At 41.3% G+C, this 120,918-nt stretch overlaps 3 protein-coding genes across 3 annotated transcripts; 2 read left to right on the forward strand and 1 right to left on the reverse strand.

Moving 5' to 3' along the window:
* Positions 1 to 5,835: 5,835 nt before the first annotated feature.
* On the forward strand, positions 5,836 to 80,113 carry cunh4orf22 (chromosome unknown C4orf22 homolog). The gene is made up of 6 exons (XM_022753766.1): positions 5,836 to 5,943; positions 9,390 to 9,532; positions 23,390 to 23,480; positions 64,961 to 65,103; positions 77,387 to 77,516; positions 80,021 to 80,113. Exons 1-6 carry the CDS (start codon positions 5,836 to 5,838, stop codon positions 80,111 to 80,113), a joined length of 708 nt encoding a protein of 235 aa, XP_022609487.1.
* Positions 80,114 to 85,465: 5,352 nt separating this feature from the next.
* Positions 85,466 to 90,338, forward strand: bmp3 (bone morphogenetic protein 3). The gene is made up of 3 exons (XM_022753770.1): positions 85,466 to 85,742; positions 87,070 to 87,995; positions 90,057 to 90,338. Exons 1-3 carry the CDS (start codon positions 85,466 to 85,468, stop codon positions 90,246 to 90,248), a joined length of 1,395 nt encoding a protein of 464 aa, XP_022609491.1. The 3' UTR covers positions 90,249 to 90,338.
* Positions 90,339 to 96,820: 6,482 nt separating this feature from the next.
* On the reverse strand, positions 96,821 to 115,067 carry prkg2 (protein kinase, cGMP-dependent, type II). Its single transcript, XM_022753771.1, has 18 exons — positions 114,553 to 115,067; positions 110,217 to 110,383; positions 108,991 to 109,104; positions 107,902 to 108,007; positions 107,381 to 107,444; positions 104,151 to 104,228; positions 101,996 to 102,090; positions 101,812 to 101,880; positions 101,445 to 101,543; positions 101,045 to 101,195; positions 100,169 to 100,305; positions 99,134 to 99,223; positions 98,738 to 98,879; positions 98,397 to 98,560; positions 98,161 to 98,283; positions 97,726 to 97,788; positions 97,058 to 97,124; positions 96,821 to 96,916 (listed from the first exon to the last, which is right to left on the reverse strand). Exons 1-18 carry the CDS (start codon positions 115,065 to 115,067, stop codon positions 96,821 to 96,823), a joined length of 2,340 nt encoding a protein of 779 aa, XP_022609492.1.
* Between the last annotated feature and the right edge of the window lie 5,851 nt (positions 115,068 to 120,918).

Genomic DNA, 120,918 nt, shown 5'->3' on the forward strand with positions numbered 1-120,918 from the left:
CCTGTAAAAATCAGACTCTGTTAAATCCATAACTTTCTCCATATTCTTAGTGAAACTTACTTGAAAAGATTTTTGAATTATACATCAAAGACAGAAGAGCCGTCCATGCTGTTCTGCCATCTTTCAAGCTGAATGAAAATGACCTCAGTGGACCTGTAATGGCCTCTATCATTTGTCAGTTAGGTAATTTGTTTGTCATCAAAGAACTGTCCAAAAATGTTATATTATGGGGTGAGTGCAGACTAAGAAACGAGAAGGGTAGTCTGAACCTTTATGGGAGGGTCCTAGTAGGGTCCTTTAAGTTTTTCCACCCTAGATTTATATTTCATTTCCACATTTCCTTGTGATATCTAAAAAAAACTTTCTGATCATAATCAACTAGCAGCTAATACAAAACCAATGTGGATTTTTATAATCATTATTATTAGTTGTTGACCATTATCTCTAGCGAAGAGGGCATCATTTTTCACTAGCTAACAGTGGCCCCCACCATTATTTTACAGTAAATGCCAGATATTATGGAAAAGGAAAATTTTTTTCCTCACTAATTATGATTGCAAAAAAATTAACAGTCACTTGCCGAGAGCTTCAGCCATCATTGCATAAAATACGATGCAATGTTAAAATACGACCTCTGAGCAGTTCTATGTCTTCAGGGCAGACTGAACGCTACAGTGACTCGGTATTGGAAAGTGACGAGATAGTCCGACCAGGCTGGGACTAGCTGGTTAAGCATGCTAAATTCAGTACAAGAAAAGAAATGATCGTTCAACAGCTGTTAATGCTAACGCTGGCTATGTAGCATTAGCAAAACAGCTCCTTTAAAACACATATAAAATTAGGAGGGAGGCACAAAACATGATTGTTAAATTCCATAATTTTATCAGCATCGTCAGCCAGAAAAGTAAGTTGCCACTCAATGAAACTCAATTGTGGCAAACAGACAGCAAATCCAACCATGTTTTAACAGCTAATCACACACATGTAAATGACAAACTTATGATGGTAAAGACAAAAGACGTTTTTAACTTCAGCAGTAAACACTAGAAAATAATTATATCATAAATATGTCTGAAATGATGTGACAAATCTGACTCAAAGGCATAATTCTTTTTAGCCACTGCTGAGACATGAGAGGCTCTCTCAAACCTGGCTTGGAAAGTGCTTCAAACATGTCTCCTGCCTAAACATACACACCAGCCAACTGTCCTTTCCCTAACACCAGATTTGTGATAATCAACATGAAAATAAAGACCGGCTCTCCGGAGACCCTCCCCTCCTCCTGGACAGCTGTGGGGGATCAAGGAGAAAACTGTCCATCAAAACTATCATTTTAGCAACCGGCTGTCCCTCGGAAAAATCTAGAGTCACGACCTCGCCGCATTCCACCCAGGAGGAGCGCACACCGCCGTCACCACGGGGATAAAGATGCCGAGAAGGAACGCACCCGTGTTTTGGGGAAGGTTTCAAGCTGTAGGTGTATCAGATGGCAAACAGCCGTGGAATGGCAGTGGACATCTCTGGGGACGAAGACAGGCTTAGGTTGTGGAGAATAAACGAAGGCCTGAACCATAAATTTGTGCTGTCTTTAATTTAATTGTTTGACATACAGGAGCTTGGGGCAAATTTAGCAGAAGCATTAAAAAGAAATTCAAATTAATGATCTATGTCACAGCCTGTGTATTAACCTTTGGAAAAAAAAATGTTTCAAAGTGTAAAAATATGAAACTATGGCACATTTTTAAATAGGAATCAGTTTGTGCAACAGTGTAAACCAAATGATTTACAAATGTGGTTAAGATTAGTGCAATGTCCTGAAAATCCAGGCGATATGAAAGCACTCAGAGTTCTGTTACCCAACCGTTTTGTTGTGTAACCCACAGGCTCGGCCAGGGTTCAGGCCTGGTTATTTTCAAATGTATTTATTAAGATATTTCTTTCTCTGACTGTGCTAATAATCTGCTTTCATGTGTGCAGCATTGTTCTGTAAGTAGAATAGCCAGTGAGATGAGGGTGTTGCCTGGCAGAAGGACAAAATAATGCAAAAACACATCCGCTTCAGGTCTCAGGTTCAGGTCTCAGATTTTGCAGGGGTCCGTTTTAAAGCTGTGCAGAACGCTATGTGTGCTATGAGCTTATTGTTATAATAGAAAATGTTATAAATACATGAAACGACAGAGAATCATGGGATGCAACGACCAGTAAAATGAGGTAAAATGCCTCTGTGATATGAGGTTAATACACAGGTGTCAGCCAGTGCTTTTGCTCTTGTCATCATTCAGACTGTATGTTTTTCTGCAGGTTACCAGTTGACAGAGGCCCTTATTGGCTGTAGATATCTTGATGCTGTTATGTTTGTTTGTTTTTTAAATGATCTTCTGTGTTGTCATCATGTTGTGTGGTCTTCATACACATCCCAAAGAAATATTTTTTGTACCAGAATTTTTTTTTTTTAAATAAAAACTTATGTATCAAGAAGAGTTTTTATGTAAAATGAATATTACAAATAAATATATCAGTGGATATTCTTAATGTATTATGTTTTATATGACGTTTGGGGGAAATGCAGCAAGTGGTTATAGCAAATATAAATATGGAAGATGTGAATATGGAAGTACTGTGTGTCTCTCTGAGATCCTAAAGAGAAGGAACTGGTCCAGGGTCAGTGTGGTCGACTAATGAAAGACAGGTGTGTGTGTGTGTGTGTGTGTGTGTGTGTGTGTGTGTGTGTGTGTGTGTGTGTGTGTGATGACAGGACTGTGCTGTCTGATGTTCTCCACACCCTCTGAGGTCATGACAGTTTTTACTTTGGTCTAAAACAGACCTGAGCGCTGATTACTTACCAATGTTTTCAATCTTTTAGATATGAGTACGAGTGGGATTACTCCTCCTCCCCTGACACTAATGATTCAACATTTAGCCTCATTAACGTAATGTGTCGCGATGTCACAAACAAAGAGAATTTTTTGTTTTTGTTTTATGCTGCTTTCTTCCCTGAGGAGGTAAGAGGTCAGAACCCGTGCTGTCTCCGCCCAGATTGGCGTCTTAGCTCTGTATCAGAAACAATCTCCGTCCATACTAACAGACACACATAAAATTCAGAATTCAACTGACCTTGTTTTCTTTGCTAGCAGCAGTTTTATCTGCTAGCAAAGAAAACAAGGTCAGTTGAATTCTGAATGCTTGTAACTCGTTGTCCATGTTGCTTTCACCCAATCAGGGAGTGACCGTGTTTGTCTGCGTTAATGTTTCCAAAGTTTCTCCGTTTCTGCCCGTCCGGACTGAAACGCCATCATGAGTTTCCAAACTAAAATGGGGTCAGGACCGTTTCCAAAAGTCTCTGTTTCCGGGGGCTCGAACACTCCAGAGTGGTGCGGTCGCCAGACGTAAATACAGCAAAAGTGATGTGTTTCAAAACTAAACTACAAGTACCACCTCGTGATTGTATGCTTCTGCCAACCAGCCACGTTGCAGGAAATATGGTCACAATCACTCCTTCCTGAGTTACAGTGTTGAATAATGGCCAGACGGGTTTTTTTTTTTTGCAGAACATTATGATGTCACAGTGAAGTTGACCTTTGACCTTTTGGATATAAACATTTGTGTTAAATTAGCTGTGTCTAGGGGGCCGGATGCCGTGAGGGGCCGGATGCCGTCCATGAAGGTGTGGCCCTTCGTAGCCGTTGTAGACCGCGAAGGCCGAACCGAAATGAGACGATCTTGTCCACTTTTGCTGTGCGTCATCAGCTGTGCTCGCCCTTACCGTTGCGTTGCAAAGCAAACTACATTTTCAGCTCTGCATTCTTTATTTACTACTTTGAATTTATAGGCCACTCATTGTCTCATTCTCTCCAGGGTTGATATAACATGGAGATACTGTATAAAAGTGATAATTTGTGGAATGTCGTTTAATCACATTGAAAATAAAAATCAATCAAATTGTCACACATTCATCTGAAAATCAGGTAACATGAATCAGGAAGAAGAAAAGAAGATTGCTCAACTCAGAGTAAGAACAAGAGAAGTTTTGCGTTTATTATTCATATTGCTGTTAAATAATGAAGCAGCTCTTTATTTCTAGGTAAGAAAACACTCGAGACGAAGCTTGCGTGACTGTTTATTTAAAGTTTATCATGAAGGAGCGGCTCCCCTCGTTAACCAGCTCACGTCGCTCCTCTCTGCCATCTGCCCCCCCCCCCCCCCCCCCCCCCCCCCCCCCCCCCACTTCCTCTTGTCTTGTCCGTCTGTCTGCACACGCTCACGTTGGCCTATAAGTTACATGGCTGTCACATGAGAGCACATACATAACAAAATTTTTAATCATTACCTCACTTTTCCGTGGACGTCATTGCAGAGCCATTAAAAGTCACACCGAATGAGAAAATTAAACAAAATGATAATAAAAGATGATAATGACAGCCAAGAGTCACAGTCTTTCTGTAAATGGAGCCGAGAACATTCCCCCTGAACATTTTATTCTGTATTTTACAGTCGGTGAAGGCGCCAAATAGCGTCGATTTGCCAGGACTTAGGAACTGACATCATGGGACTGGATTACTTTGTCATCTCATACATTATTCCAAGAAATATAAAGTGCAATCAGGTATACAGAGGACATGTGGTACTTTTTCCACCTCTGACATAGCAATTAGTTACTTAAATTCAGTTGAATTAAATTATTTATCTTTATTTTCTCAAGAAAAAGCCACACTTTTTTTTTTTAAATGACACTGCACAAATATGTTTGGATTAACACATGACAACAGTGATTCCCAACTCAGGAGGTCACAACATGATTAAAGAGGCAAGAAAGAAACAAAACCAAGGCACGAAACATTACATTATAGGTAGAGAATGTGTCACAGTCCCTGCTTTGCCTCTGGGGGTTGGACCCCGCTTTGTTTCTGGACCTAGACTACAAGTCCTCTCAGGTCAAAGCAAGATCTCTTCGTGGATCTGAAACAAACCTGGGGGAAACTTACTCAAACATGACATGCATAAATAAATTTTAAGAAAAGACCTGAGGACAGACCTAGTCTGAGATAAACCCAAACAGAACCAAACAGACGGAGAACACGGACAATAGTGACATCTGAACAAAGAAATTCACACTTACAATCTTGTATTGAAAACACATTTTCTCCTTTAATGATCATGATAGCGAGTCTGCTCAGACCCACTCAGCTGAATGGGCCTCTACCCAAACCTAGATAGGAGGAGCAGGGAGGACCAGTGACGACCTTTAACCTAGAGTTCTCTTGTAAAATGCATTTTAGCTGCACTGGAGCTCCAATGTAAATTAAAAAAAACATGTTGCTGTCTGTTCAGCTTTCAGAATTCTCCTCAGTCCATCAGCTTCACTTGACCTGTGAGTAATTCAGAGATGTAAATAACTATCAATGCAAATCTGTTCCATCCATCCATAAAAGCCCCCCACACACTGGGCAAAAGGCAGAGTCCACTGTGTCACCACATGTGGTAGGCTACTACTACAAACTTTCTGTGGCTGCAATGTACACACAGTGGGAGTTAAAATGTGGCCAGAAATGTAAGTTTTCTGCACTTTATTTTGAAATGGTGGAACCACAGGAAACAACATGTAACATATGATTTTACTAGCAAATTACACTTTTTCTAATCTATGAATTATTTCTGAATTTATTGTGTGACTGAACAACAGCTCTTCTTTTTTCAAGTGTTAAGACTTGTATTCTTTGACCCAGCAGATACTTGGGGGGGGGGAGTCCGTGAGCGTGCTGACTTCCTGACTTCCTGTGATGACGTCCAGGTGGGGCGGTTGCTATAGCAGCCACTTACAACACAAACCCCGCGAAGATGGAGTACAGCGCGGCCGTCCGTTTTCACGATTCTTTAACGCAATATAAAGTCTACGAAGATTATCTGGACTCCAAAGTCACACCGATGGATTTATTTTACTTAAAAGTGAGTCACACACGTACAAACTGTTGACTTTCGGCCCTGTGTGTAGCGTGTCTTTACCTACATAAATCCACTTCCGCTCTGTTTCGCACACCGCGCCAGAACCGCCTTCACTAAGACGTCAATTTAAAGTTTGTCTTTGCCAGTCCGCAACACTGATCGCTATTAAAACACGACTTTGGACTTTTCAAAATCTACAAAACCCCTTCTTCAATTCGGCCTGTGCCAAATCCTCCAACCCGTTCTCATTAACAATACACCGTCACTTTTTTCAGATTTGTTTGTCAGACTTGTTTGCAGCAGCTAGCAAACGTTGCTCCGGCTGTAAGACGACTACGGAGCGGGAGAACCGATCTTACAAGTTGATTTTTATTGAATCAGTTGCCGTAGAATAAGCTAGATATTTGCCGTATGTTAACACGGTATCCTTACGATTGTAAAACGGTTTAATGGACGTAAACGTCGGTTATGAGTCATGCTGGTGAGCAAGTTACCACACTTGCTAAAAGTTTGAACGGAATCTGGTGAATAGTCCTCTTTATTTTTAAAACGATGTACAAGATGTAATCGGATTTTTTATTATTACTATCGTTTTTTCTGGTTGTTTTGTTGACAGTTTTCATTAACAAACATTCAACTTTGATACATTAAAGTAGTAAATCTGGAGTAGCACAAATGAAGGCTTTGTTGGTGTAGTGTCTGTTAGCACACGCTAGGTGGCAGTCACACACAGCCTTGGTAGCACGGTTTAAACTTTAAGTTTACTCATAGCCTGTATGGGTTTACCAAGAAGCTACCACTCATCTAGTCATTTAAAGTTTCCTTTATGAGAGAAAATAAATAAAGTAATATATATATATATATATATTTTTAAATCATTCCTCACTAAGCTTGATTCTTATTTGTTTTGTCAAAATAGCCTTTGAAAAGACCAAAACACACCAACACTAGATGAGTTGTTGGTCAATACTGGTTTCTTGCAGCAGAGTTCACCACAAGCCCTAGTCCTAGGCCCACCTTGACATATGGTCTCTGCTCTTTACTTTAGTAATCATTCATTCAATCTTTATTGAGAACACAACTAATTCCAAACTTATAGTAAGACAATGAGACAACAAGGCTCAAATTTTTTTTTTAAATTAATTGAATTAAATAAAAAGAATATGAGATTGAATTAAATTAATAATAATTTAATAGTGTTACTTTTGCAAAAGGTCTTATTACCTGAAATGTATCTACCATTATTACCAAAAACATCAACTTGACTTACAGCGTCACTAAAAACCATCTTTACGTTTGTGTATATTATTATTATTATTACTTTTAAGAGGAAGTGTCAGGATTTACATTTATTATTTACATCTTCATGTCAACAGTGGAACTCTGAATCATATCTAGATGCTCTGATGTAGATCTCTCCAGGTTTTATTTAACCGGGTTATCAGAAACAGGTGGTCCTGCTTTTGCCCAGCAGATGGCACACTTGTTAATGCTATACCTAGCTGCTGCTTTGGCCACTTTGTTTGAACACCTGTGTCCACACAGAGAAGAGAACAAGTCCTATCTGCGCTGATAATCAGCTGCAGTCAATCATATCAAACTCAATCACCCCTCTGTTGTGACACAACACAGTCAGCCGAGGTCATCTAACCTGTGCAGTCATGCTGATGACGCTTAGGTTCTGATAAATCAGCTAATTATAAACCTATTTTTCCCAGATTATGTTATTTAGGACTTGTCACAAACTATGAGCGTGAACTCAAAAAGCTGAAGTAGTTGATAGGGTCGTATTACAATGTCATTGTGGCCTTGGCCATCAGTGTTCTGGAGTATTAGTCCAAGTCCTGGTGGGTCGACTGTAAGGAGCAGTTCATTCAAATAGACTTATTCAATGAGCCTTGAAAATGAAGACAATGATTTTCAGGCCAATTTTAGGACCGGCAAATGTCTGAGACTCATTTCTGGTGAGCCACATCAAAGTTGAAGGAAAATATAACTTTTCCTCTCGGGTGCGGACACAGGCCCGGCTGCGAGGATTTTGGGTAGGAGGACATGTGGCAGAAGCTTTGATCTGACAAGCCACAGGATTTGACAGCAAGATTTGGTTTTTAGATGATGACTTTATGGCTTGGCTTTAATGACAGCGGCTCTGCAAACGGTGATTGGAATAATGTAGCTAACAATCCCTACAGAGGCACTCGCATATGCACGCTCGCGTACACACACACACACATACACACACACACACACACACACACACACACACACACACACACACACACACACATACACACTTAGAACATGAATGGACCTGTGTGTATGCATGAAATCACGCTAAACCCACAAAACTAAACTGTATCTGAAGCGTGTGGTGTTGGAGAGCAGGAGATCACTTCCACATTTTAGGGAGGGAAGTAAAATAACAATTTTAAGCTAAAGGCTTTAGCGGTGAGTAAATCCGAAATCTTAGTGGTTGACAAAATATCTTATTTCATTTGTCAGTGGTGATTAATGAGCAGGACTCAGATCCAGGATCTTACAGAAACTGGATATATGCTTTATCTGAAACCGCCAGTGATGCATCAATCAGGGGATCAACAGAAAATTAATCATTTAAGTTATTTGTCAAGCAGAAATACCAGATATTCTCTTGTTGTGGCTTCTGAGCTATGATGAGATGTTGCTTTTCTCTGTTTTCTATCATTGTGAATTTGATATCTTTAGGTTTTGGACTGTTTGGTCATTTTTAAAGATCCATATTTTACATTTTTATGGTGTTTTGATTATGAAGTGTTGATCCATAAGAAGATATATTTGTGGTTTTAAGAACCAAAAACCATCTCAGTGTAGTATTACATCTCCTCTCTTCTCTCTGGAGCTCTAGAAACAACAGGTTAGTGAGCCAATCACAAGAGAGGAGGCTCTAAACCTCTCTTCTGATTGGCTGAGTGATCCAATAAAAATGTAGCAGATTTCAGGTAAACACTTAGAGAAACGAAATCCTTCATTGTTAGATGGTGGGTCCAGGTGGGCGGGGCTCTGGGGCATGGCTGAGAGCGGTGACTGCTTTGTTGTGACATCACAAATTTACAGAAGTCCTGACAGCTGTTTTTAAGGCTCAGTTTCTGAATACAGGCTGTGTGCATTTCTCTGTGGACTGAGCGCTTTGACACTTTCAAAGTATTAATATAGAACCTAGACCTGATCTATAGTAGACAAAGAAATGGTAATCCACCTTTATACAATATGGGGCCTTTAAAATATTCAATAATATTGAAAACAGTAGTTGGTGTTGCACTCTTAAAGTGGTCTCTAGGAAGAGCAGTGAAAAAAAATCCCACCATTTGCCAAAATTCAAGACTGACAACATCTGACAATCTCCAGGCCCGACTGCAGGCCGTGTCCCCTCTCCTTGACTGACTCCTCTCCCTTTCCCTTGTCTGTTGCAGAGCAGGGAGTTGGCTCGTAAGCTGGTGGAGCACGGCCACAAGGGCACGGTCCTGAGCAGGGAGGAATTCGAGGAGAAGAAAGCAGCTGCACAGGCTGCAGAGGCTGCGAGGAGCAACGCTCTGTACAACAGGAGCCGGCCAATGTGAGTTAACTACTCACCAACCCACCACCACGTTCACTGAGGTGTGGTCTGCAATGACTAACAGGGGAGACAAACTCACACCAACCACTAGTCAGATGCTCGAATATCAGGAGGCTCTGCTAGACTCTGAGAGTGAAGTTTGGATGTTTAAGAGTCTGAATGTGGTCGTTGGATTTGGGAATCAATCAGTCAGTGTGGCTAGGAGAAGTAAAGTTGCTCTTCTGGTCTCAGCCTCTCTGTGTTAGTGTTCTGTGGTTCATTGTACCGACTTCTTATACAGTGTGAAAGAATAATATTTTTAGATGAGTGATCCTCAGTCTTTTCCCCAGAATTAGTTTGCTGTGGTGGAAGCCGGGAGCTCCCTGTGTATCGGTTTCCGAACCAGTGCTGTGATGTCTCAGACAGTTTCAGTTCCAAACCAGGTCTGGTCATGATTTTATAAAAGGATACGACAAAAAAATGTGGCTTTGACATAAATCGTCCACAGTTTTTCAATTTAACTTTTTATATAGTTATTATTTTCTCCACTGCGGAGGTGTTTTTTTTTTTTTTCCTGACCTCTGACCTCTCTGTGTAAGGTCCCAGTGGAGCCTGATTAGGTATTGTGTGATTGCTGTTATTGTTGCCACATACAGTAAATAGCACCGGTCACTCACACTGGACAAAAACAGTGTTCAGACAGAAAATAGCAGTGTGTTTTTCTCAAGCGGTGGTGTGGGCGTGTTATTATCCCCTCTCTTGACAGTTGCAAGAAACAGTAGAAAAATGTTGAGACTAAATATGATCCACCAGGAATGTGCATTGACTAATGCAGTGTATTGTTGAATGATGTTGCACTGTGTTGCAGGAAAAGGTCCCATGTTTTACACCATCCCATGTCCCATGTTTTTACTTCTCCTGTGTTTTATTTGAAGTGTTGATCCATAAGAAGATATATTTGTGGTTTTAAGAACCAAAAACCATCTCCCTGTAGTTTTCCATTTCCTCCCTCAGGCTTCTCTCTGGAGCTCTAGTAACAACAGGAGCGGTGAGCCAATCAGAAGAGAGGAGGCTCTGAGCTTCTCTCCTGATTGGCTGACTGTTTTCTAAATGATCAAGAATATAGCAGATTTCAGGTAAAACACTCAGAGAAACCAAATCTTGCAAGGTTGCAAGGTGGGCCGAGGTGGGCAGGGCTTAGGGCCTGGTTGAGGGCAGTGGCTGCTTTGTTGTGACATCACAAATTTACAGGAGTCCTGACAGCCTGTTTAAGGCTCAGTTTCTGAATACAGGCTGTGTGCATTTCTCTGTGGACTGAGGCTTTGATACTTTCACAGTATTAATATAGAACCTAGACCTGATCTATAATCAAACAACACATGGACATCTACCTTTATCCTGTATGGGACCTTTAATCATCTGTTCGGAAGGTGAGGCGAATGTGAGAATTTGAGAGAAGGTGTGATCGCAAGCAAAATCAATAGAAAGCTGCAAAGTCAAAGTGTGCGAATAACGGTGCAGGTTCAAAATGTTTCACCAAAAAAATGTGTCTTTATGAATCTGCTTCATAAATGTACAGACACAAGAGAAACAAGGAGTGAGAGACTGGAGGAACACGAGACAAAGAAGTTCCTGGTTCGTCTTGAGTTCAGTCAGATGTTGAGTCAAACACAAACACATAAAACGTAGTCAGGGCTACCCAGAGTTTAGGGGTGCAACTAATAATAACAAAAATAATAACAACTTTATTTATATAGCACCTTGAAAAAAAATTTACAAAGTGCTTTACAATAAAAACAGAAATGCAAATAATAAAATCCAAGCTAAAATATACTATAAAAACAACAGTCAATAAATGGCCCTGCGATAAAAGTGAGTCTTAAGAAGAGATTTTAAAAGAAGATATGTTTATTTTCTCAGTTTTCATAGTTTCTCAGAGCCCACTGTGATGCCTTCAGTGACTTCTGTCTGATCAACAGAACAAAGCCTAAAGACATTAAATTTATTATCATATACGACAAAGACAACAGCAAATTGCATTTTTACAAAAGACAGGATCAATGGGGAGCAAGTCATCAGGTCCATGTCCTGCATGAACAAGGCCTTTATTTGCCCATCTGTCTAAATCCAGATCAAAATGCTCAACATAAACAAGCTGAATGACTAAACTACAAACTGGAGTCCTGTGCAAACGGCCCCTCCCGAGGAAAGTGATCACACGGATTTTGTTCTCATTCTTGATAAAGCCATGTGGCTGTGGTATCTCCTTTGATGACAAGCCAGGACAGACTCCAAATAAGACCATTCACCACACACACACACACACACACACACACACACACACACACACACACACACACACACACGGCTTTGGAGTATCCAAACATTTACCTGCTAGGTGTTGCATTTGATTGAACCCTCAGATGCTTATCCAAATGTGCAGATGTCTCACTGTTAAACCCCCCCCCCCCTCTCCAAACGTCTGTGAACATCAGTGACACTGGTGAAATGGGAGCCTCCACACCTGCAGTTACAGTGATATTAGGCCACAAAGCCTTTCATCTTGTCCCAGCAGGATCCAGGGAAATGTTGTACGGGAACACTGGGATGTTATATACACAGTAGTCTGTTTCGTTTCCAAGATCTACATCCATGTAGACTCTGTTTCAAAGGCCGTGATCCTGAGATGTGTTTGCATGTGTCCTGACTTTGTTGGGAATACAGGATGAGATACACCGCATTGACAACTTCCAGTTGGACCTATTTTAAAGGAGAATATGAGTATCAAATTCTCACTTTATGTCGGTTTGAAAGGTTTGTGGTTTGCTCCTTTGAGGATGACAGCAGCTGTAGTTTGTAGTGGATTCACCACAGTCACAACGGATTCCAGTGTTACAGCAAAATAAATCATCTAAATGTAAATAAATAAATTTTTTAATTTTTAATCTAATCGACAAAGCAATATTTAGCAAAATTTAAATGGAAACACTTTTTTTCGCATTCAAGTCATAGCGCCTGTTGTGTCAGGCCCCAGGGAGCCGCTTCCAACTGTCATCACATTAAATTGTAATGATATTGCAAGAGGAGAAAACCCAGCTTTATTCGCATTAACGTCACTCAATAGAAACACACACCATTCGTAATTATGTTTGTCGACTTTTCTAAAAAAAAAAGAAAAAAGAAAAGCTTTTATTTTGTGCAGAATTGCAATGGAAACTTGGCTACTGTCTTGGTGTCGGTAGCAAAACGCAGTAAAAAAGAACAAAAGAAAAAATGTTAGGTTGGGAACCACTGCCGTAGACGATATGTCTTAGAGCTGTTGTGAGTCAGAGGTGAAGGCAGCTTCTATCGCTCGTGATTAAAACAAGCTGCAAATTGCTTGAAAAACAATCAAAGAGCACACAAAAACACTCAAATGATCAATTATCAATTGTCGAATTTCAGTTGCTCTTCAAACCTACAGGGGCTGAATATCTGATGATCAAAAGATGCATTTTCAGTGGATTATTTCTTTTTAAATATTTTCCCTTTAAGAAGTCACACTTGGATCTAGCTGTGTGTGTTTAATGAGCGTCAACACCACACAGAGTAGTTAGTAAGGGAGCGGAGTTGTTTCCCGTTTGCCTCTTTATATTGAATTTGACAGGAGCCAAGTACAAAAAACAATGAGAGATGTTTAGTGCCGGATTTAAAACACCTGCCCAGTTCATTTTAACGATTTGTGTTTTAAATTCAAAAACAGTCTCCTCTGGCTCACTTTTCTTTCTTTCTTTTTTTTTTTTTTTGCCATTATCAATTATAGAATGGCTTGTTTTTGATCGGCGCTCTGCAGTGGACAGATGGAAATGCTCTGTTAATAATCGGACGTCGCTGGGAAAGACATCACTCATAACAGTTTCACAGTGTGTTGTTCTGAGCTGACCGGACCGCAGCAAGTGGTTTTTGAATTCGCTCCAAGGCAATTAACCAAGCGGTGTTATGCTATTTCAAAAGGAAAACACTTTACATTGGATGTGATCCTGTTCTAGGTAAATGATAGCTTATAGCAAATTAATGTTTTTTTTGTTTTGTTTTTATTTTACGTTGAATGTAACCCTTAAATAATAATCTGATACGTCTGCTGTCTTTGAGGCTTCCTTACACTTTTGTCAGTCATTATTTGACCTTGTGACACTGTGTGAAAAATCTTATTACATTTCACCTGCTGTTTGGATTATCGCTCCAAAGCTAACAACCTGTAGGTGACTACGAGCCGACATGTGTTTTGTATATATATATGGTTTTTGAAATAATTAACAGCTTTAATTGCTTTCCCACCCTTGAAAATTTGACATCTTGCAAAAGACCTTGACAAGACAGAGAAAAAAAAACCTGCACAGCACTTGCAGACTGTTTCCATCAAAAGTGGTCAGTTTGAGTTGTGTGCCCCCCCACCCCCCCACCCCTTCTCTCCTCTCTGTCTAAATGCAGATTGCTCTTTCCTTTGCGGTTTTCTGATTGGACTTCCACCAAACTGACCCCCTGACCTCCTGTTATGGTCACACTGTGAAAACATGGGCCCCAGGATGCAATGTACCACCTGCAAAGTGGCTGAGCACAATCAGTACAGTGTTGTGAAAATGAATGTGAATGTGTGGTCACAAAAGCTGGCAGCTGTACGGTAAACAAACTAAATGTAGTCGTTCTTTGGCTAGAAAAGAATCCATCTATCCAAATTAACAAAGTGATGTCAGGAATAGCCGTGCATTTGGATTTGCATTTATTTATTTCAAAAACATGTACTTCCCTACAGACTTTTACACTTGCACATATCCTCCTGTGGCACTGGGCAGCCATGCTGTTTTGGGAATGCATTTCGCCTCCTCTGCAGGGCTTAACCTATGTCTCCTAAGGCATGTCTTTTTTCACTGCTCTGTCACTGCTCTGTGTTTTTTCCCCTTCCTTTCTCTTCTTTTTAACCTCCCCGCGCGCCCTTGGAGACCTTTAGTGCCTGCAGGTGTATAAATAGAGCTGTTTTCAATTAAGGGCTAACCTCGCCTGTAGCGTGCATCTGATCAATGAATGCCCCTGCACCTGTGGTAATAAAATACCAAGGGAGTGGAGATAGCGCTGTGAATGCTAATCAGATGTTGCCCTGTTGTTGCCCTGTCTCATTCTTAAGGACAACACGCTCCTCCTGACAGCTCGGCAGTGAAAGGGAGGGGGGGAGGGAGGGGCACATCACAAAAAAAGACCAAACAAAAGACCTGGTGCTCTCATCAGACATAAGTGAAATTCAATACATGATTGAAAAAAAAGGAAACTGCATGAATGAGATGCTTAGTCACTTGTGTGGTTGTTTGGTTAGGGAGAAACCAAATGGGTCGTCAGGATCAACAAATACATGCAAAGAACAGTGCGGGGGTTGTGATTTCCTGTTTCAATTCAGGATCAAATTTCAAGCTGGTAAAATAAACAGATTAATTTGATTCTGAATCTTTGATTTTTGGCCAAATGTTGTTACTTAAAATGTGGAAAGCTGAATCTCAATCGATGTGCTATGGTCCTGAAATGATTTGAATCTGAATAGTCGGATCAGATTTGAGAAAATGCCATCAAACACCAACCCTACAAAGTGTTCAAGAACAATTTAAAGATGTAGGCTAGTGTCAGTACCTCAGGACGTTTATTGTAGCACAACATAATATCTTTTCTTTTATCTTTTATGTAATATTCTCAAACTGCCAGATGTTGGAAATCGTGTCCCGTTGATTCAAAACCAAAAGACATCCAAATTAGAAGTCTCGATAGTTTAGCATTTTTCATCCCGGATAAGAATAACATTTGATCTAAAGTCAGAGACAAACAAGAGGAGAAGGGGAGCACTGCTGAGCAGACGTGAGGCCTCCATTTCCTGCCTGCTCCAGCTCTGGCTCGGGCCCAGAAGTCCATGTCAGCATATGTCCTGACCTCGCGTGCTCACGGCAGCGCTGCTAGGTTTCCATCAGGCTCCCCGCGATCTCCCCACAGTGCAAACCACAGCCATGCTCATTGTCCATTGTGCTGCTACGTTTTTACAGTCTGCCTCAAGAATTCTCTGCTCTCTAACTCTCTCCTCTATATTAAAAGTGAGCCATCACTTGCTGCGCCAAGTAAAACCAGTGCCACGAACACGCACAGCGAATACATTTCACTGCGGATCCAGCCTCCAGATGCTTAGCGAAAATAAGATTGTGGATGTGACTGACATGAGAAGCCTCGCAAAGCTGATCCCAGGCTCATTTTTAGCGAGCCAAACCACCGCCACTCTCCTCCACTGCTACTCTGGCGAGGGCCCTCGGGCGACGAGGTTTTGCAGTTTCTATTACATTTGCTGTCAAGCCAATTGCCTTCCTTGCACTTTGCGATTTTGGACGGGTGTGTAAATTTGGAGCTCTCCCCTGCAAGCTCTGTCCAGAGACACACATCCTGCCAGGCTTAAGCTCACCACCACATCCCACCGCACAGCACATACATCAACACACACGCCAGTTTAGGACCAGCTGGTGCAGCAGATAATAAATAACAAGCTGCTGTTTGACCTGGATGTTGCCACATTTTAAAAGTCATTTCATATTTCATATTAATGACTTGATAAATGAGGCATGTGTCCTCGCTCACTGGCTGCATCTAAGACACCAAAAAAATATTGTGATTTATTTTAACAAAATAATCCTAACTCAAAGTCTACTACAGATTTTGTTAAGATGCGGTCTGGTGGACCCGACGGCTTCCTGATTCCAGCGTGTTCTGCTTGCGTTGCATCGCTGCTGCGCCAAAAACGATTATTTACATTCACACTCCAATTTATACTATAGCAAAATGCAAACACTGTAGGCTGAGGCGGACAAACAGAGCTGAGTACAAAGGGTCAGATTGTGATGGGCCATATTGTATTATTATATATAATTTATAAAAATATACCTGGATTGACCCCAATAATGATCCTTATCTATTGATGTAATTAACAACAGAATTATAGGGAATGTTTATGTTGTGGCATATGTACAATAAAAAAATGATCTACCTCAAATTATTTTTATGGTTATTCATGCTGTGACAGCTGAGCCCAATTAGGGTCAGGTGATATGACTTCAAATCAACTTCACAATTATTTCAAACTTTTACCTTGATTACGATTAATAATCGTTTACTGTGGCGCCCTTTTATTGAGCCAATCAGAAGAGAGGCTCAGAGCCTCATCCCTTCTGATTGGCTCACCGACCTGTTGTTCCCAGAGCTCCAGAGAAACGCCTGAGAGAGGAGATGTAAAACTACACTGAGATGGATTTTGGTTCTTTAAAACCACAAATATATCTTCTTATGGATCAACACTTCAACAAATAAAATATAAGAAAAGTGTAAAATGTGGAACCTTTAAACAAATTGGTGGTGTTACCTTCGGTCGCTATCCATGTTGCATTCACCACTGTCTGGTAGTCGTAACTGATGAGGCCCAAACAGCAGTTCAGGTGGTCTCAGTTTCTGTCTGTCCAGACTACAACACAACCCCGGAGTTTTAAAACTAAACCAGGTCCAGCAGTGTTCCCAAAAGTCTCTGTTTCCGGGGCTTGAAAACTCCATAGTAGTGTGGACTCCAGGCGTAAAGGTAGAAAAAGAGATGCTAAACGACAACATATTAGTGTGGGCGTAGCCTGAGGCTCAGTGTTTGGCACGTGACTTAACATGAGGTAGTATTTTTTTGAAGCGGGTCAGTCGATGAACACACGCATTGGGGAACGTATGAACCAACATAAACAAGATTAAGTTGGCGAGAGGTTCTAAATGTCGGTTAGCTTTAGGCCCAATGTTTCCTCACAAAAAGTAAAACATTTCCAATGTACAGTAGCGATATGACGCACAGGTCCCCAAGAAGAAAAATAATTTGCATCTCACTTCTCTTAAGATGCACAGGAAGAGCTTTGAGCGATGTTGATGTGCTATTTTCGATCATATGTGATAGAGGCCGTCTTGCCTTTACCACACCCAGTAGACTATAGCTAAGTGCCCCTGATAAAGGGCAGGAAATGGTTTCCACATCACAGCTTTTCCCATCAGGCTACCAGGCCACACAGTCATCTTCTCCTTTGTACTTTCTAAGGAGGATGAGTGTCACGGATTAAGTGGCCTGCAAGGTTCTCCCGGCGGCAAGGTCTGTAGGGAAAGGGTCTCTCATCTGTAGCTGAATTATTGCCACCTTGTTTTAATTGATTTTGCAGTGTAAGCATGACTCCATAGGATTTGGATAGAGTTCCAGCTCCTGAGTAGTTCCAGCAGTATATAAACCAGAAATAAACCTGTAAGAATTTTCTTGCTAAGGAAATTCTTCACTAATCAGCAGTTGAAATGAGTTGAAAAATACTTTTAAATGATTTCATATGTGTTGCTTTGCATTACAATGTAAGCTAATAAACTGATGAGGGAGAAACCACACTCTTAACATGTGCGAGACAGACAGCCACTCAGGGGTGAAGGCTTGTTGCCTCTCTTCAGGACGCACTCACTCTGGAGAAGATGATCTTCTCCAAGACTTGGAAGTTTCCTGCAGCTCTATTCAGCTCTGCACATCTTCACAGTCTTAGTCTCTTTCTGTCCCTGTTTGGACGACAATATCAATCTTTGAATACTGAGGGATTTGCACTGCACGTTCCCCAAATGGAACATGTCTAATTTTGCCTCGAAAAGAAGTCGGCTTGAAAAGGATGACAATGATTCCTTTGATCCACGCTCAAAAAAACATGCAGCTCTCAGGCAGGCAATGCACAATGTGCAACCTCCCCAGCCCCCAAAAGCCGATGTGGCCACAATACACAAAGAAAACTCAGGTAGAATATCATGCGTAGCACATGTGTAACTGATACATTCAGCTCATTGTAATCAGAGGTGACAGAGGATTTTAGAAAAAGCCCAAAATAAAGTAAATTGTCATGCTGTGTGGAATTTCCCTTGACGTCCACCGGCCCAAAATAATATTTTCCATAAGATTCATTTTCCCAAGCACTCAGGAAAAATACTCTGGTACAGTATGTGTTGTTTCTGAAGAAATCACTGTATTATTGAAAGTTCCCATCTGTCATACTGTCAAAAGCTGCAGGCTAATGAAAGCTTCAATCTGCTAATCCTCCTCCACAATACAAGGAGAAATTATTTCAAAGCACAACATCTTTTACCCGACATGACATGAAAATCAGCTGCTCAGTCAGTTTGCCAGTTCGCTGAATGTTTATTTGCAAAACGAAGGCTACGATTTAAGAAGGAATTTTAGGCCCCCGTTCCTCAAATAAATTTTTAATGACATTTCATTAATTACACTGGAAATTATTTGCTGGTGCACATTTCGGCATGTGTGAAAGAGGACACAACTTGGTGCAGAATCACATTTGTTTGGCATGGGTGGATGAAATCACACAAAACAGTGTATTGAATTCCTTAACCATTCCCTTCAATAAGTATAGACTTAGACTTCTGTAACTTGTATATCAATGAGGCGCTGGTTCATGGTTTGTCTGTCCTCAGATCACTATTCGTATAGGTACCTGCCACTGCTGACGTTTTCGGAGATTCTCCAAGGGTCGATTTGGCCCTTGTTGAAGTCACTTAGGACTTTACATCAGCCCCTGCATCCACCATGTTGACTTGGTCACGTAACGTCTAATATATCCAAGACCTTGACATGCGCTGTTGATCCGAGATCATCAACATCATTCACTTCATCTGGGAGTGGTGTTTCGGCCCGGTGCTGTTGTGCCTCCTTTCAGCTGTGCAAACAGATAATGAAATTGTCTTTTGAGTCCAGCAAAGAGACAAATCATTGTTCAGGCTGTAGGTCAGTGACACTTAGATTAACACTTAGAAAATACTTAGAAAAGGGTGAAAGGGCAAGCAGACCAAGTTTTACACAGTCATGTCAACTTTGTCAAAATAGCACTGAAAGAAGCAAATTATGGTAGGTGAATATTAGAGTCTTTCACAAAAGCATCATGTGACAGTGCATAAATTAAGAGTACCAAATACATTTTTAAAAAAAAAATGGTTTTCAACTGGAACCGGTTCCACATATCATAGAACTGCCCAGTTGTTTAAGCCATTTAAACCATGGTTAATGTAGAAAATGTCCAAATGAAGGAGTTCAAATAAACTGTATCGACAGGTTGTGATTCTGTCCCATTTACAATTTCAAGTAAAGCAGTGGTGCAACAACTTTGTCACATTATATCGTTCATTAAACTAGATATTAGAAATACAAAAATAGGATTTCCAGGACACGTTGCACAGGGTTAGAAAGTTATTACTCGTTATTACTGAGTTTCAAACATTAGCTCAGGAGGCTTATGGTCCAGGGAGAAGGAATGGCCCTGGGTTTTGGTATGGCTGAGCTCGTTTCACTGTAACGCTGTGTTTACACATGTGTAAACACACTTGGAGGACTTTTGCTGTGCAGTAACAGCTGTTCACCCCCAACAAAGGTGGACAAAGCGTCACATGAACTCCAGTTTACAATCAGGAGGCACATTGATTGATTATTAATTCATGCCATAGTTATATATAATTGGAGAAATGACTGGAAACACGGCTGAGTTGATGGCAGGTGCTGTTTACTACTTCTGCATTTCTAAATATGGTTTGCTGCTTACTTAAAAATCTTTATCTTTTTCTGTTACATAGTTTTTCTGTTCGAATGTTGGCGGTCACTTGCCAGGAAAACTTAGGTTGTCTGAAGCATTTGCACAACAACCAATTGTGTTGTTTTTCTGGTGAGGATGGTCTCAGCAGATCCCGGGTGTGGTTTTCACTTCTAGCCGACACATAGCAGCAAATACACTTTGTAAAAATAATGTTATATCTGTAGGACAGATGTTCTTTTTTTCAACAAGCCAGATGATGACTGTTCACATCCCTTCCTCTCTTCTTTTTTTTTTTTTCCTAATTCCAGGGCCCACCTGCCTTGACCACAGTCCAAAAACAAGACACTTAAAACACAGGCCCAGATCACAGTTAGCTTAATACCTAGTCATTAGCCGCTAATAACCATCATTTAATCGTGAAATTCTTGTTATCCCTCCTAAATGAGGCTTGATAAGAAATTTGTTAATTGACGGGAAACTCAAACTTGCAGCGGTCCATATGTTTTGCTGAAGTATTATTCACTCTCCGTGACTGTGTGTGTTGCTTTAGCTACTGGATGGGGTAACCCCAGTCACTTGCCTCCTCAACACCTGTGTTTACTTTGGGGCCTCGGCCCCCATGACCCAGCAGCAATCCTTCACTCACTCAGGAGATGGAGTGAGGTTCCAGCCTCCAAATATGTGCTGTCCCTGCACTTTTACCACCGTGTGATTCCTCTAAGACTTTCATTATGGGGCACGGGCCAAACGACAAGTATAAATTACAAACCTTTTCCCAAATTCTGGTAAATTTAAACATTCTGATTCAGAGCTCTTTCACCATGATGTTAAGCTAGAGCAGAAATTGGCTGTTTGTCTGTGTTTGTTGTGGCTGTTGAGGCTTTTTAAAGTGCTTTGGGAATGGAAAGTGGAGCTGAGGAGCCATTAGTGTAGAATATAACTGAACTTGTCTTGTCGTTGGCCAGAGCAGCAGACAGAACTGGATGCAGTGATTTTGAATATTCAGCAGTAATATAAAGATGAAAGAAACAGATTTATAACTGGAGGATTGCTGGTTGAAGCTTGCAGGTGTTTTCAGGGAAGTTTGGGATTACGACTTCCTCTCACGGCTTCTGTTAAGGGCTAAGTGCTGAACCTTCGTACTGTTTTGGTTCAGAGCAAACTGCCTGTTTACCTTTCAAATCAAAACAATTTAGCTCATTTTGAACTGTATTTTATTTAGAGAAAGTCCTTGCACAGTTTTCTTGTGGTTTATTTAGAGGTTTATCTTCTTTTGTTAGATAAAACTGTTTTCAACAGCATGTTTGTATTTCTTAGAGAAAGGTATCGAAAAACATTTTCTTTTGGTGTTGGTGTATAATATTGTATCTGCACTAATATAGAAGAATTCAAGGGATATCCTGCTCTACTTCTGTGTTTTGTTTTAGTTGAAGTGTTCTTGAGAAAAGCATTTTAATGCCCATCTCAAACAAGTAGGTTGTTTGGTCCCACAATGCACCTGTAGTGTGAGGAAAGGGCCACACATGATATAACTGTAAATACACCAGTGACTTCATCAGACTTCATCAGATAAAAAAATGTGTAAGGATGAAACTCAATATTAGGGCTGGATATTGAACTTTGATACTTTTATGGACAACAAAAAAAAACAGCAAAATTGTTTTGATATGAACGAGGATTGAAAAATGCCTCACCATTTGGTTTTTGCTAAAATGGTTTGATAAACTTGGTATAGAAAAAAGTATCTGTAAGAATCAGAAGAGAGAGGCACTAAATTTTCAACTGTAACTCATGAAACTACACAATTGATAAAATGGAAACTTGAAAACAGCAAGATAAAAAGAAATCCAACCGTCAGTAGAAGAAGATGGGTTCAGGTGGGCCGTACTGGGGGCATGGCTGAGGGTAGTGTCTTTTTCGTTGTGACATCACAAAGCTCCAGAAGTCCTGACGGCTGGTTTTAAGGCTCAGTTTCTGAATACAGGCTGTGTGTATTTCTCTGTGGACTGAGGCTTTGATACTCTCACAGTATTAATATAGAACCTAGACCTGATCTATAATCAAACATCACATGGACGTCTATCTTTATACAATATGGGACCTTTAAATTCTCTGAAAATTAAGTTATTGTTCATACAGTTCAGCCCCAGTATGTAGTTAAAAACTTGAGATGTAAATTTATTGACATGCATATGGAAAGAAATGTAAAATCAAACCTTTTTCAACACAGATTATCCTTTCAAATCTCCCACATCAATAGAGACAATGTTTTCTCCACTGTACTGCTCCTGTAACTTGAGTGAATGATCGTTCTACATTTCTTTTTACGGTCTTCCTTCCTCTGGATACCACATGTGAGAGGTCACCACTGACCTGTTTACTGCCTATAAGATGTTAACTTGCTTCGGATCTGATCAAAGTTTCTGCACAGTCAATTTTGGATGCAGGCCAGAGTTCTGTTGCTCGTACTACAGTGTTAACTGTTCAAATATTAGTGCCAATGTTTTTTCAGGTGTGGATACGTTAGTGTGTGCCAGAACCCAGTTTCCATGGAAACAGGCCAGCCTAAATGTATATAGAAAAAAAATAAATAAATAAAATTAAAAAAAAAGCTGCCACGGTATCATATAAAGCCATTAAACTCTCTTTTGATTAATATTTCTCAGCTTTCTGAAATTGGTGAAGGCAGCTGTGACGTTCATGGGTTTTGTAGTTGTCAGCTTTCTGTCGGAGAAGGAACATTGACCTCTCAACAATATTTATGATCATTTCTGTTAAGAAATGGTATTTGGAGTATTCGGGAGTGTCCTGGGAGCTTGGCAGGGTTGGTGAAGTGCTGACATAGTAGAGGCAGGTTGAGTCCGCCTCATGACTTTGATTGCATGTCAGGCTCACTCTCTTTTTCTTTTTGCATATTAATTAATTGCTTAAACTTATTTAAATATTTGATGAATCGTACATTTGGAAAATTTGACACTATGTTTACAAATTGTCAGAAAAGTGACATGAAAAGAAAACGTTCCTCTTAACGAAATTACATCAAAGTTTTACTACATTAGAATGAATAATATTGTTTAGTTAATTGTTAATGTGGAGTTAAGCCTGAGTACACTGAAGCTACAGTATATTAACGGGTGAAAAGCTTCCATAAGGAACCTTTAAGGCTCCATGTGACTTTTTTTTTTTCTCAGGTTAAGAGAAACATTTCAAACCGTTCGAGTGTTGTCTTTTCCAGGACACTGGCAAGTGCAGGAAAAGAACTCAAAGATAACTTCCTGAAAGCCCTGGCAGAGCGAGAGGAGGCCAACCGCAGTGGGAAAATGACTGTGAGTACATTATTACAGCACTCCAATTGCTACGTAATGGGATTCCCCTCAAATATTTCTGCAATTCCATTAGGATGGGAACAAAATCCATACTGTGTCAAGTTGAGTGGAAATGCCCCCCCTCCCCTGCACCCCACCCCCACACCCACTCCACAGACCATGAGAGCCTGCTGCCGGCCCTTCTCCCATCCATAAAACTCTGTTTACCAAACTCTAACGACCCTGTCCTGTGTGTGCTGTTCATATTGAACCAGTACAATAATTTATAAAAGGGCCTCACCTGAGGAGCCTTCAACGGGTTTTTACAAATCTTTATGAATTTATGACTCTTCCCACTATATGTAGTTTATTTAACCTTGCACCAACACTTTGAATTTTCACAACATAAAGTGTATGATTAGTCTTAAAAATGAACTTGTTTAAGTTCTGGATTACCAGCATTTGTTATTTTTCAGTAACAATCAACAATGAATTTATAGTTTTTTCATCTGTGGCCACTAGTAGAACTTCACTACTTGTGAAGGTCTTTGCAGACCGGTAAAGAGGAACCATATTTACCAACAGACATGTGTGAACATGTTGCAGATGCCCAATGTAATATGAACAGAGCTGCTTTTGGACTGTATCTGAGCCTCTGTCGGTGTACCGGGACTCATCACCTGCAAGAAGTGCAAGGGTCAGGTGTGTTGTCAGTCATCCTTGGTTACAAAGAATGGGTTTAGGGATGTGAAGCATCACCTTTCGGTTGAGGAAAGAGTCGTAAGTTGGTACAGCTGTTGGAGAAGTACCAACCAGAAATGCCTGTAGTTGATATCAGGTAGACTGAGTGCGGAGAGCGTAGCGTTCCCTTGCCCATCTTTCTGGAAGACGTCACTGAGGTGGCCTGAAAGCTTTGCAGTGGTAAGGTAGCAGCCATGCATGAGGCTTGTATTCAAATTCTGAAAGTTTTGAGGCTTCGTTACCTGGAGGTGGAGGTTTGCCTGTTGCTTCTACAATTGCTTTCTGGGCTTAGAGAAGTCTTGTGACAATGTAGGAATTCTTGAGCTGGGGCTTTTACTACCAGCTGTCCAGTCCTTGTTTATCTGTAGTGAAAGGTTTGGTTTCGATTCTCCACCCTGCGAATGCCTCATCACAGATTCTCTTTGTGATTTCCATGGGCACAGTGCATCTGATCAGGTGCGAGTGTCCAGTTGGCTTCATCAGACCATGACCTCCAGCACACAGGTGTGAAGATGCCAGAAAATGGTCAGAAAATGAATCCTTTGTGTTGGGGGTGAAGGAGCTCAATTATCTTTAAGATGGAGCATGAGATCAAAAGGCATAAAGGTGCAGCATCTGCAGTGATGCAGGCGTCGTATTTCCTGCCATGGGGAAGCTGGAGCTTTGAATATGAGCTTAACTCTCAGTTTACCAGTGTATTTATGCTCCAATCCTCAGCTAATGACCGAAACAATTACAAATAAAAGCAAATGAAACCAGTGTTCTTCAGAGAGGTCAGACTTTGAGTGGGACCTTGGAGCTGATGCTCCTCCAGCTCAGTTGGTTTCGGCATCCAATCAGCATGTTGTGGACATGCCCAACTGGGAGGAGACCCCAGATTTTTGATAGTTGGATGGATTACATCCCTCACCTGGCCTGAAAACGCCTTGGAATCTTTCTTCCAGGAAGAGCTCGAGATCGATGCTGAAAAGAAAAACTTTTGGGATAAGTTGCTTATCTTGCTGCCACCCCAAACTGCTGCCTACATGGGAATATAAATGTATAGATAAAGGGCTAGAAAAGCATTTTAATGTTTATTGCTTACACATCTGTCCCGTCAGAAGTCAAGCTTTGCTGATTGGGGAGCCCAGGGAGGTGTTTTTAAATCATGGGCAAAACCTGCATGCTTAATTAAACTTGGATGCACTGGGGAGAGATTTTAACCTCTGACCATGAAGCTGAATATTTTCACTACAAACCTTACTTTTAACACCGTCCTGTGTCTATACTCACGGTTTATGATGAATGGAATGTGTACCGTTTGAGGGATTGTGCTCGGCATTGGTCTGCAGGGAGTGTTAGTGTTGACACACTTCAAATGATTCACTTCCAAGATGCTGGAGTACAGAAAAAAAAAAAAAGGAGTTTTGTTTGACCTCCATTTACCTGCCCCTGTGGGATTTGCAATTATGAGATCACATGAAGTGCATGGAGGGGAGTAGAGGTAGTAACACCAGAAGTTTCCCCACTGGATGTTCACTGTGTAAACAGTACCATGCAAAATCCCACTCTCTCTCTCTCTCTCTCTCTCTCTCTCTCTCTCTCTCTCTCTCTCTCTCTCAGTCCTTCATGACTTCAGCCGTTTGAGACGTATAACTGCAGCTTTTTCCACTCAAAGAAACCACCAGTGAAGCATGAGGCGATTTAAAGTATCTCTTCCTGTATACAGAAAAGAGAGCCAGAATAAAAACAAGCAAAATATCATGTTGTGTATTCCCAACATTGTTTTGCTGACAAGATATTTTCCCACCTCTTCTTAGTTTTCATCTCTTAAGAGCTTCCTCTGCTGAAAAACTGGACTGGGACGATGTTTATTTTCCTTTGAAGCCCACTCTGTTTAAAATTGGACCCACATTTGTGCACTTAATACCTCCTCTCTTTGAAACTGTTTAAGTAACAGGTAATCTTAATACAGTTCGACGAGGCTTGACCTCGTTGGTATATTTACATTACACAGATGTATTCCAGACAACATGTGCACATGTGTGGACATACAGTAAAACATGTGTCGTCTCTTGTTTCATCCATACGTTGCGTTCATTTTGTACTTCATGTATATTTTTTTAAATAATTTAATTGTAATTTGCCGGTTTGCATTGATGCATGTGGTATTTATACATAATGTTACACATGGTGTTTCCACAAAAACATCTGCTAAAAGTTGCAAACAACTTCACGCAGTACGAAGAAGGCAGATGAAGTTCGCATTTCTTCCCTCTTATCTGTGCTGCACCTAAAATCCTCTTGATGAAAGTGTCAAATTACTCACACTGATCTTCGATAAGGTTCAATAATAAGACCACCCGGCATCGTAAGGTATCTTTCACACTGTTCAAGGTGGGCCTTCTGAAGGACTATTGAAACACATGACTCAAGCTCCCATCTGCCACGCTCCTCAAACCTGAGGATCAGTCCCACTAACATGTTCCAGCTTCTCATCTCTGCACACTTTTACTGCTCTCTAATGCAAAGCAGTCGCTGTCCAACAAGTGTTTTTCACTTTCTTTTCTCCTTTATATTTTATGTTTGTATTTTATTGTTGCTTTAGATATTTAAAGGTCCCATATTTTACACTTTTCCGGTGTTTTATTTGACGTTTTGATCCATAAGATGATATATTTGTGATTCCAAGTACTAAAAACCATCTTTATGTAGTTTTACATCTCCTGTCTCAGGCTTCTCTCTGGAGCTCTAGTAACAACAGGTCGGTGAGCCAATCAGAAGAGAGGAGGCTCTGATCTCTCTTCTGATTGGCTGACTGTTTTCTGAGTGATCCACTAAAAATATAGCAGATTTCAGGTAAAAACACTAAGAGAAACCAAATCCTGCAAGGTTTGGATGGTGGGTCCAGGTGGGCGGGGCTTGGTGACTGCTTTGTTGTGACATCACAAAATTGCAGGAAGCTCTGACAGCTCGTTTTAAGGCTCAGTTTCTGAATACAGGCTGTGTGCATTTCTCTGTGGACTGAGGCTTTAATACTTTCACAGTATTAATATAGAACCTAGACCTGATCTATAAACAAACTACACATGGACAGAGACCTTTATACTATATGGGACCTCTAATAAATTTATCTTGCATGACATCAGCCAGTCTTCCTTCATCAAATTCCTTTGTCAAATCTGTAAAATAGGGAGATTTTTAACTAATTACAAATCTAATTGAGGCACAAATTGCCTTGTTTGTTTTATTTGATCTAAAACCTTCACTGTTTTTGTTGTAAAGTCAACCGAGTTTTCTTACATAGTCTCAAGTGTCACCTACTTAATTTATCATAAAGGGCTTCATCATTGTTGTGAAGGATTGGAAGGACACAAGAAAATCATCCATTTTAGCAACACAATGGACGAGGAGAAGAGAATACTTAAAGCTGAGTTATAGCATTCCTTTAAATGGATGACATATTCATTGTCATCTTCTGCCTCATTCATCAGAGAGGGGGAGGGGGGGGGGTCACTCTTTTGTCCTCCTTTCATGTCACACTCAGCCTTTCAAGTCAGGTTGAAATTACACCTGTCAGTTAATATGCTTGTCAGGTTATTCTGTCTTTTCTGTCCGGCCCCGCACAGCGTCACAAAAGATTGATAGCAGACGTGACTCTTGATGAACGGAGCTCATCTTCCCTTTGTGTGCGACCCCCCCCCCCCCCGCCCCCCCCCCGCCCCCCCCACCTCCTCCTGTTTTCCTGCCCTTTAGGCGAAAGGCAAAGAAATATTAGGAAGTGAAGCCTATTTTGCATTCATCATCTTTTTTCCTCTGGAGTTTGGTCTGTAGACGAAGCTGTGGTGGAAAATCTGTAATAAAAAGACTCAAAAACAAGAAAGCTGTCATCTCCTTCTCAGACAGTTACTTTATACAGAGATATGACGTGATGTCCTTGAAGAAATCACAATAAGAAATCAGACTTTGCAGCTGTGTCCTGATACATTTGATACATTACGTAGACAGCCTTGCATACCCTTCTAATGAATAGCTTGATTTATAAACTCGTGATGACATACAGGGATAAAAAGGTTAAGGCCATAAGTGCTAGTTTTATCGGACTGGTCTTTTCTGATTTATTTTCCTATACAAAGCTTTCAGGGCCTTGCCTTCATTGTGCTTTTACTTCCCCGGCCCTGTTGCGAAAGCTGCCTCGCTGCCAAAAGTCACACACAAACAAAAGCTGCACCTGGGCAGCTTTGGCTTTATTTGCACTGGGTTAGAAGTTAAGTTTTTTATCAAATCCAGGTCACACCTGCGCAGGATGCCTGAGGGTGTCAATTGTTGGGAGGTTCACATCTGAAACTGAAGGTGTGCTTGCTGCTGCTGCTGCTGCTGCTGCTGCTGCTGCCACCACCACCACCCACCCACCCGGCTCCATGTTTGTTTTCAGTTGTTTGTTGAGAGGCTCTGATGGTGTCAGTGTGAAGTTGCAACACATCAGACTAAAGTTAACACCAGTTATACATGAAGCAGTGAGTCTGACTTACCGACACTTGTAGAGTTCTTTAGCCAAAACTAATAAACACACAGAGCTCATACTTATGGAAAAGCCTGATAAGGATAAAAATGATTTAGAAAAACATAGAATAAAATAATAATTTAATCCATGCTTGGATTCAGATCTGTGTAACAAGATAGCAACAGAGTATAGTGGGATGCCTGTGCCAAGTTTTATTTTTTATCACAGTAAGTGCAGTAATTAATAAGAAAATTGCTTAATTGTTTTATCTAAAATAGATAGATAGATCGAAACCAAAAGCACAATATAAGAAGGTGTAATAAAATAAGGCATAAATGATTAAATAGGAAAATCTGCATCTAAATCTTTATCTGGTTTACTATGAAAATAATGGGACATATCAGAATATTTTACCATTACTGATGAATCTCAGTTGAATTTAGTTTGATTAGTGTTAAAGTTATTTTAATATGTCCAGCTAATGCATTAAACTGTGCTGCTACTATGAGACCATCTTCTTTAAAGGGAAAATTTAGCTTCTCTACAACTTGTTACAGCTTTGTCATCAGATCCAGTGGCAACATGTTAGTGAACTGCTTCCTTGTAGGGAGTTTGGACACTTGGACTGTGCTGCACATGACATGTGGTGCCGCAGTGCATTAAAGTGGAGATTGAATTCAGTGCGTCAGATTAAAACTTGTCTGGAGGTGTCGTTCAAAATGTCCAAAAGCTCTAAAGTGAAGAAGGTTTAGGTGAGTTATTTTTTCTTCTTTAAATTATTTGAAAATGTAACAACGTTCATGTAAGACTAATAGTGTGAGATTGTATTATGTCATTAACAGTGAATAACATGATGATTAATGATTAAGAAGCAAATAAATACGTTTCTTATTCAGTGAGTAAAGCCATCACTCACTCAGTCACAAGAGGGAACTTCATTAAGACAATGCACCTGGCAAAGTGCCCTGTCATAAAGAGTGAATGAGTGTGTTTGCTCCCGGCTCGTCGTCAAGTAGCAGGGCTGTCACAGGAGTCAGCTAGTTGTGTCAGTGGTGAAGAGATGCATTCAACTTGTCCAACATGGTGAATAAGAACAAATATATTTAAAAGATTTTAACGCTTGCAAGATGTTGGTGTAAGTTTTTGAAAAGTTGGTTGACAGGAAAGGATTCATTCATATCTCATACAAGCTTTACAATACCATGATTGAAAGGATGAAAATGTATGTTCAGATGTATGTTAGTAACAAGAAAAATAAAACATCTGCTGGAGGGTAGGGCCAGTAATCACAGTTGCATATAATATAAGCTTGTGCACACTCAAAAAGAGGTCATTTCTCCGGTGATGAAGTTGAGCAACAGTGGGACTGAGGTGACACATTTCTCTGCAGCCACGTGAAACATGGTCATTTGCGCTAATATTGTATCTGGCTTTTAACATCCAGGTTCAGTTATATACTCTGTTTGCTTGGTGCTTTTTTAAAATGACTGAAACGTCCATGAAAGTTCCACATAGTACTAACTGCTCACAAGCAGAACAGGGGAAAATATAGGAGTTAAATTTGTTGAGGTCAACTCTGCTACATAACAGTTGCTGATGGACCATAAATGTTAGTTCTGCTTTTTGTGAAGCTTTTTTTTCAGATATGCTACAGAAAATGTAAAAACTGGTAGTTCTTTCTTCATCCAGATATGAAAATGTACAACATAGCAGCTCAGTTAATCTATCCCAGTTGATGGATGACTTTTTTTATTTGTAATAATGGAGATCAGTTGGCTTTCGCAAAAGCGAACTGTCCTTGACTTATGTTCTCAATTAGAAAAGCATGAAAATGTCATCTGACAACTTTGCACAATTCATGGATTTTACTTTTTGCAGACTTAAGAGGAGGATTGTATTTTATCTTGTTTCCAAAGCTCCTGGATTTGTCTCACTCACTGGAGAAGAAGTGAAGTTTTTTCCTCCTTTAATTTGACTATTAAGTTTTACTAATTTGACTGTTCAGACATGATTTTTTCAGTCTCCCACCCTTTCAGTTGTGGAATTTCGCTGGTTGGCCTGCGCTGTGTGTCTCATGCCCAGAGGGGACATCCTGCATAAAGGAAGTGTTTGTCTTTGGTCTGTGGACCCAGCGAGTTCTGTATTGATAAGCTCCTGTCGCTATAGATAATAAGGTGGTCAGTCATGCAGCCCAGAGATCAAGTATAGCATTGAAATTAAAGAGGAATTCCCAGCCCTATTGCATTACAAACCATGTGTGTGTCCCCGCTGCCCAGTCCCTTTGTCCCTGTCATGGGCAGTAAAAATAACAATGGCAAGTTTGATTTCAAAGCAGCAGGACCAAGGTGGACAGTCTTTAGAAAGGAAAGAGTCCTGCAGGGCTATCATATGACCTTGACTTGAATGGTGTCACAGAGTTGCGGAGAGGTGGGGATAAGGCCCCCAACAGTTTGCAACCATCTATCAAGTGGACAAAAAGGAACTTTTGTCTGGAGAAGCGACCATTGTGATATTTGAGAATCAGCTAATGAGCATCTATTTTTCTTTTTTAGTTCTAAGACTTGATTTCACCTGATACGGACATAGAAACCTCTCCACGATATACCCTTAATGACCCTAAAGGAACAAGTTAACAAGCTCTAACCCTACTGTTTTAACTATCATTTTGGTTGTTAATTCATGAAGCTTTTCTCTCCCCCCTCTAGCTTTGAACTGTAAAACTCGGGCTGCACTTTCTCACAGTTGCAGGTCTTGAGGAAAACCATAACACTGAACTGTGAAATATTACTCTTGGCTGATTACAACACGTAGATTTCATGGTTAGTGTCTTAGTCTATAAAAAGAAAATGGATAGCCAAAGCATTATGTGTTATGTTCGTCCATGCAGCCAACATGGCAGCTGTGCCCTGTCTCTCAGTGCACCATATCTGCCACTGGGGGATTTGGAGAGGAATGAGGAAAAGAAAAGATTCAACTCGTGTTATATAAAGTTGTCTTTTTAGAGCTCTTGATAAACGGCAATTGAAAGATAATTATAGCCACCGATTAATCCGAATCGTAGATATTCTATTCATATTAATTATTTAGACAGGGTTTTTTTTTTTCTGAGATATGCAGCTGCTATCAATAGCGATGCTTTGATGTGCAATATTTTCTTGAATGAAAGCATAATTAGTTGGTTAAGTTACAAAAGCCAGATCCAGTGAGAACATGCCGTGGGCCATTTGGAAGCAGTTTCAGGGCGGATAAAAGGTTTGTTTACCCATGAAATCACACATCGCATAATACATCAGACCTATCCCAGAATGCAAGTGGCACCGCTCACCTCAACGCTTTGCCACTGAAACGCCCGGGTGAGCCCCCACTGTAATGATTTCTTGTGGGGCCCCTCCCTCCCTGTGAACAGCTGCTATTGTCCGGAGACCATCGCCCCAAAAATGTGGCCCCTGGACCATTTTCAGAGCAAATGAAAACTGATACACTTAATCTAATCTCTCAGGATTTTTTTTTACTCATCGTCTTCAGTGGATTTTTCAAATGCACTGGCAAGACATTCAGGCTGTGGACCAGGAAGATGGGCAATCATATTAATCTTTCTACTGAGTATCAGAGGAAGTCTTGCATTAAGTAGAGGCCATCTGGGACTCTGGATAAACTACGATTGCTCTTGTCACCAGAGCTCTCGTTTTGGACACAGATGAAGATTTATTGGGAAGCAGATTCTTGAAGGGATTACTTTATTTTCTTTTGGTGTTAGGGAAGTCTCTTATCTTGTAAGAAACTATCTAAATATCTCCTAAATCACAGGCAACAAAGACTGTAGATCCACACGAACTCACAACCTGAACCTGGGGAATCCCATAACCTATGTTTTGATATATTCCAGTGTATTTTCTCGACTATTATCTCTGACTTTCTGGATATAGACCATTACAGGAGCCAGAACAGGACTGATTAAGTAAGGAGTAAGATTAATAAGCAGTTTTGCGTCTGAGAACTCGTCCAACAGTTGTGTGACGATTCAGTTGCTCGACCATTCGTGATTGGCATCATTTCCAGCAACTTCTCTTCTTTGTGTAGGTGTTATATTTTCAGTGGGTTTCTGCCGAGGAAAATGCCCATTGGTTATCATTAATTTAAATGCCTTTGTTGCACATTCAGCATCCTATCTGACACATTTTTGACAAATCTTGATACAGGAAGTGTTAGAAAAAAGACAATAAAGTTGCCAGTTCGTGGGAAGCTGCAGTGGCTTTTTAGAAGGTCCATCATAAGAACATACGTAGGGAACATAGGTCAATAGTAAGGGATGGTTCTGCTGAAAGTAGAGTTTGTAATAATGGCGGCTATTTTCTACTAGCGCACATACAGTATGTGACACCTATGTCCATGCATGGTAATAGCAGATCTTTGAGTTACACTTGTGTGAGTGACTCGTGTTCCTTGTGATTTTGCAGGTGAGTTCCAGACACCCGCTTCATAAAACTGTAACTATAGTTCTTCTATATTATTTCGCCAATGGCTCATAGGCTAAATTACCATCGTGTTATCTCGTTCGGCGATAGACAGTGACTTAAAAGACGTGTATTTAAATGAAAAACTTCAGATTGATAAATGAAGTTTGTTACTGAGTCGTTTCAGTTCCAGCTGAATGCAGCAGAAGGCCTGTAATATGCAGTCCCTTGTCAAAACTACTTTACAGAGTTCAGTTTGGCCAAACTGTGGTCTGAATATTTTCCTGTCTGACACATCAAGGTCACGAGACATTCGATATAATCTTGTGCTGTGAGGTTGAAATCATCCATTCCTGCAATCAATCATTATTTACAGTCATATTATCTTTTGCATTCCTTTCATTTGCACTCTCATAGACTCAGGAACCTTGGCGTGTTTTTACTCCAACTCCCGTCCACGTATGAGGAAGGCACAGGGTGCATGTGCTTGTTAAACAGTATGTTAGGGAGGACTGAACATCTGTGTTAAATACTACCTAAAGGTTGCTGGCTTGTCCCTGGAGGAATGTGCACCTGCCATGTGCAGCCGGTGTTTTTTAGACTCCCCAGGCTCAAATCAACACTTTGTGTAACAGGTCCTATAGTAAACCTGCTTCACTCTGAAATATAGTCACTAAAATACCTTTAAATCAACAATAATGGGGGGAAAAAAAGTGCATAAACTTCTCAGATAAAAGCATTCTGAAATAACAAAAGATATGGTTTTATTGATTGAGACAGGGCAGCCGTACCTTGCCGCCTTTGTTTACATTTCTTCTTGATCCCGTCTTTCTTACAACATCCCTCTGGATTTTTCTCCAAAACAGTGATTAGATCACTCCAGTTTGTGTCTGGACCCCTCTTCTTCCTGGCCGCCTCTTGGTTACTCACAGTCTGAACTCAACTTGTGAGACTCATCTGGTCCGCGAGGCTGCAGGTGTGCACTTTATCTTTTAAACAACTACTTTAACTACTGTATCCATTTTAAAGAGGATGATGCATACCTGTATAATCAACTGATCTGGACGAGGAGAGAGCAGAAATCATCGGATGATCTAATGCTCCATGGAGTTGGTTTAAATCAAAGCTATTCAAATACTGTAGTCAGGTCTGTTTTTCTACAACAGCTTATCTTGGCAACAAGGAGAAGGTTTGTGACTGAACTCAAATACAAGTTGTTTCACCTTAATATACAGTACTTGTGGACAACTGTTGCAAGTACGACTGCGTTAAAGACACTCCTCAGCCTCATTTTGTGAATCCATCTTTTCACTTGCTTCAAATCAAAGAAATCTCAATGCAGCTGCACATGACGACCAAGTTTTGATGTCACGTCTCTTCTGCTCTTCACCTTGACATCAGTCGAATGTCAACTAGCTGTAGTCTGAAGTAGCATTGACACAAAAACCCGAAAGCCTGTTTTTAACAACCTGGCTGAGCACTATGTCTGGACCTCATATTAACTGCGTACACGCCAATTCAGAAGCTGTGTGTGTGTGTGTGTGTGTCTTCTGAATAAACTAAAAGTTGTAGGAGAGACATTTTGAAGATGATGATTCCCATGAGGTGAGGTGACATGCAGTGCCGACGCAGTTAGTGTAGCTGAAGCACTGAGTTTGTGTTTCCCTGTCATTCAGTCACTGTTTCCATGGTCACAGCTTGCCAGTTTACCCTGATTACCCCTATGTGGGCACCTTGTAAATGACCATCAAAAGGCATTGTGCTACATAGACTATAGGTAGATGTTTTTTTAACACACACTTTATGCAATGTCAAGTCAGGTCAACTTTATTCCTAGAGCACATTTAAACACAGCTGGAGCTGACCACAGTGCTGCACGAAGGACATTTAGATGAGTATAACAAATGTGTAAAATAAGTAAAAACACAAGGAAAGCATAGTAAATATGCTGTATACAGAAACATATAAACACACTTACAAAAACAAGACACCATGTTATCACAAATTCTTCAGCAGTTCTTCTCTTTTCGGCAAGAGGAGCTTGAAGCACCATGTCATGTACGCTGCCCATCCTAATTAGTAGCTCAAAAGTCAGACGGTGGCTGCCTATTGTTTGGCCGAGATGACCGGACCGGACCCCACCACAACTCGAACATCATGTCTACATTTTCTTCCGAAACCAGCCTGACCCATTGGGGTTCCATGTGTCTTGGGTTTGGTTTCCAACCTCTACTTAAAGCCTATAGGAATGTATCAAGCTGAGCTCCCAGCAACATCTGAAAGTAAATCTGGAAGCAACTCTGCAAACGCCACTTAATCAGTCTTATTCTTTGATCACGACCAAATGATTTTGGCTAACAAGGAAGCCCCTCGAGTGATGAACCAATCCATTTATGGTGAAAACACTGACACTCGATCTGGGAATTCAGCTAACGCTTATCCGCTCTTCAGCAACATATGGAGCACATTCTTCAGAATCCTCTTTGTTTTATCACTACACACTGGACTGCTTTGGCTGTGTATTATTCCACCTGAGTAAATAATGGACGGCATCTCTCCTACTTAGAGCGGTGCACATGTCTTCCAGAGGCGTCCAGTGCAGGCTTCAGCCCATCTACCTTCCCTCCTCGTCTTTCGGCCCAATAACAGTCACGTACCTCTCCCTGCTATCTCAGAGCAAGTCCAGGAGTTTGTGTTTTTGATTCGTATCCTGAGAGACCAGCTGCTATTGATGGACAGCTTCTCATCAGGTCAATGTCAGTGTGTCTCTCTGTTTCCTGCACATAGTCCCACTGAAATGCCAAAGAATTGAGCTCATGGTTTAACTTTCAAGCTTCTAGAATCTAGACAGGCCAAATTCTCAGCATAGTTTCATGTCATTGTAATGCATATTAACACATGTATGAGGTTCAGAGAGAAATGCAGATGGTTTGAGTCTGTTAACAAATACAAGAGATTTGAAATCTGTTACATTTGAGCTACCTGCTATCAAAGAAAGGAGATTCAGTTTTAAGGTCTGTTTTAAAGAAATTCCCTTATTCCTAACACATTTAATTAGACAGTTAAAGCCAGAAAGGTATCAGCATGGGCTCTCCAAAAAATTGGAAGAAAAATAAAAGTTGACATAGTTTTTTTTATTTATGTAATGAAGAAGAAAATGACCTAAAAGCCACGGGGCCTTACCCAAAGAGAACACACACTAATTAGTGCGGCTCGTGTAAAAAATGAATCACACCCTATAAATCAAGCTCACAATCTGTCTGACACTAAAGGCTGCTATATGTCACATATAGGTGTTGAAACCGATAAAGGTATTTGCTTTAATGATCTTTGTTGGACGGCAAACAGGAGTGAAATGTTGTGCACGCCCGTATTTGTCAGAGAACCAATATGTAACCTATTTATCTCATGTTAGATAGCGAGCTCTGAAGACTTGTTTGTGATGTGTTTTCAATGCTTCAGGATGCTTGTATATCACTTCATAGTCAAGTGGTCTCATATTGAGGCACAGCTTCAAATCATTGTAAAAAAAAAATGTAGCATTTTAAGGATTTCTCCATTTCGGAGTTGTGGTTTTCCAGTTTACCTACACTGTGTCCTCTGATTTGTTGACTTAGACTTCTGTCATCTAGGCCATTTGGTTCTTTTTTTTTATCAGGTCCTTTGGACTTAATTGCCTTTATTGAAAGCCATTAAGCCGGAGTGGCCTAGCTTGGTATTAAGAGTAGGTTTGCCCAGTGGGAAAAGCTAAAGGTGTTGACAGTGCGTTGTATTAGCCAGACAAGCTAATGGTCAGCAGTGGATGAAATCAAGGATCAGGTCAGTCTCGTTAGGGTTCAGGTCTCATTTTTAGGCTTGTGCGGGACTCCGTGGTAAGTCTCAGTAACTCACACTTTCAGACAGCCTAACTGCTAAACTGTTGTCTAATTTCCCTCCACTTTGCACTTCCATTATTTTTGCTGAGCTGTGCCAATAACACCAGGCCAGATGCGTTTACATGTTGCTCTAAACAGCCTGTCAGAAAGTTCTTTCCTGGGAAGAATCCTCAAACAGGAAGTGCTGCATTTTCCGGCTGCAGTAACATCGGTTCAGTTGGAGTAAATAGAGGAAGAACTCGTACATTAGCATCAGAGTATTTAGACTGACCGAAGGAAGAAGGAACATCTGCCTAAAGAAGAACATGTCACACCGCTGCTCACCTTTTATTTTGAAATCAGTTTTAAGTACAGCATAAAATAACACTGTTTATTAAAGGAGCTTACTGCAGCATATTTTTGTCTCCACTCCAAATCACACACACAAATCCAAACTAACATTTGGCCACAGTTACCACAGTGGCTGGCCAGAAATCACCTGCTGCTTTAACTATTTTCTTTAGTTACGTACCCAAGTGGCTGGTACAGTAGTTAAACCTCCAAACCACAGCCAGAGTTCCCCAGTATTTAGCTGAGGGCCGGTATACGCTTCCCATCCTGTCCTCTTGGTCCTTTTCACCATGTGCCCCCTTGCAGTACTTAAGGCTCGACTTTATTTATCAGCTATGTATTTCCAGCCACCATCTGGCCCAGCTGATATCACAGTGGTGGCCTGGTTGTAATATGGATATCCCCTTCGTTTATCTTATCCCCTATGACAACGTAACAAAGCAAAATCTGCTCATCTTGTCTTAGTGTATCAGCAGCAGCAGAGACCAGAAGAAGGGTGAAAAAGATAAACACGTTTACACTACCAGACATGTAGCGTGGCTCTTATTGCTTTGGACGCTGTTAGTTAGTGTTGTCTTAAACCACAAGTCGCCTTTTTTTTTTTTTAGTTATTTCAGATCCACAGAAAGCAGAGATCAAACGAAATCACAGTCTCTATTATTCTTTTCCTCTTGCAGGGCTGAACTGAAGTGCATTTCATGGTTTGAAAAACACAGTAAAAACACTGTGAATTCCTTGTGCTGGAGTGTGACAGCCGGCGATTGCAGGAGTCTCATGGCAAGCCCAAAGGGGGAGCTTCTCAGCAGAGCTGCAGGCCAACTAAAACAGAATCATGTTTGAACACCTATTTCCACTGGGATGGGGGGCGGGGGTGGGGGGGGTGGGGAGGAGGTTGGGGAGCTCCGCAAGCTTTAATCAGGATCTTAAAACAGGCAAGCCTTTGATAAAGACTCCGCTCTGTACATTTATCTTATTCTCCTGAGGGCTGCGCTGGCTTATGTCATCCACTTTGATCCTACTTTTTTGGAGCACAGTGTCAGACGTATCTCTACTGCCGATAATACACTGGTCAAGTTGTGATGTAGAAAAAGAAAAACCCAAGAACCCTGACCCCACCTTCCCCCCACTCAAATCCGAAGTGCATGAGTGTGTGTGGTATGTAGTACCTCCCACGTTTTTTTTTTTTTTTCTCCTCCTGTATGGAAACAGTGCCATTAATTTTCCAAGCGCTGTCATAAACATCACCTCCTGGTTAAAGAGGAGCTGTGACAGGGTGCTGCCCCACAATGTGCGAGGGCAACAATATTTGACTTGGACGTGTTCCTGGTGATGAGGCCAAACCCTGCAAGCAGGCCTCTTGGCAGATGTCATGCCTGAGTGCTTTGGAATAATGCTGATAGGAGCTGAGCTGGACTGGACTATGCCCACGACAAGCTCGGCTTTTAATCTGTGCATCAGCATTCAGAGCACACCAGGCAGTGGCACAGCACTTCTTCTGCTCGGACTCAGGGTTACCGTGCAGTTAAATTTCCATCAATAATCTGACTCATTTAAAACAATGTCAAACACAACCTGCATCAGCTGCCCTGAAGCTCACAGTTGTAAATGATGTTGACATCAGAACTGATGACTTTGAGCGGTGAAATTGAAGAGCTGAAAAAAGAGCTCACCTTTCAGTTTATTAGGTACACCTTGCTAAAACTAATGTAGTCGAATACAGTAAATCCTCTCTTCATGAAGGTTATAATGTTCAAGAATTAAAAAGGTGTTGATTCAGCTGTATGATTTATGTTTTGGAATTGCATTGCACTAAGAGGTGTGTCTGTTATTTAGCCCACTCTCATTGAGGAGCACTTCAACAGCACCACAAACTCCCTTCTTTAAATCAGCTCATACAGGTGAAGCAACGCCTCTTTAAAGACCCCACCCCCCACCCCCCGATGAAAATCAAGTGTTTAACCTGGTTAATACTGTGCATGTGGTGTTTTTATATAGTACAAGACATATCATGAGCGAAATAAACAGTCGGATTTCCACCTTGGAACTGCAGTGAACCAGTGACAGTCAGGGTTTCCGATGTCATATACGTAAGGAACCAATCCCGTCAACTTGTGGGGACGGGGGGGCGGGGCTAAATAAACCCGAAACTTTGTCAGTACAGAGAGCGAAAGTTTGTATTAGCACAACCTCTAAAACTCTAAAACTTTTGTTTTTTATATAGTTTAAAACATGAATCTTACTGAAGGGAAGATTCATGTCAGGACTGTTGTATTAGACTGCATTAGTTTGAGCTGCTGTGTGTATATAGAAAAGACTTCAGTAGTTGAAAATGCAACACAATGTTTCCCATACTATTTCACTGTAAAGTAATCTTTGGTGAAGTGCAATATCCAGTTTTAAAATAACCCAAAATTGGATAATTTTATCAGTGTCAGCTTTCTATGTGGAACCATCACCCCCAACAATATGGTGCTAATTGTCCCAGTTTATAGTTCTTGAAAAGATTTAGAGCCGAGGACTGCAGCTGAACACAGAGGAAGTGCAGCCAGGAAGACAATGGGAATATTGAGAATTCCTCTGCGTCATTAGGGAAGACCAGGATTAGCAGAGACTTCCTGTTTGCGACTAGCTCGGGGGGCCAGACCGGCCTGTGATGTTGGCATTAAAGAAAGACGGTTACCTTTGAAAGGATACCTTAAACAAGCCAGCCGGGGGGGGGGGACATGTTTTCTTTCCCATGACACATTGAGCTGCCACTTAACCCACATGGAGCAAGTTCAGCCCACCTCCTTTCCCGTCCCCCTTGGGGCCAACTGACGGATCATAAACTGATACTAAAGAAAGAGCTTGCGAGGAGAAATTTACGATAATGGTTTGTAAAATAACTTTCAAATTACAAGGAGTGGAGGGGCTCTGTTTTGTGTCACGGCGCTGTGGTCACTGCAGTGCAGCCATCGTTCATGTTCCACAGCTGTGAGCTGTTTGGTGCAGAGCTCTGTGGCACTTGACCCCATTATCACTGAACATTAGCCGTGGCACCTCGACACGCTCGACCGCACTTTATTTATTTATTTCTGACTGCTGTTCGTAGCAGTTCATCACTCAGATGTGGAAGAGTTTCACCTTGTAATGGCTCCTTAATGTCTCTGTGATGTTTTTTTGTCACACATACTATTGATAGAATATTTATTAAATGGCTCGTGATTTCTCAACAAATCAGAGCTATTTGTGCATAATACGAGACAGAGCAGCATGTCACTCTGGATTTACAGTATAGCATCAAACATAGACCCCTACCGATACTGTTCTTTGAAGCCAACAACGATAGTTTTATATTGGACGATATATTGTTACTAAACTAAGTTTTATTAAATCTGCAGTTATCCCTTTTTAATAGCTTTTTGGAAAATTAACAATGGATCAAATGACTAGGCAAGCACAGCATTTCAGTGTCTTTATGCTTGTTGTTTTGGTCCCACAACTTTACTGCTCTAATCAGCCTCGTTTCCAGCTGCAGCAGTCGGCTGTTTTCAATGAAAACGCTGCGATTAAACCCACCTTACACGACCTGCCCAGCACCAAACAAATGTAGCAACTAGCAGGTGAACATGAGGAAACATTAAGATGCTAAAATCAGATACTGTTTTTGTTTTGTTTTTTTGGGTCGGACCGTAATAGCGACACCAGCCTTAAAAACACAAATGTCTGTGACTGACTGATTGAGTGATCAAGTTACATCATTGGTCGGCCGAGTGTTGGAGTTTCCACATTGGCCGTTGCTCTTTCAAAATAATTTGCTGCTCTCCATAGAATAGAGTCACTAGTATTGTCCTGCTAATGGCTTGGAAGCGACTGCTGGTTAACATTTAGTCTTAATGTGCTGTGTATCAGTCCTTAATTCATTTGTTCTCTTGTCTGACAAAGAAACACATAAATGTGTAAATGGGAACAGCTTTATTAGGAATTTGGCTGTATTAAACAAAGAGTAGGAGAGAGGCCAACAGAAAGACACTAGGCAGAATGCAAAAACCACGCAATGACATTTTGAATATGCTAATAAATGTGTCACATCATCTGTGTCTTTAAAAAACCGGAGAACATTAAAGTATGTGATGCTGCACTGTGTGGAGGCAAACATGGCCACACATTGAGGTCCTTCCTAAAAACTGATATCTTCAAATGTAGAACTGGACGGAAAAAAAGGCTCACATCTGGTCTCACGAGTGTTCGAACCTTGGATGGTGCATCTCTGAAGAATGTAAGTGAGCGCTCCACTTACGACACAGCTGCTAAAAAGAAGTTGCCTATGTCTAAAATACATTGTGTAATACAGTTGTAGTGTTACTACTACTACTTATACCTTTTTTGATGAAAATAAGTTGAGATGATGCTTTGAAAATTCCCTTCCATTTAAACTGAACATGTTTGACCCCATTTTAAAGCTTCAGCTGTTAGGTATCATGTGCATTGAATGTTTAGGTTTACAGCTTTCACCTCGGTGTGTACCGTCCATAAGATAAACAAGTCATCTGAATTTCTAAACACTGATTGGTTTAAGTTCTGAGAGCCGGACAATGTTGCGGAAATGTTTGAGCTGGAACTTAAGCCTGTGTTAAGAGTGAGTTCATCCAGGCATGTAACGTTTTAACCTTCGCCCAGGGTAAACACAACTAATAAGAACTTCTCTAAATAAACACGGACCCTCGCAAGGGTGCTGAGGAATAACTACAGCAGTAGCCTGAAGGTTAGCCGCGGGCTCGAAGATCAGGAGATTCAAACACTGCACAAAGATCTGTGAGAGGGAAGTGAATGGCCAGTGCTCAAGGGCACCTTTTAATTAGTACCAAGGTGCCCTTGAGCAAGGTGTTTAACCCCAGCTGCCCCATTGTTTGGACTCCAGTGTGACTGAGGCAATACTGAGCACAGCTGATAGCAAGAATGAATTTAAATCAATGGATGAGAAGTTGAGCTGTTGGACATTGGATGTAATACTGCCATAGTATGTAGCATTGTTGTATAGTAGTATAGTATTGTTTTTACTTATTTATTTATTTATTTGGTCTTAAAAGTATATTATATTATATTTTATGTTTCCACATGCAAATGTAATATATGTACATATATTGAATTTCCATATATGAAATATATGTCCATATACAATAAAAACATGTAAAAATTATATATGAAACCTGTCATAAATTGAAACATTTCAATTTTACATATATGTATATACATATATATTTGACATATATGTCTAGCTTGTACAAATATGTATGTTTATGTATGTATGCATATTGTAGACACACACACACATATATATATATATATATATATATATATATATATATCCCAAAACCTGCCAATATATGTTGATATTATATACAGTAGGGTCCAAAGGTTTGAGACCACTTTCCCAGAAAGGACATGTTTAAAATGAATAAGAAATTTATTAGAAAAACATATATAAGTATATAAAATTTTTATATGTATATAAATTTAATGTATTTATATGTTGTTTAATAAACTTGCTTATATAAATTCAATATATAGCATTTACATAATTGGTATATCTATATATCTATATATATGCAGTGGGTTAAGCCCATCACTGCATCTCACTTTGGCCTTTGAAAGTAATAAATAAAACAAAAATAATCTAGGTTTGGGCTGATTTTCTTGTCTATACAATGTCCAGCGCACATTATTAAAATATATTTAAAAAACATTATCAAGCAAATCTACATATGTATGTTTTTCAGTTGGAGTGGCACACAGGCCCCATGGTTGTGTAATTGTAACCCTATAGGACACTGGTTAAAAGAACCTGAGTAATTTCTTTTAATTCTCCCTCACAGTCCTGTGAACAGTTCACTCGTCTCTACCACCAAACAGGAGGCCACTGCCTCGTTTAGATGGTTGGCATTCTTGGTACTTTCTCTGACATGTTTGGTCTGTAACGAACAGGCTTTGAAAGCTCCTGTCAACGGCAGAAATGCCTAATAACGTGGAAAGAGTTTGTCTCAGGTCAAAAGAATTAACCTCTAGTTGTGTGCGTGGCTAAACTTGGATAAGAGTCAGACAAGGAGCATGATAGTCAGGTCTTTCAAGATTTATTTTGGATCCCTCCCACTCTTAAAAACACACTTCAGTTAATTTTGCACGGCCGGCTTGGTATGTGTAAGATTTCCTCCTCTTCCCACCACACACCCTTATTGTTCCCCACATGAGGACACTCAGCATACTTGGAGATTAGCTGAAACCGAGGCTTTGGGGTATTGTGGCTTCACTACCAGGACACATGTTTGCCTTGTTAGCTTATTGATTCTACTCAGTGGCTTAAGGTTGCTATTTTAAAGGGACAGACTGCCTGTGGGATATTTTCATTAACTTGTTATAGATGCTGAATTTTGATTCTATTATAATTTTGATTTAGTGTCAAAAAAAGTGTGAATAAATTCATCCCGTGAAAAGGGGAAAAAAATTAAAAGTGCTTTAGAACATTTTACCTCAAAAGAAGGTTAGAAAGTGAAAAATCAAACATATGCAAATTATGTTGTTTTGTCGGTGATTTCCAAAACAATCAACATGACGCTTCCAAAAATAAGTCAATGTGTTTGTGAGAGTGTTTTCTGATAGGTTGAGGTTTGATTACGTTTAGGCAACTAAAACTCCACATGCAGACTTCTGTGGCCGCGACTCATCGCAATCTAGTGTGTTCAAAGTGTTCAACCAAGACAGACTTTGACTTGGTTTAGTTTCAGTAGAGACAGTTGTTAGCTAACTGCATCTCTGCACTGTGACATGAAATACAGAAATCAGACAAGGTTTCTGCAAGCAGCAATGTGAGTCAAAGTGGCTCAGCTTTGCAAGGCTAAGGGCTAAGGCAGACAGTCGATGGTTGTCGTGTCTTCGACTTGCAGTTTCCTGTGTATTTCAGCTGTAAAAGTCTGCATGTAATGTCAGATGTTTTGTGCCGGTAAATTTATGTCACACTACTTCCACTTTTGCTACTGAAAGAAGATAATCATCATTAAAAATTCAATCGAAAATGTAACAATTACAGCTAAAGATCTACTTTCTTTAGTGAGAACTGTCTCAAAAATATAAATGTCAAACAGTAAAACTAAGTCATATCAAAAGCAGCACAACGGCAAGTTGTAAAATGCAGTTAAGTACTGTTGCTTGTTCAAATGCCTAAAGGGACTTTTTGTTTAGATTTACCTAACAAGGACCTCTAGTGGTCATGAAGTAGCATGGCGTCGCTATGGAACCACAAAACCTCTCGGCGAGGCGCTTGGAGACAGTCAAGTCAACAAAGTGTGTAAACTTTGACGTGGAAAACCCGCAGTTCACATTCTGTCTCCTGCCAATGTTGGTTTCTTTTAACCATGACAAGGTTCTTTCCATATCCTCAACCACCACATTCTTCTTTCAACCATGACCGAGATTGCTCCCTAACCCTTAACCAAGTACTTTCGTTTAACTTTCATTAACCTTGACCAAGCAGTTTTTCGTGCCTGAACCTAACCATACCCACGACCATAGAGGTGGTACATCATTAAGCAGTCACATAAATCAGAAACAACGTATTTTACCGCTTAGTTTGGAGGACTTGAAGCATGTGGTCTTCGTTTTGAATCCTCTGTGCATCTGCAATGCCGCTCTGATGTATAATCTGACAATCCTTAAACAATTACAGCACTTGAGAGGACTATGTATGCAGCTCGGTCAGCGTTCTATAGGCATATCTCTTCTGTTACCACGTGCAAACTGAAGCCTATCTGCATCTTCAAAGGCCTAATCACAACCTTCCTCCGCTGTGTTTATTTCTGTCTGCTTAACCTTCAATTACCAAACTGAAAATCAATCTCTCGCAGGTCTTTCATCTGTTAGTGTTTGACCACCTAAATTATTATCTGCATTTAGCCGCCAATAAAATCTTACCACATGGATGTAGATATAAGTCAGAGACTGAACTTTCTGCACTGTCCCTCTGACAGGAAGTGGTGATATAGGAGCATATTAATATCCATAGCACTGTCACCTCATTTGCTTCTCGAAATCGTTAAGAAATGAGACTTAATTACAAGGGATTCCTGCACATCAGTTTGCAATCGTTGCTGCTGCTACACAGCGAATCACCTTGTTGGTCAACTCAATAATGCTCCTTAGGAATCTGCCTTTAACAAACACTTTCAGCACTGAATCCTTGAACAAAAGTAATTGAATTTAGTGCAAACATTTTTTCCTTAAGCTCTGCCCAGCCCGTGCCCCAGCAGTCATTTGTCTGTCTTAAGAGCTGATTGTGCTGTGTACACTTTCCCTCTCAAAGCCTTACACCTGTGCCCTTGTCTTTCTTGGGAATGTGTCCACAAATATAAGGCCCTGATAACGCTGCACCTGTTTTATACGTTATTTTAAGCAAGGTAAACAATAATCACGGAACAACTCATCAATATGCCATGAGCGGGGCTATTAGAGCAGTTATGTGTGTGTTAGTTTCAGTTCATAGGCGCATAATTCTTTATGCAGCTGCAAAAGCTCCAAAAACAAGAGTTTCTATTTGAAGTCGGACGAGGCAAGTTTTTTATATTAATGAGTGTAGTGGTGCAGAGCCTCCTTACGGCTTTCAAAACAGACAAAAATTATAGTGATCTTTTATAAAGAGGGGCAGAGAGCAACGTTCAGACTCTTTGGTCTCAATCAACCTTCCTCAGTGCATTTTTATGTTAAAAAGCACCTGTGTAATCATCCTAAATCACAGCTCAGGGCCCCAACAGTCCCGTTCCCACTGACTGAGATGCCTGTTTCCTAAATCTACATCAGTTGTTGGATATCCGCAAAAGTGATTAAATTAAGATTTATGAAGAAAATAAAAAACATGTCTCAAACGTCAGGGAGTGCTCCGTCCAGAGACAGCAGCCGTTAGAAATCAAAGATGTACTGATTTTCCTTGTCTCTTCAGTATCCATTGGTGTAATTGCTACAGACTGTGCAGGTTGCTGAATATTAATGTGTTGTGTGCAGTTTCTTGGTATTACATTATTAAAGTAACCGTTAAACTAATGCCTAATGCACCCCTTTTAGTTTTTTAATGCAGCTTTAATTTGCGCTCATTGTGTTGGCTCTAACTGTGCATCAGCCTCAATCCATGTTTCTGCCTTAACAAGTGAAGAGATTCAAGTTGAATATATGCAAACAACTTCTATTGTAAGCCCGATTCAAACAAATCCAAACTCAACTTCGGTGCCGGTGCTCCTGCTGCTTCTCCAAACTTGGGAGTGCACTGACTATAGATAACTACCTCACACAACCCCCACGTCAAATAACCTGAACTATCACTTTAACTCAGCCCGATTCATTTTGACCAGAGCCGGATGACGAATTATATTTTTTTTTACTCCAAAGACTTTGGTTTGCTATTGCTGTGGCCAAAAAAACGATGATTAGATGGATGAAATTAAACCGAGCAACAAAGTTACAGGCCTGAATATCAAAACAATGATCTGATAGAAGCTTTAAAGTTCTAGTAGGGTGATAATTCTCTGTGGGTTCATTCCTACAAACCCCTTTCAACATAAAAGTAGTTGTGTGATTCATTATAAATATAAAAAAATATTTAATATAACAGCTTTAATGTCAAAATGTAAAAATTTATAGTTTAAACCCAAAACCCGAGCTGACCATGCCGAATGCGTGCGGTAATGTGTTGCAGACTTCTAAAATGGCTGTAAAGTGAAGCTAACTTCACTCACAATCAATTTCATGTGAACTTAAGTGAAGAACAGAAGTGCCGACCAATGAATTTTAAAGCTTCATTTGTATGATAAAGGCCGCGGCCCAGGCCTGAGGCGTATCATTTGCACATTTGGCGTTCAGCTGACATTCAGAGCCTGTTACAGTGAATGAAAGGGTTTGGCTTCAATTTAAATTTGATGGACATATGGGCCATTGCAGGGATCACGCCTGTGACCTTTTAGTTACAAGGTGGTTGCTGTAACCACGAGGCCACCCTGCCGCCTTTAGCGCACTGGTGGTTCCTGGCTTGACTCAGTTATATTCTTAAATGTTAACAGACTTAATACAGTGGAGCTCCATCATGTCACATGCAGTGAGCGGTTAGAGGGGCTGGTTCTCATTAGCTGGTGGACTGGAATCAATATTGTGAATGTGTGTGTGTGTGTGTGTGTTTGTGTGTGTGTTAGTGTGTGCACGTTCGTAGTCGCGCATGCACACTGTATACGCTCTTGTTTGCATGTGTGCTCGCACGCACATGCATAGGCACATTCAGCTGTGTGATGCCGTTGTGTGTATCTGTGGTTCACGTGAGATCAACGGGCAGGGACTTCCCCTCTGTTTGGAGCTAATCCCTGGCTGCACTGTCCAGATTAATGTGCAGTGGGAGCAAGAGCTGACAATTAGAAAAGTGCTTGTTCATTTCAAACCCTCAAAGAGAAGCCTGCTGCGACAGACACACACCACAAATGTTAACATTGGGGGATCCTGGAGACGTAAAAATGTTGAAACGTCTCAGAAGACGATTTGTAATAACGCATGGCATGCTCGCTTTGAACAGGAAGGTAATTGTTTCATGTCTGCAAATTACGTTTTGGTAGACTTGCTAAGATCAGACCAAACATTTTAGGAGGAAATTGTGCCCCACCCCGTGACTTTGAAGTCTGTTTTTTGTCAAACGATTGACAGTTTAGGCTAAAACATGAAGAGTGGGAACAACGAGTAGGTGGGGTTGACGGAGAGAGGGAGGATGTGTGTGCTGGAGCGGAGTCGTCGACCTCATCTGAAGTGAGTTCATAATCACTTTAAAGTTAGATCCATGTTATCGCTGCTTGATGGCTGCACACTCTGCTACTGATTGCTTCTGATTTTAGTGTTGGTGGCCAGAGCGTTACGTAAATATTCAGAGGATTTTCTTTTGAGTTTGCAACATAGTTTTGACATATTAATGTGTGAGTTATAAAGCGTAGAGTTCATGTAGTCACTGTCTTTGTTTTTAGATGATAGGTTGCATTGGTCGTCTGTGCTGCAGGTTATCATGACCGTAACTATCTCATATTATGTCATATTATCACATAATTACATTTTGTTGCTAGGCGACAACTAGCGACCGTAGTAATTATGACAGGAGCAAAGAGAAAAGTGCGGTGATGGAGTATAAAGAGAGTCAGGAGGAGGCTGTGGTGGTATGACACAGGAGAGCCGTGTTCGATTCCCATGATTCCTGTGAAGTTAACCACGTTGTTGTTATTGTAACCGTGACAACAAAGATCGTCTAACGTTGAGGAAGTACTCATTTTTTTAACCCAAATCACGATCATTTCCTAAACCTAACCGAGTCATGCCGGTTATTATAGTAACCATGGCGATGAAGGTAGGTTAGGTTTATTATTATAACCATGACAACCAAGGTCCGGCACACCTGCCGCCGTAGGTGCGCCACTTCAGGAGAAACTCCTGTGGGTCGTATCAGAGGGTTGGAAAAAAGGGACCTGATGCTTGTTCAGGTTAGAGAACTTTTACAAAGAACTCTCATACACATTTAAATCTAAACTCTAAAGTCATTATTTATTTTTGTTTCTTCTTTCCATGTACATCCCAAAAAAGGAAGACAGTCTTCTTCCTTTGTGTCTTCAGTGATATTAAAATGGTACCGGATGTGTTCATAGTTTACGTTCTTTAATGAGGGACTTTGCTTCAGTGCAGCATCAGAAGGAGAAATTAAAAAAAAATACTTGTATTTAAGTACTTGAACAATTATTTGAGAGAGAACTTCAGTCCTGTCTCAGCTCCACACAGCAGGCCAGTGACGGCGTGAAAAAGGCGTTAAAGTCAGATTGCCGGTTTCGCAAAAACTCCCGCCTCCCCTTCCCCTAAACTGAAGTTGGAAAGGTGTCGGGGAGGAGGGGGGGGGGTTGTTGTTTTGATTGCGGTAAACAGTATCAAGATGAACCTTTCTAAGCGTTTACTATGTGGCTTCCTGTATCAGAGGAGGCAAGATGTTGAGGAAATGACTCTGAGATTCAGTGATTTTTACAGCTTTATGTGGTTGGTCATGGTTTTGAGTTATGTGGCTTTTTCGACATCCTGGATCAGCAGCGTTCGGACAAAAGGGCACAAAGCCTGGCAGAAATAAACACACTGCATGTCGTTGATCACACAGCCGTATACCTGGCGTAATTTCTGGGTATTTCCTTTTTTTTTTTTTAAACTTTTTTCTTTGTTTTCAAAACCAAATAAATCACAAAAAACTAAAAGTCTCGCATTAGGACCATTTTGTCTTTAACTGTGACGTAAGGATTACAGCCCTTTCAGCTGGGATACCTTGTACCAAAGCCAAAACACTTTTTCTCTCTTCAAGGTTGTCAGACAGTACCGGGAACAGCCTGGTAGCTAGGTAGGTTAAAGAATAGCCAGATCCACGAACGGCTGCTTCTATAACCCGACCCGAGTACTTTCACTCAGCACAGAGAAGCAGGCCTTTCACAAGCGAACATCTACGCCACAGTTGGATCCCAACGCAGACATGTAGTCAGTAAAAAACGTGGGAAATAAAGACACTAAAACCCCTTAGCCTCACTTCATCTGACAAAAGCACAACCAAATTTTGTCCAAGACAAAGAAGGAAGGAAAATAATTATGTCTCAGGGGCTTTCTGGCGAGTGTGTTTTCGCAGAGGTAGTTCAGAGGACAACTCCCTCTCAACATCCTTGTTTTTTTGTTGTTTTTTTTTTTTTTTCTCCGTTGCCATCTGATTTCCACACCTGAGCTGACGTGAAGATTTGCACCTGCGTTGGCTTCCAAGCACATCTTTGAAAGTTACTTGGATTTCATATCTAAGTACCGAAATGGAATATTTCTCATGTAAACAGCCTGTTTTTTTTTTCACACCCCTTCCTGATGACGTCAGAGGTTACGAACTATGAGTGGACATTACCTCCTGTATTGACAGGATCAGACAAACCCGGCAAACCTGGCCCGGTTTCAGTGCAGCACATCAAAGGAACATGCATGTTTGGATTTACATTAGCGAGGTCTTGGCTTCTAATCTTTGAAGCTGGAGCGGACTCAAGTTGCAGAGTACGGGACCAGGAAAGGGATGTTGGACAGGTGTAACACCTCTTACATTTAGAGGAAATGTTGTTAGGGTGTGTTTGAAACTGTCAGTGACTGGATCACTAATGCATTTAAGTCCAAGTGTTTTTTTTTTGATTGGGTGAAGTGACTTTTCACTCTCTTAAAGGTATTTAACACTTTTCCTGTGTTTTATTTTGAAGTGTTGATCCATAAGAAGATATATTTTTGTTTTTAAGAACCTAAAACCATCTCAGTGTAGTTTTACATCTCCTCTCTCAGGCTTCTCTCTGGAGCTCTAGTAACAACAGGTCAGTGAGCCAATCAGAAGAGAGGAGGCTCTGAGCCTCTCTTCTGATTGGCTCACCGAATAAAAGGAATAAAAGGATCAGACAAAGCTGGACGTTGGCTACAGGTGACTTGGGGCATTTGTTTTGACATCACAACGCTATAGAAATCCTGACGACTGGAAACCTATCTTTATACAATATGGGACCTTTAACTGGCCTCAACGATAATGTCAGTGATTTATTAACTTCTGAAGAAAATTGTGTTTTAAACAAATTAATTGGGGGAGTTGTTATTTGCTATTACCAAATATGTTATTTGTATTATCTCTCTGATGTAAGAGAGTAGCAGCTTTGTTATTACAGTGAGAGTCACCATTTCAGTTGGAATTTAAAAAATATAAATGTGACGATGATGTGATTTTTGTTGCGTCAAACAAACATGTTCCTGTGCTTCATTTATGTTTGTTGTGACGTATTTTAGCTTTATCAAAGAAACTGCAGCTCTCGTGATTTGCTTATTGCACTATTGCACATGTTGTGATTTCAATAACATTTGGATCAGCTGTTCAGCCCTAATGCAAAACTCTCAATCTAGTTGGTGTGGTGTACATCAGTGTAACGCAGTAAAAGCCACTGCTGTGTCTTATTACTCCTAGATGAACTTGAAGAGCACTGATTTATTTGAGTGTGTTTTGAGTGAATGTAATTGTCACATTTCTTTGACAGAAAGTTTTCCAGTAAGACTCAAATGAGACTTTCTCCACATAACCTGTGAAGTAAACGCTCAGATATGGATGGTGCTGGTTTCTCTTTAAACTCTAATAGGTGTTGGAGGGAAAGATTGGAATGTGTTTACTACTGCTGGATCATCGTCATGTGGTTCCCGTGGCCAACATCTGGACTTAAAGTAGTAACTTTGTGAGCTCGGGGCACTGCTGTATCTCGTTGAGCTGCAGATGCAGCTGACCAGTGTAACATGTACTTGCCTCCACTCAAAAATCTGTTAAAACATCCGTCTCAAATAACAGGAAGGGAGTGCACTCAAAAATAAAGTTGTTTGTGGCAGCCGAGTTCGTGCCCACTTTAGAACTAAGGGCACTGTGTAATTTCTGCATAGCTGCACTGTGGGTAACTGTGCAATAATTCGAACCACATTACAATGATTTGTCTCCAAGGTGACAATGACAAGTATTTGGACCCACCAGGGTGAATTTGTTTCTGTTTCCAGTCGAACGACTTACAGGATGTTTGTAATGTGCAGTTTAGCATCAGTCACTGCCTGTCGTCTCTGTGTTGTACAGACGCCGTCCCTCCATGCTGAGGACATACTGTAGCTGTGACCCAATTCCATAATAGTTCAAAGTAGATTCTGAGTATGTAGTGTTCATGCATGAAAGATAGAGTCACTTGATTTGAGCTAACACTACTGCCCCTCAGTGTAGGCTTGGGGCAATATCCAAAATTTAATATCTCAACACTGTCCCACTAAAATACTGCTATATGAAATATTATCATTTATCAAAATATTGTTGTATTTTAAGTTGAGGGTTTTTTTTTATTTTTAATAATATATAATTATATGTAATTTCAAGTATAAGCGATTCTGCCACTGAACAACAGTCACATACCAGAGCAAAGCAGTCAAATGAGGGTCTCACAGAGCAGCAATACAGACAAAAAAATGTTTTGATAGGCGGGAAATATCGTGATATTTGATATTATCGAATATCAGCCCAAATCTACCTCAGTGTGTTGCATAAAGAAAATGGGAAGCTAATCACAGCTGCAAAGATTTGAAATGAATTGTGGATGACGGTGAAACAACTCCAGGAACTCCTCAAATAATAATAATAATTAAAAATAAAAAGTATTAGGGGTTTGGAAGATCACGGTCTTATATAGGTCCATTTTAACAGTATATTTAATAATAATAACAATGATAATAATACATTTTATTTTTAGGCACTTTTCAAGGCACTCAAGGACACCTTACAGCACACAGTGAAAGATAAAATGCAAGTACAAGTCATAAAATACAAACTAAATTAGGAAAAAGATTAAATATGTTTGAAAAGGTGTGTTTTTCTTACATTAACTTCTTATTATACTCACTACAAAACCAGCATGCTATGAAAATGAGTTGTACCATACTGTATTCCACCAGTTTGTAATATCTTTGTAAAATCTCTGTAGTCATAAAAAGCAATCCTGCCTCCTACAACAAACATTTGCACGCTACAAATTTGCTTCTCCACATATGTTTTGGAGGAATTATCACATTCAAGGTTAACATTATTGTTTGTGGCATCTTTATACAGATGGTACCATTGTTTGCGTGCCCCCCTTTTTCACACAGACGCATGAGAAAAAAGAAAATCCTTAACACAGCCACGGTTACCTGAAGCTCCCGCCTTTGTTCCCCTCCCAAGAAAACACAGCAGCTTATACTCTGAGCACCCCCCCACACACACACACACACACACACACACACACACACACACACACACACACACACACAGAAGCAAAGACAAGAGAAACCTCAAGACTTTTATGTCAAACATTCACAAACGAATTTTCAGGGACGCGGATCTTGATCAGTGCTTTGCTTTACAAATCTCACAAGCTGTTACAGGTTTCACACACCTGCACAAGCAGATATCTGGGTGTAAGCATTTCAGTGTTTAGGTGTGTTCATCTTGTGTACTTTTAAAGGTGAATACTCACAGTCCATCATCCTTACAGCTCCATTCGTCCTGTTATACCTGAGGGGGAGACAATTCGGAGTGAATAATTAAATATAGACAACATCCGCTGCAGGTATACATCTGTTTTCTTTGGAGTTTTGGTTTTCTTGCTCTCTGTCATAAGAGTTTAGCAGTGATTAAGGTGAAGGAGTTCACCTTTCTCTGGCTGTACTTGAGAAGATGTTGTAACTTATTATTACTTATATTTCATTTCCATTTTTCCTATGAAGACTTTTCCGCAAATGACCACAGCCAGTCTTTGGTATCTAAATGAGGCCGTTAGTCATCAGCCTTTGGTTGCCAATGTTGACGTACTTGCCGTCATATTTGAGTCATTTAGGTTTGGAGTGATAACAGTTATAACAGTGTGGGATTGTGCCAAATGAAATTAGAGCACACCAGAATCGTCACCTCCAACAAATCTGATCAAATAAGCAGCTGGTTAATCGAGTTAAACTCAACTTTTTCATCTGAATGTGCAACGAAGTGTGATGCTTTAAAGGTGTTTGAGAGTGTTTTTGTACTCTACCTTTAGTGGCCTTTACTAGCACTAGCTCATACTCATAGATTAACCAACTCATTATTTTTTATGGAAATCAAAATCTATCTAATGTCTTCTACACAAACTTTAAGCTGCTACCATGCATCAAGTAAGTGACACGTTCTCTTTATCTAAAGCATATTTGGTCTGAACGTCATCAGTGTTGTGTTGTCGGTGGTTTACCACAGTTCCTGCAGGTGATGCAGGCCTTCCTTTAATTCTCAAAATAATACTGTTTTCCTAGAATGAAGAAAAGACCTAAGTTTGCAAAATGGCTTTTTATTTGTACAAGTTTGTGCATGTGAAGAGCATGTGGTGTCAAAGTTGAAGCCTGAACTGACCTGAAATGTACACCGCAAAGGCTCTCAACAAGGTTATGACTCACAGTTTTAGTATTGACAACTGAGATCGAATCTTCCTCTAATAATGAAGTTAAAACGGCTTTAGGAGTATACATAGAAACAATAATTTGATGTTACAGTTAATTATTCTGCACAATTACACTGTCTACAAATCGTTCTTGTGTGAGAGAACCAACATGGCAACCTGAAGGAGCGCCTCTTCACTCCGTGTTAACTGTCAAAAACTCTGCTCCTAGACAGATGGGCTATTTAACATCCAGTAATCCACGGTGCTGCATTCATTTTTTAAGTAAACAGCAACTGTTGGTTTGGAGAAAGTTAAGATTTTTGTTGCAATATACTAGTTAGAGTCCGCCCTAGATTCTTGAAGCAGAACCTGTATCTGCTCATGTGACATAGACGCTGAATGAAGGCGTAAACATCTATCTCACACACGTTATGTTGAGCCGTGAAACCTCAGAATAGTTTCTTTTTTATCTTGCGGTATCATTTTTATCATGTAAATTAAATCTTTGGTGATATTTCCAGAGAGTCGAGACATGTGGACAGTTGCTGCGATGTGCCAGCTCAGCCAAGTTTAGCCCTCAGACTTACGCATTAAGATAAAAGACTCGGGTCCTCAAACAGGACAGGAAATGCAACAGAAAGGATTAAAGTGCCCACAGAGTTAATGACACCATAATCCCGGTTTTGCATTTCTTTAGAAAAAGCTTTCGCAAAAACTCACCAGTGGACGAGCAGCTCTGTTGCGCTGCTTTCACATATATTTTAAGCTAAACTTGTATTCTTCTTCCCACTGGTAATTTAAAAGCCAGTGGAATGTGGAAAATGATTGTAGGAGTGGAGGGGAGGGAAAAGATATGCCTTGCTTGGTCACTTTGGTGTCTGAAATCTGTAGCTGAGATGGCGTTTGACTGATTTGTGTTTTGACCACATGTGCCAGACCCGCCTGCTATTCTCAACCCGTAATTCCTCCCTGAATTCCGGCATGCGACTAATTTACTGTAGGGGCAGGATTTTTTTTTTTCTCTCTTCCAGGGAGCAGAAACTTTACCCCTTTTCTGTTACAGGGCTCTGCGCTGTAAGTGATGCCACCTGTCAGACTTGACAGCTTATTCTCCATATGGGGAAGGTCTTTATCAGCTGCAGTTGCGGAGACCAGGAAAATGTCTGCCACCTGCCAAGGATTTCAAACCTTTAACTCTCCTAACGGGCTGCATACTTGTGATTCCATCAGGTTACCGATCACTTCGTCTCTTTGTCTGTTGATGGAGCAGTGAGATCTGGGCACTGTAATTTGGTTTCTGTGGTAGTGAGAGCAACCAGGTCTAGAAAAAGTGCTTTTATAAAAATGTAGAGCAGATGGTAAACTGATATAAATCTTGCAAAAGAACATCACTGCTTCGTCACACCTCTCCATTTATTGCACATGGATTTTTTTCCGTCTGCTTTTCTGTCTTCTAGGTTTGAGTTTTAAAGGTCTGATACTATATAAAGGCAGATGTCCATGTGTTGTTTGATCATAAAGCAGGTCTAGCTTCTATATTCACACTGTGAAAGTATCAAAGTCCACAGAGAAATGCACACAGCCTGTATTCAGAAACTGAGCCTTAAAACCAGCCGTCAGGACTTCCTCAACTTTGTGATGTCACAACAATGCAATAACAGCTCTCAGCCACACACCAAGCCCCGCCCACCTGGATCCACCATCCAACCTTGCAGGATTTGGTTTCTCTGAATTTTTTTTACCTGAAATCTGCTATATTTTTATTACATCACTCAGGCTCAGAGCCTCCTCTCTTCTGATTGGCTCGCCGACCTGTTGTTACTAGAGCTCCAGAGAGAAGCCTGAGAGAGGAGATGTAAAACTACACTGAGATGGTTATATCTTATTGTGGATCAACACTTCAAATAAAATACTAGAAAAGTGTAAAATATGGAACTTTAAGTAATACTTTCCCTTAGTTGACAGAGGAAGAAATGAAAAACAGTATTACATGTGATGTGAAGGACTATTAGACTTTGGTTTTAGGAAACTGGTCCATCACAGCATTTATGCTGCAACAGGAAGTTGCTTTGGCTCTACTACAGTAAGAGCATGGTGTGACTATGTTGCTCTTTCCCATTGAGCTCTACAGTTTAATAGGCACGTCCAACACGTCTTCCAAAGGCAACTGTAACTTCCAGGTCATGCTGCTGCTTTTTCTGTCAGGCTACAGTGTTTTCATGCCACCATGTCTACAGTACATTGAAATGCATTGTTTGTGCGGACAATGAAAGAGTGCACTGTTCCTCCAGACCAACGTGAACTGACGCAGTCGGAGGAAAACAGCAAAGCTGCACCGTGGGCCAAGCTAAGGAGGTTTTAATAGAATTTCTAAAACACCAATTGCGAAAAGCAGGATAGCATTTTCTGATTCTGAGTGCCCTGTAATTTGAAGTGTGTGGGTTCAAGCCACTTATTTTGTGGTGATGCCTTTACTGGCGGGTTCTCCAAAAAAGACAGAGGCCAACGCGAGCCTATGGGTTGAGCTAGCTGCCTTGCCTTCCTTACTGATTGACTTGAGCCGCTTCCCCTTTGGTATCTGGCCACGGTCGTTCTGCCCTCATGGCTAACCTCACTGGGCGTAGCTGTCCACCATTGGGTGTTTAGAGAGCCCAATAGGAGGACACCTGCTTCTGGATTTATTTACTTCGTCTCTTGCACAAACAGCCGTGCAGTCTGTTTATGGATGCAGATGGAGAACACATGAGGTAAACAAATGCAATTTTTTTGCTTAACTGACGTCTAAACAGCAACCAAACATCCTCGTATTCTAGCATCCGTATTTGCCATGCATCACTTGGAAACGTGCTGTATATGTTGCATTATTACCTAATCTGGGCCTTAGGTCAAATATCCTTCAGGCAGGTTTTGCATACTTCCCAGAATTTCCCAAATTATGGAAATACTTGTGGTCTTCGAGGACATAGAACGACAAACAAATGAACAACCAAGCTCTTGCATAGCGCATGCACCAACACGCCCTTTATTTGATGTGCAAAACCACACACACACTCATACACGCTGTTACAACCCAGATCTCTAGGAAGAAGAGAAACAAAATAAAGCCAATGGGAATCTGACAGTAAAGTAATTTATTGTTGTAGTAGATCATTTACAAAACTTAAATGGAATAAGTTCAAATATTTGAGAAGGAATGAGCAGAGGTGAGCTACAAAGGAGAAGTAATTTAACAGAAAGAGAGAGAGAGAGAGAGAAAAAAGCCTCTAATCCAATGCATTGCACAGAATAAAGCAAACGTTTCTTTACACCTTTTTGTGTGGTCTGGCCGGGCCTTTGTGCAGGGCTTTAAGAGAATACAGATATAACATTAAACCACAGTGCAGAGCAAAAAGTCCTTTTGAACAGTTCACTTGTGCATTTTTGTATCCGGTGCCAAGACATCTGTCTAGTGACACACCCTGTAATTATAAACGAAAGGAAAAAAAGAAATGTCTTTTGATTATTTCCATCTTTATTGCATGCACACACAATCAGGCCTGTTATGACAATTACAACAAGAAGCTGTAGAAAGCCGTAGATCTATGTGACAGTGAGGTATGTCAGTGAAATGATGGCACAGTGGGATCCCAGACGGTGACAGAAATGACGAGGTTTAAAATACCATGTTTGCATTGTAAAGACGCAAATATTTGAAGTCATAGTGGCCACTGAATCTGTGGGGCAGAACTGAAAAAGGGTTCATCCCTTTTCCAGGACGGAAACAATCAAAGCCCCAGCCTTTATTTATTTTTGTAGATATATAGACCTGTTTTAAAATTAAACTTGCTTTTGGACTTTTCAGTGGATGGAAAAGCTGCAGCATTTGCCAGGAGAGAGTGTAGGGAGGTCTGGGAAGGGTGGCTGCAGTCTATCAGCAGCCCATGTGGAGGGTTATGATGAGAGGGTATGTTAAAGGGTGCTCAAACAGATTATGGTGACTCACAGCACTGTGCAAACAGCTCACAACCCTGCGCTTGTATCTAGAAGGCACACTCCAACACATTTCACAAAGAGTGAGTCCATACAATAGGCATGTTTGTGTGTGCTATCTGCGCAGCTCAGTACCTAATGTCTCGCCAAGAAGCTCTGGTAGAAACAGAATTCAGCTGCTCGGCCATTTTAACACTGTTTATGCAGAGATCAGTGGTTCAAATAGAAGTGTTAAACATATTTTTTGCATTGTTAACACTAATGCAGGTGAGATATTGTAAATTATTTGCCTAATGACCGCAGAAGATGATATAAAAAAATCAAGATAATTTAAATCAACCACCAGATACAGCTGTTTAAACATGAGATTAGTTCTCATTTAGTCTTTCCCAGAGAAAGAACGGTTTGTGTAGTTGTGAGTTTCCATTCTTTTAATGGTGTTGAGATTAAAAATGATGTATCATTTATTATTATGCCTCTAGTGGGTTCCATATACGGTTTTAATATATTCACGTTCCATGTTATGTTACATTCAACAGTCATCTCTTTAAATACTAATCCATTCTCATTGAGTTCATAATGTTGTTCTAGTTTGTTTTGAATAACGATGACAGCCTGTTCTTGAAATCTGAAGACATATAATACCTCTTGCATTGCTCACATTTTCTTTGGTGTGTTATCTTAGTGTCAACATTCATAATAATTTGCTGTTATTGGAATTATTATATCAAAAGGAGCGTAATCTGGTTCCTAAGAACATGCTCAACATGACATCCGCGTTAGAATTTAATGAACACAAAGTCGGAGGAGCTAAGTTGATGCCAGCCGATGTAGGTTAGCGACTTTGATGACCTGGTTCAAACTCTTCAGAGAGCGAGCTCTGGCTCTGAGTCACATCCTGCAGGAAGTGTGATTCAGGTAGATGCCCCTGGCTGCAACACACCTCAGCACATATGGTCTCTACCGTGGCATCTGTTACACAAGATGGCTGCGTGAAGTCCCTTTTTAAGTCAAATAAGCCAGGACCCCCTCCTCATCTTATTTTTGAACCCCTCCCCAAGCTGCCTGAAAAACATAGACACACACACACACACACACACACACACACACACACACACACACACACACTCCTCGAGGAATATCCAGAAAGGGGACAAGGGTAAAGTCTGCCAGAAAAAGGGCTCCCACCTAAAAACATTCCTGTAGTACAGGCCGTGTTTTCCTTACCCCAACAAATTTACACAGTTGTTAGTGATGGCCCGGGATTCCTCCTAAAGCACAGCCCACCAATAATAAACAGTATGGCAGCTGACACCGCAAGACACCTGCACAGCTCCCTGACACTGCAGGATTGTTCCCAGGGACTGGGGGGAGGGGAGGGGGGTTGGTGTGGGCAGAGGTGGGCTGGAGGATGGGGGCAGGAGGGGGCCATGGGGGCCGGCAGACAGGTTGGTGGTGTCAGTGTGTGTATGTGTGAGGGGTAGTTAAAGTACAAACAGTCAGTGCTGTACACAGGTTTAATTATTTGATTTGATTTAATTGATTTAACTTTTGTCTGTTGGTCAGAAACAAACATTTTATACACTAAATTATTACTTTAGCAAAGAAAAACTGCTTTAAAAAGATATTCTAACCAGTAATAAAACTGTAGGTACAGTAGCATTATGTATGAAATGTTCCAACTTTAGAACCATGATTATAGTAAAAGAAAATCTTACATTTAGAAATGTTAATGTACAGAAATCTTTTAAAAACAAAAGATGCTAAGTTAAAGCTATTTGTAAACTTTGCTATTGCTACCCAGCCAGCGTTAGCATTAATAGCCTCTAGCCTACCAGTCTTGTTTGGTCAGATATGTAATCTTATTCACTTATTCTTATACTTGATATACTTAAAAATTTTACTACTACAGCTTTGAAATATTTGAAAAATATTTAAAAGGAGCTATTTGTAAGTTTTGCTAATGCTACATAGCCAACATTAACAGCTGTTTACTTACAGGTTTTGCTGAGAGCTTTAGCCATTGTTGTGACGTGAAGGGCCAACTAGGCTGTGGCTAGTTGGTTAGCATGCTAACTCCAGTAGAAGAAAAGAAGTGATAGAAATAGAAAGAAAACACAAGGGGTTGCTTTCCACCGTGAGTAAAGGAAGTTTTTATTTTGCTCATGTAACGTTTGTTCTAGACTGGTAAGTAAAAAGCTGCTAATGCTAACATTAGCTATGTAGCAATAGCAAAAATTACAAAAACTGTAGCACCTTTTAAAAAAAATGTTTTAAATAATTTCAAAGCTGGGCAGGAATTTAAAGTTGTCAAAAATTTCAAATAGGAAGTATTGGGTATAACAATAGCTCTAGTTAGCTCTCTTCAGACATTTGTGTTCTCTCTGTGTCTCACACACACACACACACACACACACACACACACACATACATTCATGAGGACACACACTCCTCATGGCACAGGATGTCAGGTGGTCCGGCCATTGTGTCCTCACCTGTAGGACATTGTCAAAGCACAAAGGAGGGGCGCACTACGTGTCAGCCTGCTGTCAGCTTCTGTTTGACTTGAATTTGTAAATCCCTCTCTTTGAGCCGTGGGCCTTTGAAAGATTAGCCACAGTTCACATCTGTGTGGGTTTTACTTATTGTCAAGAGGCATGGGGATCCCTCCACAGTTTTCACAGACCTCAATAATTACAATTGTCAACACTGTTCAAGTTTCACTGTTTGTTTCTGAGCACATAAACATGTTCATAGTGGATTCTTTGAGGGTGGGGTACCCGTGAGGATTTGAGATGCTTTGTTGTGTTTATTAACTGCATGGATCATGGATTTAAAGGAAACCCCCAGTCTACTGTTCTTTATGGGTTTATGTAACCTTCATCTTAAGGTCACTGGTGTTTTGCTTCCAGCCAGGTGAAATTTCAACTGTGTACACGCGAGAAAGAGTTTCAAAGAGGAGCAAACTGAATATAGAGTATCACAAAGGGACAGAGTCTCTACCTGGGACCTGTGCCGCGCTCCGCTTCTCAGGCACTAACCAGACTGATGTTTGCCATAAAGCGGGGGCCTCTCGCTCGCTGCCCTGTGAGGTCACAGCACCTGTTCTTGGTAATTGCTGGCAGGTGACGTAAGGCTTCCACTTGTTTTCCATGGTGTAAGGTGGAGGTCCCCACGGTCTCCCTCCCACACACCGACGCTGGAAACTCCTGTTGCTTGTTTGCAGCAAATAAGCGAGTCTGACTGGATCGTTCTGCTCCTCCAGTTCCCTGAGAGAGAAATGAACTTTGGCTTACCTGTCAGAGGCGAGTTAGTAAAAAAAAAAGAGAAGTTATGTGTACATTTTTCTTTCAGCAGTTTTCACTGAAAAATACATGGATGTTTTTAAAAGAGCAGATGGATTTAAAAAAACAAAAAACTTATATCTGACCTTACTATGTTAACTTTATACTGGCGTACAGTTGGGCTGTGACACGATATATACTTGTCCACTGTCAGAGATTTGTTTTGTTTTTTTTGCCTCAGTGTCATAATTGACCATATTAGGATATTCATGTTTATATTACAATAAAAAATGACACATACCGCAATACTTGGGTTTTATCCATAAAGAAGCGACAATAACTTATTTTGGAAACAAAAAAAAGGGTGAAAAGTAAAACACACACAGTTCTCCTGTGCATTGAACAATACTTGCCAACATTGGTGCACTCACTTTGGTTGTAACTTGAATAACGTACTTTACATAGTTTAGCAGCGTTGCCATTTTCACAGCCATTACATCATTATCATCATCATCGTCATAAGTAATAAGAATTAGTCTTGAAATCTAAGAACTGGCATTATCTTCAATGTGTTACATAGACTACAAAACATTTTTATTATGTGACGTTCACACAAGTTATGATTATGGACTTTTAATACGTCTGTATGTCCACCATTTTGGTGATTCACTGTACACAATTTAAATTTTTTCAAATTCAAACAAGTTAATTGGCTCAAACGTCCCAGGACCAAAACTGATTCGAGTAAGATCTTTAAACTTTTACAGTGTGGGACAGTCACTGGCTCATTTGGCGGACTGTCCTTAATTGATTAATCCACTAAAGACCAACTTAACTGATGTTTTTTATCACCACAAACCAAATGTCGCTGGCCTCCTTTTGCCAGGTCCACCTGATAATGTCTTTTCAAGGCTGGCTGCGCGAGGACAGAAGCCAGTAGATAGGGTATCTAGCCCAGGCCTCCAGCCAGCTGTAAACCTGATAGCATCTGTTTTAAACGTTTGAGAGACGTAGAGAAAGGAACCCTCTTTTCTTCTGAGCTCTGGAGCGCTAGTTATCTCACGCCTTTTTAGTGAAGGGATCCACAGATGGCCCGTGTCCTGACAGTTATACAAATGTGATATCACTAGCCGAGGTATTCCGCTTGGATCCTCTTTCTGCGTTACTGTAGGCCGACAAGTGGGACTCATTCATGCTCACAGTAAACAAGACAAGTGGGACACAAAGGGAGTCCTCCTCTCTCAAGGCGAGAAAGAAAGAAAGGCTTTTTTTATCTTTGTGAAGGCAGACACAACAACCTCTTCACACCTGAGTGTGCTCTCTGTCCCGAGTTCTTCTCATCCATTGTCATCATGTGTTATCTAAACCATCAAATCGACATGAAAAGATCATTTCATGTTCTTCTGTCACCCGAGGGGGCTTTCGACAACTTGCCTTTCATTTGCTTTGTCTGAATCAGGTGACAAAAACCATTTGTCATCCTGTTTTTTTTTCCCAGGTTGTGTCTGGTTTGAGCTCACTTCAAAGACCTGGGATCTGATGAGCAGCTGGGAAATTTATTTGTTTTGTTTGGAGAAATTCAAACCTTTTTTTTTTTTTTTTTTGCTCTTACTCATTGTCTTCTAATCAGAAATCAGTGTTTGGACTATAAAGAGCCCCAGGGTTGTTTTTCAACAGTTTATGAAAAGCTCAGACAGTTTTGTCCTGTTGCTTTCATATTGTAAGCTTAACATTATCCACTTTTGATTTCTTCGTACTTCTTCTTCGTTAGTGACTGTGCCTTATTTTTATAATTCTCATACCTGAATGGGTTGAAGCATCAGCAGCTGTGATCATGTGTATTTTCACATTTTAGATCGGGCTGAAGTATCCTCAGGTCTTGTGTCTGTGCGCCCCCTTTTTGGAGACTTTCCTGTCCTGTAAGAAAAGAAGCCCATCGGTCGTCTGTGCAAGCAGCTTATTATGACCCATACTTACTTTTTATGTCATAATTATGACGGGACAGAAGGAGGAAGTCAGGGAGTGAATGACTGGGAACTTGTACTCAGGAAACTGCTGTTCGTTTCCTATGCAAAACTGATAATGAGCATTGTTTCTTTTATCCATGACTGTTCCACAACCTGAACTGTGTCTGGTGATTATTGTAACCATGACGATGAAGGTTCCTCTAACCTTAGGGAAGTCCGTCCTTTAACCCAAACCACCATCTTTTCCTAAACCTAACCAAACAGCGACCGTTCCACAGCCTTAACTGTGTGTTTATTACCGTTACCATGACAACAAAGATCCAATATGCCTGCTGCTGGTACGCTCCTATGGATTGTATCCAAGGGTAGGGACAAGCGACTTCTACTGTCGGCGAACTCCTTCACGTCAGATTGAGTTCAGAGACCTAAACATTAAGGCACCAGTCTATCATTTGTATTCATTCACTGTCATTTTTACTAGTTTGAGTTTGTTTTGTAAAGAGGAAACTTGGCGTGCTACCGTCACGGCTACATCTGAACCAGGAAGGTTGATAGGTCCATCACACTGGTGATTGTTATATTCCTCAACCGATACTAGTCAAGTCATTCGATTTTATTTTGCACAAAATCACAAGGGTTTTACAATCAGCACAGCATATGACTCCCTCCATCCTTAGACCCTCAAACAGAAAAATTCAACATACAACGAAAAATCTTAACGGAAAACATGGAGAAATCTCAAGAAGTAGTACACGGAAGAAGTAGTAGAGTTAGAATATGGAGAAACAGAATGACTATCAAGGTTCGGGGGAATTTGAATCTAGAAGTTCCACAAGTTTCTCTAAGGCTCAGTCTGTCATAGGGATGCCCTATTTATTTATTTCTTATACCAGAAAGTCCCTCAACTATTAGCACAACTTACAGTATTAAGTTTTAACTCAGGACTCCACATTTCATGTAATTTCAAGCTACATTCTCGCCCCGACCGTAGGTGTGTTGGAACGGAACTGGGACTCTAGTTACTGTAAGTTGAAGGACTCAGCTCGGGTCCCACGCACTTATCTGAGCAGGATACTCTATAGACATCCCGCCTCGGTGATCCTGGGCCACCGTGGGACGGTGACGGCAACGGCAGCGCCGACGACACAAGTTGGAGTCGTTTCTGATTTGAACCCGATTCAAAAGTATAACATGAGTCTTCGTATTTCAAAGTGGGAGGATTTGTAACAGATCCCCTCTATATGTCCACTTTTAACAAGTGACATCGGCCCTCCTGGCTTTTACTCAAGAGAGGTTTGATGGCCATGATTATTTACACAGAGGGTTTCCTTCTTTTTCTCTCTCTTTTTTTTTTTTTTTTTACAGTCGGTCATTTTCATAAGGGATCATAATACTCTTGGACAGGAAGTATCCGGCTATATAGACTACGCCCACAGACTCAAGACCCAAGATTTCGAACCATATTTCAGCGGAAAGAAGAGGCTCATGCCAGGACGTTCGGATTTATGGTAAGTCTCCTTCCATTGTAACATGTCCATGTTGGTTGGGGAGGCCTTGACTCTGAGTGGGATTTGACAAGATTTGAAGGGTAAGGAAATCTTATTATCCAGGATTAAAGATTCAGGTTGACGTGAGAGGCCAATATAGGCTTGGAAGGAGCTGTGCAAAGGGCCGGTATAGTAAGTATGTACAGCACCAGCCATTGTGGCTTCAGCACAGATGTGGAATAAATATACAGTGCTGTAAGTAAAGCTGAGTGGAGCTGCCAAAGTGCTGAACCTGTCTGGACAAGACAGACATGATTAGAGTCAAGATTAAAGCAGGTTTAAACCATGAGATTTTGATCTTCTTTTAATGTGCAGTGAATTTGTCATCACAGATAAATGTAATAGATTTTATCGCCTCGAGATTAAACTAGATAACGATATCGCCTGATTGACTAATTTACTTGTTGAGCTTGCTGGTTTGATGGGGGACAAGGCTCCTGTGGGAAAGTTCAGGTGTAGAGCTGAAACAATAAATCAACTGACGGAAAATCAACCTGCGACACAGTTGAGAATCTTTTTATTCCTTAAAGTTGTGTTTTAAAACAAAAATGCCAAACATGCATTGATCCCAGTTTCATTTTTGTTCCTTTTTGTTTTTAAATATTATATTAAACTCAATATCTTTGGATTATGACAATCGAATCTGATGAGTTCTTAATGTATTGTTGGTCCAAAAGTCTGAAACCGCTTAACATTAAAGGAATAACCAAATAAAGGAGTGCAGTCATAACAAATGCAGATACCCCCATAATGAAATTAGTGATATGTTTTGAGCTTTGTGTTGAGAAGGTGTCCTTTCTTTTTGCCTTTCATTTACATTTGACCTTCTGGAGACTTAGTCAACCCATCGCTAATGGTCTTCACAGTCTCCAGATCTAAACCCAACTGAACACCTTGGCATAATGTGTCAGACAGTTCTCTCTACCACCGTCATAAAATCACCAAATGAGAGAATATCTTTTGGTAGAGTGTTGTTCATCCCTTCAGGAGAGTTCAGAGACCTGGAGAATGTACGACGAGGGAGTGATGAAGCTCTTTTGGAAGCTGAAGGTGGAACAGCAGTTTACTAAGACACTTTATGTTTCCATTATTTTGTCACCCATCTGCATGTAAACTTTCTGTGAGAATATATAAAAAATATGAAGAGTAGCATGGTTAAAGATTCATGATCATGCATATTTAAGACAAGTTAGTAAAATCTTTACAATTAAAATCTAACCATCATCAAATACGGTGATGCGTGGTGCAGAATTAGAAAAATTGTGACTTTTGGAAATATCAAAAAAGACAATTAATAAACAGCATCAGAGCTTGATACCAAAGTTGTCAAGCGCTTTGAATCTGGCACATTTACCCAAGATGCATCATGTGCTATATGTTGTACAACCACATGCATCAGTGCCAGTCACACAATCCTCAGCACCGGCCACAAACGAACTGCTGACCTTACAGGTGCAAGCTAAAATCTAGCTTGTATCCCCTCAGCGGGCGCAGGTAACATCTTCATCGTCCGTTGCCCGTGAGGAGAGCTGTGCACACACAGAGATGTCAGCAAAGTACCGCAGCCAAAACCATTCCCACATTCCACACACTCGTGCATAGTAACATATCGCCAACATTTCAGATACGTGCGAGAAATCCCATGAGGACAAACACAACCGGACAGGGGTGAGAACGTGTAGTACATGGTTTTGTTCAGAGTTCAGCCAAATGGCATGCAACCTGTATAACCTCAGTGACACCGGGCAGAACACGGACACTCATGGCACCGGTTTGACATTATATGCAGCTTCATATAACAAATCACAGAGTTTTAAAGTTTTATAATTACAATATGCATGTTAGTCCTTTAATAAATCACAGAGATTTCCAGTTTTATAAGCTCAGTGTGTATGTTATTATTCAAACCACGATATCTCTGGTTTACAGGAAACCGTCTTTTAACTGCCGCAGCAGTTAAGAGACGGTCTGCGTTTTATTTTTGGAAGTGGTTTTCCCTTTCTTTGAAACCAAAGTGTCAGACATGCAAAGCTTTGTTGTTTTATTTATCCATTTCTCACCATGTGTCCTGACGCACAACCCGGCTCGTGGCCTTGAACCCGACCTCCTCTCCGGCGAGTGGAAGCCCCTAACAAGCTGTAGGTGTGAGTCATTGGGCGAGCACGCCTGGAGGTACAGCCTACTCCCTAATGATGCTTTTACGAGGCATCCCCCCCTTCGACAGGTCTCCCTGCCCTCCCTCCATCTGACATCTGACTTCACCCCCCCCCCCTCTGTTTCTTTCTTCACCCGCTGAAACTCTACTTCATCAGATTTACACATCTCTCTATCTTTATTTTCAACTTTTCTAACCTCGTGTTCCATGCTTTGCTACCTCTCCCCCTCCCCTCCATGTCACCCCCCCCCCCCACCCCTCATTTTTTTTTTTTTCATCTCTGTTGGGAACAATAACACCCAGTGTGGTTGCCGCTAAGAGGGAGCAGATGCTGGAGCTGCTGCCCACTCAGTGCACTAAACCTCCCACCGCAGGACTCTGAATCCTGTCCCTCCTCCTCCTCCTCAGCCACAAAGAACACAGAGCAGCGACACCAGCGCCAGCTCTGGCCTCTACCTCCCACCTCCAGCAAGGAAGGGTGGATAGGTTCACATACACAGTCTGCAATGTCTCCAGGAAAAAAAAAAAAAAGAAGAAGAAGAAGAAAAGGAGCAGTAGCAGAGTATCTCCCTGGAGCAAAGTATGTGAACTTAAAAGACGAGAAGAGGAAGAAAATATTGATTATGTAAAATGGGAAGCATATCTGTGCTCCTGCAGAATGGTGTGCCAAATTCATTTTGACTTTCCAACATTATGTAACTGCACTTTCTCCTTTGAGATTACCTTTGTTCCAAATTATGATCAAGAGCAAGTGCAGAAGATTTTTACACTTTTTAAACACTTTAAAAGGCACTTTTCTCTATTATTTCAGTCAGTTACGACTCAGAGTACGTGTAATTATGGAAGCCACACCATATCAAAATGCACTTTGTTTACGTCAGTAGCAAAAACAGGAAGAACAGCTTGTTTTCTCGAGACTGTTAATTTTGATTTTCATCATTAATGGACCTGAAAGGAAATGTCTCTTTGAGATGTTTGTCAGCTTGAGTCTGACACAGTCATGCTCTCTAATTTGGTTTTTGGTAAATGTTTTTTTCCTCAGTCACCTCCAGGATCTTTGCATTCGCACAAACTCCATCGGAGCAGCAAGCAGCAAAAATCAGCCCAAAGCTGGGGCTTGATTTATTTTAGCAGGCACACAGAGTGGGTGGGTGGGTCGTATAAACATCATTTGTAAAGGCATATGTTGTAAGCCTCTGACCTCCTGGGAAACCTGGGTAAAGTAAAAAAAAATTCATCAGAAATCAAGTCCAGAATTTTGTAGAAAAGTTTACATGTAGGGGTCGGTTAATAAAACAAAACCACACAATAATATTGGTAATGATGTTAATAAAAATGCACTTTTCATGACAAACATTTATAAATACTGGTACAATAACTTTCAGACGCACGTGACACAAAAAAAACTCTTTAAATTCTACAATATCATGATTGTTTTAAAACCTTAATCGTTACATTTCTGCCTCCATTACTTTATGTGAGCTTCCAATGTAGACACACACACACACACACACACACACACACACACACACACACACACTCTAGTCCTGACCCTCATCTAATTATCCCACAGATCTGCAGCTCCGTGTACCCAGCTTCCTGCCACTCCAGATGTGCCTACAGCATCTCTGATGTCTATTTAATGTTCCCCAGCAAAGTGACCATCTGTTTATGCACTCTGGCTGCTCCCCTCCTTCCTCCCTGTATCTCTCCCTCTTCCAGTCCCTCTGTTTAGTATAAAGACTTTTAAAGAGGCCGGGCAGCATCTCACATGTATGGTATAGTCCTAATTGATTCTTTTCCTCTTTAAATTGTTACAGTGTGTTTGGCGTAAAAGCTTTAATCATGTTACTGTGTCTAAAAACAAGTCGATTTTTATAGTTGTGGTAGATGTTTTTTTCTTTTTTTTTTAGCTGCACAAAACAAATACACTGATTTTTATCCGAAGGAAGCAACACCATGCCTTTTATTATTCAATTAACCTTTCTAAGTCAAACATCTTTTTGCGAAGCTGGATCGTATGAAGCTTTCCTGCACTCCTGCTCTCCCCCCGCGTGCATTTGGCAACCGGCTGAAACGCTGAACTTTGAAGGATCTGCTCGGCTCGATCACGGCGCATGCCTCCTCCGCGGCCAAAACCATATTGCCTCCACGCTCGGGCCTCTGCAACGCACCTGTGTGTCTGGCTTCGTTCTCTGCTGTGAAAATATTTGCACTGCTGTCCTATTTTATTAACTTTTAATACAAAAGAGAAACTGTTCCAGCTCCGAAAGCTGATTTGGCGGCTCTGCCTGAAGTATTGTGTCCGGGCTTTAATGGCGGTGGGTGGTGGTTGGGATACTCGTAAGCCGGAACTTTCCGCGCCGTGTGTGTCGAGCGTCACACACGGTGCGCACGTACTTCATTATGAGCTGGACGCTCGGGGGTTAAATGGGTCGGGGTCGGACTGTTTGTTCTGAGCGCTGATACTGTTTGGACTGTGTTTGATAGATTAACTCAATGTTCCACCAGCTCTGCCTCCAAGACCTCCTGCCAAGTTTGATTGGCTGCTCCGTCCATGTCGTTGACATGTAACATCTGAAATGGTGGCTGGATGTCTGACAATGACACAACCTCTTATCTGTGACCATCAATCTTCGTGGTCAGTGTGTTATCATAGCGGACTGATAAGCTGTCATTAGTGAGCATTCCTATGAATATGAGTGAAGACATCGGGGCCGGTCGCCTGTAGTCTTTGGGACTCTTTTAACAAACAGAGGATGACCCCCGACCTCTCTCAGTGAAGGTGCTATTAGCCTCCTGAGCTCCAGTTGTATCACTGCTGTGTGTGTGTGTGTGTGTGTGTGTGTGTGTGTGTAGCCCTGATGGAGCACTTGAGGGCAAATTAAAACAACATGAAATATGCAATTTGGCCTTAATGTATAACAGTAGATGATATTTAGCTTAACTATCCATTTCTGTTGGATGTGTGAGTGTCTACAGTGTGTGTAATGGTCATTGTGTTCAGTTTGGTCCCATTTTCCAAAAAGAGAAAACCATAGTTTTTTAAGTAATGATGGCAGTTTTATTCATATAGCACATTTCATTAACAAGTAAACTCACTGTGCTTTACACTGAAAGACAAAATATAAAAACATAGACATACAGTCATAGAGATACATCAACACAACCAAATAAAAACCCCTGCAGCACATATAACCATCATGTAACAACCTGTACAATAAACCAGTGCCATCATGCAGTTACACACACACACACACACACACACACAGATACACATTATGTCCCTGTGTTTTCTGCTGCAAGAAGAGGCTGATTGCTGCAGTTTAGAATAAAAAAGGTCCTCTTGTAGGGCTGCAATTAACCATTATTTTTATTATTGATTAATCTGTTATTTTTTGATTAATCAATTAGTCTTTGAAAAGTTAAAAAAAAATGTCTACCATTAACCACCAGTCTAAAAGTTGTTCAGTTTCAAATGATTTAAGATAAAGAAGCAGCTAATCGTCACATGTAAGAAGCTGGAACTGGTTTGTTGTTACGCTTGGTATTTCTGCCTGATTAAACCAATGAGACTGTTAACTGATTATTACATATTAGTTTTCTTTTCTTCGATCAATCAACACATTGTTTCAGCTCTACAGCTCAGAAAATATCTCCTGTAATCAAAAGAGAAGAGACAAATGGGGCTAGAACATGTTAAAGCTCATAATTCTGCACCAGACCCCTTTAAGTAAAAGAAAGTTTACAATAGTGTTGATACAGGCTGATTTCCCATCAGATTTTTGTGCTATTGATCATTTTTAATTCAATTTATTTTTTATTTTAATCTGATTTCCCCTCATTCTATCCATTAGAAATAGAAATACTGACAAAAAGATAAGGAAGACATGAAATCAATAGCACAGAATTACCCAAGGTTCATAGAGACAGGTACACCTCACCCATGTTTTAATATTAAGAAATTCCCAGATGAAACCAAAACTAACAGGAAAATGAATTAAAGGTGTGTGTAGGTTGGATATGCGTATCTGTGATTTGCCGTTGACTCAGACCCATGACACCCCCACAAGGCTTAAAAGTAAATTCTACCCATTACGCTCGGCCTCTCAACACCGAAGAGGCCTTTTTTAGTGATTTATACTGGAAACATTAACTTCAGAAACAGTTACTGGACTTTTATTCTTCAGTCTCTGCAGAAAAAAGTGAATACACATTCTAGGTATTTGCTCTTTTATGATATACATCGTCCAGCGCAGAGAGTCCAGCTCCTCTGAGCCCTATAATGAGACTGTTGACATTACCCTGGAAAATGACCGCCTGGAGATAACAATAGAGCTAAGCACGGCAACTGTGGAAAGTGAAAGGACACAGTGCACGTGTCAAATAGCCATGGTAAATGCATAGGGAACCAGGAACCGGTGCTGGGAGCACCGTCATTGTTTCCACCAAATCCAGGTTCTCACACTTTTACTGGTCCATGTGTCTGGGTGTGGTGCCATCCAGCTGCAGGAGCTTTCTTTGTGACCAAATGTGCACCGACCGTGCATTTAGTTGCCCCGGTGACAGTTCATATGGGACGGTGAGGGAGGTGGAGCCAATAAACACATCCAAGTAACGTATGAACGAAATTCTCGGCGTTGCTTCAAAAAAAAAGTCTTCTTTTTTTTTTTCCGTCAGTCTTTTTCATGTTCAGTGTTAAAATATCTCACATCTGTCCCATTTCTCCAGCAAAAGTAAGCGGTTCACCATGGAATAAAAGTGGTTGACCAGAAAAATGTTAATTGTTGTATGGCATCTCGGTATAAATAGTCACTGAAACACTGTCAGATCTAATTTACAAAGAGAAGAAGTATGCATATGTCTGAGAGCAGGTCTCAGACAATATAATTTTAAGGGAAAAACCTCAATTTGTATTTCATAATTGGGGCATTGCTGCAGTCTATTCTCAACCTGCTTTACTCAGCTCTGTTGGCAACTTGAGAAAAAAAATGCCAGACCTCTTGTCCTATCATACCTTATAATTTTATGCATCAGTGTATTTCCCCACACAGTGTGTAGTGTTCAAAGGCGTCCCGTGCATGTGTTTCCTGGACATGAGATTACTCCGACAGCTGGCAGGAGGCAGTCGACCGATATCTGACACATCAGATTTTATCCGGTGTCACATGTTCTGAAATTCATCGTGTTTTAAATTCGTATAAAAATATACAGTGGCGAGAAAAAGGTCAGTGAAGCTTTTTGAATTACCCTCCATTTACGTGTAAATTTGCTCCAGATCTTGAGTTTTCTTCTCATTCACAAGAAACACCAGCTGATGTGAACCAGGCCTCGCAACAATTTGTCAGTGACTCTGGGTTACAGAATCATCTCGAAGACCTTAGTTCTTCATCAGTCCACAGTCAGACAAACTACATCTCTGTTCATGAGTCGATACAGAAGAAGCCGCTGCTCCTCCCAAAACATCACTGCAGCCCCGCAGGTCACCGAAGAACAGACCCGCTCTCTCGTGACACTACTGGGAAAATGTTTTGTGGACTGATGACCGTGACCCCGTAATAAGCAGGAGAAGATGGATGGAAAGACTTTAGGACAATAATACCATAATATCATTAGTTATTGTCCTATAGTAATATTTACCACAGAATTGCTTTTGAGAGTGTTTTAATTGCTTTCACACCTGTGAAATGAAACTTACTGCATTTAACTTTGACTGTCAGAGAACGTCACAAGTCAGAATCGGTCAAGAAGAAGAAGAAGTCCAAGCTTTAAAAGAAAATGACTTAAGTCTTTATGCTGTTAAGATCATGCCTTTATATTTTTTTCTAGTATATTTCTTTTTATTTGTTTAGCGATCTCATTTTAATGATGTTTATTGTCTTTGTTCAGCACTCAGTTGCATTTGGTGCCTTTAAATGTGGTCTAGGAATAGACTGAATTTTTCTCCCTGGAGGTGGATCTGGGTCTAGATCTGGGTCAAGATATTCAGCCTCGGTTTGAGCCTCCAGAGATAGATCCTTTCCTCTTATTCAGAATAACTGTCTTTGAGAATATGACAAGTAGCCAATCCAGGAAAGCCACGCAGTGAGCAGTAAAGTCAGTCTCTGGAATACCTGGCCCTTTGCATATTCCATTCTGCAAAAAATACGTATTTACATTTCCCAAAGTTGCATAGTAGGGGTCTGTGGGTTTTGGAAAGGCCACACGGGTACGTTTTTATGTTGCCTGAACTACATGTTTGCTTGTAATTTGTAGGACGCATGCCTAATATGTTGCAGTCAGAAAATTTTTTCACGGCCCAAATGCAAATGGATATTTGCAAACAGGTTTTATGTGCCACGAGAGATTACCTCTGCAACAGATCCTGTAGAAAACATCTCAACACCATGCCAAACAGCGGGAACATCTCAAAGACTGCAGAGCTCTCACAATATAAATGTAGGTTTTGAGATGTATTTGACACAGTGTGGGTCGTTAATTCTTTATACCTTCTGTTCATCACGGGTTGGCTCCGGTAAAGCATCGCAGCAAGCGCCATATGACCTGCAGCATGCTGGCACCATTCCACTAAGTTATGGTCCCAAATTTACAACTTGTTGCTGCAGCTTCATAACCACCCCCCCCCCCCCCCCCCACACACACACACACACACACACGACATAACGTCCCTCTTCCCAAATTTACACCGAGCTTCCTCCCTGAGGTCCAACTTTGTTCTTGGACCACAAACTGCTTCAGGAGAATAGCCGTGGCCCGCTAAAGCAACCTTCAGTGCCTCAGCGTGTGACATGTGGAGTTGTGTTACTATACTACACCACTGCCTGGGCAGTATAGCTCTATAAGACACTTATCACTTGCTAGAGAAACATCCTAGTCTGTTACTGCAGTTGTTATTGATTATATGTTAAGTTTTGTCAGTTTGTATGATAAAAAAAATCTTGACGGAGAACTAATAACTTTTCTTAAAGGTCCCATATAGTCTAAAGGTCTCTGTCCATGTGTAGTGTGATTATAGATCAGGTCTAGCTTCTATATTAATACTGTGAAAGTATCAAAGCCTCAGTCCACAGAGAAATGCACACAGCCTGTATTCAGAAACTGAGCCTTAAAACCAGCCGTCAGGACTTCCTGAACTTTGTGATGTCACAACAAAGCAGTAACCAAGCCCCACCCACCTGGACCCACCATCCAAACCTTTGCAGGATTTGGTTTCTCTGAGTGTTTTTACCTTAAATCTGCTATATTTTTATCGGATCACTCAGAAAACAGTCAGCCAATCAGAAGAGAGGCTCAGAGCCTCCTCTCTTCTGATTGGCTCACCGACCTGTTGTTACTAGAGCTCCAGAGAGAAGCCTTTGGTTCTCAAAACCACAAATATATCTTCTTATGGACAGCAACACTTCAAATTAAACACAGGACAACTGTAATAATAATATCAGTATGTGTTTGTATAACTCTTTTCAAAACAAGGTGTCATAGTATATATCATGTTCCAGAACAATAAATTAACAATAAAAATTTGTACAGTGCAAAAAAGAAGTGGTTTGGTACATGAAGATGTTTCAAATGAATCAGATGAATTAAAAACAGACGGAGCTTCTTTTTATTTCATTTCAGATTGATTTTTCTTTTCTATTTTTTTTTTTTTTTTTCTTAAACAAAGTTAAACCAATTTTTGAGACTTGTGTCTTTGGTTTTCTCATTTCCATGCCTGGCCCCTCTCAGCTTAAAGGTTGTGCCGAATCCAACCTTAACATGGGAACAATGCACGATTCAACACGACCGTAATGAGATGTTTTCAATTCCCAACCAGCCCCATTGTGATTCACATCAACACAAAGAGAAGATCTGCCAAAGTTTATGGCGGGAATGTCAAATTGATATGGATCTTTTTTTTACTGGATCTTGAGGAATCTGTACTTTATTATTGCACTATCAAAGTAAAATGTAAAAAAAAAATAATCACATCCTCAAATTGAAAAACTCCTTTAAATGTATTAACGTAGTACGAGTGTCCCTTTGACTCCGTCACAAACTTGCACACTTCTGCTCTGCTGTGTCAAAAATAACAGAAAACCTAAAAGCAGAGCAGGATCCAATCGGATGCTGTAAATTAATCGGCCATTTATTTTGGAATTCAACCCTTTCTTTGGTTTCAATTGCTTATTACCCACAGCTTTACTCTAATGCCGGGCTTGGCGAACTCCAACACAGCGCCCTCAAGATCAAATTGGAAACAGACTTGTACCTTCTCTCTCCTTCTCTTGCAAAGAGAAACAGAAACTCTGCAGGTTCTTTCCTTCCTTCTCTCCTCTGCAAAGCAAAACTGGGCCGTTGAATATCGATACGGTAACGGTGGCTGTGTAATGCTCTGAAATCCGTCAAGTTTTTTTTCCCCCCTCCGTGAAACACTCTGAGTCGTGACCTCAATGTGATGTGTATTGCTCATGTTGTTTCAAAGCCTCCTGCTCCTGCTGTGTGAGATTTTAGAGGAAAATGATCCAAAGAAACAGACTGCCACATGGTCAGGTAGCACTCACTGATGATTGAAATTTAGTTCAACCTGGTTTTCCCACATAAAAAGAGAAAACTGGGTCTGAAGCTCATCTCCTCTTACTTCCTCATTGAGAAATGATTTTATGCCCCGCCCACCACCTGCTTGCTCCAGGTGGACAGGTGAAAGAGCGTCAAGACGGTTAGAGGAGGAAACATCAGAGAGACTCAGTCTGGTGAGACCAGAACCAGACACTAGCAGACGGATCAGAACGGTTAGCGTAGTTAGCATCTCTTATTTGTTTATGTTGTTTGTTAGCTTGTAACCGGCAGTGGCTGACACAGTGTTAGCGGTTGTGCTAATGCTAACTCTCTCTTTCTCTCTCTCTGTACTGACAAGGTTTCAGGTGAATTTAGCCCCCTACCCCCGTCCCCACAAGTTGACAGGATTGGTTCCTTAGGTTTGTGACGTATGAAACCCTGAATCTGTTTTTATGAGAGTGTCATTGGTTCTGGACTGTCACAGTTCAAGCTGGAAACACTCACGGTGTTGATGATTATCTCACTCATGATATACCATCATATGACCTGTTCTTCGTCGGAGGGAGTCTTTAAATCGTTTTTCAAACCAAGAGACGTAACATTCAAAACATCGCTATTTGCTTTGTGCAAACACAAGTGTCGCCGAGTCCTATTTCAAATCCAAAAAAACATGCTCACCTTACAAAGCTCACACACCTTGACTCTCATCTCTGCTTATGACTGGAAAACAGAACCACACTTTTCTTTTCAGTGTTGTGTTGCAGTGAGGCCACGAGACAATCACGGTCCAACCTAAAGCAAAACTCCTGATGCTTTTGAATTTCAAGTGAAGTGAATTGGCTGTTTTGACTCGCTGCGTCCACTACATCCACTATTTTACATGCCTTCACCTCATCGCGCCGGGATCCCTGCAACAGTGTTTTTACTTGTCTCGTCCAGTTTTAGAATAGATTTTATTGATTACTTTTAAAGCTCTCACCTTGAGATCTGACTGAGGAAAACCTCTTAAAACTTACTTTTATAAAATTAATCTGTATTGGTTTTTCATTGTTATTATCTGTTTTTCTTTTCTTTGAAACCCAAATAGATTATTATATTACATCCATACTGAATATTGAGGGCCCCGTTTAGACAGTGAAACCTACTGTAAGGAGCTGTGAAGACGCTAGGTGCAGCACAGGGCGAGAGAGAGAGAAGACTGAATGCAAAGTCAGCAACAGTACAGATTGGTTTTGTTGGTTTCTCATCTAAAGCTGACCTATTTTCAACTGTTTTTATTGACAACAACAACAAAAAATAAAAAAAAATAAAATAAAACCATGCCGCAGCACTCCCCCACCCTGCCTGAATTCTATGGGTTGCATCCTTTCATTCAAATACATGGGTTTCAAATGTGTCTCTTAAGCAACGTCTGTGTGGGCCCAAAAAAGCAAAAATAAACCAAATGTCTGGGCGACACAGACAGACAGCAACATAAAAACTACTTTCCTGTAGTTTTTTTTTAACAGCTAAATGTCATCTAATCGTTATTGTTACCTTTTTTTTTTTCTACAGCTTCTACAACTGGAAGACGCAGGTGTCCACGTCCAACTCCAGCCCCAACTTTGAAGTGATTTACGACGACCCGAACGGCCTTCTCTTCAAGAACAAGAGGGACAAAAAGATCCTGAATGTGGACCCCTTGGTAGGTTTTTTTTTTCTTGTGTGTGTGTGTGTGTGTGTGTGTGTGTTGTTGTTGTCATGCTTTGTTTTTAAGCCCCAGGGAGGCAAATGGTTCGGCTAATTAGATCAGTTCACCTGTTCCACGGCAGTAAAAATGTCCCCGCAAAGCAAAGAACCTCTTTGCTTTGCAAAGGTCAAAAAAAAAATCTCTCTTCAAATCTTTTTTTTCTGCAACAGGAACAACTTTAAAAAACTAATTTCATCGTCCTTGTGGCTCAGGTGACTAACTCGCCATGTACCCACAACATCCTGTTTGTTTAATACGAACCAGGACCTTTTCCCACTGTCTCTGGATTTAACCACTGAATACAACTTTCTGCCCACTTTACTAATCACCTGGTTTTTAATGAGTCTTAATCGACCCCAGATATGAGATAGTAATTTTTTTTTTAAGAGGGAGACTACACTGTAAGAGAAGCACTTGCAAAGAGAGAGAGAGAGAGAGAGAGAGAGAGAAAGAAATCAGTGGGAGGGAAAGATATTTGCTTTCCACCTGCACAAAGAATTGAGGATCAAGGGGTCGAGACAGGTGCTTCCTCCACACTCGCAGTCCGACAGGGGCCCTGGAAGACTAACGACTGACAGACGGTGTTTTTTTCTCTCCAGTTTCCCTCTTTGCTGGGGGGGGGGGTAGGGAAGTAGCTGGTGGGGCTGAACTATTTTGAAATTGCCGACGGAGCTGTGGGGACTGCGTTTTTGAGGCCAATCGCCAAAATGGCAGCACAGTGTTCTAGCTGCGGTTGAGCACCGCCCCGACCAGGCTGTCTATTAAAAACACAAGAGGAGGCATAGGAAGCCAGACACAGCAAACCACCCCTGTGCCCAGATCCCAGCTCAGCTCAGCTCAGCCCACATTGGCTCGGCACGGAGCAGCGCAGAACCATCCGGCTTTTTTAACCCACCATGAGCTCACTAGCTGCTCATGTGGCCGCAGATCCGCAGGGGAAGCTTCCAGAATCAAGGCTCACATCAACTCATTTCGGGTGGTTTGTTTGTTTTTCTGCCTTTGTCATACCATGACCACTTTTTCTGTCCTCGCCAAAAAAGTGGGTTGTGGAAGGTTGGGGGTTGGGGGTGGGGGGGGGGTTCATATTTCAGTTATGACAATGGCTTGATTCAATCTAAACAAAACCTCTTGAAGCTGACGTTTGAAGAACAGAGGAAGCTACTTAGATGACGTGAGTGTTAATGACACATTTTGGTTTTCCGTTTAAATACATGCTTATCATTTAGTTCACCCAACGATTCCCATTTTCTCTTAATGTGTCTATGAGGTCATTTTTTTTATTTTTTTTTTATTGGTCTATTTTTATTGATGCTCTTTTGAACTTGCAAAGGAAGACCGCCTCACTTATTAGGACACCCACAAGTGTGTTTGAGGTAAAAGTGTAAATTGAGTGTAATGGTTGGCTATGGATACACTCCCACTAGAAGCTTTTGACACACTTAGCCTTATATAAATGCTCCCAGCTGGCAGCGGCTTCACATCTTAGCGGTGGGGCCGCGTCAGTTCGGACGTTCAAAGTAACACAAAACATCTTTGGAAAATGAACAGTTACAGTCGCCTCCCCTTTAATGTACCTGTTATTATAAAGAGATGTGTTCTGGATATCTGCGGTTTGGTTTAATTGCTAACACACTCTATCTGTGGCAGCCTTCACATTTTAAACCTGTATTAAGAGATATTTTTATTTATATTACCTTTGAATCTAATTATTCTGTGTAATGGGAGAGGTGTTGTACGCTCCCTGTCCAGCACTAAATGACAGAGAGAAAAAGTTAGCGACTAGCTTGTTTATAAGCCGGACTAGCTAGCAGCTACTATCTGAAGAAGATACACGTAAATATCTTTGCAAATATCTGCAGGTGGTAGAGACTCGGATTGGAGCTGATACGCACACTTCCAACATCTCAACTATGAATAAGTAAGCTAATTGGTTGAATTAACGGCTGTCAGGAGGCTACGTTGAAGAAAAGACCACCTTCCATGCAGCCCAGAGAAGCATGTTTGAGCTAGCGACCGTATTAGGAGTGTAATTGCTTTAGAGACACGGCGCTATCATGGTCAAAATTTGCTGAATGCTTCTTTAACGAACCTTCCATCATGGTGTGTTCAGACTGAAAGCGAAGCAATTTTTACAGGAAGTGTAAATGTAAATGTAAAGTCAACGGAAAAGGCACAAGCGGCGCCGTGAGCCGAAGCATCCACGTGGCCTGAAAACGTTCGCCTGAGCAAACACTTTCCTATTAAGAGCAAAAAAAAAGCAAAGGACTTGATGTTTCGTTACGGTTTTGAGATCCGTCCAAGTCCAGACTGATGAATAAACACGGCGAAAACACCAATTTACACGGATGAAGCAAAGTGGAAATTCACTTTGCATTTAGTCTGAATGCACCATTATGCACTATAGCTAACACTGTCCAAACAAGCCCTCGTAACTGCTCTACCTCTGTGCTGGGTTCCAGTCTGGACCCGGTGAGGACTCCAACAGGACATTCCTGCAGTCGGACCTCTACGTCCATGTCGTCATCTACGACCACAACATCAGGACAGTCTGAGCTTCAGACGCCGCTGCCGCTGCTGCTGCTACCTCCGCCGCCGCTGCTGCTGCTGACACGTTCATACATATGGCACATATTGGAGAGCACTGGAAGCCTCTAATTTGACCGAGTTGCTGTAGTTGCACCATCATTTACAAACTGTTCCCCTCATATCATGCATGCCATCTGGGTGGAGGTGCTGCAGTAAAAAACAAAAAGACTTTAAACTGAGGATTCCCAGAGGAAGAAGTGGGTGGACTATAGTGTGACAACTTGGATGTTTCCTCACAAATAACCTCAGATTTGTGACATTATAGTCCTATTACTACTACAAACAATCGTATTCTACACTTGGCACCAATTTCTTTTTTTTTTTAATTCCATGCTGCAGAGTGAAGAGCGAGGCCCAGTTCGGCGCAGTTTGTTTGACATTCCCTGAGCAGCAGTCTTAGTTAGGGGCAGGAACCTGCTCGGGGACCCCGGGCTCGTTCCATGGTTTGGCCTGGCATGTTTTGGGCTGTTTGTCTAAACAAATTAAAGGCGTAAGAGCTTTGAAAGATGATGGGGGTTGCTTTTATGTCCTCCCCCAGGCTGCGGTAGCTCCAGTTGGACTGGAAGAATGGGTAATGGGCTTAAAGCATTCCGCATGTTCCCAGATGCAGGGCACACTTTACAGGACATCAAAGTGCTCTATCATTTACATATTAGTCATTCACTCTGACATTTTTTAATGGAAGACAACTCTGCAGCTCTGCTTCTTTAGAAATGATTTAGGAAGTACAGAGGACATTTAGCAGCTGATTCCCTTTTAATTAGTGGATTGAAATTTTTAGCTTTTGTTATTGAAGCACATGGTAGGAATCTGTTCCAGTAACATTATCTGTGTTTATAAGCAAGCAAATTACAGGACCTTAGTTATTTGTTCATAAATCAATTTTCTGTAGACTTCTGAGTCAGTAATGTACTTGTCCCACTTTTTACAATGGCTCCCCACAACGCTGTAAAATGAAGATGCTCAACAGAGTCCAGTGTCAATGTTCAGTTGCAAAAAATCTCTTTTCTTATGATGATGAACGGAAAACAAATTCACCTTTCAATGGAAAAACAAAAGTCTTAAAAGAATAGTTTGAAATTTTTGGGGGGGAAATAGGTTTTTTTGCTTTCCGAGAGTTAGAAATCTGCACCAGGGGCGCATTAACATTAATGTAGACCCCAGGGCTGTGGAGGTTCGCACCTTTACTGGAATCCAGTATAAGTACGGTGGAGCATTTCGTACGATGATGACAAACCTGTCCCGGTCGGGCCTCCAACCAACCAGAGGCCTCATGATACAAAATAATTAGGCTCATGTATCATGAGGCCTCTGGTTGGTTGGAGGCCCAGTTAGCCTGCGCATTAAGGCGCCACTGGTTTACAGTGAATATGAAAATTAACTTAGCTTAGCATAAAGGCAGGAAACGAGAGGAAACAGCTAGCCTCTGCAAAAGGTAAATCCAACTACCAGCAACTCTGAAGCTCATTAATTAACATTTTATATCTCGCTTGTTTAATGCATTCACACAACAAACTTTGTGGCAGTTTGTTTCTTCTTTTTTTTTTTTTTTTAACCTTTAAACAGCGCTAGGCTAGCTAAGCTAACTGTCTCCTACCTGCTGCTAAACACACTGAACTATTCCTTTAAACTGACACAGTGGCAGCCATATTTAATATGCCCTTGTACTCATGTCCCCTGCTTCCTTTGTGCTGTATTTCTGAAAGTTACACGTTTTAAACATATTAGTTCTTTCCTTGAAAAACCTCTGACGTCTCTGATACCGGAGCAGCCTTCCACTGGCTGCATCTGTTTGTCTGTTTGGACTGAATCGGACCCCGGTGGCCTCATTGAAACAATATGTGTAGTGTGACACAAGGATATGGGTTCTGGTTCTCTAAAAGCAGGGGTTTGAGGGATGGGGGTCTGGTTTTGGGTTTTCTTAGTTAGTGGTTTCTGTTTTTTTGGTTTTTGGTTTTAATTTTGTTTGTTTTTTTTTGTTTTTTTTAAAGATGTGAATTGTGGGGTTGAAGTTGGTTGAAGTCTTAAGGAGTTAAAAAAAATTAACTTGAGTGACTGGGTTGTCTTGTTTTTGATGTCTTCGAATATATTTTTTTAATTGTCTTCTCATGTTAAAAAGGACTCTGAAAGAACTGGTTTGTCTTTGCTGTTGTTTCAACAAAACAAACTGGACCGACGAGGATTAGAAACACATTCAGATCTGACAGAAGGATTGTGTTGGGAATGTCATCTCTTCCTCGACCTCTTTGTAAGAAGCCCAGATTTAACCTCAAGGCGAAGTCTGTCGCAACCAATGAACCGTCCACCTGACTGTCTTACTCTCTGCTTTGTGTTCTGTTGGAAGTTAAGAGCTGAAACCGGCCGGGTGGCAAATGGACATTTCGCCCTGGTCCACAGCTGTTTAAAGGTTTACAGGCCGCAGCTCATTCATGTGGCCTGGTGATAGTGACGGAACGGCACGCTCCGCTGCTCCCCTGAAAAGTGGCATCGGCCGCTCCAAACACCCACCAATCAAAACAGCAGATGTGCACATGAAATGTAAAAATACTGGTGGACTGACAGACAAGCATGTGCATCACTCAGGCCACTTTTTATGTGCCTTACCTCTGTGGAAGACCAAAGCTAAAAAAAAAAAAAAGAAAAGGAAGAAAACAAGTTACTGGAACTGCACCCAGACAGATCATGTGTCTGTAAACTAATGATTTCACAATAAAGTCTAATTTAAATGCTTATATCCCTCTTCATTTCTTTTACTGGGCTTTTAAGCTGTTGGGGTTTCAACTGAAGCGTGGTTTTATTAGTTTGAGGCCTGACTTGCCCCTAATATACACAACATGAGGTAAAGAGGTGGATTCAGACTAAACTGAGCCACTATTCAGTCGCATTCACACTGTTCCGGTGTCTCTAAACTCTGAGGCGTCTTTAAGTGTTTGACATTTCATTAGTGGCTTTAGATGGACGAAAAAACAAAATAGTGAAGTTCTCCATTAAACCAAATGTGATGGAAACAATATGGTTAAAATTCATACTATGAGTTTCTGATAACAATGCCCAGACAATGCAATGGATGAAGTCTGAATCACAAGGTCTAGCATGTTAAACCTGATGTAAAATATGGAGCAATAACACTGAAGAGTTAATTCAATAAACTTGTTCTTGTTAGAACAAATTATGTTGTTTTATTTTCATTCTTTACTAGTTCTATGACGCAGCTCGAGGAGCAACCTGGACACATCGTTAGTGATAAACCCCGGGGTCGTCAGGTGTTTCAGGTCTGAACGTCAGACACCCTCACCTGGGCGACCCAGCCGGGGATGATCAGGTCCCGAGGTGTGTGCAGGTAGGCCACTATGCCATTCGTCACCCCTCTTCAAACCAAAGCCAACGGGAAAACTTCTTTGCAGTTTCCAAGATGGCATCAACAGTAGACTAAAAAAAATAAAAACAAATAGAAAAACACAAGTTGAGGTACATTTCTGTGCATTCACAACCACAGCCTTCTTTTAATAGGAGACCGTTTAAACTCAACTCAACAAATGTTCTAGTTCCAGTCTCGTCATGTGGTTTGTTCCATTCATAAAAAGAAAAAAAAAAGTGCATAGTGCTGGAAAGTTCTTGTCAAGATTTAAAACATCAGCCTACGAGCAAGAAATATGATTCATGATGAGTGACGAGTGCTTTCAGTGCAGTTAACGGATTAGTTCCTCCACAGGACGAACCAGACCTCCGGGCTGATCAACAGGCCTCAAACTCATCCTGACACTCATGAAGACGGACGGCGGTTTAACTTCTCTTCCTTCATTTTACTGTTTTCTGTTATTGACAACAATCAGTCATCAGCTGACATCCGTAGCCTGTAAACCTATCCATGTTATATTATGCAATATGACAATGTGAACTCATACAAATCATCTCATTTCTGCCCTCAGTTAAACTCTCTGGATGAAAACAGATCTAATAACTTTAGATCTATAATGTTACAGCAGTTATGACGTCATACTTTATTGTAAATATAAATTAGAAAGAAGAAGAAGAAGATGAAGAAAACTGCACTGATTATGGATTGATTGTTTTGAGTTGCCCCCAGCTGACGTCACTGCTGTTGTTTATACTGATGCCGTGCTGCCCGTCTCCTCCCAGTTGCAAGGGTTAAATGCGTGCAGCGTGTTGACTGCTATGAAGGACATGGCATGCTAATATTATTGCCATCAGATGTCCAAGGGCGGGGAAATGCCCTAATCATTTCCTCCCGGGTGCCCCTGAAAGAGAAACCCAGTGGCGGGGGGTGGAAGTCGGCTGGGTGGGGTGTTTAAACCCCGCCTGGATGGGCTGTTTTGGGTGGGGGGGGTGGGGAGTGGGGACAGTACAGCATCCGGATCGGACCGTGATGGTACAGGATGTGTGTGCTTAACTCCATTGAACAAAACTAAATAGGGGAGAGAGCCTTTAATGCCGCCAATAAGCCGCTTCATTCAGCAGCGCGGCCCAGACGCACAGCTCTGCGGAGCACAAATTAAGCACGGAGGGGGCTGCTCCTCTGCCGCAGCAGTTTAGGTGTGGAAATCAGTTCAACAGATCGATGGAATGTCCTTTAATGAAAATATTTTGAAAAATCCGTCTCGAATCAACTGACAAAACAACCTCCTCCAGCCCCTGATAACATGAGATAATTTGTCCCCAGGCTGAATGTGCGTAAAAGTATCCTGAACAGGAAACTCTCTCTCTCTCCCTCTCTCTCTCTCTCTCTCTCTCTCTCTCTCTCTCTCTCTCTCTCTCTCTCTCTCTCTCTCTCTCTCTCTCTCTCTCTCTCTCACACACACACACACACACACACAGAGAGAGAGAGAGAGAGAGAGAGAGAGAGAGGAATACCCAGCTGGTCCCACAAGCCCTATAATACCAAGCACAACATGCTTTACCTTCAATGAAAGCTGAGACGGGGGCACGGTTGACTGCTGGTCCCGAAATCAGCTCAGAGCTCGGATACAAAAACCAAGAGCGTCGGTGTTTGTGCAGCTTTAGTTCTCCTGCGCGCTGCTGGACTTTTATCATCCACTGCCTGTTGCACGTTTAGACCTGCAACTTATCACAAGCAGAGAGACAACTTGGATAACGCTCTTATTTTCTTCTTTTTCCCCCCCTGCCCACCTTCCTCTCTCGCTGTGACTGGTGTCAGAGGTGATGGTATCATTTTCACACAGAGGACTGTTCCTCAGGTGATGGTATGTCTTTTTGGAGATAGGGACCACTTCTGGAAACGTGCTAAGTTTTCCTCAACCGTTATTTTCCCCCGTTTCTACCTTCGCTTTGGCTCAAGCATGGCTCTCTACTCTCGGTTTGTGGTCGTGCTGCTTTACGGATGGAGTTATCTGTGCGTTGGATACTGCGCGATGCTGAAGACAGACAATATCCCCGAGAGACGAAAGGTGGATTTTACGCATTCGGTGGATAAAAAACACCCGGCGAAGGAAGACCAGGATCTGCTTTTACAGGATACAATGACGGAACACATGCAGATGCTTTACGCGAAGTACAACCGGGCTGGATTTCCCTTCAAGGACGGAAACACTGTCCGCAGTTTCAAAGCGCACTGGGGTATGTATCCAAAGTTTTACGCACGTTTACAGCGCGGATTTCTACCAGTGTATAAAGATAATACGAACATGTCTCATTATATTAATAATGGAAATGTAAACTGGATCTGGTAGCGTGTCCTTCTGTCTTACTCAGTTAGAATTATACGCACATTACAAGTGCAACGAGCGTATTTTTTTAATGGAGCGTGTGCGCAATTTACAAACATTTAAAAAACCATCCACACGTTTCAGCAGGTAAATCTTTGTAATCCTGATTTTTGCTTTAAAACAAACAAAATAATCGACAAAAAAAATAAAACTGGTGGATATTAGTGCCGTTCACGTGCGAGTTCGCTGAGCTGAAACTGAAATCCACCTGTTGATCCAGTCGTGGAAATGTGATCAACCTGTTACCTCTTCCCCGCGCCAGAGGCAGAGATTTCGCACCAGATCTCCGCGTATAGCTCAAAATTGTTTGCCGCCACATTTGTTTTCACGCCTTGAGATTTTACTGTCAGATAGTCTAGACAGATTTTCCCTCGAGCCAACATCTGGCAGCTGCCCAGCCTGCCTGTTACCGCACAGAGAGTGTGTCCCCTCCGCAGTGAGCTTCTGCATTGAAATGCTTTTACAAGTGTTTTCTCCTTTAACTATTATAATAACTTTAATCTTATAAGCTCTAAATGACTCGGAGGCTTCGCTGTGTTATTATCACCAGGACACTGTTAAAGACGACCGCTCTCTACTGAGGGTCAAAGTTTGTTAGATTATACTGCCTCCTATCGCCTGGTAGCTGTATATCACGGCATATAAAGGGTCAGTTCACCCAAATTACTAACATGTTTTTTTCACTTACCCCTAATGGTATCAAGCCAGGCAGATGGTTCTGGTTTTATTTGGCCAGGTTCTGAGATATCTTGAGGTTTCGGCCTCCACCCCCATTACAATGAACATGAGAGGAATTTAAATGGTGTTGCTTAAAGCACTGGAATATTATTTAAAACAAAGTGTCTTTCCAGAAACATTGTCCTGGTTACTTGGGATGATTCACTGTGAACAATCTTCCCTGAAACTACCGTCCTCAGAGGAAAGAGTCCATCTTAAAGCTGTTAACAGTGTGGATTGTCCTCAGTAATAATGAGGATGCTGTTTCTGGAAAAAAGATGTTTATGTTCAATTTTTTTAAACAATCTTAGAGACACAAACTGTATCTCAGAACCAGGGATAATAAAACCAACTGTATCTGCGTGGCAGGTACAGTTTTACGTCAATACAGGGAAGACCATAATTACATTTTGAAACTGTTTTCTACAACTGTGTTCTGATTATACTCATTATATGCACAGGTACTATCAACAAGAAGCAGCTGCAGATTTTCAACCTCACCTCCCTCACCAAGTCAGAAGACGTTCTGTCGGCCACTCTTCATTATTACATCGGAGACCTTCAAAACAGCACCCAGGGCTGCTCCAGGTCCAAAAGCTGCAGCCGCCACGGGCCCCGGAGGCACAGCCACATCCACATGGTCATCTGGAGTTTTGCCTCAGTGGATAACAAGATGAGGACTCTCGGACATGTTCGGATCAACGTGTCCACCCTCTACAGGGACTTCATATCTTGGCAGTGGAAGGACGTGACTCGCGTGGTCAACCAGGCCAAGCACCACGACGAGCTGCTCATTGGTATCGATGTGGCTTCGCAAGGGCCCCAGCCCTGGAAGAAGCTCCTGTCGGACCGCTCACCCTACATCCTGGTCTACGCCAATGACTCTGCCATTTCAGAACCAGAGAGCGTGGTAGCCACCCTCCAGAGACACCATTCAGTGGGAGGGGAGGGCTCCGTTTCTCACCCCTTCCATAAACTGGGACTGCGTGAGCGAAACAACACTGAACAAGAACAGCCACATCCCAGACACAAGCGCTCGGTGAACGTTCTGCTCCCGTTGCAGAACAATGAACTTCCCGGGCCCGAGTATCCTTACGAGACGACCGGGTGGGACGAGACGAGTCCATATGAACCTTTTGAAAACAAGCAGGCCCGCCGGCCGAGGAAAAAGTCTCGCAAAAACCAGCGGCACAAGATGCCCCTGCTGCAGTTCGACGAGCAGACGATTAAAAAGGCGCGAAAGAAGCAGTGGAACGAGCCCAGGAACTGCGCGCGGAGGTACCTGAAAGTGGACTTTGCTGACATCGGATGGAGCGAATGGATTATATCGCCTAAGTCGTTTGACGCCTACTACTGCTCAGGGTCCTGCCAGTTCCCCATGCCAAAGGTGAGACTCAGAGTCCCGTAGTGGTTCCGGATGCCACGAGACAAACTTTAGGGGGTCGCAAGATCAGGAGCAATCAGTCAACGCAGTAAATCTACACTAAATTCTGTTTATTTCTGCGGATGTTCCACCAGTATTGGGTTTATTTTTGGAATTTCGGGCCTCTAAACTTTATTCACATGAAACAGGAGGGAAAAATTACTGTATGCTACAGCTTGTAATAATGGGCAGCACGTTGACACTGGGAAAAGGTTCCTGGGTTATACTTCAGGCCTTGGTCCAACACTTGTTGTAAACTGGTTTGACCAACGGATTATAAATTGTAGGGCGGGAGTTGTTGACCAAAAGGCTTCATTTTATTTTGTGTGTTTCCTCATGCAGTATGGTAAACATTATGTAAATAGAAGAGGCTATTCTGATCTATCAGTCCCTCGTTTACTGTTGCTGTTGCTGCTCTGTATTATGTTAATACGGAAAACATTTACATCAGAAGTGCCCGAGGCCTATCTGTCTTATATTATAGATGATAATACCACTGACAGAAATGTATGCCATTTGCTTTAATCTTCGGCCGCCAAGATAAACTAGACACAGTGGTAGAAGTTCTTTCATCTCCTGCAGTACATCGTAGGAATTAAGATCAATAAGTCTTTGAAGATATGCATCAGAGCTAAATTTATACAATTTAATAAAAGATTATTAGTCCAAGGTGAAGGCCTGCCGCACTAAACATGCAGTTAAAGCGGTCAAACTCCAGATGATGTAATCAAAACTTCCTGAAGAGCAGGTGAATGATCTCCGCATCAAAAAATCAGTAAAACTTTATGAGCAATGAGCTTGAAGGAAACAACTCAAGCAAACCGAATGTTTCTTCTTCAGATGCAGGAAACATAACACGTGGGTTTTTACACATTTGACAGATCTCTCGCAAAGCAGTGATTGTTAAACATCAGCTCCCTCTTGTAGCTCATGGCCCCCTGGTGACAAGATAACATCACAGGTATTTTAAACATGGCCGGAATGCACGAGTTCCATCCACTTAATTCATTACCTCGGAGTCACCGGCCTTTGTAGTTGATGTAATTAGTCCCAGAAGTAGGGCCTAGGGCCTAAGGCAACCTCCCCTCCCGTCCCGTCCCCTCCCCTCCCTCTCCTGAAGGTTTGCTGCTCAGTCAGACAGGCCTGTGATCCTGTGATGTCGCTTCTCCTTTGTCAGGTCAAAGCTTTAGAAGCTGCTAAATAGCTGCTATTAAAGGGCGCTCTGCAACGTGTGGGAAGAGCCCTGTCACTTACTGGATCCTGCTAAGACACGAAGCAACTGATCAGGTGATGCTCATGTGTGGGAACTGCGAGCTACCGCTCAGACTTTGATCCACCTGCAGCTGTTGATTGTTGCGTTAAATGATAGGTGCACTAACTGACAAATGAACTGTGAAAGTTGTTTACTGCGGGATCCAAAAGATAGATGCTGTTGTATGATGCAAATTCTAGTATATTTTAACTTGCGTCTTAATTTCATGCATTTGTCCATCATTTCACTGGTTATAATAAAACTGTACTCGCAAAGGTGACTGCCCAGATAAATACAACAAAGTCAAATGAGCTGTCAGATGATCAGACAGGTTGGAAACACGCCAGCAGTTTATCCAGATTAACACTTTATTCGGAGGTAAAACCAAAAGTTTTGAGTGTACCTGAAACATCTGTAATAACCCCTCATTTTACAACAAAACTACCTGCATTTACAACTACGGCAAGTACAGCAGCTCAAAAATAGAACCGAGAACTTAAAAACATTGAACAATGAACATTTAGGTTAAAAATAATGCCATTCAATTTCTTTTTTCTTTTCTAAATAATGGCGCATTCTGTGACCTGAGTGGTAGTGAGAAGAATGAACTTTCAAAATAAAACCCAAGCTGTTAAAAAAAAACCTTCCCATCAAGTCCAATATGGAAAACAATCACTAATAAAGTGCATGCTTGTATCATATTCTTTTCTGGGTACATTTTAAACTTAAATCTTTGATATAGTTTAGTAAATCTTTTGTCCCTTTGCTTTTAGGCTCTGAAGCCGTCGAACCACGCCACCATCCAGAGCATAGTACGGGCAGTGGGTGTCGTCCCGGGCATCCCCGAGCCGTGCTGCGTCCCAGAGAAGATGTCTTCCCTCAGCATCCTCTTCTTCGACGAGGACAAGAACGTGGTGCTCAAAGTCTACCCCAACATGACTGTAGATTCCTGCGCCTGTAGATAGTTTTTTTGTTGTTGTTGTTGTTGTTGTTTTTGTTGTTTTTGTTGTTGTTGTTGTTGTTGTTCCTTCAAAGCCTTTTCACATAAAACTAAATGTCACACAAAAAACCAACACATGCAGCCAAAACAACAACTCTCTCCTCCTGTTTTCCTCAGTCTATACACTCACTCACTCGCAAACACCCATTGAAACACAACTTCCCTTTTGCACTGGAGGAGAGTTTACCGCCTGTTGTTCCAGGTGAAGAGGAGACTGGTCCGTTCGTGGGAAGGAATGGATCGTGTGAGTTATCCTCGTGTGGAAGGTAACTGGAATGGAAAAAGTCAAATCTCCACGCTCCGATTTCTCCCGCCACTGTTTATCCTCATGTCTTCATCATCATCATCATCATCATCATCATCATCGCTGCTCGGGTGGGCGACAGGCAGGGTGAACGCAATCATAAACTCACTATCAAGATACATTCAAATACAGATCGAGGCACAAGAGACAAAAAAAAACAAACTGAAGGAAAAACAAACAAAAAAAAAATCACTTTTCAGGAAAAATGATCTCAGTTTGAACTGAGGGTCGGGGGTGAGAGGGGGGAGGGGAGGGGAGGGGGGGGTCATTCTCATCTTTCTCTTCTTCATAGCTTGAAGTTGTCTTTGGTCATTACCACAAAGTCACCTCTGCTCGCACTTGCATGGTTTTTTGTTACTATGTGTATGTATTTATGTCTGTACTATCACTGTGTTATTCACTATACGAGAAGTCATTGTATAATTATTGGCTTGGCTGCTATAGAGAGATATATTAGGTTTCCAAAGCCAGAATTGTGATGTAGACCGGTAGATAGCCTTAATTACATATCTGTGTTTAGATCACTTCTCCCGTGTTGTACAGGAACCCACATTTTAAGAGTTTATTATATCCGGAAGAGTAAGCTACTTTTCATTTGTGGTCTTCATTAGCAGTTGGCATGGGGAGCTTCTTTAGGAGACACACATGACACCGTTGCTTTGCCAAAGAAAATGTTCAAGCTTTATGAGATTTCGCTTTTCGGAAAGATAAAGGGATAAAACATATCAAAAGGAGAAACTACTACGTTGAACAGGGGCTAAGTACAAATGTAAAACCACCGGACTCTCAAAGCCACTTGATGCTTGTGTGGGATTTTGAAACCTTTGTTGGACCCGATAAGAGAAATCAAATAAGTCATGGGACTTAACAGGCATCGAGGATTAATACGAGTGGTTTCAACGAGCCTGACATCAGGCTGAACTTGTTTGTTTTTGGTCTTATCGAAGCTCAGAACATGATGTCATTACATGATGTTTAAAATGATTAATCATATTTACACCCAAAATGAGAAATTTGTTTTTATCCACAAAAAAAAAAAAAAAAAAAAAAAAAAAGGCAGTATCAAGTCAATACACAGCGCTGGTCTGGAATCAGTTTTGCCTTACATATCATGAAAGCTCATCAATTTTGGTTTTAACTATCTTTATTGAAAAATTATTTTTTCGATTTTTTTTTTTTTTTAAAGGTTGAATTGGTGTAAAAACCTTATTTTCACTGTTTACCATCGTTCACAGCAGTTACAAGTTATTTGGATATTTTATTCTGAAAAACTCTGACGTTCCAAAGGTTCTGTTGCTTGCCAACCCCTGGCAAGTTTATAGTAAACGGGATTGTCTGGTGGAAAGGACACCTCAGAAACAGGCTTCTGCTAATAGAGAAATAAAGATGAGAATAGACAACAATGAGCTGTGCATTGTGTGCGAGTATAATCTGCCAATGGCAAAAAAGTTCCCATGCAATTCCCACTTTCTTTTTTAATAAATAAAAACCAAATCTGATGAGCAATGCATATAATATATTGAATGATCAGGGAGAGCTGATCTGTTTTCCTGGGTTCGCATTAAGCCTTTAAACGTTACTGTATAGAGTGAACTTTACATAAATCATTAGGGGATGTGATATTCGATCACATGTACTGTGCGTCAGGTCAACTCTGAACAGCAGGCACATCTGGAAGAGCAGTTAACATGTCATTATTTGTCAGAGTTCATAAAACCAAATATTTATCCAGAGCAAATAGACTGAAATATAGCAGCGACCTTTTGTTTTTCTATAGACTTGTACATTGTTTTTGTATATAGCTCCGTGTATGTTGATGACACTCTATTGTCTCTTTGAGATAGAAGTGCCTTTTGAATGGGTGGATTTCTGCTTTTCAAAAGTTTGATTTGATTCATGGCCTGGTCAGAGGGGCCCGGTCGATCTCAGCTCAGTTTGCAATGAAGCTGAAGTCAAAGCAAACAGCTGACAATCCTTTTTTTTTTTTGTTATGGTACAAAATAGTCGACAGTGAGTGAACATAGTGCATATTCTTTTGATAAGGATGATCGTCAGTGGAATTTATTCTACAATGTATTTCAAATAATTCACTATTTTGATATTTCAGAGACATTTATTTTGTGTCAACAGCTACGGGCAGATTGTTTAACTTTATATATATTTTGTACTGACACTTTTTTTTTTTTTTCCAGTTAGTGCTTCCTCATCTTGTGCCAATACAGATTTTTAGCAATGCACGCTGCAGAGTGGAGTGGCCTGACACACTGCAGACATGACGCCTGCTGACCAGTTGTTGTTTTGTTTTTGTTTTGGAGCCTATGCTTTTGCTACAGTTGAGACTCGACCCAGGTCTGAACTTCACTAACGTCTGTTGGAGTGCAGGTATCACAGACACGTATATACAGGACAGTATATCAGCAGTTTATAAGAGGTTATTCTAACTTCACTGTTCAATCCTATCTTGTAAATGTTACGCTGTAGGTAAGAAAAAAAAAGAAATGCTTGTACAATAAGCTTCATAAAATATATTTGTATATGGAAATGACCTTTAACATGCATCTATTTATTTTCTGTATGTTGCATATCTTGTGGAGGTGTGGTCTGGGATAGGGAGACTGAAGCCCCGACATGTTGATGGTCTTTATATCTGTGATGCACATTTGTCACTACTGATGTGAAGGTGTGGTGAACTGTTTAAAGGTCTCCCCCCCCTCTGAGCTCTGACCCTCCTTACAAAGCATTCAAAGACATGAATAAAAGTATGCAAGACTCAGATCTATCCAGGTTTTTTTGTCATTTCTAAACCTGAAGCGTTGCAAGGAAAATGGCAGAAAAACAACACAAATACACACAAGGCAAAATACTGTCTCTGTCTTGGTACCATTTTCCATCATCTATATTTCTGAAATTCAGTAGCAAAACTTGGATGCAATCCTCTATGTACATAACTGTTGGTGTACAACTTTCACTTACTGCTCAAAAAAGTCAATATTTACATTTTATATAAATGTACAGTTTGTGCTTTGCAGGATTTCATTAGACAAATGCAGTATGTGTGTGTTGTAACAGCCTCAAATCTGTGCATAAAATCACAGAAACTGCATTTTACCAATGTTTTCCGTCTTTTAAAGGTCCCATATAGTATAAAAGTCTGTGTCCATGTGTAGTTTGATTATAGATCAGGTCCAGGTTCTATATTAATACTGTGAAAGTATCAAAGCCTCAGTCCACAGAGAAATGCACACAGCCTGTATTCAGAAACTGAGCCTTAAAACCAGCCGTCAGGACTTCTGGAACTTTGCGATGTCACAACAAAGCAGTCACCAAGCCCCGCCCACCTGGACCCACCATCCAAACCTTGCAGGATTTGGTTTCTCTAAGTGTTTTTTCCTGAAATCTGCTATATTTTTATTGGATCACTCAGAAAACAGTCAGCCAATCAGAAGAGAGTCTCAGAGCCTCCTCTCTTCTGATTGGCTCACCGACCTGTTGTTACTAGAGCTGCAGAGAGAAGCCTGAGAGAGGAGATGTGAATCTACACTGAGATGGTTTTTTAGTTCTTAAAACCACAAATATATCTTCTTATGGATCAACACTTCAAATAAAAAACAGAAGAAGATGAAAATATGGGACCTTTAAAATAAAATAACGTAAATAGCTTTTTTTTAAATCGCAATGCTTAAATATGTGCTTAGATACAATTGATATCTTGAGGTTGAAATACATTAAGAGGTTTAAACAGTTTGGATACATTTCTGTTTTTGTAAAACTTTTATTTTGAGGTACAGTTCAGTCATCATCCCGTACAAATTAAGAAACGAGCGCCGCAGTGACAACGTATTTTTGTCGGCCAAACCGGATGTTAGTCAACGGGATTTTTACACTGGGTTTTGGATTACCGCAGAAAATAAACACTGTAACAAACACAAGTTTATGATACCGACACGTTTTTTTTCAGCAGGATAATCTCCACTAATGAACTCCACTATATGATATTTGGAGCCTCAATACAACCACCAGACATAAAAAGCTAATGTTAGCCTATAAACGAACTACACCACCATTGCATGACGTCAACGTCGCCGCCACTTAACTTCAACTTGTAGTTTGATTTAGCTCCGACCTCTTCTACAAAAGCCTTTCCTCTTACAAAATTAGAGACAGCTTGTTAGAGAGCGAGTATAAACACAGCGAGGCTGTGAAGGTGGACTGGTGAGTTTTCATGTTCGCTGTGATGACGTTTATTGTCCCCGACAACCTCTGTAGTCTCTCTGTAATCTTGTTAGCGACCAGCCTTTTTGAAGAGATGTAAAAGCTTAAAGAAATCAGGACCGGGGTATTTACTGATGTATTTTATGTTGTAGAATAAAACATGAAAATGTCTTGAGCTTGTGTTAACCACAGCCCTTATTTCAGCCATCGAACTATAAACCCATCGACTTCAGGATGAAGGAACAGGAAGTGCTAAAATACAACTAATTTCCAGATCTTGAGACTCATTCCTGCAGCGCTCGTCATTGCACTAAAGTAAGTGTAATGACGTTTATTTGCGATGCAGACCTCAGACTCTTTAAAATAAAAATTAAAAAAAGCATAAACTCTTAAGTGTTGACAAACAGCTGTATCCTGAAATCAGTCATTATCTTAAGGCCACAGCTCATCCAGGAAATTCAGGTGCTTCCATACACAGTCATACTGTACACACACATTCACCAGTCAGTGTATACATACAAACATACAGACGTATATATATGTGTGACATTTACAAAATCCACTCACGCAGTTTTAAGGTTTACATAAAGGAACACGTAGCTTGGATTGTATAAATTGTGTATTTTCGGTGATTGTGCTTTACAGTACACAGTATATACATAGACACACGGTACACAGTCCACTTCCTGTAAACCTCAAGTGTTTAAAAAATGGAAAATACATCTTTTTCTTTTTTTCTTTTACCCTAACCCCCTCATAGTAAAACCCTGAAGGTTTTCTGCTCTTCGCTGTCCCTCTCCTCTTCCTCCTCGGCGCCTCAGGCCTGAGCAGAAAACTCACTTTCTGTTTAAGAAGCCGGGAACCGCAGAGTTGACTCAGCTTCAAAAAGGGTAAATATTTCTCCAGGTCAAGCACCCTGCTGTGGGACACTCGCACTCAATAAGTGCAGAAGGTGTTTTTGTGTGTGGACTTTGAGCGGCGGAGGGCAACACTGTTGGCTTGATGCTCCTTAACACAAATTAATTTTAATCTTTGGGTATAGCAGTGTGTTGTGGTTAGATTCTTAGCAGCTAAGTAGAATTTCCTCTCTCAAGTGTGTGTTTGTTCTCCTCCTCCCGCACACACACACACACCTCAATTCCTCTGCAGCCATAAACAAACTGCAACAAACTACTCCTTATCTCCAGCCATCGTGAGGACCCGGAGAAAACGGGTTTCTGTAAAAGATGATTATTACGGGTGTGGATGGATTAAAGGGATGTAAAAAACATAATACTGTGACATAAGACACTGATTTACTCCCTCATTGGTAATATGAAGATGAACACAAGTGGACACACACACACACACACACACGCTGTAACCTGTCACTTCATCGTCTAATGTTAGACGACAGAGTCTGTTGAGGCTGTGAAGTAGCGCTGGATCATGGGAGTTGTCCTCACCACCATTGCCATCAGCTTCTCCCAGTTAGGAATCCTTCATGGTCAGTCGTGCAGGAGTTATCCGCAGACGTCTCCTCGTCTCCGAAACAAACGGACCAGGCGATTAAAATCAGTAGAAACACTAAATGAAGCAGTTTCACGTTTTAAAATCAGTGTTTCACTGCACGTGAGCGTCAACGCACAAATAACTGGAGCTGTAGACTGAAACACATCAAGTTCAAACTTCGGCATTGAAAAAGATATCTGTAGGATTTTGAATTGTGGGATTGAAAAAGTTTTTTTTTCATGAATGCTATCTTGTTATAATTTTGGAACCGGTTACGAAGCAGAGCTCGCGGTTCTCGTTACCCAACTCTTCTCGCAGGTGCTCCAACCATCCGGGGGGCATAAAAGCAGCAGCAAACAGGGACTTGATCCCTCACCGGCTTCCCATCCAACGACACTGCCAGCTGTGCTCGACTGAGGTGAGTGTTCATCCACTGCACCACACAGGTGACACATTTTCTCACAGGTGCCCATTTAGTTTTTCGGTGTGAGGATGTGAAATCGAAAAAGGAAAAGGTGTAGGAGAAGGTCTTAGAAGTCCATGTCCCAACCAGACAGCTCATCGGGAGGACTGTCCTCATCCGGAGGGTAGCTGTCGAAGTAGCTGTGATCTGTCGGCCCCAGGAGCTGTTGACGGAGGAAGGGAGAGTTATTTCTTAAGATACCTCCTGACTTACTAACTCTAATCCAGGAGTGAAGGAAAACGTGTCTCTATTATTAGTATTAGGACTCGTAGTTTTACAAGTTTGGATAAACATCTTTACTTACTTCTCTTTTCAGTGGAGACGGTAAAGTCCTCGCCTTCAGTCCCTCCCAGTTGAAACCATTAAACCACCTTCAGACACAAAATGAAGCGTGAATAAAAACATGTCCGAACATAAATCTTTATCTTTCTGTTAGAAGAGGAGAAAATCTCCGTTTCTGAGATGCCTCCGCCCGAGGTAGAACAAAGCACCACAACCATTGTTTGTTCATGTCTGTGATGTGTCTATCTTATGAAATCAATGGTTGTACTTGCAAAAGTAGTTTAATAAGGTCAATAATCACCACAAAATGTCATTTACAATCACTAGAAAACTGTTATCTTCACATGTCTGAACTGTCGCGAGTTTGACAAACACATACAAGACAAATGTTTAAAAATCGAAGCGCGTAACCTTTATGAACATTCAACCCTTTTTTTTTCTGGGAGAATCTCCATGAAGGAAAATCATCCTGATAACACTGAGGCTTTATTATCACATCCAATAATGTAATAAGTCTTTTGAGTATGTTCTGCAGGATGCCGCTCTCGTGCAGTGTGCTCGGCAATTATCTAATTGCTGAGGTCATAAACTCGCCGGGCCACATTCATTATGTTCAGTTAGCGCCTATTTGCGCGGCTAATTTTTCCCCCCAGTTGAGATCAGCAACAAAATGAGTCAGTTCCTGCTTACCTGTGCTTCTTGATATCAGTTATTCCGTTCTTCAGATTGCCCAGTCGCTCTGAGGGATTTCGCCTGTAAAAGTTCAGCAGAGTGGGAAATTACCACGTTACTGTTTTGACCCAAAGACGTTTGGAGTTGCTTCTTCTGTACTATCGCTTGTTTTGCTTTGGCATTTGAAGACACATCCTCCTCCTGATTTAGTTGCATATCTGGCTTTCAACTGAACTTCACACTCAAGATTTTTGACTGAATCCCATCGTTAAGACCTATTTCAGGCACAAAGACTGCGAGTGTTTGTCTTCTCTGCAATTTGTTGGTTCTGTTCCGAGAGATTTGGTGGCTGAGTACGAGTAAAAGTAAACGTGGTGGATTGCAGGATTCATTAGCTACTGGGATTGTCTAGCTTCACTTCTGAGCGATGCTCTGCCCGTGTTAGCGCCGTACCTGCAGAGCTTGCGGATTAGGTCCTCGGGTCTCTTGCTGATCTTCTTGGGGAAGTCCATCTTTTCGATGCCTTTCAAGATCAAAGTGTACGTCATCATCTGGTCGCTCCCTGAGAACGGAGGACTAGTGGGATGGGGACAAAAGAAAAAAAAAAGAGAAGATATTTCACGTACGTCAGCCCGTCGAGGAAGCTTTCAACGCTGCACAAAAGCCTTTTACTGCACAGATGCACTAACCTGCCGGTGAGGAGCTCAAACACCAGGATGCCCAGAGACCAGAAGTCCACACTGAAGTTGTGGCCTTTGTTGAGGATGATCTCCGGGGCCACGTACTCCGGGGTACCGCAGAAGGTCCAGGTCTTTTGGCCACATCTGATCTTCTTAGCAAATCCAAAGTCAACCTGTGAAAGAAGAGCTGATCAGTTAACTCTAAGAAAGTCCACTGTGTAGCGTCTGTGACGTCACCCATACCCTAACCATTCGGCTCCTCAGAGCGCCATAATTATCAATTACACAATGCAAATGACTTGACTTACTTACAACTAATCGTAGAACAATTTGAGGAAAAACACCCTCACCAGTTTGATGTATCCCTCAGTGTCCAGCATCAGATTCTCAGGCTTCAGGTCTCTGTAGAGGACGCCTTTGCGATGGAGGTAGTCAAAAGCCTCTGTGACGCAACCCACGCAGAATTTGGCAGCGGGATCATCAAAGCTCCCCCTGCGGACGAGACAGGATTTCAACTTTTTGCTGACGAGAAAGAGCCAGCTGCTTCCGAGAGCATCTGAGAGGCAGGAGAAGTGGTCCTCGTTACACAGATGCACCTGAACCCACTTCCAGGCAGCACCTTGATGCAAGACGGAGTAAGTCTGAGCTCCCTCAATAGACGGTAATCTCACAATTCAAAAATTAAAAAAAAAAAAGAAATGTAAGTTTTCTCCCAGTGGCGTCGGTTAGCGGTTTGTCTCTCCTACCTGTCTCTGAGCAGACTCCAGATCTCTCCACCCAGACAGGCCTCCAGCAGCATGTACACATACTTGTTATCCTTGAACGTGCGATACAGTCTGGGGTGAGAGAAAGACACAGGAAGTAAAAGATTTGACCTTCATGTAAACATTTATAATCCGCATTTGTCCTGTTTATTACTCTATTTCTATATTTTTTTTGATTGATTGCATGATTTTGATTGATATTTTCCCTCTAAAAAAAAAGACACAACCTAAAATTACAACTTCCTTCTCATAATATTGAGACTTTTTTTCTGATTTTATCCTCAAAATTATAATTTTATTCTGGTAATTTCAGATTGTTTTTTTCTCCTCAATGTGGCTGTGACACTCCTGGATAATTATTACAATGTACTGCAGTGGAATATAATATATCACTGCACAAACAAGCTTAATCTTTTTATCTAATGTGTTACTAATTGATCCTTGTGGTGTGATTGACTGTTAAAAGCAACCACGGAGCATGTGCAGATTCAATATCACTCCCACGGAGCAGGTGAGAGATGCTGCACCACGCCGACACTCTACGCCCTACACCTAATCTTAGATCACCTTACATCAGTCTTGAATACAGATCAGAAATACAAAGAGATAATAGTTAAAACATATGAAAAAAGGTCAAATAAACACGAAGAGTGTGTGAAGAGGAGGTCGGGGGGAGGGGGGGTTCAGTTGTTGTAAAGAATCACTTTAATATCTGAGTCTGTTCCTCAGCATACAGTGAAATCGGATCGTCAGTAATCTCACAGAAGGCAAAGAAAAGCTGCAGCTGCAATATTTCAGAACAAGTAACTAGATTTCCACAGCAGACGTCTCAATATCCCTCTGCCATTCTCCCCCATGGAGAAGATGTAATCTGCTCCAGCCCTCCACTGTGATCTCATCAAAAACCAATAAGCGCTGCGCTGTTTTCTCAGACTAATGGAGCAGGGTTTTGTCGTCTGGGATAACAAAAAAAAAAAAAAATAGAAAAGTGTGAGGCGGCTGAGCGGGAGGACGGACTTGACGACGAAAGGCGAGCGAGCCTCGGCGAGGATCCTCCTCTCCGAGTGGATGTGCTCCTCCTGCCTGTTGTCCACCACGTGCTTCTTCTTGATGACCTTTAGGGCGAAGGTGATGTCCTTGCCCTTCACCTTCACCTGCAACAACAGAGTGGGATGTCATGAGATAACAACATTAAAAGAACACATATCATATCTCTTTTATTCCACACATTATTCTTCTCTCTTGTCAAAACCTTGTGCCTACACTACCCACAATGCACCTCGACCACTGACTGTTCAGGAGCAGGTCAGCTTTCAGGCCCACTTAACAAAACAGGAAGTAAAATGTAGAATGTAAAAATGTAAATAAAAACAAAACAAAACAAGTGGCAATGAGTTTTTTTTAACTAAACTAGCTTACTACTTAGCTAGCTAAAACAGAGCGGTGAGCTAAGCTAACTATACAGTATTTTGTATGTTTCTGACAGGAGTGCTATGTTTCACACATGGACTGTAAATAAAGATGGACGTAGCCTCCGTCATCCATAGGTTGACGTCACCCAACGAGGCCACGCCCTCAATTGTGCGTAACTTTAAGCCTTAATAAAATTTAAACAGGTGAGTTATATAAAAACGTACAGTTACAACAAACAGACCAAAAACAGTGTTTTTGCACCAGGCTGTAAACATGTCTATAAGCCAGACTCTAGTGGTCACTAGAGGAACTGCAGCTTTTGTCACTTAAATGTAGTTGCTGCTTTAATTCGAGCAGTTTTAAGAATTTACGTGGCTACAAATATTGTCCATGCAAGGACGGACGGATGGATATGATCGATAGAATTGGTTATTTCTAAATGTTATTTATAGAGTAAATAAATAATCTTTCAGGTCTTACCAGTTCTACTCGTCCAAAGCCGCCGACGCCGAGGGTGGCGATGACTTCCAGGTGGTCGAAGGGTCTGGACGGAGGGAACACCGACACCATCTCCTTCAGCTGGATGACGTCAGGAGACAGCGGCTGACTCTGGTGGCGCGACACCGACCTCCTGGATGGAGACGGGAAACATTTAATCCGGCCAGTCCAAATGTGGAAAAAAAGCAAAGGTGTGATTTTTGAATAGCGTCAAAGGGTTTGCTCATTGATACTGGGATGGATCATCTAAAGAATCAAATATACCCGACTGGGATTTCATCCACTGCGGCTTCTTCTCCAGAACTCCTCTACAAGTTTTATGTTCGTTTGACAAAAAGACGTTTAACACGGCTCTCTGTTCATATTTCTGGCCTGAGCCTACCTGGCATGTCTCTTCTTGTCGTCACGATCGAGTGTTGCCACGTAGCCTTGGAGGTACTTCTGCAGCTCATTGAAGGTGCCCACTGTCTGATCAAATGTCCTGGAAAAACAAAAACCGCACGTCAACAATAGAACCACTGGAATGCCGGCTGATAGGCTTCATAACCCCCACCGACTTTGATCATCCCACTGAGATGAAGGAGGAAGATCACATCATCCTGTGCAGCTGGTGTTGTCACGTGGGATGATCGGACGACGCGCTGGACGCTGTCGTCCTTGCGGCGTTTCCCTCAGAACCATAATTTACAAGACAAAACTCTGCATGAAGAAGAGCTCGGTTTTCATTTTCCCACCTGCAGGATACTCACTCTCTGTCGATGACGAGGCACTCCACCCCGTTCTCCTCGGCCACGATGTTTGCTGACCTCACATCATCGCTGGGAGAGAGATGCACATCACACACGTGAACACACAAACACACATTTTTGCATTTAAAACACACGCAAATACAATCGAGCAGAGTAAAAATGACAATGTATTGGTGGTTTTTACCTTATGAGAGCTTTCTCTCCAAAGTAGTCTCCCTTCTGCAGCGTGTTGATGATCTGCGGCACCTTGTGGGCCTCGGTGCTCTGGGTCACCTTCACCTGCACAACACAGTCAGCTGGAGTCTTAAAGGGCTCTCCGCTTCCTCGCCATGCTGTCTCCAGTTCACAGCTGTAGCTTTTTGGTGTGTGCTTACAACTGTCTCCAAGTATTTTATTATATTTTTTTTTAAAAAGTTAAAAATAAAAAAAAATCAACATATTCAGTCTGGGTATCATCGGATGATCCATAATTCATTTGTGATTTAAAAACAAAAACTAAAAAGAGTAAATCTGTTATTTGTTTCAAAAACAAAAATGTTTTTGTTGTCAGAATTCAAAAAATGAAAAATGTTTTTTGTTTCTGGCAACTCCTTTTTTTATTGTTTTGTTTGAAAGCAAGCTTTGTGTCTGACACCACGTACATACTGCCTTTGCCAAAAATGAGAAATGAACAAATGAATTGGAAAAAAAAACAAATTGGCCCATTTTTTAAATTTAGTTTTCTCACTTTTTGTTTAGAAACAAAAAACGAATAGACCACGTGATTTCCTTTTTTGTTTAGAATTAAAAATCAAATTAAATCATGTTAATTAAAATTAAATTAAAAGTTTTGAGACGAAAAAACAACAATTTTACATTTTCTTTTTTTTTTTTTTTTAATTACAATTGAAATATGTATTATCCAATTAGACCACATGCAGTATTGGTAACTGGAACGTGATTGGTTATGACTGATTAAGTGGCATCTCGGGCTGCAGCCCAGATTTCAACAACAACTCTGCAGCAGCCTTGATGTTGTGAAAGTCTGTCTGTAATTTGTGAGGCTTTAAAAACCAGCGCGCTCGCCACGGTCGAGGTCAGACGTCCCGCTCGTGGCATCGTCCTGCCGGAGAAAAATGCCACAATGACATCACAGCCATAACGGCCGGGGTGTGTTTTAACTAAGTGTCCCGTTTGACCCCCCGTGACCTCCACTTCCCCTGTTTTTCCTGGTGGCAGCCGCTCTCAAGAGTTTATTCCCTCCCTGGTCAGGGGGGGGTACGAGAGGGTGTGGTGGGAGGGAGCGGAGAGCCATTTCCTGTATTAACCCCCTTCCTCCCGAACAACATGTGTCTTTCTCTGGTTCGGTTAGCTTGGCGCTGAGGAGCTGCTGTCTCACATCGGCTCATAATGGCATTTTCAAAGTCCCCAGCGGACAGCTCTGGCCCCCCTCTCCATCTCCCCTCGCTCCCCGGTGTCAGGTTTCTCACATATCAGACAGACGGGTGGAGTATGAGAGTCTGGGAGTCCCACACCTTCCCAGACTCACAGACAACATATTGTTTTTGTTGGAGTACCAGTTTGTTATTGAGGGAAAACATTTATTTTTGTTTGTATTTTTACTTGTTTTTTTTTTTTGTCATTATTTTAAATTAATAACCTTAAGGAATGATTTCCGACACTGGGGTCGAGGTACACAAAAATGTTGCTTGCAGTTGGACAAACCGGCTGTTTTCATTGTGTTGAGGAGTTTTCTTTACACTCATGTGGAGGTCAAATTGAACGGGACAGTCCCAGAGTCCTGCAAGTCCAGCCATTCAAACCCTCGTGCTGACTGATGAGAAAAAGCCTTTCACTGCAAAGACTGAGGCAGCATCCTGATCAGTGCAGGGGGCGTTGTGTAACCGAGGAACCAGAGGATTTATTATTTTGTTGTTGTGAAGACAGGATTACGGCTCGTGTCTCTGGCCCAAATGAGCGCCATTGTTTGCAGATATTGAAAATGCCGTCAGCAGTCTCTGCAGTGCGGCTCGTGTCACACACATTTTCATAACAGAGATGTCGACTCTTCCTTGTTCTCTCAGCGGTTTCTACTCACTGAATTGTTCAAGTATCATTTTTTTTAATTAAGAAATCGTCATTTAAAGGCAGTAATACACCCATTAAATAGATGATGAAGGTCATGCCCCATTTAAAAGGTGCTAACCTGAAAAGAAATGAATTCATCTGGGTTCAGTGGAGACTATAAACGTCCCACGATGAGTCTGGTCTTTGGTTTAGGATCGAAGGTGGAGTCAGTAAAGTTTAGATGATGTTGTTTGTGCTGCTTGTTTGTCACCTGTTACAATAAGACACGTTACCTTCCCCTGTGCGATGATGTAGAAGGTGCTGCCCTCCTCTCCCTCCCGGATCACGTACTCTCCCTTGTCATAGTATTCCTAATGGGCAGAAGGGGGGGGGGGGGGGGGGGGGGGGGGGGGGGGGGAGAGAAGGCGTTGGTTGGTTGGTGGGTGACAACAGTCAGAGCTGAAGCATTATATTGATTTAACCATCGACCCGGCCGCTCTGATTCCTGGTAGCCGGTCCCCCGCGGGACGGGGAGCTGGAGCTCAGCCATCGATGATGTTCCCTCATTCACGGCTTCTCAACCTGCTGGTCAGGACGGAGGGTTTTATTAGGGGCTAATGGGATTAATTGCACTAAATTGTTGCCACGGTTACCTGAAGATTAAATATACTTTTCACATGAGCTCTGATTTGATTATACCAGTCAATCAGACGTAAGTGGTTTCCATGGCGCTGGTGTAAACTCAGAGTCAGAGGTGCAGATCACACTGGAGTTTGTTTCAGTGTTTGGTTCAGTTTTACGAGCGTCATAAAACCGAGCATCACTGTGAGATACTGAACTAAACACCAAGGTACAGTATGTTCAGAGGCAGATTCTCTCTCTCTCTCTCCCTCTCTCTCTCTCTCTCTCTCTCCCTCTCTCCACACCGACCCTAACGCACCGTCCCAACCACAGCACTAAAGCCGGGGCTGCTGAGTCAGCGAGCTGCCAGATCACCTTCCATTTTTAAAGCTTTTAGGTGAAGAAGCGGAAGTGAGAAAGAATGAAGGTGACCAGGACGGTGAAGCGTTGTCTGGGACGGATGCCAAATCCCCTCCGCAGCTGAGACAGCCGCTCACGGCCGTAATCCGTTGGACTATAGAGGACGGCGGTGAAAAGTGAACAAACAAATCAGAGCAACCACGCGTAAACATTCCCTGGTGTTTACTGTCAAAACTCTTGACACAAGTGGCATTTTCCTTGAGCGTCCGAGCTTGTTTACGCTTCAGGAGAGGCCAGTTTAACACCCGTCTGTGACGGCGGAGACAACACGCCAAGGTTGTGTTTATAGTGGCCGTGGCGGGGAGCGACAGCGTCTGAATGGAGTCTCAGGTTTGTTAAACCGGGCTGCTGAGCTCCAGTCCAACGTTTATCTTCTCAGGAAAGAACGAGGACCGGCCGCCCCCCAGTGTCTCCAGCAGCCTCCCCAGGTGGTCCGGTTGTCCTGTGCAGCTCGCCTTGAAAGCATCGTGCTGCCTTCAAGGAGCTGTTAGAATATATCATTTTTGACATGAGCACGCATGAAAGATTTAAGAAGAGGTAAAAATGTGCCATTAACAGTTTTCACTCTCAGAGAAGTGATGCTCATGGACAAAAAGCAAAGAAAATATGTGACTTTTTTAAGTTGTACTTTCAAATTTTATACTTATGAACAACATATATGGTTACATGGTCCATTTTGCATTTATATTATCAAATCTGGAGTCTTCCGAGCTAAGAAACACTCCCGCACATAAACTCCCTTTTTAAATAAACAAGATATATCATATTAATTAACGTGATTTAGAGACGCTGGTAAGAGGAGTTTGTCACCATTTGACAGAGCCAGGCTAGCTGTTTCCACCTGTTTCCAGTCCTTGTGCTAAGCTAAGTTAGCCGGCTGCTGGATACAGCTCTTACAGTTGCACTATAATGACTGTTCTTGATAAGCAGCAAACACAGAAGAAGTGTGATGTTGTTTACCGACACAAGAAGGCCATAATATTATATATATTTTTTTTATAATCCAATAATCTAATTATTGCAATAATAGATTTATTCATAATAAAAAACATCTGACACGTAAAATACAATAATATAATATTAATTAATTATATAATATTGTATGTGACGTCACATCTATCTTATTGTTTACATCAGAAACAGTTAAAGGGTGAGTTCACTGTTTTTTTGTTTTTTTTTTTAAATGTGTGGTAAAGCAGAGAGTCACGTGCCCACGTGTGCACTGACACAGGTCGTACTGGTCATTTAGAGATCCCTCTCTAACGTGCTTCCAACGTAAGTTTCCAGGAGACAAAAACCACAGTCTTCTGTATAAAAACACATTCCTCTGTTAATCTGAGGCTCCGGCAGCAGCAGCAGTCAGTCAGTCTTTGTGTGTCTTTGTTCTCAGTGAACAAACACATTCAAACACGCACGAGAAAAGGAAAAACAGCCTCGGAGCCACATCGATATGTATAATATCAGTCCGCGAAAAAAACGTGCTGTATTAATTGTGTCGTACCGTTTCCTCTATTCTCAGCTACAACCCGCGTGATGCGATCACAATAGATGGATAACATGGACCGGCAGCATTAATGTCTTTACTCAGGTCACTCTTTTAATTCTTACTCTGTTTTTACGTTTTCACTTTCAACAGAACTGGGTTTTTTTTTGTTTGTTTTTTTGTTGACTATTGAAACTTTCCACTTCTTAAAATCCAATCTGCAGATCAGACTGAAAAGGTGCTCAGACCCCCCCCCCCCCTCCCCACACACACACACACACACACACACACACACTCATGCAAAACACACACTCATGCAAAACACACCAAATTCCATTCCCCCACTGTTTGACAAGAAGCTTCAATATCATCTGGCGGGTTCTCAGCGAACATCTGCACCACTATTAGGTTACAGCCCCCCCCCGACACGCAACAGAATCAGCTCCATCAGAAACGACTGAATGAAGGAGCGCGAGGCAGCGGGAGGACGAGCAGCGATCGCAGGGAAACTGTCCTTCAGAAGTTTTTCATTGTGAAAAGACGCTGAGAAAAGCTGTTTTTGACCCACGAAGCCTCATTCGCTGTTGAAACACAACGCTGATGGAGGAGAAGCGAACACACACACACACACACCAAACCAAAAGCCTGTCACCCGCACATCTTTTAGAAATCACTCGTCCCCCCCTCCACCCCATTTGAATAAACACCTTCTGGGGCCTTGGTCAAATAATTATGGTAACAATATACAGCGGCCGGCGATGACAGGAATAACATCGGCTCTGTTCATCAACAAGTTAATTTGTGAGGTCTCGCCAACTGGAGGTAGAGAGAATATGCTGACACGCAGTAATGGTATATGGCCAAATGGTAATGATATTTTGACAGCAGCTATCTGCAACGCTGGGGCTCCCAGGAGCTGCCAGACGGGTTGTGCAACACAATGAAAAGTCAAAATTGTCCCGCCGGTGGAATTACACAGAGTTTGACAGAATAACTTACCACCTCCAGGCAGTCCACTATTTTGCTTAGCTTGTCCTCTGGTAGATTAGCCAAGAGCGAAACGCTGACAGGAAAGACAAAACACACATGATGAACATTCATCTCTGTATCTGCGAATATAGCCGTGATGCCAGGGACATTTCAGGCAGAACTAGATTGTCTGTGTCAAAGAAATCAGGTAATGCAGCGGTTTCAAAACACTGTGATTGACCAAATTGTTTCTTTAGTTAAAATTATATAATCAAAACAATACATATTAAGAATGATTTTATACAGTTTGGAGCCACAATGGAGAGTCCGTACAGGACTATTTTCACAATCCTGCTGCTGCTGCCCAACGGCAACTTTTAGCCTCTTTAGTTCATTGTTTTTGTTCTAAGCTGACAATCTCATCTCTTATTGGTAGACGGTACAATTTACAGATGTCCCCTAAACGTCTCATGTGCAGTTCCATCTGTAGATTGCTAGCTACAGCACACATCATCTCATGCTAGCTTTTTCGGCTACAGCGTGATGCTAACCTGCGGAGGAAGTTGCGGTGCTGGTCGTGTCGCGTCTCAGCCGTCCTCCTCATGATGTTCTGAAACACCTCCCGGTCCAAAGCCCACGTCCGCACTTTGTTGACCGCTGTAAAAGCAACAACACGTCCATCATGGTCCACATTAGCCTGTTGACCTTTGCCCCTGATTAGCAGATACTAAGTGTCTGAGAAAATGTTGGGCACTGATAACCACGAAGGAACAGAGAAGAAGAAACAACAAAGATTTTCTTTTCTCTTCCCTTATCTTCCATGTTTAATTTAAACCCCTCCAGCACCGCAAAGACAGAACGTACTCTTTTGTTATGTTGGACAAAGGAGAAAAACACTGTAATCTGTCCTGCGTCCTGGTAATGAGTCACATCAAATACAGAAACTACAGAACGAGGTGGCTGTGAAAGTTTGACACAAACCAGTAGCAAAAGAACGACTTCCCCTTTATCCACTTCATGTGTTATCATGTGAAACCCACCCAGAGAGACTCGTCAAACTGTCGAGGTGTTTCCACTTCACCCTTAATATGGAGGTCATCTCGGTGTGTGCCCCCCCCCACCACCACCACCACCACCAAAGGGCTCACCAGTCAACTACTTGGTTAAATATACAAACCCGGACAGAGAGCACTCGCACAGCACATGGTATGTGCTTTCCAAACGCCAAGGAGGTGAAAACCAATCAGAATGCAAAGCTGTGGATATCAAGCAAAGCCTTTGTCAACACACCCGTGCAAAAGCACTGTTTACTTCGGTCTAATGACCCGATCTGATTCTCCCGCTCTCATTATCTAGGCGAATCCTCGGCTTTAAGAAGTCGCCGCAGCTCCGACGAAGGTCAGGGAGGTGTCGGATTACAGACGGAAGAAGATGGTTGAGGGAACTGGACGGGATGGGAAACTCTCCGCACCAGTCACAGAGGTTTTCCTATCGTGAACGCAGCTCATACCACTGAGGACGTGCGACCTCGTGGCGAACAGAGTGAGCGAAGAAATATATAATAATACTGATCACGTCCGCCACAGGGTCACAGATTCGATCCCTACGGAAGACAACTTGAGTTGTGTTGTTTGTGTTACCTCGCACCGATGCCGTCCGCGTGCAGTTGTACAGGATCGCTAATTCCCCAAAAGTGGTCCACACCGTTATCGACGTGAGTAGTTTGTTGTGTTGAAACACGTCCAGCTTCCCGTCTGTAAATATGAAACAGGGACAATCAGTGGTTTCTTTTAAAAGCCACATTTAGGACACCGACGGAAAAACAAGACACAGGAGAGAGACACGTGCTTCAATGTCATTCAGTCCATTTAAGACCGGACAGTAGGCTGCTCATTCATCAGTAAATTCCTCTTGTGCTTTTTCATGATTTCACCAGCAGGTAGATGAAACCTGTAAAAACACCTGCAAACAAGCAGCTGTACGAAACCCTGTACAGCAGAAACAGACCTGCAGCTTTTATTCACAGCATTTCCTGTAGTTTTACACTGAATAATACAGAATAATACTGAATAATACTGAATAATACTGCTAAAATGTAAAATAAAATCTTCGCCTTTGGATCTTATATCTGTTGAAAATGTTAAGGGCATCTTAAAGACATGTAGTTGTTTTTCCTGAGAGGCCATTCAGCTCAAATTGCTCTCATCTCGTACATGTGGTATGATGTTTCATGCTGTATGTGTTTGTATGGTTGCTATCTTGGCCAGTTCTCTCCTATAAAAGATTTATTTTTCTAATCTCAATGGTAAAATAAAGTAAATGAGTAAATGAGCCAGGAGAAGACTCTCAGGTGAAATCAAGTGTTTGCACATGTGTTAAATGTTTCTGCAAACCAAATTGTTATTTGAAAAGTAAAGAGAATGACGTTTAACGAACCCAGGTGTCATTAAAAGTTAAGTGAATGCATCTGGAGTTAGAGATACTAACTCCAGAAATACAGGAAGTAAAATGTGCTGAGATCATTTCCCAGGATTTTTACATGATGTGCTTCTTTTGGCCTTCGAGAGGAGGCGTGGCCAATGGAGAGCCAGCAGGCCAAACAAGACTCCGCCCACTCATTAATACCTCCAGTAGAAGTGAAATCACTGCAGCTGCAGACCGTTCTCTTCACCCTGTTGCTTCTGCCTCTCATTGGACAGTGTGTGTCATGTGACGTTTACAGAGTGTGTGTGTGTGTGTGTGTGTGTGTATGTGTGTGTGTGTGTGTGTGTGTGTGAGACAGGTGTAATCATCAGTAGTCAGAGGTGTGTAACTGCTGCTAAGTTCTTCCTAAATTTGATGAATGATCAAACAGGACTGCACCCACCTGCCAGGACGAACAGATGGTTCCCCGGCTCTCCCTGCTTGATGACGTACTCTCCCAGCTGGTACGTGCACTCGTACATGCACTCCACCATGTCTTTGATCTGCTGCAGCTCCAGCCTCTTCAGGTACTGGTTCTTGTTCAGGGCGTCGGTCAGCAGCTTCTTCACACTGTCAACAAACACCGAGACACCGGGAGTCAGTTAGACATCTGATTGTGGAATTAAATGTTTGTTATTGAGTGTTGCAGCTTTAGGATTGAGGATCTCCTCCGGCCAACATATTGAAGTGTCCTCGGGCGAGACACTGAACCCCAGAATGCCCCTGAGTGCGAGCGCTAGAGAAAGTGCTGTGCGAGTGCCATACGCTGTATCTGTGCGTGTGAATGCAGCCTGTAACGTGAAGCGCTTTCTGTGGTCAATAAGACTAGAGAAAGTGCTGTATAAGTGCCGCGGATGAACTTATGTGGCATCACACAAGGACGTGCAGGAAGTGCCTCTTTATTTATGAAGAGGAAACATTTGCTTTTGGTTTGTTTAGCATGTTTTTCTCAGGGAGGTGACACAGAAGATTATCAAAGAATCTGAAGACGGAAACTAAAACTACAGACATTACAGGCTGAAGTGAAAGTGACTCAGTACATTTATATTTTTTTGCATAATTTTGCTTTTTGTTCTGACAGACACGATGAGAGAGAGAGAGAGAGAGAGAGAGACTCTACACATCTGACAGCAAGGTAAATATAGTTTCTTCCTTTCTTCTTTGCTTCCTCTTTTAATTCCTCCTTCCTTCCCTTCTATCCTTCACACTCTTCTTTAACAAATCTGAAAACACAAAGATCCTCTGAACTAAACACGGGATGAAAACGGTCTTGGATGTGCTTTACTTATATTCCTCATGGCAGTCCATAACATCTAATAATGAAACATCTAAAAGCAAAAGTCTCATCAGATGAACTGAGGGGCGTCAGTGATCTGATTTGAAAAGGTTTGAGCGCCACTGACTTGTAGAACTACATGAAGTTTACTGAGGTAGATGTTTATATCGGGGCTGTGATATTTTTCCATCATGGTTCTGATAGTTTTCCTTAAATAAACTAAATCGTAATACTGTTAAATATTTCTGTGTGGTTCGATCCTGAGCCACCAGGACGCCCACATCCACATTACTCACTGTGTTTTTCTGTGTTAAATATTTTCTCCCCTGTGAAACGAAGCCCTGTTTGCCGCCTCTGGTCTCCCTCCAATCATCATGAGCTGTCAGAGTTCACCGTTGTGCATTTGAACAGCTGTGGTCGAGGGGCCCGTCAGAAGAAGACATCACTTCCTTTGGGGAGTAGTAAACCGAAAAGGTTAAGAGCCCCGGCTGAACGTTAACTGTAGATCATGAGGGCGAGCGGCGCAGGTGGTGGGTGGTCTGTTTATCCACCTTATCGTGTGTAATAAATTATCACTTTGGGCTTTATGAAAAACGAGAGCAGATGACATCCAGCTCTTTATTTTTCAGCCCGCGTCCTCCCCTCCCACCTACAGCCGCGTCGTTACTCCGTCTGCAGCGAGTTGCACTGAAGACGAGTCTTCTTCAAAGGGCCGGTCTGCAGGAGAGTCTCAGGCTGCCTCATTTCCATCAGTTCGGGTTATATAATCCATCCTGGGCTTATTAGCGACACATGTTTTAAACATGAGGATTAGATTGAGAGAGGGAGACTCGGCATGCTCACATTTTATTCACTGCAGCGCTGTGTTCATGTCCTACCACCAGAACAACAACTTGGCTTTCATGTTGGAAAATACAACAACACGTCCTGCTCTCATTAAATAACGCTCTGTGTTGTTTCTTGTCAGACTGAGCTCGTGTGCGCTTTAAATTATGTCACATGACAAGAGGTCGTATATTAAAGGTCCTTAAGCTGGATTTGATCCTAATGAATCTCTCTACACCCCGTCACATCGCTGAAAACAAACATAAAAACATGACTCTTTTTTCTCCTTTTTATTTTTTTGCCAGGTTTTGTTTCAGTGACGAATCGGCTCAGCGCTCGTTGTGTTTGTTCTCATTTAAGCTGCAAGAGAACAAAAGTGGCTGAATGCCACATCGGAGGAGAGGGGACGTGGGCGGCATGTGTTGACGCTCTGCAGAGCGGTAAAAGGTGAGGTCCGCTGGTCGTCACTGATCCCACAGAGATTTTGTCTGTGACAGTTGAATCTGACCTAAAGCAGCGCGGACGCAAAGAATAGAGGTTGTTAAGCTCCTTCAGGGAAAGCGTGTAGATAACAGTGACTTGACTTGTAATGGCAGTGAGTTCAGATGTCTTTTTTAGGGTGGATTTTAAAATCCTCCTACTTGTCTATAAAGCACTAAATGGTCCGAATACGTCTCCGATCTCCCTGTGCAATGCGAAGCATCCAGAATCCAAACCGAGCTCTCTGTCTCTCTGCCACTCACCTGTGGGACAAGCTTCCTGAACACCTGAGATCACTGGAAACTGTCGGCTCATTCAAATCAAGGATGAAAACATCACTGTTTGCTGCAGCTTTTATCAGTGCGGCACTTGTCCTAAGTTTCTTACATGATTTTATGCCGTCTTGATGAGACTTATTTAAATATTTTTATCGATTCAAACTAGTTTTTATTGTTTTTAAATACTGTTTTAATGTCATCTGAATGATCTGATGACTTGCTTTATTTCTGAATGGTGCCATATATAAATAAATGTGTCTTCACGTTACTTAGATTTACTCAGAACCTTTTCTGAACATGTATGACCACATGTGACCAGATGTTATCTATATAGAGATGCACCTCTGTACCTTCTCTAGCTCCTCTCCTCTTTAACGAATTGGAAAGCACGTGTGACTTAAATGAAATGAAATGGGCTGGAAATTCTTTTTAAAAAAGTGCAGTGTATCTGGAGATTTGTTAAAAATGTGCCACTCAACTTTACAAATATCTTTCAGCTCTCTCGTCTTAACCAGCGCAGCATCTGCAGCTGTTTCTGGTTTCTTTTATGCAGCACATCAGTCATGTGACTGACAAAGAGTCACCATTAATACCAGGTATATAAAACAATCTAAAAACTTGCAAGATTTTGTTGCACATGGTTAATTTAGAGTCGGGTGAGGCAGGATCTGCTGCAGGTCTCAGCACCCAACACACACCGTGCAGATCAGTGACGTGTGTGTCTGCTCAGCGCCACCAGGGGGCGCACTGTACACATGCTTCATATGTAACATCTTCTGAGGCAGGTGAAATATTTGCTTCTTCAATGTGTACTTGTTATTATAATTTATAATGTTATTCTGATTCGTACAGTTACTGAGCATGTTATCTTAATTTAAATGATCCTCAGTGTCTTTTCTTTTTTCTTTTTTTCTTTTTTCTCATGAGGCATGAAGCCTTGTGTTGCCCATGAGGCAGCATTTTGAGATCAACTTACTCCCTTAATTTGATATACTCTACTTCCTGTAGGGGTGGGGCTTACAGTGACACGGAGGTGGTAGCATAGATCAATGAAAATGCAGGAGAAATTACATTTTATTGGATGTGAAGGATTGAGCTCCTGTTTAACTGGAAATACATTTAGATTCATGTCTTTTTATATTTGCTGCTGCAAAGACAGTCCTAATCTGAAAAGGCTGTTTTCTTTTTGTTTGTTTGTTTGTTTCATGAAAGTAGCCAACCTGTATCTTTATGGCCAAAAGTATGTGGTCACCCAAAGATTACACCTGATATGAGGTTTTTCAACATGTTATTCCAAACTCATGGACATTAATATGTTGCTACAGCAGCTTCCACTCTTCTGGTTTCAGCTTTTGTTGAACCTGGATGCGGGGATTTGCTCCACAAGGGCGTTAGTGAGGTCCAGTCTCGGTCTTCCACAACAAACTGGAAAACCATTTCTTTATGGAGCTTTGTGCACCTTTATACTTTATCACAGAAAGTGGCCAAAATGTTGCTACAAAGTTGGGTAATAACATCTACAATATACTGTATACTGATGCATGAAGACTTCCCTTTATTGGAGCTATTAGAGCTAGGAACTCATGCGATAAAGAAAGGGGTTGTCCACATACTTCTGGCTATATATCATGAAGATATAGATTAACCTCGGATTTTTTTTATTTTTTTTTATGTCATTAACACTAAAATCTTCCTGGCCACCTTCCACCCACCACACACTCCCTTCGCTGCTTGCATTTTTTAAAGCTCATCCACCGAGCTGAGATGGACTGAGCCTGAGGGTATCACGAACCTTTCACCGCCTGCTGTCTGGTTCCTCTTTCCTCAGCTTGTGTTTTGAGACTTCCTAAAATAAAATAAAGAAAAGACAGACATCTCACCTCGCGTCCTTCGGTACCCGGGCGTTCTCGAAGGAGAACTTGGGCAGGCTGCTGGAGTCGTAGGTCCTGGATGTGGGTTCGGCCGACACCCCAGCCTTGGCGCCTTTCCTTCTGTTGAGGGTTTCCTTGATGCGGACGCTGAGGTTAGGGCTGCTCTTCCCGCTGGTTTTGATGGAGGGAGGCCGTGATGCGGAAGCTGCGGTCTGGTTCTTCATCACGTCCTGCAGCTTGCTGAGCTGGATGCACTTGTTCTGCATCTCCTCGCTCAGCTCGGCCAGAGCTCGCGTCTGTTTGACCAGCTGCTCCTGGAGACCTTTGATCTGCTGCTCTTTGGTGCACAGCTCCTCATCCTTCCTCTTGCCCTCTCGCTCCAGCTCCTCCACCCGGGCCCTCAGGGAGTCCAGGGACGAGTTTTTGTACCCACCACCGTGATCTTTGTGGGCTCGGCCGTTAGAGGAAGCACTGGAGCCGTCAGTGTGTTTGTAACGCTTTGATTTCATTGAACCGTTCCCCATGTTATCACCTGAGGAGGCGAGAGATTGAAGGTCAATATTTGCTGAAATGATTGAGGAACTTATCAAAGAGGAGCGAGCGTCTCCAACAGCACAGTGACATTCAGCAGGGAAAGGTCCGTGCGGGGTTTGAAAGGAAAGAGCTGATGCTGCGAGGAGAGAAAACAGAAGAAAGAGAGAGAGAGAGAGAGGAGAGAGAGAGCGAATCAGTATATAATGGTCAGTGACTGTCTTCATTTATTATTCAGAAGGCAGGAAGTATTGCATTACATCAACAGTCACTCCCTATCTGCTCTGATGATATCAGTGACGGAAATGCTGATCAGGAAGCTTATAAAGAAAAGAAAAAAAGATCCATTCAAGATTCATCCAAATAAGAAGAAAATAACTTTAACAAAACAAGTGCATCTTTACATCATGTTTCTCTGGACATAGTAAGAGTGAACATGGGAGGAAATGTCAGAGAACAATCCTGTTGTTGTTGTGTGGGGACTGTCGCCCACTCACACATACAGTAGACTTCATTCATCACATTCCTGCTCGGATTACAGTGAGTGGATGCCAGATCAGACTATTCTCCAAGACTTTATTCTGAAAATCAAAATCATTTATAGACCTGTTTACACAGTTAACTGCAGTTCCCCCTGTTGTTTCGGTGCCTCCCTGAAACGTTTCCAGCAACAGATTTACAGACAAACTGCTGAGGACGTTTTATATATGATACAAATATTACAGACGTTTATTTTAGTGTGAATGTAAATAAAAACTAATTCCAGTTTGTTCACTAATTGACACATCTCCTGAGATTATCGTGCACCTGCAACTCACGACGCCTCCTCGTCGCTCCTCCCGACATGAGTCCGTGTGTAGTTCACAGTAAATCTCGGTGCTCACCTGATGCAGTCTTCAGACGAGCTGTGAAGAAGAAGAAGAGGAAGAGATGATCTGTTCGCACATTTGAGCATCAGTAAAGAGACGGTCCCTCTGCAGCACTGGTCGCATCCTCTCCCGTCCCCCTCTCTCTCTCTCTCTCTCTCTCCCCCTCTCTCGCGCTCCCTCCTCTCCTCCTAGGCTGCGCGCGCTCTCGCGTTGCGCGCCGACCGGGTCTGATTGGCAGGTCAGGTGTGAGCGACGTAGACACAGATTTATTCACGTGTCAGAGTGATATCACCTCAAAAAACCTTTTTCTTCTTTGTAACGATGAGACTTAAATGAGTTTAGGTTTCTGATCCAAATAAACTTTTAATATTTTTGCAATAAAAATATAAATTAACATTTTATTTAAGGAGAAAAGCCTCATTAAAGGTCCCATATTTCGTAAAATGTTGATTATAAATGTTTGATTATAGCTCAGGTCTAGGTTCTATATGAATACTGTGAAATTATCAAAGCCTCAGTCCACAGAGAAACACACACAGCCTGTATTCAGAAACTGAGCCTTAAAACCAGCCGTCAGGACTTCCTGTAACTTTGTGATGTCATAGCAAAGCAGTCACTGCTCTCAGCCATGCCCCAAGCCTCGCCCACCTGGACCCACCATCCAACCGTGCAGGATTTGGTTTCTCTGAGTGTTTTTACCTGAAATCTGCTGTATTTTTGGATCACTCAGAAAACAGTCAGCCAATCAGAGGAGAAGCTCAGAGCCTCCTCTCTTCTGATTGGCTCACCGACCTGTTGCTAGAGCTCCAGAGAGAAGCCGGAGAGAGGAGATGTAAAACTACATTGAGATGATTTTTGGTTCTTAAAACCACAAATATATCTTTTCTGGATAAACACTTCAAATAAAGGGAAAGTCGAAAATATGGGACCTTTTTTAAGATTGAATGAAAAGATGATTTTCAAGCCTGTCCTGACCAAGATAGGTAATATGAAAACACAAAATAGTCCACAAAATTAGCATTAAACTGAAATACAATGATCAAATCATAACATTTCTAATACAGTCATGTAAAAGATTTAATTAAAAGAAAAACAACAAGCTAAAGTGCACATTGAAAACAAAACAAAAAAGTAATTGACCAATCCATAACAGTAACTCAAATATTAGATCTAAGAAGTAAAAATGTAATAGAGAGATAAAGATAAACAAATGTCTATATCTTGCATCAGGGAGCTTTCTTGTAACTTTTAAAGAATAAGAAACAAAATGTCACTCTTACAAATCAAAAGTTACACAGTCCTGTATACGGACACAGTATACACTCATTTTTTATTATGCTAGCTTTACTTGGTCTGGTATGACCAGTAGCTTGTGGCGGCTGACATTAGCTAATTATGACAATCATTCAGTAACTTTTCTCTACTTGTGCTGCTATTAGACTCTGTTTTGGGCCAGTGATGCAAGCTGTAAACACATCAGACATGTTATCATAAATCATGAAGCTATCAAGCAGACAGAGCACTTCCATCATTGATTTGGCGTCATATGTTTTTGTTTGCCTGATAAATTGTCCTGTAAGTCTAATAATCTTGTTTTATCTCTGTTTTGGTCTCCACCAGGCTCTTCAGCTGCTAAATTCTCTTCTGTGTTTACCAGCTAGTTGCTAACTGTGTCTGTATATGGCTCATTTAATCCATTGTTAATTTAAAAACATTGATCAGAACAGCTTTAAATAAATTGAAAAGATAAAAAAGATAGTAAAATGTAAGTGTTCATCTGATAAATAATCTCATTAATCCTGCCTTTGACTTCATGTGGTTTTATTTCACACTACATATGATGCATTTTACTTTTTTGGACGAGCCAAAGTCTCGACCAAAAGCTGCAGTCCTTCACACCCAGAAATGATTAATTGGTTTTCCCAGTGTTTGTCTGTGACGCTGGTTGAGCAGCCTGGCCTGCAGCAGATTCCATTGACAGGCACAGAACAATAATGGCAGGTGGCCAGAGCTGATTCATCTGCAGCGCAAAATGATAATAATCCAGGTCACTGACTCCCAACCTCAACCTGAGAGCAATCAGAGAGACTGGGCAGAAGACATATTTTTGAATGAGTAAACATGTTCATGCTCAGGGTGTTTGGATGACTCTGTAGGATGCGTCTTCTCCAAGTGGTGGAGCACAGCTTCAGTCGCTTGCTCAAGGGCAATTTGGCAGCACACATGTTCAGACTGGAAGAATTGACTGTTTTGGCTGCAGCGTGGCTCAGTTTTTAACACTGTCGCCTCACAGCCAGTGGATCTGGGTTTGAATCTATTGGTCAGCTGACTGTGTTTTGTTTTCTCCTGATGTTGACATGTGTTTGCTCTATTTCTGACGGTGTTAGATAGCCACATACTAGTTAGACAGTATGTGGTCAGAATAGCAGCACTCACTGTTGTTTTATGATGTGATTTTGGGTTGTGATCAGAAGGCCAGGTTATGTGTTTCTCTATAGTTTTTGATCTCCAGTTGCCAGAGGTTAAGATGTCACATAAAACATGATGGGACATTTTGATGTGAACCTCTAAATGCCATCATTTAAAAGGTCATGACATTAACTGCATAGTTTGATCATCTTCTTGTGACCTGTTATCATACCTATGGTTTAAGACCAGGTGATGTATAATTTGAATCATTTTTAGTATTCTGAAAATAGAAATTCATTCACAATAAAAATTTTAAAAAAAGGAAGTTTATAGTAAAGGAATATCTGAAGAGTACGATATAATTTTGTGTAACAGAAATGTATGTTTTCTTTTTCTACTTTCCGCTCTTATTAATCATCTCTCTGACTCCCCCTGATTCCTTTTGAAACACACTGGTTTGAATCGCTGCTGTGTAGTGATAATGTGATAATAATTTGTATTTCTTCAAATGCCATACTATTTGTAAATTGAATTTTATAATATGAAGTATCTTCTTGAGAAACACCACAGAGCAGCAGTATGGTGACCATAGACTTTCATGTAATAGTGTGTACGATGGTATATATGTTATTGACATGGTAATTTTGAATAGCTATAGTTTGAACACCAGTACATCACACTTTGAAGACTACAGTATATTGGTGTATTAGCAACAATCACACACTCAGTTGTGTTACCTTCATACGGCCACTTGATGGAGCCAGATATGTGTTTTTATTATCTGCCTCGATACAGGAACAACTCCATCAGCAGAAAACACAACCACATTACATCTGTCTCTGCTCACTGATGCCTCAAATACTGATCGTGGAGTATGTGTTTTGCCTTTCAAAGCATTTTGTAATGTAAACCCTCCATATGTTTCGGATTTATCATGCAAAAAGCACTGTAAAGTGAAAAACTACAATATGTATGTAACTATATATGTATGTAGGTAGGTAGGTAGGGCATGAAATCATCATAGGCATAAAAAGTCATGAAAATGTTGAATTGTAGTAAGGCATAAAAAGTCATAAAAACGACGTAGTATAGTAAGGCATTAGAAGGCATAAAAAGTCATAAAAACGTCATTGGTAAAACTGAGCGATAAAAAGACATAAAAATGTCATAAGGCGTAAAGAGTCATACAAACATCATAGTATAGTATGGCATAAAATGTCAAAAAAACATCATAGTATGTGAAGGTATAAGATGAAATAAAATAATGAGGCATAAAAATTGCCAAAAACCATCTAAGTATAGTATGGCAGAAAAATGCCCAAAAAGCCATAGTATAGTATGGCATAAAATGTCAAAAAAACATCATAGTATGTGAAGGTATAAGATGAAATAAAATAATGAGGCATAAAAATTGCCAAAAACCATCTAAGTATAGTATGGCAGAAAAATGCCCAAAAAGCCATAGTATAGTATGGCATAAAATGTCAAAAAAACATCATAGTATGTGAAGGTATAAGATGAAATAAAATAATGAGGCATAAAAATTGCCAAAAACCATCTAAGTATAGTATGGCAGAAAAATGCCCAAAAAGCCATAGTATAGTATGGCATAAAATGTCAAAAAAACATCATAGTATGTGAAGGTATAAGATGAAATAAAATAATGAGGCATAAAAATTGCCAAAAACCATCTAAGTATAGTATGGCAGAAAAATGCCCAAAAAGCCATAGTATAGTATGGCATAAAATGTCAAAAAAACATCATAGTATGTGAAGGTATAAGATGAAATAAAATAATGAGGCATAAAAATTGCCAAAAACCATCTAAGTATAGTATGGCAGAAAAATGCCCAAAAAGCCATAGTATAGTATGGCATAAAATGTCAAAAAAACATCATAGTATGTGAAGGTATAAGATGAAATAAAATAATGAGGCATAAAAATTGCCAAAAACCATCTAAGTATAGTATGGCAGAAAAATGCCCAAAAAGCCATAGTATAGTATGGCATAAAATGTCAAAAAAACATCATAGTATATTAAGGCATAAAAGGTCAAAAAAAATTCATAGTATGTGAAGGTATGAGATGAAATAAAATAATGAGGCATAAAAATTGCCAAAAAACATCTAAGTATAGTATGGCAGAAAAATACCAAAAACATCATAGTATAGTATGGCATAAAATGTCAAAAAAACATCATAGTATATTAAGGCATAAAAAGTCATAAAAACGTCATAGTATGGTCAGGCATCATACAAGATAGTATAGTAAGGCATAAAATTGCCAAAAAACATCTACGTATAGTATGGCAGAAAAATACCAAAAACATCATAGTATAGTATGGCATAAAATGTCAAAAAAACATCGTAGAATATTAAGGCATAAAAAGTCATAAAAACGTCATAGTATGGTCAGGCATCATACAAGATAGTATAGTAAGGCATAAAATTGCCAAAAAACATCTAAGTATAGTATGGCAGAAAAATGCCAAAAACGTCATAGTATAGTATGGCATAAAATGTCAAAAAAACATAATAGTATATTAAGGCATAAAAAGTCATAAAAA

The sequence above is a fragment of the Seriola dumerili genome, unplaced genomic scaffold (assembly GCF_002260705.1).
Source record: "Seriola dumerili isolate Sdu_G_001 unplaced genomic scaffold, Sdu_1.0 BDQW01000193.1, whole genome shotgun sequence".
NCBI classification, from domain to species: Eukaryota; Metazoa; Chordata; class Actinopteri; order Carangiformes; family Carangidae; genus Seriola; species Seriola dumerili.

Bases quoted from the DNA above. Each gene is read 5' to 3' on its own strand.
- prkg2 (XM_022753771.1), bottom strand. From the start codon at position 115,067: ATGGGGAACGGTTCAATGAAATCAAAGCGTTACAAACACACTGACGGC. The intron at 109,105-110,216 runs GTGGGTGCAGTC...TCATATTTACAG, and splicing joins CCATCTGTTCGTCCTGGCAG to ACGGGAAGCTGGACGTGTTT. The intron at 107,445-107,901 runs GTTAGCATCACG...CTTTCCTGTCAG, and splicing joins CACCGCAACTTCCTCCGCAG to CGTTTCGCTCTTGGCTAATC.
- cunh4orf22 (XM_022753766.1), top strand. From the start codon at position 5,836: ATGGAGTACAGCGCGGCCGTCCGTTTTCACGATTCTTTAACGCAATAT. The intron at 23,481-64,960 runs GTGAGTACATTA...TTTTTTTTACAG, and splicing joins ACCGCAGTGGGAAAATGACT to TCGGTCATTTTCATAAGGGA. The intron at 77,517-80,020 runs GTAGGTTTTTTT...GCTGGGTTCCAG, and splicing joins TCCTGAATGTGGACCCCTTG to TCTGGACCCGGTGAGGACTC.
- bmp3 (XM_022753770.1), top strand. From the start codon at position 85,466: ATGGCTCTCTACTCTCGGTTTGTGGTCGTGCTGCTTTACGGATGGAGT. The intron at 85,743-87,069 runs GTATGTATCCAA...TTATATGCACAG, and splicing joins CAGTTTCAAAGCGCACTGGG to GTACTATCAACAAGAAGCAG. The intron at 87,996-90,056 runs GTGAGACTCAGA...CTTTGCTTTTAG, and splicing joins GCCAGTTCCCCATGCCAAAG to GCTCTGAAGCCGTCGAACCA.